This window comes from Rana temporaria, chromosome 3, assembly GCF_905171775.1.
Source record: "Rana temporaria chromosome 3, aRanTem1.1, whole genome shotgun sequence".
Lineage (NCBI taxonomy): Eukaryota > Metazoa > Chordata > Amphibia > Anura > Ranidae > Rana > Rana temporaria.
Window position 1 is genome coordinate 141066465 of NC_053491.1, and position 144179 is coordinate 141210643.

Genomic DNA, 144179 nt, shown 5'->3' on the forward strand with positions numbered 1-144179 from the left:
CATTTTATATCGTAGGCCTGTAATTCTTAGGAATAACAAACTTAAATCTGTCCAAACAAGAGTCTAGTAGACATCCCAGGTATGATAAAATTTGAAACACAAAATCATAAATTATAATATAATAAATAACTATAAATAATTATAACAAATAATAATATAATAATAATAAAAATTATTTAATAATGTAATCAAACCCAAAAAACTGAAATTTGCTCAGTTGCAGAATTGTCACTGTCATTACTTTCAGTGTTTGATGATGAATTTCCCCACAAATCACTATCGCTCAATTCTGCAAGTGATTCTAATTTCTTTCACAGCTATGATTAAACACTAAGGGGTAGATTCACAGAGAAGATACGACGGCGTATCTCCAGATACGCCGTCGTATCTCTGAGTCCGGCCGGTCGTATCTATGCGCCTGATTCATAGAATCAGTTACGCATAGATTTCTATTAGATCCGATCCGTCGGATCTTAACTGCATATTTACGCTGGCCGCTAGGGGCGTGTACGCTGAATTACGCCTAGAATATGTAAATCAGCTAGATACGCAAATTCATGAACGTACGCCCGGCCGACGCAGTACATTTACGCCGTTTACGTTAGGCTTTTCCCAGGGTAAAGTTACCCCTGCTATATGGTGACGTAAGTGCGGCGTACCAATGTTAAGTATGGCAGTCGTTCCCGTGTCAAATTTTGAATTTTTTACGTCGTTTGCGTAATTCGTCCGTGAATGGGGCTGGGCGTCATTTACGTTCACGTCTAAACCAATGACGTCCTTGCGGCGTACTTTGGAGCAATGCACACTGGGAAATTTCACGGACGGCGCATGCGCCGTTCGGGAAAAACGTCAATCAAGTCGGGTCAAGCCTGATTTACATAACACACGCCCACCTCTTCACAATTTGAATTAGGCGGGCTTATGCCGGCATATTTACGCTGCGCCGCCGCAACTTTCTTTTAAGAATACGGCACTTGCCTGTAAAAGTTGTGGGGGCGTAACGTAAATAGGATACGTTACGCCCGCACAAAGAAACGCCCATCTACGTGAATCTACCCCTAAGTATAGTGTGAAACACGTCAAATGTTCACTTTGCTGTGGCTTGTAGTGCTTTTCCTGATTTTACCAATAAAGGCAACTATTGTTTGGAGTGCTGCTGTCCAGAATTCTTTATTTCCAGGGTGATTATCATTTATTATCACTGTTTTCTAGCTGGTCTAAAACTTATTTTGACGTAAAGGGACACTTTTTGGTTGCTATGGACAATCTCAAGTTTCCAGGCAGAAAAAAAACAGTATATATAATATAAAACTGCATGCAGGGTACTGGACAAAACCACTAGGGACAAAAGGGATGTGAAATAATTTTATACAGTAATGTAATCTGTGAGATTACAGTGTACTGTATGTATACTGTGGGCCATATCCACAAAAGAGATACTCCGGCGTAAGCCGTCGTATCTCTGGTTCTAACTTTGGAACTGATCCTCAGAAGCAGTTTTCCTAAGTTAGGCAGAAGATCCGACATCTGTAAGGGACTTACACTGCCGGATCTTAGGATGCAGTACCGCATCCGCCACTGGGGGCATTTCGAGTCGAAATGCCTCTTCTAGTATGCAAATTAGCACTTGGGGGCGATCCTCAAAGCTTTTGTGCCTAGTTTTTTCGCCGTAAGTGTTAGTTTGCCTGGTGCAAAACTAGGGCTGCTTTTACAAAGTGTAAAGTTAGTCACACCTTGTAAAGGCCCATTCAAGCGACGGCATTTGGTATGCATTCCCGAGGGAGAACTCCACGGCAATTTGTAAAATCCAAACCGGCATGGGTTCCCCCCCAGGAGCATACCAGGCCCGTAGGTCTGTTATGGGTTGTAAGGAGACCCCCCCTCCGCCGAAAAATCGACGTAGGGGGTCCCCCTACAATCCATACCAGACCCGTATCCAAAGCACGCTACCCGGCCGGTCAGGAAGGGAGTGGGGACGAGCGAGCGCCCCCCCTCTCCTGAGCCGTGCCAGGCCGCATGCCCTCAACATGGGGGGCTTGGGTGCTCTGGGGCAGGGGGGCGCACTGCGGGCCCCCCCACCCCAGAGCACCCTGTCCCCATGTTGATGAGGACAGGACCTCTTCCCGACAACCCTTGCCGTTGGTTGTCGGGGTATGCGGGCGGGGGCTTATCGGAATCTGGGAGTCCCCTTTAATAAGGGGGTCCCCAGATACCGGCCCCCCACCCTAAGTGAATGGATATGGGGTACATCGTACCCCTATCCATTCACCTGTAGGCAAAAAGTAAAATTTAGTAAACACACAACACAAGGCTTTTTAAAATAATTTATTATTCTGCTCCGGATGCCCCCCCTGTCTTCGTTATTAGCTCAATTACCAGGGGGGGCTTCTTCTTCCACTCTCCGGGGGTCTTCTTCCACTCTCAGGGGGTCTTCTTCCACTCTCCGGGGGTCTTCTCCGCTCTCCGGGGGGGTCTTCTCCGCTCTCCGGGGGTCTCCATCTCTCTTCTCCCCTCTTCCGCTGTTGACTCGGCGAACCCCGGTTCTTCTCCAGCTGTCCGATGCCTTCTTCTTCAGCGCTGGCTGCCTGCTATGTTTGTGTGTTAGCTCAATTGGTAACAGGCAGCCGGCGCGGTCTTCTGTGACGTCAGGGTCTTCTGTTCTTCTCCCCTCTTCCGATGTTGACTCGTCGCCTGTTGTCGCTGTAATGATGGAAGCGCACCTTGCATCCCATTTATATAGGCATCACCGTCCCATCATGCTCCGGTAGGTACCCACGTGGTGGGTGCACGTGGGTAGGCACCCACCACGTGGGTACCTGCCGGAGCATGATGGGACGGTGATGCCTATATAAATGGGATGCAAGGCGCGCTTCCATCATTACAGCGACAACAGGCGACGAGTCAACATCGGAAGAGGGGAGAAGAACAGAAGACCCTGACGTCACAGAAGACCGCGCCGGCTGCCTGTTACTAATTGAGCTAACACACAAACATAGCAGGCAGCCAGCGCTGAAGAAGAAGGCACCGGACAGCTGGAGAAGAACCGGGGTTCGCCGAGTCAACAGCGGAAGAGGGGAGAAGAGAGATGGAGACCCCCGGAGAGCGGAGAAGCCCCCCCCGGAGAGCGGAGAAGACCCCCCCGGAGAGCGGAGAAGACCCCCGAAGAGTGGAAGAAGACCCCCGGAGAGTGGAAGAAGAAGCCCCCCCTGGTAATTGAGCTAATAACGAAGACAGGGGGGGCATCCGGAGCAGAATAATAAATTATTTTAAAAAGCCTTGTGTTGTGTGTTTACTAAATTTTACTTTTTGCCTACAGGTGAATGGATAGGGGTACGATGTACCCCATATCCATTCACTTAGGGTGGGGGGCCGGTATCTGGGGACCCCCTTATTAAAGGGGACTCCCAGATTCCGATAAGTCCCCGCCCGCATACCCCGACAACCAACGGCAAGGGTTGTCGGGAAGAGGTCCTGTCCTCATCAACATGGGGACAGGGTGCTCTGGGGTGGGGGGGCCCGCAGTGCGCCCCCCTTCCCCAGAGCACCCAACCCCCCCATGTTGAGGGCATGCGGCCTGGCACGGCTCAGGAGGGGGGGGGGCGCTCGCTCGTCCCCACTCCCATTCCTGACCGGCCGGGTAGCGTGCTTTGGATACGGGTCTGGTATGGATTGTAGGGGGACCCCCTACGTCGATTTTTCGGCGTGGGGGGGGTCTCCTTACAACCCATACCAGACCTAAGGGCCTGGTATGCTCCTGGGGGGGAACCCATGCCGTTTTTTTCTTTGAAAATTGGCATGGAGTTCTCCCTCTCAGGAATGCATGCCGAACGACGCTGTCATTTTTTTTAATAATTATTTGTTTTCCCGGCGCGTCTTTTTTTTCACCCGTCGCAACTTTAGTGTCCCGTCGCAATCCACAAAGCCGCCCGGCGTCAATTACATTCGCGCGCTGCACGTCGGGAAAATGACGTCACACGCATGCGCAGTACGGCCGGCGCGGGAGCGCGCCTCATTTAAATTGTAAACGCCCCCCGGAGAGGAGGAACGCCTTACGACGGCAGCACTTAAGTTACACGGCTTGAAATTTTTACGTAAGTGCTTTGTGGATCAGGCACTTAGGTAAAAACTTTAAGTCAGTGTAACTTAACTGCTGAAAGTTAAGTTACGCCGCCTGGCTGAGGATTTGGCCCTGTGTTTTTAACTTTTTGAATTTGCTTTTTACAGTAATTAGTGCATTTGTATAGCACTGATCACTGTAAAATTATCAATGGTCCCAAAAATGTGTCAAAAGTGTCCGATCTGTCCACCATAATGTCGCAGTCCTGATAAAAATCTCAGATCGCTGCCATTACTAGCAAAAAAATAATAATAAAAAAATGCCATAAAACTACCCCCTATTTTGTAGACACAAACCAATCAATATACACTTATTGCTAATTTTTTTACCAAAAATATGTGGAAGAATACATATCGGCCTAAACTGAGGGAAATGTTTTTTTTTTTTTTAAATAAACGTGGGATATTTATTATAGTAAAAAATATTGCTTTTTTTAACATCATAAAATGCAAAAAAAGTGCAATATCATGAACGACCGCTAGATGTCCCCATCGGATTAATTACCATAAGTGAACGTGCAAGATATATAATATTTGATACAATCACAGGAATTACTGTGCTAATAAACAAATATACATGAAAATTGGCACCCAACGTCTCCAGTGCATAACAAGATATAAAGTGCAGTATCCAAAGAATTAATAAATTATTATTGAAAAAGTGAAAAGTCCAAAAACTTCCATCGAATGGTTTCCAATGGCGCATATGATTTAATCAACAATAGAGTGACTTGTACAAACGGTACAATTGTTGGACGACCAAGCTTCTGATTTTTGTCAAAAGGGCGTGTCCTAGGATCTTGTCTTGCTTACTAATGGTACACAAATTGTTGTTTTGACAAACACAAACGTAGTGATGTACTATGAGTGTATAAAGAGGAAGTTAATTTCTCAAGCGCCACCCTTTGGGCCCCTTCTTCTAATTTCTTGTTAGTAGAAGTTTGGTGAACGTTGATTTGTGATTTTCAGGTCATACAAAACAAATGTCTTTTGCTCCTTTGCTCTCCCAAGGGGGTTACCTTGCAGGCGCGCTCCCGAGTCCTGCATTCGGCGTCCATAGCTGCTGAATGCAGGACTCGGCCACGCCCCCCGGTGCCCGCATCATTGGATTTGATTTGATCGCTTCTCTGCCTTTTGGCTAAGATCAAGTGTAGTATGGACTATAGCCTTTAGGGGTGTCTCTGCTTCACAGCTAGGACATTGAGAACCACTTGTATCTATCCAAGCCAATTGGTCCTTGTGGGGTACCCTCTGCTCGGCCTTGTAGGATCGTTGATTAAATTCAGCTTCACCTACTTGCTGCTATTGGGCAGAGGCTTAGCCCCCACTTGGAACAAGTTTGCGATCTACCCTTCTCCCACCCCACTCCGCATTACTACCTTAGGGCAGTAGATGCAAGAGCCTTTGTAAAGGCTACGATAAGAGTGAAGACGTCGAGGAACCAGAAGGAAGCCGCCTAAGAACACCTGAAGCGACATCCTAAATCCTCGACGATGGGGAAGAGCGAGAAGAAAACCGATCAGAAGAAGAAGACAGAGAAAACGATGAAGAAGAACCCTGCACCAGCCACTTCCTCCGAAGTCCCCGAGAACGTCACTGCCTCAACCTCCACTCCTACTCCGGCCGGCGCCAGCCAACCGAGAACAGTGAAGCCGAACCCTCCTGCAGACGGGCTGTCAACCTTGGAGCCCTGGATGAAGCAGACAGTCGTGCTGCAACTGAAGGAGGTGGACGGAAGAGTCCCTGACATGACCCCGGAGATCTTCGGAAAGAAGATGATCCTGGAGCAGGGTTTCAGCAAAGCGGAAACGCTTTCAGTACAGTCCTTCGCAAGAGGGACTTTCTTCATCACCTTCGTGTCGTTCCAAACGTGCAGAAGATACTGGGACATGGTGAAGACCAGTGGCCCTGAATCCCCTTTCTGGAAGTTCAGCGCGAACTGCCCCATTACACGGGACGAAAAGTGGGTGAAGGTGGCCATGAGGAACCCCCATACCCAAGGCAAGGACATAGCCACATACCTTCAGAGGTTCTGCACCATGGTGAAGGACCCAGTCCTCGATGCCAACGGCTTCTGGATATGTAAGTGGTCCGTCCTTTGCAAGCTGAGCAAAGACCCGTTGGGGGAAATGCAGCACCTGCAGCCGTGCTTCTCCCTGGGATATTCCGCAGGCTCACTTTTTTACCCCGGGATGCCCAACAACTGTAACAGATGTGGCCATCCTGGGCACCTAGGTAAGGATTGCAGAGAGCTTTCTTGCAGGTTCTGTAGGGTCTCAGGCCATGAGACCAAGGACTGTCCAAGGTCCAAAACCTGCAACCTCTGTGGTTTGGCAGAGCATGTCTTCATGCAATGCCCCCAGAGGACCCGGACCTACGCTGGAGCCCTGATCCAAGGTAAGTTAGCCCCTAGCTCCAGGAGTAAGCCACCAGTGAAGAAACCGAGTGAGCCTCGAAAGGCCACAGGTAAGTTGGCCCCTGCCCCTGTCCATGCCCCTGCTCCTGTCCCTGCCCCTGCCCCTGTCCCTGCCCCTGCCCCTGTCCCCTCCTCTGGCACACCCCCACCCACCCCCTCTGTGCCAGAGGAGACTCTTTCCGCCCCACCGCCCACCCCGGACCTGTCCTCCATGGAACTTTTCCAGACCCTGAGGACACAACTCATCACCACCAGAGCAGTAGTGATCAGCAGTGATTTCAACTGTCCGATAGAGGAGGATGGGCGCAGCTCCAGCATATACCCAAAACTTGATGCTACTTCTAGGCTGCTCAAGGAGATGATCTCGGAGGCTTCCCTACAGGACGCCGTGGGATCCATAGGGAAAGGTACCGTGAACTATTCATGGTGCCGTCCAGATAGATCTGTGCGTTCCAGGATTGACTTTGTGCTCACTTCAAGAACAGTCAAGCATCGTGAGTTCTCCATGATCCCCTGCTGTTTCTCTGACCACAGGGCTATTCACTTTCGGGGTGAACTTGGCGAGGGCTTTGCCCGCGGACCAGGTTCCTGGAAGCTGAATAGTACTGAATAGTACCCTGCTGGAAAATGAGGAATTGATGGGGGAACTCCGGGAGGCCTATGCCTCCTGGACGGAGGAAAAGAGATTCTTCGGAAAGGTAAGTGATTGGTGGGAGTTTGTGAAAGTTAAGCTGCGCAGCTTCTTTCAGGCAAGGGGACGTCAGCAAGTGTGTGCAAGGAAGAAGGAACTCATGCTTTCTTTTTCAGGAAACTTCACTCGGACACACCCCCTTGTCAGAACTGCGTGACGAGACCGGAACGCTCCAGAAGGGGAAGGAGGCTGTGATGGAAGTGGTCTATAACAAGTAAATTATGCGCAAAGACTTTCTCAGAATATTGTCATTGAAGCAGCATAGTCAGTGTAAGAGGCAGCACATAGAACAAATATCTGAAATCAGAAAAAAGTTCCAGCTGCTCTAGTGGTGATGGGAGATGTGCGGGTATGCTTGAGTGGGGGTATGTACTCAGGGCTGCCATCAGTAGGGAACAGAAACCATGTTCCAAATCTAGGAGACAAAACAAGGAAAGAGGCGCCTCTGGGTGCAATACTTTAAAACAGTTTTTAATTTAAAAGAGTCACAAGTTAAGAACCACTCACATTTTTGTGGTCAATCAAAGGCATATAGAAGAAGTTTCTCCAGAAGGAGAGGTGGATGTCATCTGGTGGGTTTCTTCCTCGGGTCCCTGGTATGGCGCTGTGGAGTGCAGGGGATCAGTCCTTCTGCCGCTGATGGTTTTCCGGTGGTTGGCGGTGGACAGGGGGATCCTAGGCAGACACTGCAGGCGCGTGGGTACCGATTGACGATCGGGGATGACGTCACCAGGAATGCTGATGCAAGTGGTCGCAGACTACTACACCATCCTCTACTCCTCGAAAGAAACTAACACAGAGGCAGCCGACAGGTTCCTGTCAGGTATCACTAACCAAATTGATCCTGCAGGTTCATCGGCCGTCAACGCCCCTCTGGTGTTGAAGGATCTGCACTCTGCTGCTAAATCCTTTAGGCGGAGCAGGCCCCCGGGTTGCGATGGTCTCCCAGTTGAGCTCTATGAAGCCCTGTGGGACCTCGTGGGCCCGGACCTGCTTGAGCTGTACGAGGAGATGGTGGTGGAGGGTAGAATGCCTCCATCACTGAGAGAGGGGATGATGACGATTTTGTATAAACGTCAAGGGGAGAGATCGGACCTGAAAAACTGGCGTCCGATCTCTCTTTTGAACGTGGACTATAAAATCCTCGCCAATGTTTTGGCCAACAGGCTGAAATCTGTCATCGGACAGATCATCCACCCGGATCAAACTTGCGGCATTCCTGGTCGCAGGATTGCGGACAGCCTCGCGCTTGTCTGGGACACGGTCCAGTACATTCACGGCCGCCGTGTGCACGCGGCCCTGGTCAGTCTTGACCAGGAGAAGGCCTTTGACCGTGTCTCCCATAAGTTTATGTGCAGAACCCTGCGCAGGTTTGGTCTTGGGGAACTGTTTTGTTCGTATGTGAATGTTTTGTATAAGGACATTTGTAGTTTGGTGTTGGTAAATGGCTGGAAAACTGACCCCTTTTCAATTTTTTCCGGGGTCAGACAAGGCTGCCCTCTCTCACCTCTGCTTTTAGTTTGCTGTATAGAGCTATTCGCCTGAAGCATCAGACAGAACCCAGAGATCAGAGGGATCACCGCACCAGGACCAGAAAGACGGGAGGTCAAGTGCTCGCTCTACATGGATGACGTGACGGTGTTCTGTGCCGACCGGCGCTCCATCGACACACTCGTCCGGACGTGTGAGGACTTCGGCCAAGCTTCAAGGGCAAAGGTCAACTGTGGGAAGTCGGAAGTCATGCTCTTCGGAAAGTGGTTCCTGCCTTCTTCTGCGCCCATCCCATTCAACATCAAAGCGGACTTCATCAAAATTCTCGGAGTCTGGTTTGGAGCGGAAGGCGCAGCCCTGAAGTCCTGGGAGGAAAGACTGGCTAAAATGAGACAGAAGTTTGGACTTTGGAGCCTCAGAGAACTCACCATCAAAGGGAAAACACTGGTACTCTGCAGCGAGATTCTCCCTGTGTTGCAGTACCTCGCCCAGGCTTGGCCCCCCGGGTTAACACCTGCAAGGCCATTACCAGGGCGGTGTTTCACTTCATCTGGAGCTCCAAAATGGACAGAGTGAAGCGGGCGGTTATGTTCAAGGAACCTCTCAAAGGCAGTAAGGGAGTGCCCGACATCGCAACACTACTGAGGGTGTTCTTTGCTTGTAACTGTATCCACAGGACTTTAGTTGACAGAACAGTGGACTCTGGCGGTAACTCCATGTCCCGTTTTTTCCTCCTGCCTCTTTGGAGGTCTCTCGGATGGGACAAATGGGACAGTTCCGTCCCCTACAACTGGGACACTCCATGGTACTACTTGGATACTTTCAATTTCATCAAGGAGCTGGGGCTGCATGGAGTTAAGCCTGACTTGTGGAAGCCAAAAACTATCCACAAGTTGATTAGAGCATCAGACATCATTGAGACTATTCCAGGCCTCCCTTCAGCCACTTGTAAAGTGGTCTGGAGGAATGTTTCTTCAAAGAGACTCACCAACAGGCACAAAGATCTGGCATGGATGGCAATCCAAGGGGGTTTGCCTTTGAGGACATTCATGCATGCCAGAAACCTGTGCAGATACAGGCACTGCCCCTTTTGTATCATCCAGGAGGAAACTGCTTACCATGTTTTCTGGGAGTGCCCCTTTCACAGGGCCTGTTGAGGGCCTTGGAATCTGAACTTAAAGACTTTGTACCACAGACTGCTATTGCACACTTTGGTGTGTTAAACGGACTCTTCTGTGGAATTCATTCACAGGAGGACATTGACAGTGCCTGGTGGGTGCTGTGCTGCTTCAAGGATGCCGTATGGTGTGCCAGAAAATGCCTCATCCACCAGCGGGAGAGGATGTCCATCGAGGACTGTCGCAGACTGACCTTCAGTCTGCTCAGAGACTATCACCTGATGGACTTTACAGAGGAAGAGGACGTCTGAAGATTTCCCCTTCCCCCCCCTCTCCCAACTGTGTGTATCCATTGGTAGTTCAATAAAGCTTCGGGCCTGTGAACTCTTTCCTCCCTCTAGGGAGGCCATGGCAAAACCTTCAGTTTACGCCCCTTGATGTAATCCCCCGTGGATTTTGAGGTGTGTTTAGGATTATTTGTAGAAGCTATCCTCTCTTTAACTTCAGCTTTTTCACAGATGGCATCAAGTTACCATCCAAAATTTGCTAAAATTTTATTAAATCCATTTTTCCTTCTACTCGTGAAATGTTCCCTGTGCCACTGGCTGCAATACAACCCCAAAACATGACTGATCCACCCCCATGCTTAACAGTTGGACAGAGGTTCTTTTCATTAAACTCTGTACCCTTTCTTCTCCAAACGTACCTTTGCTCATTCCGGCCAAAAAGTTCTATTTTAACCTCATCGGTCCACAGAACTTGTTTCCAAAATGCATCATGATTGTCTATATGTTCATTTGCAAAGTTCAAATGCTGATGTAGCGGGGTCATCCTGTCAAAGTCTACTGACAGGCTTAAACTCCGCTGGAACTTTATCTACGCCTGTAAATATGTACAATACCTTTCAGAAGTTAGCATTGTGGGACTGCGAGTAGCGGGAGATATGGACTCCATTGACTCTTAGGAGAAACAGACTACACTTCCCACAATGCCTTGCGTTATCGGGACATGTGACACCTCCGCACAGACTTATGGGGGAGGTTACTTAAGGAAAGGGAGGGGCTGATCTTGCTCTCTCGGGACCTGCATCTTCTCCTCTGCGGAGCTGCAGAGGATAGCACAGCCATACTGCTAGGCCTGAAGCTGGGCCTAAATCCACCGAGAGACCAGCCATCCAGAAGGAAGCAAGACCACTATACCCAGCTCGTGTTCCAGGAGATCAGAGAGGCCGCCCAGCTGACAACTGAAACAGTGGAGAGCCTGATGCCGGGATCCTTGTGCTGCGGAGCAGTGACCTACCAACGCGCCTTTTGAGAAGAACTCAGGCGGATCGGGCCTGTCGGGTGAGAGAGCACATGCTCAACTTCCAATCCTCCCTTTCAGACAGTTAACTTAGCGCCACCATACAAGCCGGAGACACGTGTTTGGCCTCTAGCTGAGACTTAGATGCCCTCTCACCTTATAGTTATTATACAGAAGTGACTGACGCTGACGAGCGATCAGTTCACCAACGTTGCTGTTCAGGATACTTTGTTTGACTAACTTCTCTTCATCGTTTACCATTTGCGGATTATAAATTAACGTGCACCAACCGGCCGCAACGGGGACCCTAGTCTTGAGACGTTCCTTAGCTGTTTTGCAGGACTGCTCGCTAGAGGGAGCTCTGGGGCATAGATTGCTTTCACTAATCTAGTTTAACCACTTCCATACAGGGCACGTATACACCTTCCCGCCCAAGCCAATTTTCAGCTTTCAGCACTGTCGCACTTTGAATGGCAATTGCGCGGTCATGCTACACTGTACCCAAACAAAATTGGCGTCCTTTTTTCCCCACAAATAGAGCTTTCTTTTGGTGGTATTTGATCACCTCTGCGATTTTTTTTTTTGCGCAACAACTAAAAAAAGACTGAAAATTTTGAAAAAAAAAAAACGTTTTTATTTTTTTCTGTTAATTTTTTTGTAAATAAGTAAGTTTTCTCTTTCAATTACGGGCACTGATATGGCAGCACTGATGGGCACCGATGAGATGGCACTGATGGACATCGATGAGGTAGTACTGACGGGCACAGATGAGGTGGCACTGATTGGCGGCGCTTGTATGCGGCACTGATGGGCACACATAGGCGGCACTGATGGGCACACATAGGCGGCACTGATGGGCACACATAGGCGGCACTGATGGGCACACATAGGCGGCACTGATGGGCACTCATGGGCGCCACTGGGCACTCATAGGCGGCACTGATGGGCACTCATGGGCGGCACTGATGGGTGGCACTGATGGCTACTTATGGGTGGCACAGATGGGCACTGATAGGTGGGCACTGGGCATGGATGGGCACTGTGGGGTGGCACTGATGGACACTGTAGAGTGGCACTGATGGACAATGTGGGGTGGCACTGATGGATACTGGGGCGACACTGATTTACCTATGTTGCCAGTCAGTGCCCATTTTTTTTCAGCCTTTTTTTTTTTTTTTTTTTTCAGCTTTTTTTTTTTTTATCTGCCCTTCCCTGGTGGTCCAGGGTGGGCATCCCTGGTGGTCCATGTGGCGATCCGAGGGGGGGCTGCGCTGATAAACAATCAGCACGAACCCCCCCTGTCAGGAGAGCCGCCGATCGGCTCTCCTCTACTCGCGTCTGTCAGACGCGAGTGAGGAAGAGCCATCAACGGCTCTTCCTGTTTACATCGTGATCAGCCGTGATTCGACACGGCTGATCACGTGGTAAAGAGTCTCCGTGAGAGACTCTTTACCGAGATCGGTGTTGCGGGGTGTCAGACTGACACCCCGCAACAACGAGCGTCGCGATGCGCGCCCCCGGGGGCACGCAGCGGCATAGAATCCTGAGGACGTCATATGACGTCCAGTCAGGATTCTACAACCACTTTGCCGACGTCAATTTGTCATTGGCGGGCGGCAAGTGGTTAACTGAATGGTACCATTCTTAGCTCAGATACTTTCATTACTGTTACTTACTGATTCCCGCAAGGGCCCTTGCAGAATCATATTGTGTCATTGCACAACAATTGTTTACTTGTGTTTCAAACTCATATTTTCTTTCTCTAACCTATATAAAGTAAACCTATCTTCTTTGGTTTAAATATATTGACTGTGTGGAGTGTATTTTTCTCACTTGGAGGGACTGTCCATCAAAGCAGGTAATACTGTTGATATACTGTCATTTCATGTTGTGTGCCTGCTATTGTGACCCCAGCCAAGCAGAGGTCACAATACACCCACCAGGTTTCTGATGTGTCAAGGGAGGGTTCGAGCCAGTTAAATAGGGGTGAGCTAAGCAAAGAGAGTAGATCCCCAAATCAACCAGCGGCTCCTGAGGGGGTAGCGCTACACTGATTTTTGTGGTGAGGACGTAGAAGAGGTTTTCTTCTGATGACTCTTCCATTAAGACCATATTTGTACAAGTATCTTTTTATAGTGGAATAGTGTCTGTGTCTGCCAGATCTTTCTGGAGGGATCATGCAGTCAAACGTGGGTTTTGAATTGCTTTTCTCACAATCCTGCGAGCTGTTCTGTCTGATATTTTTCTTGGTCTTCCAGATCTTGCTTTAACTTGCACTGTTCCTGATGACTGCCATTTCTTAATTACATTCCGAACAGAGGATATTGACATCTGAAAACGCTTTGCTATCTTCTTATAGACTTCTCCAGCTTTGTGAGCGTTAATTATTTTCAGTTTTCTAGACAACTGGAACCCATGGTGCTGATTGTTGGGGCAAGGTCAGATGAGTCTGGGCATTTAAAACCTTTGAGATTGACATCACCTGGTCTTCCCAGACGATGATTGAGAACAATCCATGACACTGGCAGGTTTCAGCTTTGCAAAGGTGGCAGTGCATGCTATAAATTCTGCAGGGTGCCCAAACTTTTGCAGACGCCATTTTTTAGTTTTCTGTAATTTTGAAAGTGTAAATGATGGAAATAAAATCTAACTTTTTTTGACATATTATAAGAATGTCTAATCTGTAATTTGATACCTTTTGGAGATTTTTCCATCTTTCCTTGGCTTCGTTATGCACATTAATACAAATTTTTACCTGGGGTGCCCAAACTTTTCGATCCCCACTGTATATGTTTTTACAGGACTTTATATATTTTGTGATATGATGAAATAAGGGCTCAGCTGACCTTTTAAAATTACTTTTCTTCCTGTCTCATGGAATGGTTAAATGTCTTTAGGTGATAATTAAATTAGTTAAATTATCCTTTTGTTTTGAAGAGAGTCTGGGCAGACGTAAAGGCTCCATCCCAGCAGGGGCCCTAACCTAATATGGAAACTGGGTGGGCTGGGGACCTGAAACATTTAGGAGGCTTCAGGTGCAGCCAATCAGACTGTGAGCAACTGTGGATGAATGACAAGGTCCCATGGAGGTTGGAACCTGGGGGGGGGGGGTGTTGGTGCATGGGGGGTTTACAAGTGTGTACATCTGACTTTTTCCATCAGTGTTTAGAAATAGAACATTTTTTATTTTTTTTCCGATAGAAGAAAAACGTTCGGGAATTCCTATCGTCTGTGTGCAACTTCGACGGAGAAAAAGTCGACGCATGCTCGGAAGCATTGAAATTCATTTTTCTCGGCTCGTCGTAGTGTTTTACGTCACCGCGTTTTGGACGGTCGGAATTTAGTCTGACAGTTTGTATGCAAGACTGATGGAAGTCAGCTTCATCTGAATTCCGACGGAAAATTCCATCGGAAATTCCGATCGTGTGTACGTGGCATAAGGCTTCCTGCACACAGGGCGTTAGAAGAAACAAACTGCAAAGCCACTACCAATGCCAGCAAAAAGCATCTGTAAAAATGCGCTTTTAGTAGCCTTTTGCATTGGCGTTAAAGCAGGTTGCAGCGTTTCTCTGGCTCTATTCAAAATCAATGGTTCCCTATGAGGGCCGTCTTTGATCCGACTTTCAGCCCCTTGATTTGAATAGAAGGCGCATGAAGTCAGATCATCATGATCCAACTTGTGGTGTGACTTGTGCTCTGAGAATCTTGAACGGGAATACCACGCCAAAATGGGAAAAAAAGGGCATGTGGTTCTCCCTCCCCACAATACCTTACCAGACCCTTTGATCTGGTATGAGTTTTAAGAGGAAACCCCACGCCAAAAAAAGGCGTGGGATCCTCCCCAAAATCCATGCCGGACCCTTATTCGAGCATGTAGCCTGGCAGGACAGGAAAGAGGGGCAAATGAGCGAGTTCCCCCCTGGACCATACCAGGCCACACACCCTCAACATGGACAGTGACACTTGAGAAAGGAACACGCATGCTCCATACGGGACTTGCGCATGCTCTGAAAGCATTGTGTTCCCCTCAATCCTGCTGACGTCACACGCTGCTCCATGAGCAGACTGTCACCATCTCTATCGAAGTAAACAAGAAGAGCTGCCCTTAGTACCTGTTCCCAAAAGACTCTGCCATTTTTACCAGCCTTCAAGATCCACGTTTTATCCCAATTTATTGGATTCCTCTCTTCCCGGGACTATAAAGGGGAAGTTCCCTTCAAACAGAGCCACCCTTTGGGCTCCTTTCGCTAATCCTTGTGTTGCTAAAAGTTTGGTGAGAGAGGATTCGCGCTTTTCAGTTTTCGTGCTTTTCAGTCCGTTACAGCGTGACGAATGTGCTATTTCCATTATGAACGCTAGTTTTCCCAGAAAGAGCGCTCCCGTCTCATACTTGATTCTGAGCATGCACGTTTTTTTTCCCTCGGGAAAGCATACACACGACCGGTTTTCCCGACGGGAAAAAGTCACCCATGAATCCCGGCGGGAAAAAAGAAAACATGTTCTCTTTTTTCCCCCCCCGCAGTTTTCTCGTCGGGAAAACTGCGATGGAGCATACACATGGCCGGTTTTCCCAGCCAAAAGCTGTCATGGCAGTTATTCCAATGGGAAAACCAGTCGTGTGTACGAGGCATTCTTGTTATCTTGATATTGCTTTTATTAACCAGTCAATTCCAATGTTGTCCACATTATTGGCTTCTTTAACTTTATTTAATAAATTACATTTCTACTTACTGGTTCTATTTGGTTGCATGTAAAGTCCCAACCCTCTTTTTCTGTATATCTACATACGGGATGTTGGCAACATTGTAGTCTATCCTTGGTGAAAGATTTTTCTAAGTTATACACTATTAGCTGGATTCACAAAGAGTTACGCCGGCGTATCAGTAGATATGCCGTCGTAACTCGGAATCTAAGCCATCGTATGTTTAAGTGTATGCTCAAACTGAGATACACTTAAACATAGCTAAGATACGACGGCCTGCGCCGTCGTATCTTAGGGTGCAATATTTCCGCTGGCCGCTAGGTGGCGCTTCCGTTGAGTTTGGCGTAGAATATGCAAATGACTAGATACGCCGATTCACGAACGTACGCTTGCCCGTCGCAGTACAGATACGCCGTTTCCGTAAGAGGTACGCCGGCGTAAAGATAAAGCTGCCCCCTAGGTGGCCTAGCCAATGTTAAGTATGGCCGTCGTTCCCGAGTGGAAATTTCAAAATATTACGTCGTTTGCGTAAGTCGTCCGTGAATGGGGCTGGACGTAATTTACGTTCACGTCGAAACCAATACGTCCTTGCGGCGTACTTTGGAGCAATGCACACTGGGATATGTACATGGACGGCGCATGCGCCGTTCGTAAAAACCGTCAATCACGTCGGATCACTAGTCATTTACATAAAACACTCCCCCCTGTTCCTAATTTGAATTAGGCGCGCTTACGCCGGCCCATTTACGCTACGCCGCCGTAACTTATGAGGCAAGTGCTTTGTGAATACAGCACTTGCCTCTCTGACTTACGGCGGCGTAGCATATATGCGATACACTACGCCACCGTAACATTACGCCAGTCTCTCTGAATCCAGCTATATGGCTGGGATTCAGAGAGATCGACGCATCTTTAGATAGGCGTAGCGCTACCCAGGTAGTGAGAGGGTATCAGCCGGTGGAGACGTCCTTTTCCCTGGCAAGTTGCGATATGCAAGTAAAGCCGGTATAACCCCATCCACGAGATCCAGAGAGAGAGAGAGTCAGGGGCAGCTGTAAAAAGAGCAGAATAATAGTCCCATCGAATGCCCTTTCAAGAACGAGACGGGGCTACGTTTTGAAGGGTCAAGTAGACTGTTTTTTAATGGTACATTCACCTAGTTTATATCTAGTTACAAGCTGTTACAGGAACAATGAAACTCTCCGCCCCCCCTCCTCACACAGTGGGGGGGGGCTTCAATACAGATACTTTAAAATAATGACATCCCCTTGAGCTAATCACTTAATCAGTATCTAGAAATTTCGGCACCGAGCCACATTTAACATGACCTGACCAGACACATTCCTTTATCAATAGAATTCAATTAACCTTTAGAACAATGCACACTCACAGATCATCCCATCAGCATACACCTGACAGGAGACTGCTAACTTGTAGTACAATACACAAAAGAGAGTCAATTAGCTAAAGAAGGGGGGCATTAGAATTTAGCAGTGAAAGAGTCACTCTACAATTAACCCTTTGAGCTCAGAATATAATGTGGTACATCCAATTGTAACAAATCGATTCGATTATTTGTATGTCCCACTGTATGATGATTATAGATGTCCAGGCAGAATACATAGTTCCGTTACACGCATCTCATATGCGCTACGGCGTCGTAACATTGTGAGGCAAGTCCAGTATTCACAAAGCACTTGCTCCCATATGTACGCCGGCGTAGCGTAAATGGGCCGGCGTAAGCCCGCGTAATTCAAAGTAGCAAGGCAGTGGGCGTGTTGTATTATAATGAAGCGTGACCCCATGTAAATGCATGGCCGAACGAACGGCGCATGCGCGCACATACGCAGAATAACGTTGAATTTACTCCCTAAGGTACGCCGGGTCCATTCATGCAACGTGAACGTAACCTACACCCAGCCCCATTGACGTACGACTTACGTAAACTACGTAAAATACGACGGCTGTTCCGACGTCCATACCTTAACATGACTTACCCCTGCTTTATGAGGGGTAAACTTACGCCGGACGTATGCCTTACGTAAGCGGCGTAGCTTACTGCGACGGGCGCAAATACATCCGTGAATCGGCGTATCTAGCTTATTTACATAATCGACGCGTAAATCAACGGAAGCGCCCCTAGCGGCCAGCGTAAATATGCACCCAAGATACGACGGCGTAGGAGACTTACATCGGTCGTATCTGCTTTCCTGAATGAGCGTATAGATACGACGGCGCACATTTGGACTTACAAAGGCGTATCTGGAGATACGTCATCGTAAGTCCTTTCTGAATCCCGGCCTATGGGCGAAAGTGACGTATCACGCTTGACCACACCCAACGTGTTTCGTCAGCATGTCTAACGTCATCGTGGGTCACATGACTGGACATGTCGCTTCCATAATTAAATACTACTGCCCATCAAGGATAGCCAATCCAATTTAACTGCTTAAGGACCAGCTGTCCCAGTTGTACTGCGGCAATGTGGCTAGTTCTTGGGAATCGCCGACATTGTATGTCAGCTTGTATACGGCGATTAGTGCGCGCGCGCGGGGGAGCCAATCAGCGGGTGTGGCGGACTCGATGTCCACTGGCCACCTGCGATCGTTCCCCGCAGTGACAGAATGGGGATTTGCCTGTGTAAACAAATCCCCGTTCTGACAGGGGAGATCACACAGATCCTGTCTTTCTGCTGAGGCTCCATTCACATCTATGCGACAAAGCGCCTGACGCCGGACGCTTCTGCCGCTAGAGGGGAGAATTCCCATTGCTGTCTATGGAGATGGTTCACATCTCATAGACGCCGAATGCCTGTCGCCTGAAAAAAAGTCCCGGACCCTTTTTTTCAGGCGACATTGGCGTTCGCCCATTGACAGCAATGGGAATGCTTTGTCAAAAAAAAAAAAAGTTTCACACTCGCGGCAAAATACGCCGCGTACGCCGTACGCCGTTGTCGCATAGATGTGAATGGAGCCTAAGAAGGAAGACCAATCTGTGTTTCCCCAGTCACACAGTCCCCATACAGTCAGTAAACACACTGAGGGAACACATTTAACCCCTTGATCGCCCCTAGTGTTGCCAGTGTCATTGGTACAATAACAGTGCATATTTTTAGCACTGATTACTGTAATAATGTCACTGGTTCCCAAAAAAGTGTCAAAAATGTCAGCTAGGTGTTTGATCTGTCTGCCGCAATGTCCCAGTCCCGCTAAAAATCACTGACTGCTACTGTTACTAGTAAAAAAACTAATAAAAATAATAAAAATGCCATAGATCTATCCTCTATTTTTTTAGACGTTATAACTTTTGCGCAAACCAATCAATATACACTTATTGCTATTTTTTTAACCAAAAATATGTAGAAGAATACATATTGGCCTAAACTGATGAAGACATTTTCTTTTTTTACATTTTTTGGGGGATATTTATTACAGGAAAAAGTAAAAAATATTGTTTTAAAAAAGAAAAATATTTAGAAAAAATTTAAAAAATAAAAACCGCAGAGGTGACCAAATACCACCAAATGAAAGCTGTATTCGTGGAGAAAAGGGCATCAATTTTGTTTGGCTACGTTGTCACACAACTGCGCACTTGTCAGTTAAAGCGACACAGTGCCATATCGCAAAAATGGCCTTGTCATGAAGGGGGTAAATCTTCCAGTTCTTAAGTGTTTAATCATCACTGAAAATAATCTCCAGTCAATGACTACAAAAATGCAGATTGATGGGTGAATAAAAGTTTTTATTATTAAAAAAAAAAAGCAGTTTCCTGTTACTATAGTATATAGCATACAATGTTTTTAGTTGTGAGTAGGGAGGGATTTGAACCTGTTCAGGCTTTTATTGCTGTCTCTTACTCTCTCTATCTGTCCTCTTTTCCATTATCACAGAGAGTCAAAGAAAATCCGACGTTTTGTGTTGTCACCAGAACAGGAAAACTCCTGCTCACTTCCTGTTTTGGCAATAAGGCAGGAAGTAGAGGGAAATCTTTTTAATGGGGCAAAGATGGCAAAAAAAAAAAAATCGGTTTTGTTGTTTTATCCAAATGAAGGTATTTTACCTTAATGAATCATTAGACTGTATGGGTGAAAAACCTTGAGACTTTACAATCACTTAAATGGTGATCATTTTGTATCACGTGCAGTTCCTCAATATGTACACTAGATGGCGCCGATGTCCATTAAATAATTCAGCAAACACCTTAGAAGAACGGAAGAAGTGACAACATCCAGAGAAGAGAAGGCAAGTGCTGGAAGGAAATATGGTAAGTAGGCTGGAAGGCGGCTCGGAATTTCTTTCTTATTTATGATGGAGCAGATTAATCAGTCAGAACATGTATTCAGTGAGCACACTTTATGTCAGAGGCTGTGAGCTGTGATTGGGCGGCTTTTCCTGTGTACGATGGGCGCGTTCAGATGACATAACACAGGAGCTGAGGAAGGGCCCCGGATGGAACGTCCTCCTCACACAGCGGCCGCTCAGCTCTGTACTCTGATAAGGAGGACCTGTCATCTCTCCGCCTGCACCACCTACACTGTGTGCTGCACGGGGAGCCCGCCCATCCTCTGGGGGCGCTCTAAGTACCTACAGCTCAACTCTCTTACTACCATCTGTCAGTCCCTGGAAACCTGAGCCCTGAAATCTCTTACCCCACATGGGGTGTAAATACATGTGGCTGCAGGGTGGGGAATGTCTTCTCCACCTCTGATTGGCTGTCTGCATAGACAGCTTCCCGGTGGGATAGCTTAGGTGGGTTTAGACTGGTGTTTATTAATGCCTGAGCTCCCTAATCCTGACCCCTGCACAGCACTCTGTGTGTTACCTAATTCTGACCCCTGCACTCTGTGCACTATATAATCCTGACCCACTCTGCAATACATAATCCTGACCCCTGCACTCTCTGCAATACATAATCCTGACCCCTGTACTCTTTGGACCAGATCCACAAAAGGGTTACGACGGTGTATCTGCTGATACGCCGTCGTATCCCTGTTTCTATCTATGCGGCTGATTCATAGAATCAGTTACGCATAGATATCCCTAAGATCCGACATGTGTAATTGTTTTACACTGTCGGATCTTAGGATGCAGTACCGCGGCCACCGCTGGGGGCATTTCCCGTCGTAAACCAGCGTCGGGTATGCAAATTAGCACTTACGGAGATCCACAAAGGTCTTTCCCTTTGTGAAGTCGCCGTAAGTGTTAGTTTGTTAGGGCTGCTTTTACAAAGTGTAAAGTTAGTACACCATGTAAAAGTATACCCGTCTTTCCCGCGTCGCTGTCAATTTTTTTTTAAATTTTTTATTTTTCCCGCCGCAACTCTTTTTTACCCGTCGCGATTCACAAAACCTCGGCGCAACGTAACTTTGCGCAAAGCACGTCGGGAAAATAGCGTTGGGAGCATGCGCAGTACGTCCGGCGCGGGAGTGCGCCTAATTTAAATGGGGCTCGCCCCATTTGAATTGGCCCGCCTTGCGCCGAACTGATTTAGGATACACCGCCGCAAATTTCCAGGTAAGTGCTTTGTGGATCGGGCACTAACTTGGGCAATTTGCGGCGGTGTAACTTAAATCGGAAAAGTTACGTTGCGCCCGCTTGTTGTGGATCTGGCCCTTTGTTACCTAATCGTGACCCTTGAACTCTGTGCATTACTTAATCCTGACCCCTGCACTCTGTGTTACCTAATTGTCACCCCTGAACTCTGCAAAACATAATCCTGACCCCTGAATTCTGTGCAATACATAATCCTGACCCCTGTACTCTTCGTTACCTAATTGTGACCCCTGAACTCTGTGCAATACATAATCCTGACCCCTGAATTCTGTGCAATACATAATCCTGACCCCTGTACTCTTCGTTACCTAATTGTGACCCCTGAACTCTGCCTTACATAATCCTGACCCCTGCACTCTGTGTTACCTAATTGTCACCCTGAACTCTGCAAAACATAATCCTGAACTCTGTGCACTACATAACCATGAACTGCAATACAGAATACTGACCCCTGAACTCTGTGTGTTACTTAATCGTGACCCCTGCACTCTTCGCTGCTTCTGGCCCCTCCCTCCTGTTGAGTGCCCCCACAGCACGCAGCTTGCTATGGGGGCACCCGAGCCGAGCTGCAGCTCCGTTTGTCCATTTAGACATTGAGCTGTGGTTCTGCCCCACCGCCTTTCTCTCCATAATGGCACCGCTGCTGTGTCTCAGCCAATCAGGAGGGAGAGTCCCGGACGGTCAAGACGCTTGTGGACATCGCTGGACAGAGAAGGGGCTTAGGTAAGTATTAGGCCCCGTACACACGGCCGAGGAACTCGACGTGCTTGGCACGTCGAGTTCCTCGTCGAGTTCTGGGATGAAGCCGCCGAGGAGCTCGGCGGGACGCCTTCTCCCATAGAACAACGAGAAAATAGAGAACATGTTCTCTATTTTCTCGTCGAGCTCCTCGGCGGCTCCATCGAGCCAAAACTGTACAGACGACAGAGTTTCTCGGCAGAATCCGGGTTTTGACCGAGTTTCTCTGTGAATTCTGCCGAGAAACTCTGTCATGTGTACGGGGCCTTAGAGGGGCTGAGGGAGGCTGCTGCACACAGAATGCATTAAGATAAAAAACCTTCTGACTTTACAACCACTTTAACTGTGACCCCTGCATAATACATAATCCTGACCCCCTGCACTCTGTGCTTTACCTAATTGTGACCCTTGAACTCTGTGCAGTACATAATCCTGATGCCTCAACTCTGTGCAATACATAATCCTGACCCCTGAATCTTGTACAATACTCCTGAACTGTGCACTCTGTGTGTTACTTAATGGTGACTCCTGCTGCACTCTGCACAATACATAATCCTGATCCCTGGACACGGGTAGGTGTCACTGATATGCACTGGTATGTAGCACTGGTGGGTACTGGCAGGTGGCATTGATGGGAACTGCATAGCAGCAGTGGCTCTCCCAGTTCGGGACCAATGTCCATCCGACAGAAGCCTTTGATCGGCTAGTTTTTTTTTCTCCTCATGAGACTGCCGATTACCGATCTTCTGTCAGCTGTCATTGGCTGACAGCTGATCACGTGGTAAGCCAAGTCTCATTGACTTAACCACTTGATGCCTGCGCTGTAGCCGAAAGACGGCTACAGCGCAGGCTTACATTGCCCGGGAGGGTGTACATGGACGATCACGGCCCCTTAGCACATGATCAGCCAATGACATCTGCTCACATGATGTAAACAGCGATTGCTGGCTTCTGTAAAGGGGACTTTGGTTCCACACAGTCACCACCAGTGCTGCTAACTAGTGCCCACCAGTGCCCATCAGTACTGCTAACCAGTGACCCCTATCAGTGCCGCCTATCAGTTTCACCTCTTAGTGTCCTTCAGTGCAGCCTCATTAGTGCCTCCTGATCAGTGCCGCCTTATCAGTGCACATCAACGAAGGAGAAAAATTACCCGTTCGCAAAATTTTATAACAAACTATGACAATTTCTGGTCTTTTTATTGTTTCTTTAGCAAAAAATAAAAAACTCAGTGGTGATTAAATACCACCAAAATAAAGCTCTATTTGTGTGATAACAATGTCACATGGGTACAGTGTAGCATGACCGCGCAATTGTCCTTCAAAGAGTGACAGCCCTGAAAGCTGAAAATTGGCCTGAGCAGGAAGGGGGTATATGTGCCCAGTAAGCAAGTGGTTAGTATTCAGACCCCATACTTAGTACTTTGGTGAAGCACCTTTGACAGCCTCGAGTCTTTTTGGGTATGACTTTGCACACCTGGATTGGAAGATTCTTCTTTGCAAATCCTCTCAAGCTCAGTCAGGTTGGATGGGAACCGTCGGTGGACAGCCATTTTCAGGTCTCGCCAGAAATGTTCAAAAGTGGTCAAGTCAGGGCTCTGTCTAGGCCACTCTAGGACATTCACAGAGTTGTCCTCAAGCCAATCCTGTGTTGTCTTAGCTGTGTGCTTAGGATCGTTGTCATGTTGGAAGGTGAACCTTCGGCCCAGTCTGAGGTACAGAGTGCTGTGGAACAGGTTTTCATTGAGAATTTTGCTGTAGTTTGCTCCATTCAGCTTTCCCTCAACCCTGACCAGTCTCCCAGTCCATGCTCCCAAAAATCACCCCCACAGCATGATTCTGCCACCACCATGCTTCACTGTTAGGGTGGTATTGGGCAGGTGATGAGCTGTGCCTGGTTTCCTCCAGATATAAGATTTAGAATTGAGGCCAAATCAACCTTGGTTTCATCAGACTAGAGCAGGGCTCGACAAATCCCGGTCGCCATGGCGACTAGAAATAGCATCCTGGCGACTTGGCTTGGAAGGTGAACAAAAAATTATTTTATTTTTTTTGTGAAGTCCCCTGCTCTTCCTTGTGTGAGCTGGCGCCATCTGGTGGTGGCCGTTGGTATTACAAGTTAAGCACTACAAGTTAAACAGCAATTCTAATGTAATTATTCACTATTTTCACTGCCATCTTCTTCCCTCTAATTAGAACCCCCAAACATTATATATTTTTTATCCTAACACCCTAGAGAATAAAATGGCGATCGTTGCAATACTTTCTGTCATGCCGTATTTGCGCAGCGGTCTTACAAGCGCACTTTTTTGGGAAAAAATTACACTTTTTTTTATTAAAAAATAAGACAACAGTAAAGTTATCCCCATTTTTTTTAATATTATGAAAGATAATGTTACGCCGAGTAAATTCATACCCAACATGTCACGGTTCAAAATTGCGTCCGCTCGTGGAATGCCGACAAACTTTTACCCTTTAAAATCTTCATAGGCGACGTTTAAAAAAATCTACAGGTTGCATGTTTTGAGTTACAGAGGAGGTCTAGGGCTAGAATTATTGCTCTCGCTCTACCAATCGCGGCGATACCTCACATGTGTGGTTTGAACACCGTTTACATATGCGGGCGCTGCTCACGTATGTGTTCGCTTCTGCGCGCAAGCTCATCGGGACGGGGTGCGTTTTCTGGCTCCTAAATTTTTTAGCTGGCTCCTAGATTCCAAGCAAATTTGTCAAACCCTGGACTAGAGAATCTTGTTCACTCACAGCCTGAGAGTCCTCTAGGTGCTTTTTTACAAACTCCAAGAAGGTGTTCATGTGTTTTGCATTGAGGAGAGGCTTCCGTCTAGCCACTCTGCTATAAAGCCCAGATCGGTGGAGGGCTGCTGTGATGATTGTTCTTCTTAATGAGAAATAATGAATTGAAACTGTTCTCAGGCTGTATTCTCTGTAGTTTGAAAAAGGAAAAATACTGCATTATCGCCACTAAATGGCACTGAGCTTCTTGGGAATAAACCTACAGTAAAACCTTGGTTTGAGAGCGTTTTGCAAGACAAGCAAAATGTTTTAAAAAAAATTGACTTGATATACAAGCGATGTCTTGATATAAGAGTAGCGTTGTGTCACAACTGAGTATAAAAGAGAAGAGAGGCGCCTCTAAAGCCCCGTTCACACGATCGGGCTTTTGCCCGGCCAAATTCACATCGCAATTCCATCGGAGTAAAAGAGAACATGTTCTCTATCTAAACTCCAATGGAATTCTTCGGAATATCCGATGGAAAAACTCAGATGGGGCATACACATTGTCGGAATTTCCGATCGTGTGTACGGGGCATTAGTGTAGCAATATGGTTACATTTAATGAAGGTACAACATTTGGCAACATATTGCTACACTTAGAGGCGCCTCTCTTCTCTTTTATACTCTGTAACTCCTGCTGGATTTTGCTTCTAATCCCCTTGTGGAGTCTGCCATTTGTGGATGGACATTTTATGGTTACACAACCCATCACATTGCTATAATCTTTTTATATGGACTATAAACTGAAGGACCTATGAATAAATGGTTGTGGAACGAATCATTTGAGTTTCCAATCCATTATTTCTTATGGGGAAATTTGCTTTGATATACAAGTGCTTTGGATTACAAGCATGTTTCTGGAGTGAATTATGCTCGCAATCCAAGGTTTTACTGTATTAGGAAAATGACTATGAAGATTAGTGGAGCCAGTGCAAGAGATTTGACAGAGCAGATTTTTTATATGCATAGACCCCATAGTGTGTAGTATTAAAACTGGGATGCACATAGGCCTGTACTCAGTTAGCTAGAGTTTAAAGGATTAGTCCAGGGGTCGTCAACCCCCGGGCCGCGGCCCACTACCGGGCCGTAGCGCCTCTGCAGCCGGGCCACAGCGGGCAGCATGACATTGTAAGGCAGGCAGGTGAGTGCCCGGTGGATCAGACAGGCGGGTGGGCGGATAAGAGAAGCGCGCTGGCGAGCAGAGATTACATCTCTCTCCGCCCCTACTTAGCATCACTTCTCTTCCGCCCTCACAGTGTGTGGAATTTCGGAGGTGCGGCAGGGAGCAGAGAGATGACATCATGTCTCCCTGCCCGCCTAGCATCACCGCTCTTCCGCCCTCGCAGCATGCTGAATGTCGGAGGTGCGATGAGGAGCAGAGAGGTTACATCTTTCACCACCCGCCCTGCATCTCCGCTCTCCTGCCCTCACTCAAAGACCACTAAACCAGTGCCACAAATGCAGTGACAATCCACACCTGGTGGCACTGGCCGGTGATGTGGCAAGTGGCATTCCCTATCTGGTGGCACTGGCAGGTTATGTGGCAAGTGGCATTCCTCATCTGGTGGCCTTGGCCTTGGCAGCTGACATCGCAAGTGGCATTTCTCATCTGGTGGCCTTGAAAGGTGATGTAGCAAGTGGCCTTCCTCATCTGGTGGCACAGGCAGGTGACATTCCTCATCTGGTGGCACTGGCAGGTGACGTGGCAAGTGGCATTCCTCATCTGGTGGCAGATAGCTATAGTGTTAAAAATAGCGCCTGCAATCTGCCCTTAAACAGCTGCTCTATTCACTCCAGTGTGAGAGCCCGAGAGCTTTCACACTGGAGCGGTGCGTTGGCAGGGCATCAGAAAAAGTCCTCCCAGCAGCTTCTTTGGAGCGCATTAGCTCATGCGCTCCTGCCCATTGAAATCAATGGGCAGCGCTGCTGTACCGCCGTCAATACGCCACTGTAGCGGCGCATTGCGGGTGGTTTTAACCCTTTCTCGGCCGCTAGCGGGGGGGTTAAAACTGCCCCGCTAGTGGCAGAAATGTAAAAACAGTAAAATAGCGGCGTTTTACCGCCGACGCTATGTGCGGCACAGTGTGAAAGGGCTCTAAATGACCTACAGGTATGGGAAGCGCATAAATGTGTTTTTTTTTGCAGTTGCTCCAGAGCTTAGTACATTATGTAAAACTCGCTTTGCTAAGAATATGCAATCATGTGCAAGGAAAATGAAAACAAAAAAACAGCATTTTTGCTTGCACGTGATTGGATGATGGAAGTCAGAGAAGCTTCTGCTAAATTTACTAAGCTCTGTAGCAACTGCAAAGTGCCGTTAGTAAATCATCCCCTTTGTGAAAAGGTACATATATTTTTGCCTTTAAACTGCTAGCAAAACATATATATATCTATTTTACATTTTATTAATGGACACAAATAGTTGTCTGGTCACTTTAGTAAATAAAGGTGTGTCTGCCCATCCAGATGACTAATGTGCAGTTTATTTAAATTGGGACTTTTTTTATTAAGCTGATTTTTAGTCCAATCTTAGTGCATTGCTCCGTCTCTTTAAAATGTGGCGTAGAGCAGGATAAGTGAAATGTTGCACAATAACTAGATTGTTTTCTGTTTGAATATCCTCTTTTAGCATCTGCAGGGCTGATCCCATGATGTGATTTCACAGTCTGCTTCTAAACACGCAGCACATACAGTTCTGGGCTGTGACAGTCACCAAAACAACAACCTCTGCACATGAAAGCTTGTAGAAAGCCTGGAATGTCAATACAATGTAATGCACTCATGTTTTATCACTGGACATTTGCACTTTAGCTGAAGTCTTTGGAAATCTAAACACGTAAATGTAACCAGTTATTAGTGTCGGAGTTGAATGGTGAGTTGTGTTTTGGGATGAGTTCAAAAATGGTAAGAGGAAGTAAACATTGTGAAGTCTTCTAGTAAACAAACTGTAAGTAACTAGGAAGTGAATGGCTCAAAACCCCCCCCCCCCCATGATTTCTATGGTAGAAGTACAATGAAAACCATGTTCTACCTGTGTGTTTATTTCTAAGTGATAAGTGAAAGCATTTAGTGAGATCTCATGTTATCCAGTAACCTGTTCTAATGACAGAAAGTTTAAATTAGCGTATATACTCGAGTATAAGCCGGCCCGAATATAAGCCGAGGCACCCAATTTTACCACAGAAAACAGGGAAAACGTATTGACTCGAGTATAAGCCTTGGGTGTCCATCTGCATGCCTCACTGTGCCTCACTGTGTCCATGCCTCACTGTGCCCATGCCTCACTGTGCCCATGCCTCACTGTGCCCATGCCTCACTGTGCCCATGCCTCACTGTGTCCATGCCTCACTGTGCCCATGCCTCACTGTGCCCATGACTCACTGTGTCCATGCCTCACTGTGCCCATGCCTCACTGTGCTCATGCCTCACTGTGCTCATTCCTCACTGCGCCCATGCCTCACTGTGCTCATTCCTCACTGTGCCCATGCCTCACTGTGCCCATGCCTCACTGTGCCCATTCCTCACTGTGCTCATTCCTCACTGTGCCCATGCCTCACTGTGTCCATGCCTCACTGCGCCCATGCCTCACTGTGCTCATTCCTCACTGTGCCCATGCCTCACTGTGCCCATGCCTCACTGTGCCCATTCCTCACTGTGCTCATTCCTCACTGTGCCCATGCCTCACTGTGTCCATGCCTCACTGTGCTCATGCCTCACTGTGCTCATGCCTCACTGTGCTCATGCCTCACTGTGCTCATGCCTCACTGTGCTCATTCCTCACTGTGCTCATGCCTCACTGTGCTCATTCCTCACTGTGCCCATGCCTCACTGTGCTCATTCCTCACTGTGCCCATGCCTCACTGTGTCCATGCCTCACTGTGCCCATGCCTCACTGTGCCCATGCCTCACTGTGCTCATTCCTCACTGTGCCCATGCCTCACTGTGCTCATTACTCACTGTGCCCATGCCTCACTGTGCCCATGCCTCACTGTGCCCATGCCTCACTGTGCCCATGCCTCACCGTGCCCATGCCTCACCGTGCCCATGCCTCACTGTGTCCATGCCTCATTGTGCCCATGCCTCACTGTGTCCATGACTAGACTTATGTTTAACATGGGAGTTAGAGCTGCACGATTCTGGCCAAAATGAGAATCACAATTTTTTTGCTTAGAATGAAGATCACGATTCTCACGGCGTAAAATCTTTTACATTTCTACAGAAAAAAAAATGGGCTAACTCTACTGGCTAGGTTTTTTTTTTTTTTCAATTCATTAAAGAATTTTTTTCCAAAAAAATTGCATTTAAAAAGACTGCTGCGCAAATACAGTGCAACATAAAATATTGCAACAACCGCCATTATATTCGCTAGCGTCTCTACTAAAAAATTATATAATGTTTGGGGGTTCTAAGTAATTTTCTAGCAAAAAAAAATAATGATTTTAACTTGAAAAGAGCTGTCAGAAAAAGGTTTGGTGTTTAAGTGGTTAAACGTTCCTAATTTACATACAGAAGTTTATTCCTTTGATGTGATACAATGTTTAGACTTAACTTTCCACTGATAAAGAATGTTTTCAAAACTTGGCAGGCTGCCCAGACTTGGCAGATTGCCCAGACTTTAACTTTTGGCTGAGAGCAGAGAGGAAATTCTTTGCATGTCAAAGATCATGAAACCCTGTGTCAAGAATTGCAATGGAAAAAGATCGCGATAACGATTCTTGACAATTAATTGTGCCGCTCTAATGAGAGTATATAGAAGGGGTGGCCGGCTTTGAAAAATCGGTGCTCCCCGGCCGTAGGTCCCCCAAACAGCAAACCAAGACGCTGTCTGAGCTGGTGCCCATCATAGGCGGTGGAGGCATTCCCCCAATCACATGCAAGGGGCATGTGTAAGGTTAGGTTCACACCTGTGCATTTTTTGTGTGTATTTTCAGATTTGCAGAAAAACGCACTCCAGTCCATTGAACATTAGTTTCTATGGGTCACATTCCCATCCATGCAGTTTCCACCAGTGCATTTTTTGGAAAGGGGCAGGGACTTTTGTACACACGCCACAGCGCATTTGTGGCTCCATAGACTTCAATTGAATCGCAACAAAAATGCATGAAAAACACATGTCCATGTATTTTTTAATGCATTTTCCTTCATGACAGCAGAAGCTGTGGGGTGCGGAATCCCTCTGCCTCCTATAAATGGCTGTTGGCTTTGCAAGCTTCCTGGCAGGATTGCTCCTACTCGTGTCTGAACACTGGTTTCATCCCTCTACAACAGGGGTGCTCAACCTTTTAAAAGCAACGGCTACAGAGCATCCGGAAAGTATTCACAGTGTTTCACTTTTTCCACATTTTGTTATGTTACAGCCTTACTCCAAAGTCTATTAACCACTTAAGCCGCGGACCATTTTGTTGCTAAAGGACCAGGCGCCTTTTTGCGATTCGGCACTGCGTCGGTTTAACTGACAATTGCACAGTCGTGCGACGTGGCTCCCAAACAAAATTGACGTTCTTTTTTTCCCACAAATAGAGCTTTCTTTTGGTGGTATTTGATCACCTCTGCGGTTTTTAATTTTTGCGCTATAAACAAAAATAGAGCGACTATTTTGAAAAAAAAACAATATTTGTTACATTTTTCTATAATAAATATCCCCCAAAAATATATAAAAAATCATTTTTTTCCTCAGTTTAGGCCGATACGTAAATTTTCTACATATTTTTGGTAAAAAAAAAAAAAATCGCAATAAGCGCTTATTAACCACTTAACCCCTGGACCATATCGCTGGTCAAAGACCAGAGCACTTTTTGCGATTCGGCACTGCGTGGCTTTAACTGACAATTGCGCGGTCGTGTGACGTGGCTCCCAAACAAAATTGGCGTCCTTTTTTCCCATCCTTTTTTGATCACCTATGTGGTTTTTAGTTTTTGCGTTATAAACAAAAATAGAGCGACAATTTTGAAAAAAATTAATATTTTTTACTTTTTGCTATAATAAATATCCCCCAAAAATATATAAAAACATTTTTTTTTCCTCAGTTATTATTCTTCTACATATTTTTCGTAAAAAAAATCGCAATAAGCGTTTATTGATTGGTTTGCGTAAAAGTTATAGCGTTTACAAAATAGGGGGTATTTTTATGGCATTTTTATTATTATTTTTTTTACTAGTAATGGTGGCGATCAGCGATTTTTTTTCGGTACTGCGACATTATGGTGGACACTTCGGACACTTTTGACACATTTTTGGGACCATTGGCATTTTTATAGCGATCAGTGCTATAAAAATGCATTGGATTAATATAAAAATGCAACTGGCAGTGAAGGGGTTAACACTAGGGGGCGGGAAAGGGGTTAAGTATGTTCCCTGGGTGTGTTCTAACTGTAGGTAGGGGGTGTGCGCCCCTATTGGCTGCTGGGCGATGTGACGTATAGCTACGTGCACTCGCCCAGCAGAGCCAACCTGCTGGCGTATAACTGCGGCGGCTGGTCGGCAAGCAGTTAACCACTTCAATACAGGGCTTTAATACCCACCTCCATACCGGGCCTATTCTGGCACTTCTCTCCTACATGTACAAATCGTCATTCTTTTGCTAGAAAATTACTCAGAACCCCCAAACATTATATATGTTTTTTTAGCAGACACCCTAGGGAATAAAATGGCGGTCATTGCACGGTATTTGCGCAATAATTTTTCAAACGCCTTTTTTTGTGAAAAAAAAAACGGTTTCATGAATTAAAAAATAACAAAACAGTAAAGTTAGCCCAATTTTTTTGTAAAATATGAGAGATGATGTTACTCTGAGTAAATAGATACCTAACATGTCACGCTTTAAAATTGCGCACACTCATGGAATGGCGCCAAACTTCGTTACTTAAAAATGTCCATAGGCGACGCTTTAAAATTTCCAATATGCATTGCATACTAGCTCATTATGAAAAACCTACCTTAGTTCGATGCCCTGGATCGGCGGCGGCCCTCCGAGTACAGTGCGGACACCTTCCACCGGAGGTACTTCCGCGATGATCTCACTCCCGTACGGGAGCCACCGGTCACAGCACAGCTACTGAAGGAACTGAACCAGTGGCCTGTTTCTTCAGTGCGCATGCTCTGATGACGTCAGCAGCAGCGCATATACTGAATATTTCCTAAACTCTGCACGTTTAGATTTTCAAGGTACCTACAGGTAAGTCTGGTTATAGGCTTACTTGTAGGTAAAAGTGGTGTAAACAGGGTTTACAACCACTTTAAAGCGGTAGTTCACCCTCCTTCACCTCATTATTCCATTACTTTCGGCATCGTAGCGCGAGCTACGGTATGCCGGTCTTAAATTTTTAATCCCCGTACTCACTGTGCTATTGTTGATTGAAGAATCCGACTCCCGCGGGGAATGGGCGTGCCTATGGAGAGGGAGGATGATTGACGGCCGGCTCTGGCACGTCACGCTCCCCGAAGACAGCCGGAGTAGGTCTCGGCTATTCACAGCGCCTGCGCACAGGCTATGCGCAGGCGCCGTGAATAGCCAAGCCTATTTCGGCTATTTCCGGAGAAGCGTGACGTGCCAGAGCCGGCCGTCAATCACCTTCTCTCACCATAGGAACGCCCATTCCCCGGATTCTTCAATCAACGATAGCACAGTGAGTACGGGGATTAAAAATTTAGGACCGGCATACCGTAGCTCGCGCTACGATGCCGAAAGTAATGGTCTAATAAAAAAAAACATTTTTTTTTTTTTTAACAGGGTGAACCCCTGCTTTAACTCAATAGTACAATAAACAAACTCATAAAGTGTTCATACATATACAATAGATAATGTAAATAAAGTGCTAGTGCAACAATCTTAACTCATATAGTCCTTAATTGCCAGTGCAGATAAATCTTTCAAGTGGGAATCAGTGCTCCTGCCTGTTTCTGAAGACGCCCAGCGGGAGGGGCGGAACACGTGAAGAGGGATGAGTAGCAACGTAATTTCCAGTAGATGGAACTCACGATCTGACCCCATTATATATGCTTGTATTACAACTACTTTTGTAAGTGTAATTTTTAATAAAACCAAATGGTATTGAGCTATGGAGATCTCTCTGCTGATCCTTATGCCATGAATACACTGCATCGTTACGGACCATACAATCAAAGGTGTGGAGCATACAGATCATCCAAACCATACCAGCATCCTAATACACACACGATTGGACTTCCATCTGACTTTTCCGTGGATTTTGGTCCGAATAGGCGTTGGCTGTGAACTTGGAATGCATACACACGGTGGAACTTTTTCAGCCAAATCACGTGTTTTTTCAGCTCTTTACTGCCAACCTTTGGGCAACTTCTGCTATTGTTGACTGATGGTTAGCATTGGTTCCCAGCAGAATGCGTGTTTGTACTTCGGACTTTAGTCCGATGGACTTGTGTACACACGATCGGATTAGCCCACGTAGGACATTTGTTACCGGAAAGTTTGATAGCATTCACAGCGAACATTTGTCAGATGAAAAACCGAAAACAATTGTCCGATGGAGCGTACACACGGTCGGATTGTCCACTAAAACACGTCCGTCGGACCGTTGTCGTCAAAAAGTCTGATCGTGTGTATGGGCCTTGAATAAACGCCTGTACAGAGGTGCAAGCAGAAAGCTGAAGGACGTGTCAGAGCAGAAGCCGGACATTACACCCATCATCCACTCTTTGAGGGTGCAATTCTTGTAGGCTCCCATAGGGAAAAAAACAATGCATTTTTTTTCCTGCTAAAAAAATTGCATTCATTATTATTCCCCTAACCACTACTCCACAGCGATGAGCCTATTGTTCTGGGTGGACGTCATATGACGTTGGGCCTTCCCAAGCCACTAGGGGGCACGTCACTGGGAACCTGATGCACGTGCCCGGCTGGCGCGATGTCCGCCGGGCACCCACGATTGCCCAGTAACTGAGCAGGACCGTGGATCTGTGTGTGTAAACACACAGATCCGTGTCCTGTCAGGGAGAGGAGACCGTCACCTCCCCCAGTCAGTCCCCTCCCCCCCACAGTAAAAATCACTCTCTAGGAAACACATTAACAACTTGACAGCCCCCTAGTGTTAACCCCTTCCTTGCCAGTCATATTTATACAGCAATCAATGCATTTTTATAGCACGGATCGCTGTATAAATAGTGAATGGTCCCAAAAATGTGTCAAAAGTGTCCGATGTGTCCGCCGCAATATCGCAGTCACGATAAAAATCGCAGATCGCCACGATTACGAGTAAAAAATAAATAATAAAAATGCTATAAATCTATCCCCTATTTTGTAGACGCTATAAATTTTGCGCAAACCAATAGAAGAATACATACCGGCCTAAACTGAGGAAAAAATTTGTTTAAAAAAAAAATTGGATATTTATTATAGCAAAAAGTAAAGAATATTGTGTTTTTTTTCAAACTTGTCCCTCTTCTTTTCTTTATAGCGTAATAAATAAAAACCGCAGAGGTGATCAAATACCACCAAAAGAAAGCTCTATTTGTGGGGAAAAAAATGATAAACATTTCATTTGGGTACAGTGTTGCATGACCGCGCAATTGTCGTTCAAAGTGTGACAGCACTAAAAGCTAAAAAATGGCTTGGGCAGGAAGGGGGTGAAAGTGCTCTGTATTGAAGTGGTTAAAGGTGAATTTACCCTTTAATTAGATTTTCTTCTGGCTTGATAATAAGTGTGCAGGCAAATACATTTTGTTTTATTTGCTCAGTGCAAAGCCCTTCCATGTGCACCTTAGGCCCCTTTCACACTGAGGAGTTTTTCTGGCGGTACCACGCTAAAAATAGCGCCTAAATATCGCCTGAAAATCTCCTGCCCAGCCTTCTCAATGTGAAAGCCCATTTAAAACAAAGGGAAACCGCAGTAATACCGCCCGCAATGCGCCTCTGCATAACCCTTTATCAGCTGCTAGCGGGGGTTAATACTGCATCGCTAGCGGCCGAATCCCGCGGCAATTCCGACGGTATAGCACCGCTATTTTTAGCGGGGCTATGCCGCCACCGCGCCTCCCGCCCCAGTGTGAAAGGGGCCTTACTCTAAAAGCTAGTTATAAATTAGGGCCGTTTTCATTTTTTGCTAAGAGACATAAGCAACCTCTTTTGTCATTCTAGATATCTTTTAGTAAGGTAACATAACTACCTTCTAAGTATTAGAAATGACATCACCACTCAGCATAGATAAACATACATAACACTATTTTGTACAGATTTTTATGCTATTGCATGAATTGTACAAACATCATTTTTGATGATATATCTGATATAGTCTAGGCTGTAGCCAGGGGAAGTGGTCCGTAGCTTTTCTAAATATGTAATCAAATGAATAATCAATGTGGTTAAAGCTTCCTTCCTGATACCAGCAGTACTTCCTCTGTAGATGTAAAGAGGAGAAATAAAGTTACAGCTCCAGTGACTGTGACACTCCTGACAGGCAACAAGCACAGGCAGTCTGTAATCTCTGCAGCTGTACACAAATGAATCTTCAGGGCCAACACCTCCTTCCAATAAGCAGGTAATGTATCCTTATTGCGTCACGTCTTGTGTGTGGGCTCATTCATTCAGCACAGATGTTTTATTATCTAAAGTTCAATGGTATTTGCTGGGTTGAGTTTGTTGCATGCATAGACATCCTGATCAGCTTTGTTATCTATGTTTTTTTTTTTTCTTTCTTGGTTGTCCTAGCTGTTTTCCTGCAATATCAATGTCAGAGTGTATTTTCAGTGTCCAATTTAGACGTACCGTATATATTACTCGAGTATAAGCCGAGTTTTTCAGCAATTTTTTTTGTGCTGAAAATACCCCCCTCGGCTTATACTCGAGTCACCTTTTTTTGCGCCTTATCTCCTGGAATTTGGGGACCCGGTACCGGCCGGCCGTAGGTCCCCTGGACCCCATGTAGCCCCACTCTTCCTCTACAAGTGTGCAAAGTTTGTTGTCCGGGGGACCTACGGCCGGGGAGCACCGATTTTTCAAAACCGGGCACCCCTTCCAAAGACTCTCATGTCAAATGGTCGTTTCTCTGGTGAATTTGGGGACCCGGTACCGGCTGGTCGTAGGTTCCTTGGACCCGGAACTTAGCACACATGTAGCCCAATTTCTCCTCTACAAGTGTGCAAAGTTTGTTGTCTTGGGGACCTATAGCTGGGGAGCACCAATTTTTCAAAGCCGGGCACCCCTTCCATAGACTCCCATGTTAAAGCGGGAGTTCACCCAATTCGTTTTTTTTTCTATTTTCCCCTTAGCTTCATGCTCGTTTTGTCTAGGGGAATCGGCTATTTGTTTTAAAATATGATCCGTACTTACCCGTTTTCGAGATGCATCTTCTCCGTCGCTTCCGGGTATGGGTCTTCGGGAGCGGGCGTTCCTTCTTGATTGACAGTCTTCCGAGAGGCTTCCGACGGTCGCATCCATCGCGTCACTCGTAGCCGAAAGAAGCCGAACGTCGGTGCGGCTCTATACTGCGCCTGCGCACCGACGTTCGGCTTCTTTCGGAAAATCGTGACGCGATGGATTCGACCGTCGGAAGCCTCTCGGAAGACTGTCAATCAAGAAGGAACGCCCAGTCCCGCAGCCCATACCCGGAAGCGGCGGAGAAGATGCATCTCGTAAACGGGTAAGTACGGATCATATTTTAAAACAAATAGCCGATTCCCCTAGACAAAACGAGCATGAAGCTAAGGGGAAAATGTGTAAGCTATGGGTGAACCTCCGCTTTAAACGTCAGTCTAGTCATGGGCACAGTGAGGCATGGGCACAGTGAGTAATGGACACAGTGAGTAATGGACACAGTGAGTAATGGACACAGTGAGGCATGCACATGGACACAGTGAGGCACAGTGAGGCATGCAGATGGACACCCTAATGCCGCGTACACACCATCACTTTATGTGATGAAAAAAAATGACGTTTTTAAAAACGTCACTTTAATTGACTGTGTGTGGGGGAAAACGTCGTTTTATGTCTTGTAAAAAACGACCAAAAAAAATTGAAGCATGCTTCAATTTTATGTGTCGTTTTTCAAAAGTGCACTTTTTACTTCACAGAAATTGACCGTGTGTAGCAAAAAACGTCGTTTTCTAAGACGTTTTTTCATCCACGCATGCCCAGAAGCTACTTATGAAGCAAGCTTCAATGGTAAAACGTGGTGGAACGTTACCTCACTTTGCAAGATCATTGTGAGAAAACGATGGTGTGTAGGCAACTTCGTCTTTGAAAATTGAAGTTTCAAAAACGTCATTTTTTACTTCACAGAAAGTGTCGTTTTTTTTCATCACATAAAGTGATGGTGTGTACGTGGCATAAGCTTATACTCGAGTCAATAAGTTTTCCCAGTTTTTTGTGGTAAAATTGGGTGCATCGGCTTATATTCAGGTCAGCTTATACTCAAGTATATACGGTAATTATTAGTAGCTAGATATAAGATTACCATGACAAAACTATTTCAGCTGTTATAATTTTGTATATTGAACATTATTTGAAAAATATTATTATTATTATTATTTACTATTCTTCTTATTCTTTTTTGTATGTATGTACAAAATATAAATGTACAGGGTTATGTGCAAAAATGTGTATTGTGCAATAATAATAATAATAATAGAGAGCTAATGCATAATGCAAGCTATGCAAATGTTTAAAATGCAAAAGGAGTGTAAAGGTCATACTTGTATCGTTAACTAGAAACAAAATGTTTAAAATTCAAGCTTTGGAAGATTATGTCCCTTTGCCAGATGCATTTTATTCACCCTGTTTTGCTTTCCTAATTAGTAATTAAAAATTATCACTTTGGCAATATTTCTGCCTTTTTTAACCACAACTATTTGAAATTATTTAACATGGTGAATATCTAATTATCAATTGCCATAACAATCCTATAATATTTTTTTTTTTTTTGTGATCCATCTTCTATGCAATTTATTACAAATGAAATGAGTTAATTTGACATTGAGGGAGGAGGAATTCAACCTATGTTTCTATGTTTTGCCTCACAAATAGTTGTTAGTGGGGTAAATATTTAACATGGAAATGGCACCCTCATAAAATATAATAAAGTGTGTAATTCCTGCACAAGTTATCTTGTAATATTTTGTTAATAAAATGGCCATTGCATTTCCATTGTCAATAAAGTATAACTTTATAAGGAAGGGAACACTTATTTTTTTTAGAAGATTTTCACCGCTCCAGGTGAGCCCTATAGACAATCAGGGACGGTCGGATTACCAAGGTGCTGGCAATGCACGTAGCAGTAGCAATAGGAGGAAGGAGATGGACAGCCGCACTCCGAAATAACTTTTCAAAAAAGTTGTCTTTTATTTTCAAGCAGGAACATGCATAATCACCACAACCATAAACCAGGACAGCCGACTAGTTTCGCACTCTTGCTAGTGCTTAATCATCAGCCATGATTAAGCACTAGCAAGAGTGCGAAACTAGTCGGCTGTCCTGGTTTATGGTTGTGGTGATTATGCATGTTCCTGCTTGAAAATAAAAGACAACTTTTTTGAAAAGTTATTTCGGAGTGCGGCTGTCCATCTCCTTCCTCCTATTGCTACTTATTTTTTTTAGTTTTAGAATGGAGGTGGAGTAGAACACCTTTTTATTTTTTTTGCTGTCTGTGTCCCCATTAGGGAGCTTCACCTCTCTATTTGTCTTGTTTACCATTATAACCAGAAATAAAAGAAAATCCCAAATTTGCAGTTGCCACCAGAACAGAAATAAAAGGGTAATCTTCCAATGAAAACACAAGTTCTGGTGACTAAGGGCCTGATCCTCAAAAGGGATACGCCGGCGTATCTACTGATACGCCGTCATATCCCTGTTTCTATCTATGGAACTGATCCACAGAATCAGTTTCACATAGATAGGGAGAAGATCCGACATGTGTAAGGGACTTACACTGTCGGATCTTAGGATGCAGTACCGCAGCCGCCGCTGGGGGCATTTCTCGTCGGAATGCCGCTTCAGGTATGCAAATTAGCACTTACGGAGATCCACGAAGCTTTTACGCTTCGTTTTTTCTCCGTAAGTATTAGTTTGCCGTCGCAATATTAGGGCTGCTTTTACAAGGCCTAAACTGTTTAGGCCTTGTAAAAGTAGACCCTTCTTTCCCGCGTCGCTGTCTTTTTTTTTTCAAATTTTTTTTTTTCCCGCCGCAACTCGTATTTTTTTTTTACGCCCGTCGCGATTCTCAAAACCCGGCGCAACGTAAAACCGTGCAAAGCATGTCGGGAAAATGACGTCGGGAGCATGCGCAGTACGTCTGGCGCGGGAGCGCGCCTAATTTAAATGGGACTCGCCCCATTAAATTAGGAACGCCTTGCGCCGGCTGGATTTAAGTTACACCGCTCAAAATTTCTAGGTAAGTGCTTTGTGGATCGGGCACTTAGTTAGAGATTTTGCGGCGGTGTAACTTAAATGGAAAAAGTTACGTTGCGCTGGGTTTTTGAGGATTAGGCCCTAAATTTCCATTCATTAAGAGGAATTTCTTTTCACTTCCTGTTGAGGCTATGCGACAGAACATGAAGGAAACTCTCCCCATTGGAGGATAACTCTCTCTTGCTTAACCCCCCTGGTGGTATTCCCGAGTCTGGTTCAGGGTAAGATTTCAAGACCAAAAGCGGTATCCCCGAGCCAGACTCAGGATCGCCTCGCAGTGTCCACAGGCAGAGTTTACTTACCTTGTCCCTGGATCCTGCGATGCCACCGCGCTGTGTGAGCGAGCCTTGTCCTCCTTGCTCGATTCACAGTGCCCGTGTGCCGCCGATCTATGTTCCCTGCGACGTTAGGACGCACAAGGGCGGAAAACGGCGCAAAATTCAAAAAAGTAAACAAACACATTACATACAGTATACTGTAATCTTATAGATTACAGTACTGTATGTAAAAAATACACACCCCCCTTGTCCCTAGTGGTCTGCCCAGTGTCCTACATGTACTTTTATATAATAAAAACTGTTCTTTCTCCCTACAAACTGTAGATTGTCCATAGCAACCAAAAGTGTCCCTTTATGTCAAAAGTGGTTTTAGAGCAGCTAGAAAACAGCGATAATAAATTATAATCACTTGCAGAATTGTGCGATAGCGATTTGTGGGGAAATTCAACATAAAAAAATAAAAGTAATGACAGCGACAATTCTGCAACTGAGCAAATGTCAGTGTTTTTGATTTGATTACATTATTGAATATTTTTTATTATAATTCTATTATTATTTGTAATAATTATTTATAGTTATTATATTATAATTTATGATTTTGTTTTTCAAATTTTATTATACCCGGGATATGTCTACTAGACTCTTGTTTGGACAGATTAAGTGAGTTATTCCTAAGAATTACAGGCCTACAATGTAAAACGCCAAATTTCCTTGCAAAATAATGGTACCGCTTTCAGCACCTAAAATCTGAAATAATCATACCGCCAGGGAGGTTAATCCAAAATGAAAAAAAAAAAACACATGCCTACAATTCTACTGAAAATTCAAATGTTACTTTCTTGCAACCATTGCAACCTGGAGGAGTTTTGTACACTGTATGTAAAACACCCTCAGAAGTAGTATCTGGTGTTATTTATTCAGGGTCACTCCCCCATCCCCAGAGCTTGGAGCCAAATTAAAGACATCCCCTGCAGTAAGTACTTCATTTTAATTCAATTACTGATTCGTTTTCTCACTGCTATTACAGCAGTTAGACTGCTCAGGTAGTTGGTTTGGAAGCATCCTCCAATTAGTAACATTGTAAACCTAGATAACTATCTCTAGAACTGAAATGGGTAACAATCTACAACAATGGTTGCTAAAATTCTTGCCATGTACATAGTTGATCAGGATGTGAACTTAAAGTGGAGGTCCACCCTATAAAAAAAAAAATAGCCAAAAAGGCTACATTAAAATAAAAAATGAAAATGTTTTATACTTACCAGAAGTGGCTGTTACTAGGCAGATAATCTGCCACTTCCTTGTCTGTGGTGGTCTTCTTTCTTCTACTCATCGCGCTGCCTCCTGGGAAATGGGGAGCAGTGTCTTCTGGGACTTTGTGTGTCCCAGGAGACATCCGCCCATTCACACTCGCACATGCGCAGTAGGGAACCAGGAAGTGAAGCCACAACGCTTCACTTCCTGATTCCCTCACGAGGATGGCGGCGGGGCAGCCGAGACCCGAACGATTGCTCTGCTTCGGCTGTCGACATCGCAGGCACCCTGGACAGGTAAATGTCCTTATTAAAAGTCAGCAGCTACAGTGTTTGTAGCTGCTGACTTTTAATTTTTTTTTTTTTAACTCCGGCCCTCCACTTTAAATGATACCAGCACTGAGATATACTGTGTGTGTGTATATACATATATACAGTGGGGCAAAAAAGTATTTAGTCAGCCACCAATTGTGCAAGTTCTCCCACTTAAAAAGATGAGAGAGAGAGGCCTGTAATTGTCATCATAGGTATACCTCAACTATGAGAGACAAAATGTGGAAACAAATCCAGAAAATCACATTGTCTGATTTGGAAAGTATTTATGGTAAAAAATAAGTATTTGGTCAATATCAAAAGTTCATCTCAATACTTTGGTATTAATCCTTTGTTGGCAATGACAGAGGTCAAACATTTTCTGTAAGTCTTCACAAGGTTGTCACACACTGTTGCTGGTATGTTGGCCCATTCCTCCATGCAGATCTCCTCTAGAGCAGTGATGTTTTGGGGCTGTCGCTGGGCAACACAGACTTTCAACTCCCTCCAAAGGTTTTCTATGGGGTTGAGATCTGGAGACTGGCTAGGCCACTCCTTCATTGCCCGGGCGGTGTGTTTGGGATCATTGTCATACTGAAAGACCCAGCCACGTTTCATCTTCAATGCCCTTGCTGATGGGAGGAGTTTTGCACTCAAAATCTCACGATTTATGGCCCCATTCATTCTTTCATGTACACGGATCAGTCGTCCTGTTCCCTTTGCAGAGAAACAGCCCCAAAGCATGATGTTGCAACCCCCCATGCTTCACAGTAGGTATGGTGTTCTTTGGTTGCAACTCAGCATTCTCTCTCCTCCAAACATGACGAGTTGTGTTTCTACCAAACAGTTCTACTTTGGTTTCATCTGACCATATAAAATTGAGGTTGTGGACAGGTGTCTTTTATACTGATAACAAGTTCAAACAGGTGCCATTAATACAGGTAATGAGTGTAGGGCAGAGGAGCCTCTTAACCACTTAAGCCCCGGACCTTTAGGCAGCTTAATGCCCAGGCCAGGTTTTGCGATTCGGCACTGCGTCGCTTTAACAGACAATTGCGCGGTCGTGCGACGTGGCTCCCAAACAAAATTGGCGTCCTTTTTTCCCCACAAATAGAGCTTTCTTTTGGTGGTATTTGATCACCTCTGCGGTTTTTATTTTTTGCGCTATAAACAAAAATAAAGCGACAATTTTGAAAAAAATGCAATATTTTTTACTTTTTGTTATAATAAATATCCCCCAAAAATATATATAACATTTTTTTTTCCCCTCAGTTTAGGCCGATACGTATTCTTCGACCTATTTTTAGTAAAAAAAATCGCAATAAGCGTTTATCGATTGGTTTGCGCAAAATTTATAGCGTTTACAAAATAGGGGATAGTTTTATTGCATTTTTATTAATTTTTTTTTTTTTACTACTAATGGCGGCAATCAGCGATTTTTTTCATGACTGCGACATTATGGCGGACACTTCGGACAATTTTGACACATTTTTGGGACCATTGTCATTTTCACAGCAAAAAATGCATTTAAATTGCATTGTTTATTGTGAAAATGACAGTTGCAGTTTGGGAGTTAACCACAGGGGGCGCTGTAGGAGTTAGGGTTCACCTAGTGTGTGTTTACAACTGTAGGGGGGTGTGACTGTAGGACTGACGTCATCGATCGAGTCTCCCTTATATAATGGATCACATTGATCGATACGCCGCCACAGTGAAGCACGTTGAAGCCGTGTTTACACACGGCTCTCCCCGTTCTTCAGCTCCGGGGAGCGATCGCGACGGAGCGGCTATAAACAAATAGCCGCGCCGTCGTCCCGGATCGCTCCCCGAGGGAACCCGACCGCCGCATGTAGCGGGGGGGTCCCAATCGGACCCCCCGACCCGCGGAAAGGCAAGGAAGTACATGTATGCCCATTTGCCTGTACGTGCCATATTGTGGACGTACATATACATGCGGCCGTCGGGAAGTGGTTAAAGAAGAAGATTAAGGTCTGTGAGAGCCAAAAATCTTGCTTGGTTGTAGGTGACCAAATACTTATTTTCCACCATAATTTGCAAATAAATTCTTTCCAAATCAGGCAATGTGATTGTCTGGATTTGTTTTCACATTTTGTCTCTCATAGTTAAGGTATACCTATGATGACAATTACAGGCCTCTCTAATCTTTTTAAGTGGGAGAACTTGCACAATTGGTGGCTGACTAAATACTTTTTTGCCCCACTGTATGTGTGTGTGTGTGTGTGTGTATATATATGTATATATATATATATATATATATATATATATATATATACAATCATTATTTGATCCCCTGCAGATTCAGTAAATTTGCCTACTTACAAAGAAATGAAGGGTCTATAATTGTTATCATAGATGTATTTTAAATGATAGAGACAGAATATCAACCAAAAATCCAGAAAAAACACTTAAAATAAATGTTATAAATTAAGTTGCAGTTCAGTGAGTAAAATAAGTATTTGATCCCCAAGCAAAACACAACTTAGTACTTGGTCGAGAAACCCCTTTTGGCAAGCACAGAAGTAAGCTGTTTCTTGTAGTTGCTGACCAGGTTTGCAAACATCTCAGGAGGGATTGTTGTCCACTCTTCTTTACAGATCTTTTTTCTTGGCTGTCTCTTGGCAACTTGAAGTTTCAGCTTCCTCTATACATTTTCTATAGGATTGAGGTCTGTAGACTGACTAGGCCACTCCATGACCTCAATGTGCTTCTTCTTGAGCCAATCCTTTGTTGCCTTGGCGGTATGTTTTGGGTCATTGTCATGCTTGAAGACCCAGCCACAACATGGCCCCATCCATTGGCCCCTCAATGCAGCAAAGTCAGCCTGTACCTTTAGTAGAGAAACAACACCAAAGCATCATGTTTCCACCTCTGTGCTTGACTGTGGGGATAGTGCTCTTAAGGTCACGGTCAGCATTTGTCTTCCTCCAAGCACGGTGAGTCAAGTTAATGCCAAAGAGCTCAATTTTGGTCTCATCTGACCACAGCACAGCTTTGAAACATTATGCTTTGGGGCTGTTTCTCTGCTAAAGGTACAGGCCGACTTTGCCACATTAAGGGGCCATTGGACATTGCCAGGGCAGGACTTAGGGTGGTGGGGGCCCCTGGGCTTATTAATCGAAGGGGCCCCCTGGAGCAGAAAAGGGTGGGTGGGTTGTTACTGCCGACCGATCATAGTTGTTGAGCGGGGGAGGGGGGGTTGGAGCAAACAAAAAACCTATCGAAGTTGTTGAGGGGGGGGAATCCACCAATCGACCAAAGTCGGCGCCGGGTTGCCAGTCTATTTTGGGGCCCCCTTACACAGCTGCAGCTCCTCCCTGGAGCATCGAAGTTTTTGAGCGGGGGGGTGCCAAGGATTACATCCATCCACCAAAGTCATTGAGCTGGAGGTGTTGCCGCGATTGCCGCGAACGGGGGATTGCTGTGAAATTGCGGGAGGGGATTCTCATGAAATTGCGGGAGGGGATTGCCTCGAAATTGCGGGAGGGGATTGCCTTGAACGGGGGGTTGCCGCGATTGAGTCCGGGGCCCCCTATTGGGTGGGGCCCATGGGCTTGAGCCAAGTCAAGCCCAATGGTAAGTCCGGCCCTGGACAGGGCCATGTATTGTAAATCTAGCCAGTCTCCAGACCTTAATCATATAGAAAATGTAGGGAGGGAGCTGAAACTTCGAGTTGGCAAACGAACAGCCAAGAAACCTTAATGCAGAGTACACACGATCGGTTAAACCGATGAGAGTGGTCTGATGGACCGTTATCATCGGTCAAAACCGATCGTGTGTGGGCGCCATTGGTTATTTAACCATCGGTTAAAAAAAAGCCAACTTGTAACCAATGGATTCCTAACCGATGGGGAAAAAAACGATCATTAGTAGGCACAACCATCGGTTAAAAATCCACGCATGCTCAGAATCAAGTCGACACATGCTTGGAAGCATTGAACTTAGTTTTTTCAGCACGTCGTGTGTTTTACGTGACCGCGTTCTGACACAATCGTTTTTTTAACCGATGGTGTGTAGGCGCGACGGACCATCAGTCAGCTTGATCGGTTAACCGATGAAAACGGTCCATTCTCTTTGGATGGACTGATCGTGTGTACGCGGCATAAGAATTTAGAGAAGATCTGTAAAAAAGAGTGGACCAAAATCCCTCCTGAGATGTGTAAAAACGTGGTCACTAACCACAAGAAATGTCTTTCCTTTTGCTTGCCAACAAGGGTTTCGCCAGAAAGTACTAAGTCATGTTTTGCTTGGAGATCAAATACTTATTTTACTCACTGAACTACAACTCCATTTATAAAATTTTTATCATGTTTTTTTCTGGATTTTTGGTTGATATTCTGTCTTGACCATTTAACCCTTAATTTCTTTGTAAGTGGGCAAACTTACAAAATCTGCAGTGTGTGTATGTATGTATGTATGTATGTGTGTGTGTGTGTGTGTGTGTGTGTATATATATATATATATATATATATAATGTGTATATATATATATATGTGTATATGTGTGTGTGTAGTGCCCCCTTGCTTTCAGTATGGGCACTACGCTAAAGTTAGTGGGGAATGGGAGAGTTACATTGCTCCCATTCACAATTTGCTAAAATTGGGGCTGCTGTCACTCCAGAAACATCCACTGGGTCAGTCTGTGCTCCAGGGATGCAATACCATCCCTGGCCAGCAGTTGGCACCAGAGGGGTTCTGGCAGAGCAACTTTCCCCAGCAGCCAATTAGAGGAGCTTCTCCCTCGCAAGGCATGCTGGGGGAGGGTATATCTGTGACAGGTGTCATGTGCTAGGCAAGTTTCGCGGGCGCGGCCCACCAGGCCAGAATTGCAGTATACACAAACCCTCATCCGGAGGTAAAAAGGGACTCCAGTGACTTACTGGGTCCCCAGTTCTTTTGAGAGGATCCCAGGCTGGGTGCCGTTCGATTGGGGGGTCGGCTTGAGGGGAACCTGGAGGCAGGTTGTCCAACAGGGCTTGAACGAACCAATCGGGGATCTGGTGACCGGAATGTTGACAGGTACGTTTTGCTGTCATCTGGTGACCTATGCTAAAACCTACTGGGAGGATTCGCTCCATTTATCCATCTAGCTCACCTAAAGTAATTGGCCTGTGGCAGAGGCCCTAGATCTCTTCCTCCCAGCAAATCCTAAGTGACACTTCGGCTGCCAGGCTTGTGAGGGGGGTCTGCCTGGGGGCACTTTACCCACTCCAACTAGAGTGGCGACGAATAATAATTTGTTACTCTATTGAGCAAAGACTGCTCAATCAATATCGGGCCTGACACTGCAAGGTTCTCCCTTTTCTTCATCAACTTGCTCTTCCCATTTAATGTTGATGTTGGCCGTGTTTGGCCTGGAATAAAGCATTGGAAAACCCTTTATTCACTGTCTGCACCTTCGCTCACTGCTTTGTTCTCCAACTGCACCCATACGCCACACTAAGGTAACTCAATATGCCGATCCCAATAACAAATCAGCGGCTCCTCCAGGGGTAGCGCTACATATATATATATATATATATATATATATATATATATATATAAATATATATATAAAAAAACCTATATTGCCAAAAGTATTGGGACTGCCTTTACACGCACATAAACTTTAATATCATCCCAGTCTTAGTCTGTAGGGTTTTAATTTTGAGTTGGCCCACCCTTTGCAGCTATAACAGCTTCAACTCTTCTGGGAAGGCTGTCTACAAGGTTTAGGAGGGTGTCTATGGGAATGTTTGACCATTCTTCCAAAAGTGCATTTGTGAGGTCAGGCACTAATGTGGACAAGAAGACCTGATTCGCAGTCTCAGCACTAATTCGGTACAGAGGTGTTCTGTCGGGTTGTGCTCAGGACTCTGTGCAGGCCAGTCAAGTTCCTCCACCCCAAGTTCACTTATCAATGTCTTTATCGACCTTGCTTTATGCACTGGTCCAAATCATTTGGTGGAGGGGGGATTATGGTGTGGAGTTTTTTTTTCCAGGGGTTGGGTCACACAAAAGTACCACTGATGGTAGTAGGCCGGGGAGAGGGTCAGAAACCTGCAGCTAAGCATTAAAATATATAATTATTTATGTATGAATATATAGTTGGCTGTCATGGAAGTCCCTTAAGGGAACACTACACATCAACTAGTTTTATTTCATATAATAAAGCGGAAATACATGAATACATAAATCCTAAAGAATAAATATAAACAAATTTAAGTTAGATTATTATTATATTAATTTTCTATTTATTGATTTTGTAGATTAATTTAGTTAATTTTTATTTTTTTTAATTAAGTGTTTATTCAAAATTTATTTTTTTTATTGAAAATGTGAGGAGTGAAAAGTGACAAGTGAAAGCGTGAAAAAGAATGAGGATGGTGATAGAAAAAGTGATAGAAAAGTTGATAGAAAGGTGGTTAGATTGTAGCATGCGTGAGCAGTTACAAAGTGTGGGCTGGTGTGTGCGATGAAATGTAAAATATAAAAAATAAAATGTAGACAAAATAATGTCAAACTAGTAAGACGATGTGTGGGGAAATAATGTGTTAAAAAATAAATACATAAAAATATATAAAAGCATGAGAATGTGTCAATGTGTGGGAATAAGCTCTTAGGAGGTGTGTTATGTGGGTAAGGTGCAAGTGGTGGGTGTGAGAGAAGTGTGCTGGAGTGATTGAAAACACCAAACATTTCACTGAAAATCTGATTATATTGTAGCAATAGTGTATGAAAGTGTATGAAACAATAAGGGGATAAAAGTGGATTAAATACAAATTAATTCAGATATTCCTGAGATTAGATTTTATCAGATTGATAAGAACCAGGTTTCATGAGAAGAAACGCAGGGTTCAAAAATATCTTATCCCTTATCTGCAGATTGTGGATAAGATATTTTTGAACCCTGCTTTTCTTTTCATGAAACCTGGTTCTTATCAATCCGATAAAATCTAATGCATATGTCTATACCTTTGGTTTGCTAAGGTAACTACATTTTCTTTTTGATACATAATATAAGTCTCGGGAATATCTGAATTAATTTAATAATTCTGCAAATCTCTCTTAGCTACAACAAAACCTCCGAAGAAGACCCGATTAAGGGTTGAAACGCGTTAGGAATTGCCACAAGCCAAGCTGTATGACAATTTGTTGTTTTTTGCTGCTACCTATATGTATGGAATTTTAAATACTTTTGTACCAAAACCTATATGTATGGAATTTTAAATACTTTTGTACCAAAACTCATATCTTGACTATTAGAACATTCTTTTTGTACGTGTTATTATACAATAAAACCCCTTTTTTATACATTGTCTACAATTCAATAATTGAGCTGCCCAAAAACCCCATTGGGGGAAATACCCTTGATATTTTGTGTGGCCACCAATATTTGCCAGCACTGCCTTAACCCTCTTGGGCATGGAGTAACCCCTTTAAGCTAGTCAACAAATGTAATCACTTATATTCAAAATTGCCTTGATAAATAAGTACATACGTGTCTTAAAAATCTATATTTCACATTTTCGGGGTGTGCAGCACTATCTCTCTGCAGATGTGTGGTTTTTTTTCTTTTTCTGCCACACAAAATATTGGCACTTGGGTCCCAATTTCGACATTTTTACTAAGGGGTGTACTCACTTTTGTTGCCAGTGGTTTAGACATTAATGGCTGTGTGTTGAGTTATTTTGAGGGTACAGAAAATTTACAGTTATACAATCTGTACACTCACTACTTTACATAACATTACTTAACAAAACATTAACAAAAATGTGAGGGGTGTACTCACCTTTGTGAGATACTGAAAACCAGTGGCGGCACCAACACACAGCCCCTCTGGTCGGTCGGTTGGCTCATGGGTGGCACCCCTCCCCCCTAGTCAGTCGGGGCCCCGCACATACCCCATCTTGCGGGCAGAGCAGTGGGCAGTGGTGGCAGCTTTTCTCTGGGCTGTGGGTGGCTGCTTTATCAGTTCCCCTGCATTTCTACCTTCTTCTTCCTGGCGGCCAATCCGATCGGATCTCCTTTCGGCCAATCGGGTGACGGGTCTCATGACCTGATTAGACGGGAGTAAAATCAGTGTTACAATAGAAAATATTCATTAACTATTGTCACACAACAGGGTGGGCTTCTGGCGCAGTGCTCTGCGCCCTGAGCCGATCCATTTTTTAAGCCTACCAGAACCTCTGGCTCTAATCATGTGCTGAAAAAAAAGAAACAAACCCTAATTGGAATCCATGTGTCCGGCACCCTGCATGCAGACCAGGGGGCCAGACGCACCCCTCATGTTAAGAAATATCCCAATTTTTACCTACCCTCTTAATGCTCCAGCACTGTCCCTAACTTTCTCCTAGGCCAATGCTGGAGGTCCTTTTTAGGTTTAAATTACACTGCCCACATCCTGTGAGCCCAGCCTGTCATTTACATTCACCCCTGCAGCATTCACACAAAAAATATCGGGGGTATTTAGAGGTGCCTGCACCAATCCTGGCCTGTTTATTCATGAAAGAAAAACCTAATTTCATGTACATCAAACGTAGGGTGATAGTACGGATGCACTGGTACTAGGTGTGCCACCGCCCCGATATTGTAGAATTGAACTAGGGACTAGTGAGTTGGGCTTTAAAGGCACACGATACAGAAAATGTAGAAAACTAGAAAAGATTTATTATGGATACAGAAATATCATAGAGACAGTTATGAATAAAAAATCACGGAGTGAAATTGAATTAACAACTGGTTTACCACACACGGTTCACATTCATTGTATGATTCTAACATAAAAAGCTTAAAATGGAAAGCATAATTATAAAAATGTTATATCACAAGTGACCAGATGGTTATCCAGAGGAACAGGAGGATTTGCGCGACATGTTGCGCGCTTTTGGAATTAGCGCTTCCTCAGGAGCATAGATATCTCATTACAGGGTGTCCCGCGTTGGTGATAATCAACGAGCGGTCTCTTGTTTACCTATCGTAGGTTGTAATTCCCAGAGAAATTTTGTTTCAACCAGATAGGGGAGTATTATCATGAAATTGCAAAACCAAGTTGCATATAATGGTATGGTAGTCAATTGCTGGTAAGCAATGAACAATTAACCTAGTCCAGGGATATATTCATACACTCAGCTAATACCTACAGTGCAGTAGATCGGACATAGAAGGGCAGATGGGTAAATCTGCCTAAACGATCGCCAACCTAAATAACCTTAATCCATAGATATGGGAAGGATAATAGGTAATGGCGTTGAAGTCCTTAGTAATTCAATGAAGTGTATAGCTGAGTGTATCCCTGGTATCAAGGTAGCACCAGTACTCTTCAACTTTGTGTGAAAAAAAAAAAATTCTTTCTGCATTTTTTAAAAACTTTTGGCAAAAAATTAAGTCTTTAAAAAACTCTCGTGCCTCTTTAAAAATACCAAATGTGGTCATTTTATGGGTGTTTCCACTGCCCTGGTGCTCCAGGGCCTCCAAAAATGTAATGGGTAGTCAGGAAATTAGATGCCTGAAGGTGCTCCCTGGATTTTGGGCCCCTCAATGCATAGGGTGTGAAAAAGTCACACCTGTGGTATCCCCATACTCATGAGGCATAGCAAAATGCTGTTTTGAGTGCAATTGTAAGTACGCCCATGCTGTGTGTGAGAAATAACTTGTTAAGACAAATTAAGTTGACAACTTTGTGAGAATAAAATGTATTTAATTTCTTAATTTTCCTAAAAATTGTGACAAAAATTACAACTGCAAAAAACTCCTCATGCCTCTTACTAAATGCCCTGGACTGTCTTCTTTTCAAGAATGAGTCATTTGGGAGGTATTTGTACTGTCCTGGTATTTTAGGGCCTCAAGAATAGACATAGGAAGTCGGTACTTCAGGACTGATCAATTTTCAAATATATATATAGATAGATAGATAGATAGATAGATAGATAGATAGATAGATAGATAGATAGATAGATATACACCACATATTGTAGACTATATAGCTTTCACTCTGACTAAATAATATACAGTGATTTGTTTGTTGTTATTTTAACCAAATAAATGTAGCAGAATATATTTTGGCCTAAATACAGTAGTACCTTGGATTACAAGCATAATCCGTTCTAGAAGCATGCTTGCAATCCAAAGCACTCTTATATCAAAAAAGCGAGTTTGCCCATAAGAATCAATGAAAACTGAGATAATTTGTTCCAGTGTCACTGCTAGTGTATGCAGTACTGCATGTGGCCAGAGGTGGGGGGCGCCGGAGACACTCAGAAACATTCAGAGATGCTCAGAGACCACTCATAGACTCTCAGGAACAGAGTGTTTCTGAGTGTCACCGAGCGTCACCAGTGCCCTGACACCTCTGGCCACATGCAATACTGAAAACCCTAAAGGCTTGAATCCTGCTCGTCTTGCGAGATAATGCTCGCAAACCGAATCAGGATTTTTTTTTTTACAGCTCACATTGCGAAACACTTGTGAACCGTGTTACTCGCAATCCGAGGTTTTACTGTATATGAAGAAAGAGTATTTATCTTTAACATTTTTAAATATAAACTAAGCATTTTCAAAATTATTGGTCTTTTTTACATTTATATAGCAAAAAGTAACTTCATTTGGGTACAGTGTTGCATGACTGAGTAATTGTCATTCAAAATATGACAATGCTGAAAGCTGAAAAATGGTCCGGGGTGAAAGAGTCGGAATTGGGGTGATTAAACTCCCAACTTTCTGCAATGATTGGCTAACAGGGTATAAGACTGCTATTCTAGTTATTTATAAAGTATCAAAAATATAAGCTGTGTACAGTAAGTGCCAAAAATAAAATGATAGCAAAATAAAAATGTCAATTTGTATTTTTTATACTCTTTTTCTGTTCATAGCTTGAAGCTGGCATGGCGCTGGAGAATTATGACCAGCCGGTTGTACTAAGAGATGAAAATAAGAGGAGAAGAAGAAAAATGAGACCCCACTCAGCTGCAACATCCAACGTGTTCTCCATGGAGCTTATACCAATAGAATTCATTCTGCCCACTAGCCATAAGAATAGCAAGGCTCCGGATACAATTCTCTTGGAAATTGCTGGAAATTGCACAGTTGAGCAGATGAAAGCACAAGTGTGGATGAATGCAATAGAGAAAAGTCACAATAGTGATTTCTACCACAGACTTAGTCCAGACCAGTTCCTCTTGCAGTATCAGAAAAAAGGTCAGTGGTATGAAATATATGACAAACATCAGGTGATTCAAACATTAGACTGCATAATGTACTGGAAGGTTTTACAAAAAACTGTAGGGAAGATTTATATCATCCAAAAGCAAAAATCCTCTGAAGAGACAGTGGAGTACCAGAAAAAGTTAAATTATCTAATTGGATATGATGTGACAGATGTCAGCAATGTACATGATGATGAACTAGAATTCACCCGCCGTAGACTAGTCACTCCGCGTATGATTGAGCTTGTTAAAAGAGATGCCAGGCTATATTCTATGGACCCTTGGGTAACATCAGTGCCACTTCCAGAGCATTTATCTAAAAAACTTACTTCCAATAATATTTTCATAATTCTACACAAGGGCATGACAAGCCATACAATCAGGGTGTCCATTGATGACACACCGGATGAAGTACTTCAGTCCTTCTTTACAAAAATGGCCAAGAAGAAATCATTGCTGGACATTTCAGAGGAACACAGTGAGCAAGATTTTGTCCTAAGAGTTTGTGGGCGAGATGAGTACATCATTGGGAACTCGCCACTTAAAGATTTTTTTTACATAAGACAATGTATTAAGAGTGCAGATGAGATCCATTTTGTTCTTGATCTCCCCCCTGATTCATCTGAAGACATTGTCCAGAAAGAAGAGTGGCCTTTGGTTGACGACTGCACTGGAGTAACAGGTTATCACGAACAGCTTACTATTGAGGGAAAAGACCATGAGAAGATATTTACAATATCTCTTTGGGATTGCAATAGAAAGTTCAGAGTAAAAATTACTGGAATTGATATCCCAGTTTTGCCAAGAAATACTGAACTTATAGTGTTTGTTGAAGCCAACATTCAGCATGGACAGCAGGTGCTTTCCCAAAGGAGGACATCTTGTAAGCCATTTACAGAAGAAGTTCTATGGAACACATGGCTGGAATTTGATATAAAAATCAAAGATTTGCCTAAAGGCGCCCTTCTGAATCTACAAATAATTTGCTGTAAGGCTCAGACTGTCTCAAACAAAGGAACTCCCTATGCAGCAGACGCTACTGGCTCTGACTCCAAATGTAAAAACCAGCTTCTTTACTATGTAAACCTGTTATTAATTGATCACAGATTCTTATTAAGACAGGGGGAATTTGTCCTTCACATGTGGAAAATACCTGGTAAAGGGGAAGAGCAAGGAAGTATTAATGCAGATAAACTGACTTCTGCCACTAACCCCGATAAAGATACTTCAATGGCCATTTCTCTGAGTTTAGACAAATACTGCCATCCGGTAGCCCTTCCTAAACACAAGTCCGTGTCTGATCCTGAACTTGACAGGGCAAGGTCTGAAATGCCCAACCAACTACGGAAGCAGCTTGAAGAAATTATATCCACAGATCCCCTGCATCCCTTGACACCAGAAGACCAAGAGCTCATGTGGCATTTTAGATATGAAGTTATGAAGCACCCGGAGGCTTACCCTAAACTGCTAAATTCAGTAAAGTGGGGAGATCAGGAGATGGTGGCCAAAACATATCAGCTGTTAAATAAAAGGGAAGCATGGGATGACTGTCCTTTGGATGTTGGCCTAACAATTCAGCTACTTGATTGCAACTTTTCTGATGAAAATGTACGAGCCATGGCAGTTCAGAAACTGGAGTGTTTGCAGAATGATGAAGTCCTTCATTATCTTCTACAGCTGGTACAGGTAATCCGTACTTTGCATAAAATCACATGTAGTTCCTTAGTACCTCTTTTTATTTGCGTGAATACAAAGGCTTACTAATAATTTATCAGTATGTAGGTGTGTTTCCTTGGCATACTGTAAATGCTTTTAGTATTCATTTATAAATATAGTATTTCTTTGTTTTGCATGCCAGTTTCCTGAAGCAATACATTTTTTTTTTTATTATTTCTGTTCTAATATCAGTGGGGTAGATTCAGGTAGGGGCGCGCACTGCTACGGCGGCGCAGCGTACCGTTTTTACGCTACGCCTCTGTAAATTACTTGAGCTACGCTTCATTCACAAAGCATTTGCTCCATAATTTGCTGCGGCATATCGTAAAAGGGGCCGGCGTAAGCGCGCGTAATTTAAATGATCCCGTAGGGGGCGTGGATCATTTAAATTAGGCGCGTTCCCGCGCCGAACGTACTGCGCATGCTCCGTCGGGAAAATTTCCAGACGTGCATTGCGGCAAATGACGTCGCAAGGACGTCATTTGCTTCGACGTGAACGTAAATGGTGTCCAGCGCCATTCACGATCCACTTACGCGGGAACGACGTCTATACTTACCATTGGCTGCGCCTCCTAAAAGCAGGAGCAGCCTTACGACGAAAGCGACTTAACAAAAACGACGTAAAACACGGCCGCCGGGCACGCGTACGTTTGTGACTCGGCGTGAGTATGCAATTTGCATACTCTACGCTGACAACTACGGGAACGCCACCTAGCGGCCAGCGTCAGAATGCAGCCTAAGATACGACGGCATAAGAGCCTTATGCCAGTCGTATCTTAGGCTACAGTCGGCGTATCGAGCTTTCTGAATACAGAAAGTTGATACGCCGGCGCTACTTAGCAATTACGCTGCGTATCTATGGATACGCAGGCGTAATTGCTTGCTTAATCTACCCCAGTGTTTTTTAGAATACATATTTTATGTAATATACTTGTGTATATTGTACCAGTTGAGTCTGCAGTGCTTTAAAATAGCTGTAAAATATTGAGATCAGCTCCTGACTCGGAGCATTCTTGCAGTTTAATTTTCTTTATAGAGTTACACACATAAGCATATAATAGCCAATATTGTAATCCAGTTAATCAACTAGTATGTTACCATGTGTGAAGAAGACAACAAACTTCATGCAGTATTAGGCAACATTAAACCCCATTGGTATCAGATCACTAATCAGAGAGAGGAGCGGGGCCTTGCGCATGTGCAGTAGGGTTCCCGGCGTGAAGCCGTAAGGCTACACTGCCGTGTTCCCCTACCTGCAATGGCTGTGGCAGCACCCGACAGCTGATGAAAACACTAGATGCGGTGCCAACATGGCTGGACTCCAGGACAGGTAAATGTCCTATTATTAAAAGCCAGTAACTGCAGTATGTGTAGCTGCTGGCTTTTAATATTTTTTTTGGGCGGACTTTAAATAAGAAACACTGTCACCTTGCCCATTAACAGCATACTCACTTTATCTGTGCTTCCTGGCAACTTCTTGCCTGAGGGCTTTCACACTGAGGCAATGCGCTGGCAGGAGAGAAAAAAATCTCCTGCAAGCAGCATCTTTGGAGCGGTGAGAGGAGCGGTATGTATACCGCTCCTTCACCGCTCCTTCCCATTTAAAACAATGGGAAACAGCGGTAATATTAACCCTTTATTGGCCACTAGCGGGGGTTAATACCGCACCGCTAGCGGCCGAATCCCGCGGTAATTCCGACGGTATAGCGCCGCTATTTTTAGCGGCGCTATACCGCCACCACGCCTCCCGCCCCAGTGTGAATAGAGATAGAGATGCAGTTATGGCATGTTGCCTATTGTATTAAATACCCAAAAATATATTTTTCCTCTTTTGCTCCAAATTTATTTCACCTAACTGTGATGGATGCTAGTTTGAAATTTAGATCAGCAGAGAATAAATATCTGGCGATCCTACCAGTGCATATCATTTTTTTGTTCAGAATGGCAAAACTGTGCTGGCCAATCCAGAGCTGCCCTACAACAGCACAGGAATGCCATGTTGAGGGTTAGGAAGACTACCAAGTTTTCATTCTAAAGTAAATGAATGTTAATGAAAATAAATAACTATTTGTTTTATGGGCTTTTTGTAAAACAATTTTATAGATATTTAGAAAGATATTCTTTTTTCAACAAATCGTCACATGACTGCCAGAGCATTTATCGTGCTCTGTTTGGTCCCAGCCAAATGACAAGAACACACTACACTGACATGTGCAGTACACGTCACAATCTGGGAATGAGTCACATGTCACCCGTTGAGTTGCAGAGGACCTGGGAAAAGATCAGAAGTTAATGAGGAGCTACAGTCTCCTAATAAAAAATGCAATAAAATCATACCCATGCTATAACAATATTTTTTTAAATTTGGGATATTGTCAGTATTTTTTTTACGTAGAGTGCTTACTTGCCAAATCTTCAGTTTGCTTGCCCCTGATGAAATGCTGGTGGCAGCCTTCTTAGGTGAGGGCATCTGCAGCCAGTGAGTTCCGAGATGTAGTGCAGCTGGTTTACCCAGTGCTAGTATTTTGTCAGTTAAATTTATTGTAGACTCCAGGCCGAAAAATATCTGGCAGCCTCACTCAACAGAAATGTATACAACCGTTCTAACTTTTCCATTGAATTGACTTGTAAGAAAATATGCTGATTCAGTTATGTTCATTTTCTTTCTCATGTACAGGCTGTTAAGTTTGAGCCATACCATGACAGTGCTCTATCAAGGTTCCTGTTGAAGCGTGCATTGAGAGTAAGCTATAGATGGTGACTTTTTATTTTTTCATACATATATTCATCTCGACAAGTCAGTGTCTTAGGTATGGTGCAGCTTCCTAGTTATATAAAATGTAATGTGCATCCTTGCAGTAAATAGCAATTGGATTCTGTAGTTGCGTCAAAAACAAGTGGACAGCTGCAATAAATGTTAACCTCAGAGCTCCTGGCAATAACCTCGGAGCTCCTGGCAATGCTGATCAATATTTTGTTTTTCTGCTTGAAACTCCCGCCAGTCTGTAGCATGGGACATGTGGGCAGATGGAAAACGTACTTAAAGGGGAAGTTTCATAATTTTTTTTTTTCTCCATAAACATTTTTATTAGAAATAGGAATCTGCACAACACAGAGTTCAAAAGCAGTAGCACTTCATTAAGGCAATCATAAATGGTATTCATGCTCCGAGAAAACGCAGGAGACCACTATAGAGTACATATGTGGAATCAAAAAAAGAAGTAAAAAAAAAATATATATATATATATAGTGGATATAAAAAGTCTAAACACCCCTGTGTCGGGTTTCTGTGATGTAAAAGACAAAGACAAATCATCTTAGAACTTTTTCCACCTTAAGACCCCATTCACACCTGGGCGTTTTGTAGCTTGAAGCCTGAAGCTACAAAACGCTGGAGTGGAAGAAATCTATTATTCTCTATGGAGATGGTTCACATCTCCACTACAAAACGCCTGAAGCCAGAAGTTCAAAAACGCCTGAAGCTCAAACAAGTTCTGGGACTTTTTTTAAGGCAGATTTGGGCGTTTTTCTGTTTTTAACATTGGTGACCCTAGACGTGTCCAAATTTGTGGCAAATCGCGGTAAAAAACGCTGCAAATCTTGCGGCAAAACGTGGTAAAAAACGCTGCATAATCGCGGCAAAACGCTACGCTCAGGTGTGAATGCAGCCTTAATGTGACCTATAAACTGTACAACTCAGTTGAACAACAAACTGAAATATTTTAGGTGGAGGGAAGTAAAAATTAAATAATATGGTTGCATAAGTGTGCACACCCTTAAACTAATACTTTGTTGAAGCACCTTTTGATTTTATTACAGCACTCAGTCTTTTTGTGTATGAGTCTATCAGCATGGCACGTCTTAATTTGGCTTCAGATCACCCCACAGATTTTCAATCGGATTCAGGTCTTGGCTCTGGCTGGGCCATTCCAAAACTTTAATCTTCTTCTGGTGAAGTCAGTCCTTTGTTGATTTGAAAGTATGCCTTGGGTTGTTGTCATGCTGAAAGATAAAGTCCCTCTTCATGTTCAGCTTTCTAGCAGGAGCCTGAAGGATTTGTGCCAATATTGACTGGTATGTAGAACTGTGCATAATTCCCTCTACCTTGACTAAGGCCCCTGTTCAAGCTGAAGAAAAATAGCCTCAAAGCATGCTACTGCCACCATCATGCTTCACTGTAGGTATTGTGTTCATTTGGTAAAGTGCAGTGTTGTTTTTGCACCAAACATATTTCTTTTGGAATTATGGCCAGATGTGTTTTTGCTAAATTTAGCAGGGCTTGGATGTTTTTCTTTGTAAGAAAAGGCTTCAGTCTTGCCACTCTACCCCATAGCCCAGACATATGAAGATTACGGGAGATTGTTGTCACATGTACCACACAGCTAGTACTTGCCAGATATTCCTGAAGCTCATTTAATGTTGCTGTAGGCCTCTTAGCAGCCTCCCTGACCAGTTTTCTTATCGTCTTTTCATAAATTTCAGAGGGATGTCCAGTTCTTGGTGATGTCACTATTGTGCTATATTTTCTCTACTTGATGACTGTCTTCACTGTGTTCTATTGTATATATAATGTCTTGGAAACTCATTTGTGCCCTTCTCCTGACTGATACCTTTTAACAATTAAAATCCCTCTTAGGCCTTGTACACACGATAGGTTAACCAGAGGACAACGGTCTGAAGGACCGTTGTCATAGGTTAACCTATGAAGCTGACTGATGGTCCGTCGTGCCTACACACCATCAGTTAAAAAACAGATCGTGTCAGAACGCGGTGACGTAAAACACAACGTGCTGAAAAAAATGAAGTTCATCGTGTTTCTTTTCATGATGTAGTTATGTAAAGTACAACCCTACCATAGAAGCTAAGAACTAAGAGAAGTTAGAGGAAAGTTCCACAGAAATGCATTTTTCCTTGCTTTTTTTTCCTTGCTTTTAGTTATAATATTATTTCTTTCAATTTGCTACATGAACAAAAATCAGTTTTAAAGGCATTTTTCAAAATGTGGTTCTTTTTGCAGAGCAAGAGAATTGGTCACTTCTTGTTCTGGTTTCTGAGAAGTGAGATTGCGCAGTCAATGCATTATCAGCAGAGGTTTGCTGTCATCCTGGAAGCTTACCTAAGAGGTTGTGGAACTGCTATGCTAAATGACTTCATTAAACAGGTTCAAATTACTGAAGTCTTACATAAAGTCACCATGGAGATTAAATGTGTCTCTGCTGAGAAGTACGACGTTACCTCACAAGGTAAATGGCGATTACTGTTTCTTAGTAGGTTGCATATTGTAATGTAGTACAGTTCAACAGACCTTCTGTGATTCAAATTGGCCAATGAGCAGCAAATTATAAGTTATGTATGCCATCCAAGTTATGCCCAGACATTTGATTGTGTGCCACTTAAAGTGGAGTTCCACCCTGAAAAAATCTTTCCACCAAAAATCTAAAATAAATAAATAAAATGTTTTACTTACCCTAAATAGCTGTTTCTATGCGAAAGTCCCAAATATGTCTCTTCGTCTTTCGCAGTGGATTCTCTTCCTCCTACACTCGGTTTCTTCTTGTGAATGGGGCGCGCTGCATTCTGGGAACTGTGTGTATCCCAGAAAGCAGCCGGCCCATTCACAAAGTGCCGCGCTGCTCGCACATGCGCAGTAGGAAACGGGCAGTGAAGCCGCACAGGCTTCACTGCCTGTTTCCCTTACTGTGGATGGCGGTGCCTGGAGCTGCCAGGATCGAAGATCGGCCTCGGCGGGGGCTGACATCGCTGGCGACTAGGACAGGTAAGTGTCCTTATTAAATGTCAGCAGCTACAGTGTTAGCAGCTGCTGACTTTAAATTTTTTATTTTTTTTTACCAGACCTCCGCTTTAAAGTGAATCTATGCAGACCCCTTTCACACTGGAGCGTTTTGCAGGCGCTATAGCGTGCTCGAGAAGCGTGCACTAAGTACCAAATCTCCTCACTTTTAGGCCCAATGACCCCTCTTGGACACAATCCAGACTTCGCCCCGGGACTCTCCTCCTCCTTTTTATCAGACATTTGGCCCCATACACATATTCGTGCGGAACACTTCTTAGAGAACGACCGTTTAATTTCTCACGCAAATCTTCTCACGCGAAGATTAGACACTTCTTTGACAAACCCCATCCACAGCCTGACTGGTCCCAACGACTCACCCCCTTCGAAACACTCTGCATGAGTACTTGACCTCTAACCCACTTAATCTCTTCTACATATACATTGCTATTCCCAGACCTCTGTCCGAAACTTAACTGGGCAAGCCAGAAATGGGAAACAGAACTCTCCATCGACCTAACGGACCAAAACTGGGAAGCCATATACACGTGCATACATAAGGGGACAGTGAACGTACACCAGTGGTGGCTGGTGCTAAAAAACTTTGGGGGGGCGCAAAGGAAAAAAAAAACAATTGCAGCCTCACTGTGCCCATCAAATGCAGCCACTGTGCCATCAATTGTCACCACTGTGCCATGCCATCAAACGCAGCCACTGTGCCATGCCATCAAACGCAACCACTGTGCCATGCCATCAAATGCAGTCACTGTGCCATGCCATCAAACGCAGCCACTGTGCCATCAATTGTCAGCACTGTGCCATGCCATCAAACGCAGTAACTGTGCCATGCCATCAAACACAGCCATTGTGCCATGCCATCAAACACAGCCACTGTGCCATAAATTGTCACCACTGTGCCATGCTATCAAACGCAGCCACTGTGCCCATCAATTGTCGCCACTGTGCCCTTTAATTGTCACCACTGTGCCCTTTAATTGTCGCCACTGTGCCAATTGTCGCCACTGTGCCCATCGATGCCACTGTGCCCATTGTCGCCACTGTGCCCATTGTCGCCGCTGTGCCCTGTGAAATGTCCCTTCCCCCTCCGCCCGGCACTTACCTTTCTGGGGGTCAGCCATCCTCCTTCCACGTCCCTCGATGTCTTCTCCGGCCCCGATGACGCTTCAGCCAATCAGGTGGTTACCGGTAACCAGAACCGGTGAACCTGATTGGCTGTGACGCCTGTCAGTCTTATGCAAGGAACGCACCGCCGGTACGTCTCGAGGATAAGCATTCGGAAGCCGACTACAGCCTGAGGGCTGTACACGGAAAGCCACTGGCTCTGATAGGCACTTCCACACAGCCAACCAGCTGCCGTTATTCAGGTGGCCGGCGCTCACCATCCGGCCATCTGAATAGTGGGCGGCAGTGGCGAAAATACATAGATTCATGCAATGCATGAATCTATGTATTTCAGTGGCTGTGCGAGAGCCAGAGGGGGCGGCGCTCCGGTGCCCCCTATGGACGAACCGCCACTGACGTACACACACAAGAAAACGCATTTAAAATATAACATAACATATACTCCACTGTCTCCCCACAATGTTGGAGGTGTGGAACCGAAACTGGCTCATTCTTTCACATCTGGTGGTCATGTTCTAAATTACAACCATTCTAGAAAGAAGTCCATTGCCTCACGAACTATATAACCACCTATAACCTTTAATTTTCACTGGCGCAGTTTCTGCTCCACCACTCCAACATACCACCAAAGACCTACATACGGTCCCTGGCCATGCACATGGTCAACGCAGCGAAACTTTGTATACCTGCAAAATGGCGATCACCTGAACCACCGTCTTTACCTGACTGGTTCAAAAGTATACAAAAAATTGCAGACATGGAGGACCTGATGCATCAGGCACATGACACGCCATCTAAATACACCGAATCGTGGGCTTGCTGGCTGCACTTTACCACGACAGATGAATATAAGGCTTATGTCTCATGATCGACTTCCGAGAGCTGTGGTGGGAAACCAAAAGTTTCCCACACCTGTTCATTATTCTCCCCCCGCTTACACTAACCCTAGATACCCCCCTCTTTTACTCAACCCCTTCTCTCAACTTGCTACGCGATCACGCATGGTGTCACCCAACCCGGTTCTCCTATTATCTATCATACCTTCCCCCCATCCTGATCCCTTCACATATACTATTCCATGCAACTCCCTCACTCTCATGGTTGTATAACCCTATTCTACATTGATAGATCTATTTCCTCCTTGTTTCCACTCGCCCATGCCATTAGATGATCATTCATCGACCCCTTGGTCGTTTCCTCTTACTTCCCACTGCCCTTGAAGTGCCATGTGCCACACGCATGTTCTCCTTGAAAAAAAATTTTGCGATTCTCTACGATGTTAAGAAAGTTTCTAGTGTACAGGGTTCATACGATAATTACTACGCGGCGGCTGCGCCCGCAATCTTGCATGGTAATGCCTATTATAGATGCATTGTGCGCTTTGTTCTGTTACCACTCTTTTCAATGACAATTGTTGAACGAAAAAAAAAACATGTTTTCATATGAGAGTTTTGATTTGATATGCTTTCATGATTGTTTGTACTGTTTATACTGCTTGTACTGTTTATACTGTTTTCACTATATTCTTTACACTGCGGCTGCGCCCGCAGATATGCATTTTATTGACTAATGACAATGCATTGTTCTGTAACCACTCTTTTCAATAAAAACTTTTGAAACAAAAAAAAAAATAGCGCCTGCAAAATGCCCTTAAACAGCTGCACCATTCATTCCAATGTGAAAGCCCGAGAGCTTTCACACTGGAGCGTTGCGCTAGCAGGACGGTAAAAATAGTCCTGCTAGCCGCATCTTTGGAGCGGTGTGTTTAACGCTCCTTCACCGCTGCTGCTCATTGAAATCAATGGGACAGTGCAGCTATACCGCTGGCAATGCACTGCTGCAGCAGCGCATTGCGAGCGGTTTTACCCCTTTCATCGGCTGCTAGCAGGGGGTAAAACTGTCGACATTGCGGGCTCCCTGGACAGGCTGGAACGCCTCTTTAAGCTTTAAAAGTGAAAGATAGAAGCTGATTGGTTGCCACGCCCAGCCACTCTAGATTCTGGCTGCTCCAATTTTGATAAATCTCTTTCAATTTGTTTTAGTTTTGGATTGCTACAGTCTTCCCGAAGAATTTTAAATTAGTTTTTCTTAATTATCGCTCTTCCCACATTGGGTATTGTTATAAATACTAATGGTATGTCAAATATTTAAATCCCTGCCTGAACTGGTTCCGATCTGCGTGGTAGCAACACTATGCTGAGTAGTGGAGGATGACAGTTGACTCCTGAGCTTTATGACACCAGGAGTAAAAGTAGCAGGATTTTTTTAATAAAAAAGGTGCTTATGCCAAAAAAATTTTTTTTTTAAATATTTTAGACAGAGGCTATAACTAATAATAGGAACATGGGGCCAGATCCACAGAGAAATAGATGGGCGCAGCGTATCAGAGATACGCTACGCCGCCGTACCTTACCTGGCGGAATTTCGAATCCTCAAAGATTTTGCACCGTAAGTTACGGCGGCGTAGTGTATCTCTGGCGGCGGAATTCAAATCGGTGATTAGGGGGCGGGTTTCATTTAAATGAAGCGCGTCCCCGCACCGAATGAACTGCGCATGCGTCGTTCCGAAATTTCCCGCCGTGCATTGCGCTAATTGACGTCGCTAGGACGTCATTTTTTTTAACTTAGACGTGAGTTACGTCCATCCCGATTCACGGACGACTTACGCAAAAAAAAAGAATAAAAAAAAATTCAAATTAAAAGCGGGAACGATGGCCATACTTAACATGGCAAGTCTACCTATAAGCCGCAAAATACCAGCTTTAACTATACACCGGAAAAAGCCGACTACAGACGACGTAAGAAAATGCGACGGCCGCGCGTACGTTCTTGGATCGACGGAAATAACTAATTTGCATACCCGACGCGGAAAACTACGAGAACTCCACCCAGCGGGCGCCGAAGTATTGCATCTACGCTCCGAAGGCGTACGCCTGTCTGATCGAACCCAGATGCCGTTGTATATTGGTTTGAGGATTCAAACTAAAGATACGACGCGGGTAATTTGAAAGTACGTCGGCGTATCAGTAGATACGCCGGCGTACTCGCTCTGAGGATCTGGCCCATGGTTGTTAGGTAGGATGAAGCTCTGCTTTAAGGAACAAAGATGCATGATAAACGTTAATTTACTGGAAACTATATTTGTATTGTGTTGAGTTTTTGAAGCATTTTGTCATATTTTTTTTCAGTTATCGCACAACTACGCCAAAAGCTTGAAAAACTCCAGGAATCTCTACTTCCAGAAAGCTTTAGAGTACCCTATGACCCTGGACTGAGAGCTGGTGCATTGGTTGTAAGTCAAACATAACTTCATCAAACTTGTTTTCTTTGGCAAGCCTGACATCCCTCTCTGAAGGGGAACTTAATGCTCGGCACCATACCATTGTTATTGTCCATTTTCTGTTGTTTTTAACCACTTCAATATTGGGCGAATTCTGAATTTTCTCACATACATGTAAAAATTTACCCTTTTTTTTTGCTAGGAAATTACGGTACTTGGACCCCCTTAAACATTATACATATATTTTTAATAAGAAAAAAATTGTGGTTGTTACATTATTTTTTATGTCACAGCGGTTTATCAAACACAGATTTTTCAGGAAAAAATACACTTTAATGAATTTTAGTGCACACAAACACAATATAATACCCAATTTTTTGGTGATTTAAAAAAGATGATATTACTCCAAGTAAATAAATACCTAACCTGTCTAACTTTAACCACTTCGCGCAAAACGACGTACCCATACGTCAGTACTTTGACGCTAAAAACAGGGGTTATGGCAGCAGCTAGCTGCCATAACCCCGGTATTTTCAGGAACGCTGTGCATTTCTCATTAGAAAAGTGGTCTCCGCTGTGTATTCACCACGAGATCACTTTTATCAGTGGCAAAGAGGTTTCACCCCTCTTCTGGCGCGCCCCGGTCATCTCCGCCGCTTACCGGACCCGCTGGTTGCGGCGGAGACGATCAGGTCCTCTCCTGTGGATGCCTGGCTGCCGACTGAAGGGAATATGGCCCCCGTTTGACTCCATAGCATGGGAGGGTGGAAGCAACGTCAAACGTCACTTCCGCCCATAGCTCTTAAAGGAGAATTTTTTTTTTTTTTTTTTCAAGTGACATTTGAAAAAACATTTTTATTGCATTCTAGTGTAAATATGAGATCTGAGGTCTTTTTGACACCAGATCTCATATTTAAGAGGTCCTGTCATGCTTTTTTTCTATTCCAAGGGATGTTTACATTCCTTGTAATTGGAATAAAAGTAACCCATTTTTTTTTAACCACTTAAGGACTGCCGCACGACTATATACGTCGAAAGAATGGCATGGCTGGGCACATGGACGTATATATACCTCCTCTTTAAGAACCCAGCCGTGGGTCGCGAGCGTGCAGCTAACGGCACGCTCGCGACCCAGTCCGAAGCTCCATGACCGCGCCCGCGGGACCCGTGGACCCGATCGCGGCCGGTGGCCCGCGATCGGGTCACAGTAGCTGAAGAACGGGGAGTAAACAAACCTTCCCCGTTCTTCTCTGTGGCAGCTTGTCAGTGATCGTCTGTTCCCTGATATAGGGAACGACGATCAGTGACATCACACGTCTAGCCCCGCCCCCTACAGTAAGAAACACACATGAGGTCACACTTAACCCCTACAGCGCCCCCCCAGTGGTTAACCCCTTCACTGCCATTGTCATTTTCACATTAATCAGTGCATTTTTATAGCACTTTTCGCTGTAAAAATGACAATGGTCCCAAAAATGTGTCAAAAGTGTCCGATGTGTTCTCCATAATGTCGCAGTCAAGAAAGAAAATCGCTGATTGCCGCTATTAGTAGTACAAAAAATATTAATAAAAATGCCATAAAACTATCCCCTATTTTGTAAACGCTATAAATTTTGCGCAAACCAATTGATAAACGCTTATTGTGATTTTTTTTTTTACCAAAAATAGGTAGAAGAATACGTATCGGTCTAAACTGAGGAAAAAAAAATTTTTTTTAGATCTTTTTTGGGGATATTTATTATAGCAAAAAGTTAAAAATATTGCATTTTTTTTCTAAATTGTCGATCTATTTTTGTTTATAGCGCAAAAAATTAAAACTGCAGAGGTGATCAAAAACCACCAAAAGAAAGCTCTATCTATCACGGCAATCGGTATTGCTCTCACTCTAATTCTAGCCCTAGACCCCATCTGTAACTCAAAACTGGTAATCTGTAGACATTTTTAAACCTCGCCATTGGAGATTTTTAAGGGTAAAAGTTTGTCGCCATTCAACGAGCGGGTGCAATTTGGAAGCAAGACATGTTGGGTATCAATTTACTCGGCGTAACATTATCTTTCACATTATTAAAAAATATAGTAAAGAAAAGAAGGGCTAACTTTACTGTTTACTTATTTTATAATTCAAAAAAGTGTATTTTTTCAAAAAAAAGTGCCCTTGTAAGACCGCTGCAAATATACGGTGTGACAAACTATTGCAACGACCGCCATTTTATTCTCTAGGGTGTTAGAAAAATCTTTGGGGGTTCTAAGTAATTTTCTAGCAAAAAAAAATATTTTAACTTGTAAACAACAAGTGTCAAAAAGAGGTTTGGGCTAAAGTGGTTAAATATGCACACACCCATGGAATGACAACAAACTACAGGTGACATCTTAAAAGCCTTTACAGGTTAACAATTTAGGCTCCGGTCACACCAGTGACAAGTTGCACCCTATTGTCTGCATAGGAAGCAGTCAAATATTTTTGTAAGTAGTTCCTGTACCACTTTTTGCAATTTCACGTGCGACTTGCATAGACATCTGTGCATGAAGTCACATATTGGGGGGGTAAGTTGAAACAAATCAAGTATGTACAAAAAAAAAAAATTAATTAGATCTCAACCGTTGGACAAGAAAGTCGGTACCATGCAGATATAGATAGATATATATATGGATAGGCCTTTATTAATGTGGTACAGATCTGCTTTACTGAATTATCAGATGTCTAACTAAACCCTGATGTCTTTTGCATACATTGCAGTTGGAGATCAGGGCGATTGAACCACCGATCCCTGACTTTTCTGTTTCCTTGCCTAGGGGCTTTGAGCATAACCCTAGATGTAAAAATACTGTATATGGTTTTGCGCTATTACCTCCATAAATCACTAAACGCTGCTATAATGAAAGTGTACAAACAGCTACAGAAACCAATAAATAAGTAAGGGCATATAGTGTGAAAATCATTAACACAAAAATATAATAAAACTGTTCAAATTAAGTGTCTACAAATATAGGTGTACGTTTAATAAACCTTGATAAGCCGAGATCATGATGATCATGGCTTATCACAGAGCATTGCCAGTTTAATAAACGGAGATAAGGAGCAGAGAACATGTTCTTCACTTCTCATCGCAGCACATGGCTGTTTTGTCACAAACGGCCAGTTTAATAAACCGAGATCTGAAGATTTCACTGCTCTTCCACTGAAATATCTCCCTTCCAGATTCACCAGCTCAGAGGTGGAGAATCTGGGAGAGAAGCTGGTGTGATAAGAGGAAGAAGGCTTATTTCTTCCTAATATCAGCACCAGTGGGTTAAAAATGAATATTAACAACATAAAATATATATATATATATATATATATATATATATATATATATATATATACACACACATACGTGTGTATATAGATACTGTATATATGTGTGTGTGTATGTGTGTATATATATATATATATATATATATATATATACAGTATTTTTATATATATATATATATATATATGTATATACAGTATATATATACAGTGATGAAAATAAGTATTTGAACACCCTGCTATTTTGCAAGTTCTCCCACTTGGAAATCATGGAGGGGTCTGAAATTGTTATCGTAGGTGCATGTCCACTGTGAGAGACATATTAAAAAAAAAATCCAGAAATCATAATGTATGATTTTTTTAACTATTTATTTGTATGATACAGCTGCAAATAAGTATTTGAACACCTGAGAAAATCAATGTTAATATTTGGTACAGTAGCCTTTGTTTGCAATTACAGAGGTCAAACGTTTCTTGTAGTTTTTCACCAGGTTTGCACACACTGGAGGAGGGATTTTGGCCCACTCCTCCACACAGATCTTCTCTAGATCAGTCAGGTTTCTGGGCTGTCGCTGAGAAACACAGAGTTTGAGCTCCCTCCAAAGATTCTCTATTGGGTTTAGGTCTGGAGACTGGCTAGGCCACGCCAGAACCTTGATATGCTTCTTACAGAGCCACTCCTTGGTTATCCTGGCTGTGTGCTTCGGGTCATTGTCATGTTGGAAGACCCAGCCTCGACCCATCTTCAAAGCTCTAACTGAGGGAAGGAGGTTGTTGCCCAAAATCTCGCAATACATGGCCCTGGTCATCCTCTCCTTAATACAGTGCAGTCGCCCTGTCCCATGTGCAGAAAAACACCCCCAAAGCATGATGCTACCACCCCCATGCTTCACAGTAGGGATGGTGTTCTTGGGATGGTACTCATCATTCTTCTTCCTCCAAACACAGTTAGTGGAATTATGACCAAAAAGTTCTATTTTGGTCTCATCTGACCACATGACTTTCTCCCATGACTCCTCTGGATCATCCAAATGGTCATTGGCAAACTTAAGACGGGCCTTGACATCTGCTGGTTTAAGCAGGGGAACCTTCCGTGCCATGCATGATTTAAAACCATGACGTCTTAGTGTATTACCAACAGTAACCTTGAAAATGGTGGTCCCAGCTCTTTTCAGGTCATTGACCAGCTCCTCCCGTGTAGTCCTGGGCTGATTTCTCACCTTTCTTAGGATCATTGAGACCCCACGAGGTGAGATTTTGCATGGAGCCCCAGTCTGAGGGAGATTGACAGTCATGTTTAGCTTCTTCCATTTTCTAATGATTGCTCCAACAGTGGACCTTTTTTCACCAAGCTGCTTGGCAATTTCCCCGTAGCCCTTTCCAGCCTTGTGGAGGTGTACAATTTTGTCTCTAGTGTCTTTGGACAGCTCTTTGGTCTTGGCCATGTTAGTAGTTGGATTCTTACTGATTGTATGGGGTGGACAGGTGTCTTTATGCAGCTAATGACCTCAAACAGGTGCATCTAATTTAGGATAATAAATGGAGTGGAGGTGGACATTTTAAAGGCAGACTAACAGGTCTTTGAGGGTCAGAATTCTAGCTGATAGACAGGTGTTCAAATACTTATTTGCAGCTGTATCATACAAATAAATAGTTAAAAAATCATAAATTGTGATTTCTGGAATTTTTTTTTTTGATTATGTCTCTCACAGTGCACATGCACCTACGATGACAATTTCAGACCCCTCCATGATTTCCAAGTGGGAGAACTTGCAAAATAGCAGGGTGTTCAAATACTTATTTTCCTCACTGTATATATATATATATATGTGTATACACACACATATATACAGTATTTATATATATGTATACACACACACACATTTATACACAAACACATGAATATATATATTCATGTATTTGTGTGTATATATACTGTATATGTATATATATATATATATATATATATATATATATATATATATATATATATATATATATATATACATACACACACCCATGTGTGTATATATACAGGATATATATATCATTATCACATGTCTAAAAACATGTAATTAGATGTTCTTTTAAACTTTAGTTCGTTTCAGTTTTTGAACTCGGCTGCACTGTAATCTCACAATATCTCACGAGATTACAGGCAGCCCACCCACTTTTACACAGATCTCGGCTGTTTTCAGAGGAAACACTTCTCCTCTGTTCTCCCTCTGAGAACTGAAGTTCTCAGTTTATTAAACCGGCTGCAGAGGAGATCATTTTCCTCTGAGGCCTCGTACACACGACCAAGTTCCTCGGCAAAAACCAGCAAGAAACTTGCTGGGAGATATTTTCTTGCCGAGGAAATCGGTCGTGTGTACACTTTAGTCGAGGAAACTGTCGAGAAACTCGATGAGCCAAAAAGAGAGCATGTTCTCTATTTCCTTGACGGGAATGGAGAAAATTGGCTTGTCGAGTTTCTCGACGGCTTCACAAGGAACTCGACGAGCAAAACGATGTGTTTCGCCCATCGAGTTTCTCGGTCGTGTGTACAAGGCCTGAGAACTAAACTGAGAAAAAACTTCACAGTTTATTAAGCGGACACCATAAAGTGTCTCACAATTTACAATCTTGTGTTATAAAAAAATAAAACCCAAGTGAAAACAAATGATACGTCCTCTTGTTCTTCTTCAAACACCGTTGTGCATAACCACTCCTGGAAACAATATATCTTTTCTTCGCCTTCCAAAAAAACAACAACAATCCTTCTTCATAATATTGTGCGCCACACCCAGTGCTCTACAAGAATGACTCACCAGAATTTCGTGACCTTAATTAGTATAAGATCTAAAAGAGCCTTTTCCAGTTTTTAATACAAAACCCCTTCATTTATCTTCAAAAATTACTCCAATATTGTAATTACACTCAAAAAGTAAGAGAGAAAATCACTCTTCATAGTGTTCTACCATTTAGCACATTTATTTAAAAACAACTAAGATCAATGCACTCACCTCAAAACTATACAATTAGAAGCTCTGATCAAATCAATCAACAGGACTCCAGGCTGCTCACTTTGCTTGGTAATCGATTGCAGGAATACCAAAGTAACTATGCCTTATAAATCAGCCAGTCCTCTGCACAAAACCGGACAGCCGTTTTACATCTCTCACCGCTCCAATGGCCTCCAGACTGTCAGCGTTCTCCCACAGCGGTGTGGACAGGCTGTCTAACAGGCTTCAGCTGACGCATTTCATTGTGTGGACGAAACAATCAGTTATGCAATAACTTACCAAGTGGAGTGAGTAGTCTGGAGTCCTGTTAAATGATTTGATTCATTGCCTAGATGTAGAAAATCGGCCATTGGCTGAATGAAGAACATTTTGCCTTGCTGACAGTAAAAGTGGCAGTAGGCTGTATATCAGAAATGTTTCCATTAGATTCAGCCATGGGTGTAGGAACCCTTACAAATCTGGGGGGGACAGCATTTTTACTCGCCAGGTATATTCGTATCTCAAGCCAATAGATCAAACTATTAAGGGCTCTTTCAGGCTGGGTTCACACTACGGTTTTCCCGTCCGTCAGCCGCATACGATTTCAGTATTGAAAACGTACGGGCCCGGACGGGAAAACGTATAGATAGAGAATGCATTGCAAATCGTATGCACTCAGATGCATCCGGGTGCGTACGATTTGCTGGCAAAACGTTTTTTAAACGTACGCAAAACCGTGTTCAACCACGGTTTTGCGGTCGTTTTTAAAACAGTATGGCAACCGCATACGTTTTCCTTTAACATTAATGTCAATGGAAAACGTACATATGTGCGGTTCCATACGTTCCCGTCCGTTTCAGCCGCATACGGTTTTTCATATAAATCGTATGCGGCTGACGGACGGGAAAACCGTAGTGTGAACCCAGCCTCACACGTCTGTTCAGTTTTTCAGATCAGTTTTTTTTTCATCAGTTGATCCGTTTTTCCATCAGTTTTTCGTCAGTTTTTCATCAGTTTTTGCATCAGTTTTTCCATCCATTTTTTTTTGTTTTTTTGTGGCTTTTTACATAGAAAAACGGATGTTAGCGGAACGGATGATAAACGGATCATCCGTTAACGTCCGTTTTTCGTCCGTTCCGTTTATTAGACGGAAGAAAAATAGGGTTTTCTTCCGTCCAAAAAAACGGAACTGAACGCAGACGGATGCTAACGGACGTTAGCGGATGCTCATCCGCTAACGGACGCTAGCCCATAGGGAAGCATTGCGGTCCGTTAACGGACGTCCAAAAAACGGACGAACGGAATGGACGCGTGAAAGAGCCCTTAAGCAATCCAGAGAGGGTAATGCGAAGAGCAATATGCAGCAATAAAAAAATAAACCATCATAGCATTAGTAAAACACATGGCATCAGTAAAAATCAACCGGTATAGCATTAGTAAAAATCAACCCACATGGCATTAGTAAAAATCAACCCACATGGCATCAGTAAAAATCAACCCACATGGCATCAGTAAAAATTAACCCACATGGCATCAGTAAAAATTAACCCACATGGCATCAGTAAAAACCAACCCACATGGCATCAGTAAAAATTAACCCACATGGCATTACTAAAAATCAACCCACATGGCATTAGTAAAAATTAACCCACATGGCATCAGTAAAAATTAACCCACATGGCATTAGCAAAAATCAACCCACATGGCATTACTAAAAATCAACCCACATGGCATAAGTAAAAACCAACCCACATGGCATCAGTAAAAATCAACCCACATGGCATCAGTAAAAATTAACCCACGTGGCATTACTAAAAATCAACCCACATGGCATCAGTAAAAATTAACCCACATGGCATTACTAAAAATCAACCCACATGGCATAAGTAAAAATGGTGGCACAGTGGCACAGTGGCGACAATTGATGGGCACAGTGGCTGCGTTTGATGGGCACAGTGGCTGTGTGTGATTGGCACAGTGGATGCGTTTGGGCACAGTGGCGACAATTGATGGGCACAGTGGCTGCTTTTGATGGGCACAGTGGCTGCATGTGATGGCACAGTGACTGCGTTTGGTGGCACAGTGAGGCTGCAATTAATGTTTTTTTTTTCTTTAGAGAAGGCAAGCTCAAAATAACAAACATTTTTTTAAACTGCTATTTTTTATTTAAAAAATTAACCCACATGGCATCAGTAAAAATGGTGGCACAGTGGCTGCATGTGATGGGCACAGTGGCGACAATTGATGGGCACAGTGGCTACGTTTGATGGGCACAGTGGCTGCATGTGATGGCACAGTGGCTGCGTGTGATGAGCACAGTGGCGACAATTGATGGGCACAGTGGCTACGTTTGATGGGCACAGTGGCTGCGTGTGATGAGCACAGTGGTGACAATTGATGGGCACAGTGGCTGCGTTTGATGGGCACAGTGGCGACAATTGATGGGCACAGTGGCGACAATTGATGGGCACAGTGGCTACGTTTGATGGGCACAGTGGCTGCGTGTGATGAGCACAGTGGCGACAATTGATGGGCACAGTGGCGACAATTGATGGGCACAGTGGCTGTGTGTGATGAGCACATTGGCGACAATTGATGGGCACAGTGGCTACGTTTGATGGGCACAGTGGCTGCATGTAATGGCACAGTGGCTGCGTGTGATGAGCACAGTGGCGACAATTGATGGGCACAGTGGCTACGTTTGATGGGCACAGTGGCTGCATGTGATGGCACAGTGGCTGCGTGTGATGAGCACAGTGGCGACAATTGACAGGCACAGTGGCTGCATGTGATGGCACAGTGGCTGCGTGTGATGGCACAGTGGCTGCGTGTGATGAGCACAGTGGCGACAATTGATGGGCACAGTGGCTACGTTTGATGGGCACAGTGGCTGCATGTGATGGCACAGTGGCTGCATGTGATGGCACAGTGACTGCGTTTGGTGGCACAGTGAGGCTGCAATTAATGTTTTTTTTTTTTCTTTAGTCAGAGAAGGCAAGCTCAAAATAACAAACATTTTTTTAAACTGCTATTTTTTATTTAAAAAATTATGGTCACCTCAGGCTAAGGTGACCATAATTTTTTAAATATAGCAGTTTAAAAAAATGTTTGTTATTTTGAGCTTGCCTTCTCTGACTTAAGAAAAAAAAAAAACATTGAGGTCCTCAGCTCAGTCCAACACCCCCCCCCCTCACTCCCTCCCCAATACTTTCTTACTTTTAATGAAGGTTCTGTCTTCTTGCAGACAGTTTTTACTGTAATCAGAATTAGTACGGCAGGCCAGGCCCAGGCGCAGCAGCAGGCTCCTCGTGACCGTGAGTCACAGCTTGTACTCTGACTGGCGCCGACAGTCACTCTCGCTCCCTCCTCCCTCCTCCCTCTCTCACCTCCGGCCGCCGGCGTGACGTCACGCGGCGCACGGCGGTGGAAATGGAATGAACCAAATCATCCTCCATGGGGGGGGGGCGAGGAGATGCACCGGAGGAAAGGGAGCCAGCCAGGAGCGCACGCGGCAGCCAGTGAGTCGGCGCCAGCGGGCACACAGTATAGTGAGCGCAGTCACATCTGGGGGGGATTTTACCATACATGTCCCCCCCGCATTATTTCCTGGGGGGGATGCGTCCCCCCCGTCCCCCCCGGTTCCTACGCCCGTGGATTCAGCGCAGTAATTTTTAGGTATGTGAGCAGTAAGGTTAAAATTAAATCCCTGATCATTCTGTAAATTAGCTTAAAGGGGTAGTAAAGGTAATTTTTTTTTATTTGGTTTAAAATAAAAACTGCATCCCAGTGCTATGCCTTTATTTTTTATGCCTTTTTGCAGCACCCTTGAGTTATTAACTTTGTGTTTTAATTGTTTTTGTCCTTTAAGGTAGAAAAGTGCAAGGTAATGGCCTCAAAAAAGAAACCCTTATGGCTGGAATTTAAATGTGCAGACCCAACTGCTTTGTCGAATGAAACCATTGGAATTATATTTAAACATGGGGATGACCTCCGGCAAGACATGCTCATTTTACAGGTACTTAGTGCATTCAGTTAAAGATACTGGGCCAGATCCACGTAGGGCAGCGTATTTTTAGGCAGGTGTAGCGTATCGTAGTTACGCTACGCCGCCGCTACTTTGAGAGGCAAGTGCTGTATTCACAAAGCACTTGCCTCTAAAGTTACAGCGGCGTATCGTAAATCTCCCGGCGTAAGGGCGCGGAATTCAAATGATGAACAGGGGGGCGTGTTTTATGTAAAACAAGCTTGACCCCACGTAAATGACGCTTTTTTCATACGGCGTATGCGCGCGCATGTTCAGTATCACGTCGGATTTTCAAATTAAATTACGCCCGCTCAATGCCTAGACGACGTGAACGTAATTTACGCAAAGCCCTATTCGCGAACGTTTTACGCAAACGACGTACACGCCGGAAAATTCTACGCTGGCCCGACGTCCATAACATTGCGTACGCCTCATAGAGCATGGGTAACGTTACGCCGAAAAAAGCCTTGCGTAAACGATGTAAAAAAAAGCGCCGGGCGGACGTACGTTTGTGGATTGGCGTATCTAGCTAATTCGCATACTCGACGCGGAAATCGACGGAAGCGCCACCTAGCGGCCAGCGTAAATATGCACCTAAGATCCGACGGCGTACTAAGACGTACGCCAGTCGGATCGAGCCCACATTCAGTCGTATCTTGTTTTGTGGATACAAAACAAAGATACGACGGGGCATCTTAGAAATTATATCAATAGATACTCCGGCGTAATTGTCTTTGTGGATCTGGGCCTCTCTGTTTAGTTTTGTGTAGAAATGACACGATTGCACCCCATCCAAGTGTCTGTAAGATCTGTGTGTTGTTCCTAATAACCATCCTGAAGCTTTATTTTATTCAGTAGTAAGATCTTTTTAGATAAACCAGTCTGAATCTTCTATTTTTATTTTTATATGAAAGATAACAAAATGCTCTTTTTTTAAATACTTTGCTAACTGAGTGATATACAGACTTTCTCAGTAGCCATAGATTCTGTCACATCCATGTAGCAGGATGTCCATAGGGCCTGTTAAAAAATAGTTAATTTGCATAAGGCAGTACATCATTTATAAAGTTCCTAGCTGTTACACGTTGCTTTCAATGCAAGAAGAAAGTAACTTATCGTAGATTCACTGTTTTAGGTGCAGGTAAACCATAATAGCAAATTTCTTGTATTTGCTCCCCTTTGATCTGGTAATATACCATGGAAAGTGTTTTGTTACAGTATATCCGTTCGACGTGTCCACAAAATACCAGTTGAAAATTGGGAGTGGAAATCTTCCTATGCACTTTGTGTGTACTGTACTATAAGTTGCTCCCATTTTTATCTGAAAAATACAGAACACTTCTTCCTATGTTATTGAGATGAGGAGAAGGGAAGTGTTTTGTAGACCTAAAATACTTCCTGCCAAACATATATGTAGAATTGTGCATACAGTATGTAACCACTCAGCGCACATGAATATCAATATCTGCCCAAATACAGTTTGTCAAAAGTCTATAGCAAAGTCCCAGAATAAAGTCGGGGGGGGGGGGGTAATTCCTGCAGGACCGCAGAAACAAACCTTGGGAAGCCGATCTATCCACAGAATGTGAAACAAATTTAAAATAAGGGTGCATGAATTAAGAGACTGTATAAATGTATTCACACAAATCATATCACCCACATGTATATTGCTTGCATCCAGCCTAAAGTGTGGGAGAATTGCTGTAAGGCCCCATTCACACTTGTGCAACTTAAAAATCGTGCAATTTCCATTGCGAGTTTACTGCGCGACTTGATGGAATTTGATGCAACTTTAGATGAGTGTGACTTGTGCTGAACTGGAACAGAACTGACATATTTATTAGAATTTCTTTATTTTCTAACAAATTCCAAATTTTCAGAATGATTGGAATTGGAATCGGTAGAAACTTGATTGACCGATTCAAATTATGTGTGAAGAATAGCTGGTTGTTAAGAAGTTGGCTGGGAAGCCAGCCGCCATGTCCTTAACAACAAATGACTCATCGGCTGTCAGCGGGCTTCCCCACTGACAGCTGAATGTAAAAAAAAGAATGCCGGCAATAAAAAAGAAATAAAATAACCGCGTGGGGTCCCCCATGCATGCCACGCCAAAAGTTTTTACAAAATCAGCGTGGGGTCAGCCCCAAAATTCATACCAGACCCTACCCAGACCAGGTTTGGGGGCCCAAAGTCGCATGACAAGTCGCACAAGTGTGAATGGGGCATAAACATTATACCAAAGACTCAATTGTGATCGGCATTAGATGTTGTTAAGCATCACACCTCTTTCACATAAACACAGTGGGCTTCTTCAAGGCACCTCCTTTTAATCACTTGGATAACTTCCTTGTTATCTTCCATGTTGTTAGACCAGTAGAATGTGTTTAAAACAATGTATATTTTCTAAAAACCAAAACTATTACATTTATTTTTGTAATTTAAAGTGGATGTAAACCCTTTCCTATACCCAGTAAAGTGAACAGCCTTGGATAAAAAACAGGCATGAAACAAATCTCCCTACATAGGTTTTACATGTATATCTGCTGTCTTCAGCTTGCTATAGTCTTTAGAATTCTTATATCATGTTAGAATTTTTACTTCCTCATTCAGCAGTAGGAGTATAATCTTGGCTTACACTGTGTGACAGCTGATTGGAGGAAAGGCACCCCCCTCCACATTGGCAGAAGAACGAAGATACTTGCAGAGCTGTGCTGTGACAAAACAAGCTTTCTGCTAATCTATTTATAATACCCACCCCAACATAAATTTCAGGCTGGTTTTATATAATGTCTCTGAGAACTTGTCAGCACAGTGGTGTAGTGGTTAGCACTTTCACCTAGCAGCAAAAGGGTCGTTGGTTCGAATCCCGACCACGACACCATCTGCCTGGATTATGCATGTTCTCCCTGTGTCTGCGTGGTTTTCCTCTGGGTACTCCGGTTTCCTTCAACACTCCAAAGAAATGCTGGTAGGTTAATTGGATCCTGTCCAAATTGGCCCAGTATATATGTATATATGTGTGTATGACTGTGTGTCCCAAGCGTGTCGAGATCCTACAGGGTAAATGACCGCACCAGCGAGGAAGACACTGGCAGCAAAGAGCACCTAGAGGCGATTCAGTTTGCATGTGTAACGCTATACAAGTCACTCATTCATTCATTCATAACAGAGGAAAGAAACAGCAGAAAGACATGGGACTCAAGGCTTTGGCGAGAGATAAGTAAACACTACGGGCCAGATCCACGAAGCAGTTACGCTGGCGTATCTATTGATACACCGCGTAAACTTCTAGGTTGCTCCGGCGTATCTTTGTTTTGTATCCACAAAACAAGATACGCCTGAAGCTGGACTAGATCCGACTGGCGTACGTCTTAGTACGCCATCGGATCTAAGGTGCATATCTACGCTGGCCTCTAGGTGGCGCTGTCAATTTCCGCGTCGAGTATGCAAATTAGCTAGATACGCCAATCCACAAACGTACGTCCGGCACATTTTTTTACGTAGTTTCCGTAAGGCTTTTTTCGGCGTAACGTTACCCCTGCTATATGAGGCGTACACAATGTTAAGTATGGACGTCAGGCCAGCGTCGAATTTTACATAGTTTGCGTAAACCGTTCGCGACTAGGGCTTTGCGTAGAATTACGTAGAAAACATTGGCTTGTTGCGGGTTAATTTGGAGCATGCGCACTGGGATACCCCCACGGACGGCGCATGCACCGTTAAAAAAAACGTAATTTACGTGAGGTCAACACGTATTAACATAAAACACGCCCACAACTTAGTGATTTGAATTGCGCTCCCTTACGCCGACACATTTACACTACGCCGCCGTAACTTACGGCGGAAATTCTTTGTGGATACGGGAAATACGCTGTAAGTTATGGCGGCGTAGTGTATCTGAGATACGCTACGCCGGACGTAAACATGCGCCGCGCTACGTGGATCTGGCCCTACAGATATATGTGCCTAGGTCAAATTTCATGAATTGGGTTCACATCCATTTTAATATACAGTTATTGCATTTGTTGCCCTTACACCTCTTTTTATGTTAGGGGAATTTGGTCAGCATCAATAGAATCACAGCAGCATATAAGGTTGATTTATACAGGTATAACGGCTTCAAAATTAAGTGAGCATAAAAACAGAAATATGAAGGCGATCCCAATGCTATTAGATTTTTCGTGCTGTTTGCATAGTAAAATCCAATCTTTTAAAAAAAAAAATTATAATTAGTTCTCATTTAATATATTTCCTAAACGGTTGCTATGGTTATTAATTTATTTAATCATTAATGAACAATATGCATTGTATTTACAGTATGTTTATTAACAGAATGTTTAACTCAAATTTAGCTTTTTTTTAATTTTTGTGTTTAGATTCTTCGTATTATGGAATCAATTTGGGAAGCAGAATCATTGGACCTTTGCTTGCTACCCTATGGTTGCATTTCTACAGGAAACAAAATTGGTTAGGTTTAACATTTATTAATGTAGCTTGTCTGGTTTCTTTTTGTATGCTTTATATGTTTGTTTCACTCTGCATGCTGCCATATGTTATACTTTGAACTATATAAAAAAGTGTCAGTTTAGTTTCCTGTCTGAAAAACACACTCCATTTAAAACTGAAATTGAAGCCTTGAAATATGTACTGTAAAAGCCTAGCCTAGCTGCTTAAGGCTTCTGAGGTTCTTCCAGACGTAGATGCACTGTATGAAGCCACCTTGTTACTGCTTACTTGTACACCTAATGATTATCCATGAGGGTAGTTAAATCAGCTATTACTAAACCCACCTACTGTAGGTTCATTGCAGCCTCAATATCAGGAACTTGTGCTGGAGCCTCAGTCAGCATCACATGTGAGAACTGTAGGGAAGAATATGTGACAAGATGTATTTATTGTTATTACAGGTATTTATATACAGTAGTGTTACACTAACAAATAACAAAATGAAATACTAGTGCAAAAAGCAAATTTTCTGCACAAATTAAGATAATAGAATAAAAGTGTCTTAAAAAGTCCAAGTAGTGAACCCACACTGAACAGAATCCAACTGGAGAACTTACATCAAACAGAATCTCTACCGCCAAAGGCTTACCAAAAATATGACTCTTATTACAGAAAAGTCATAGACAGCATGTGGTATCAATGATTCTGCGTTAGCCGAGTCTTCCACTTACTCTCCTGGATATGGTGGTCCATCCAAGGTATTAATGCCTTTATACTTTCTCCGTCAGTCTTCACCTCTCCAAGCATGCTCAGAAAAGAAATAGGAAACAGACACTCCACATAGTGTACAATCCCATATACTTGATGTATAAATGAAAAACAAATTGCACTTATATCCAAAAATCAGAGTACTGCACACTAAAAAAACAATCCTAGCCGACAAACAGACTTGCTTTGGGTCACTTCCAGTGGCATGATTATGTCAGCATGAGGCTCCTACCCAGGGCTTTTTTTCGGCGGGAATGCGGGGGAACGCAGTTCCGGCACCTCCTGGACTGACTGTATGTAATGGCAAGGGGTGCTGTGGTGTGATGCAGGGTATTGATGCTCACTGCTGGGGGATCTATTCTAGCTGGAGGGGATTTATTTTTGCAGGGGGACCTATTGTTGCTGGGGGTGGGTCTTATGTTGCTGGGGGGTCAGTTGTTGCTGAAAGAGATCTACTGTTGGAGGAGATGTCTATTGTTGATGGATCCAGGAGAGTCTATTAAGGCTGGTTGTACTGAGTCTATTGTTGCTGGGGTTCGATTTTTTTGTGGGTGATCCATTCTTGTTAGGGGATCTATTGTTTCTGGCTGCAGGGGATCGATTTTACTGATTTTCTTGATATAATTACCAAATTTCATACAAATTTCTTATCACCACAAAATGATACTCTGTATTGTCTAAAAGGCGTGGTACTGGGAGGTAGGTATGGGATGGAACCAAGGGACGGTGCTCGGATGTGGGTAGGGACAAGGAAGAGGGGTGACTCAGAAAGGGGGAGTTCCTGCACCTATTGTCTGAGAAAAAAAGCCCTGCTCCTACCTACGTGTTTTGTCAAACGTGACATCTTTGGGTCATTTATCTTAACTTTTCCACAAAATGTACTTTTTACACTAGTGGGTATTGTGTTTCATGTTGGTACTTATTTAATAGTGCAACACTTTTTATCCACATTTGTACAGTATCTGTGAAAAATATCTCATATATGGGCATAAATGAGCTGAATAGGCACATATCAGCGCTGTGGGCACTGCAGATCCAGCCCACCAGCACTGCTGCACCGGCTCCCTCCTCTCCTCACACACTGTACCGATTGGTGCGAGGAGAGGGGAGAATTGAACCTGACATGTTTTGGTTTGTTGACAAGTGATCACTCGGTCCATTGGACGGAGTGATCACGTGGTAAAGGGCTGCTGTCATTGGCCCTTTACTGCGATTCATGATAGGCTGGGGTCCGGTGAACCCCATGAGCATGGACACTTCCATGTACAACGTCCCTGGACGCCCTCCCAGAACTAGCCGACCATGCTGTAGCCATCATTCAGCTATTGCCCTTACACACGGTCGGCAAGTGGTTAAAAAAAATAATAATAATAATATACCCAAAAAATCTTTTTTTTTTGTTTCCTTGCACGCGATTGGGTATTTTTTTGCAAAGTGAGATTTCAACAACAGATTCACTATGTTAAGGGGAAATTCCATTGCAAAGTGAACAGATTGTTTTCCTTTAGTAAATCAACCCATAATGTCCATTTAGCTGTGTACTTGGTACCCTGTTGGAGGGGCTGTAAAAACTCCTCTCACCCCATGTAAGCTTGTAACCCTCACTAAAGTTGGACGATATCCTACCATGGCAATTAGTTGCTGAAGAAACATTACACTGCAAACAAAGCTGTGTACTTCAATAAAAAATCCTGACAGGTTATATGTATAAAGCCTTATACACACGATTAGTTTTCCCAACGGGAAAACTGTGAGAGCTTTTGGACGGGAATCCCGTCCAAAACATGTGTATGTTCCTCGCAGTTTTTCCGTTGGGTAAAACTGCCCAAAATCCGCCAGACAAAAAAAGAGAACCAGTTCTCTTTTTTCCCACCAGGAAATCTGGCGGTCTTTTGCCTGGCGGTTTTTGGCAGTTTTTCTATGGGAAAAACTGTGATGGAGCAAATACACGGCCGGGATTCCAGACCAAAGCTCCATCGCAGTTTTCCTGTCGGGAAAACCGGCCGTGTGTAGGGGAAAGACTGAACCAAGCAGGTTCTGTGCTTTGCCCTTGGAATTTTAGATGGGAACTTTTCCCGTCGGAAATCCTGTACGTGTGTACGAGACATAACAGTTTTCAATCTAATGTTGCACTGTTCAGTGTCCACTCACTGGACCCGGTATTTTGATTGCAGAAATTTTGCTTGGTCCATTCTGTTTACTTTTTTAAAAAGACAATAAAAAATCAGCTGCTTATATTCAATAAACTTAGAGGTAACACTGTCAACATTTGCAATAAGTGTGCCTTTCTCTGCATTATACTATAACAATGTTTTCTGTCAGAAGTTAATTAAGTTTATTTTATTTTATTTCCAAAGGGATGATTCAAATTGTGAAGGATGCCACGACTATTGCCCAAATACAGCAGAGCATAGTGGGCAACACAGGAGCATTTAAAGATGAGGTTCTGAGTCAGTGGTTAAAAGAGAAATGTCCAATTGAAGAGAAGGTAGGTTGCCATTTCTGTTTTATTCTGTTTTACTTTGCTTTAGATATGTACAGTATCTATGTCATAAATGACTTGGTTAAGGCTGGCACATCCTGCTCAGACTGGTATCTAGTAGGAAATTTTAGGTATTAAAAGTAAAATCTGCTTGCTAGAAATCATTAGATTTGAGCTAAATTCGAGATTGTTATGAGATCCAAGCCATATTCTCAGATGTTGTGAAAATATCGGTCCCCTTCTATATGTTTGAAAGCTAAAGGGTTAAAGAAGAATGAATGTTTTGTCAAGCCTTGCGAAATGGGGTTTCCAGCTGTTGCATGTGGCTCGTGTGAGATTTTGTCACACCTGTACACCCCCTATGGACCAGAGCAGTTGTTATATTTCTGCTATGGGCCTTTTTAAGTGGGAATAATTTTGTCGTTACTAAACACTTGAAGACCAAAAGGTTAAACGATAAAAGGTTTGAAGTGCATTCACATTGTTTAGAAAAAAGCAAAGCAACCCAATTTGTGGTCAGAGCAGCAATAATTGCAGGTGTATACGTCCATGTAAGGTCCAATTCAAATATTGTGGGGTTGATTTACTAAAGCCAGGGAGATCAAAATCTGGTGCAGCTGTGCATGGTAGCCAATCAGCTTCTAACTTTAGCTTGTTCAATTACGTTTTGGAAGCTGATTGGTTTCTACGCAGAGCTGCACAAGATTTTACACTCTTCAGATTTAGTAAATCGAACCATCTTGCAATTTCTTCAGTGATGCTTCACAAATGCATGTCAAAAGCAAAACCTGAATGCTCATGCTTACTCATGCTTTTCCATAATTCCAAAAACGAATGAGGGCCATAAATCAAAGACAGTCAAGATCCAAGGAACAGTTGATCTACCTCAAATTTGCTTTAGGTAGGTCTGTGCCAACCTTTAGCGGGAATAAATATTCCAATTTTAGGGTTATTTTACATGTGAAAGTACTGAGGTAATATATCTCAAATCAAAAGCCTTTCTGACATGGTCTATATTGCCAAAGAATAGTATAGTATGACTTAACTGAGTGTGGGTCTGTTAATAGATCTTATAAACACTAAAGGGACCAGATATATTAAGGAGAACATAAGAAAAAGGTACGTGATTTGCCCTAAGATGAGCATTTCTATAATTGTAGTCATTCCGTATATGAATAGGTTTATAGTGTTAGAGGAGGTTGCAATAAAAATTGGGATGTGTCCCTAAAATTTTCTTAATCAGAAATAGATATATTGAATCCAAAGACTGGGTACAAGTAGGCAGAATGATTAATCCGTTTCCTAGATATAACTCATTTACAAATAAAAGCATCTTGAACATAGAAAGAGATAATAATGCTGTCAGATTTTTGTCGCTGTCTGTGTCCCTGTCATAGAGGTTTTTCTCACATTCTTTGTTGTGATAGGGACATAGCCGCAGTAGTCTGACAAAGGCTGCAACCCTTCCCTAAAATTATAGAATAAAGTTATGACTGAAGCTATGGCTTTAGAACAGTGGTCTTCAAACTGTGGCCTATGACCCGAATGCAGTCCTTTACTTGCATGTATGCTGCCCTTAGGGCACTTTTCCTCACACTGATATCAGGCACTATTCCTTCCACTGACACCAGTGTTGGGCCTCATTCCTTCCACTGACACCAGTGTTGGGCCTCATTCCTTCCACTGACACCAATGATGGGGAATTTATTCCTTCCACTGACACCAACAATGGGGCACTAGTTCCCTCCACCGACATCAACGATGGGGCACTATTATCCCCCACCGACACCTACGATGGGACCTACGATGGGACACCGATCCTCCCACCGGCACCAACTATGGAGAATTGATCCTTCCACCGACACCAACAATGGCGCACTGAATCTCCCACTGACAACAATGGTGGGGCACTGATCCTAACACTAATACTAATGATGAGGAACTATTCCTCCCACTAACACCAATGATGGGGAACTAATCCTCCCACTAATACCAACAATGAAGAAAAACAAACTCCCCTTGTAGTGGACTTTTAAGGCACAAATTTCTTAAAATGTATGTAAAGTAAAGTCCACTACAAGGGGAGTTTGTTTTTCTCCATTTTCACTGGATGTGGCACTTTAATGCTCAATATTGCCAACTTACACTTCTTCGCATCTAATACCAACAATGGGGCACCTCTTCCTACTGGCCCGGCTTTAGAATAAGTGGTGTGTGTGTGTTTGTAATGTATATGGTAAAATAACATATTTATTACACTGTTGTTCACCTTTCCCACTCTATAGCTGAATGCAGCGGTGGAGAGATTTGTGTACTCCTGTGCTGGTTACTGCGTTGCGACTTATGTACTTGGAATTGGGGACAGACATAATGATAATATAATGGTAACTGAAACAGGTAAGATGCGCTTGGTGATCAATCATCATGTTATTTTGTCATTTCTTTCATGATTTCTTTTGTCATATTTTTTGTGATTTGTTTTTCACAACTGCAGATTAGCACAGTCAATTGAAGTAAACAATAAATATGGTTTGTATTTGTAAATGAACATGTACTGAACGGGTCTTATTTTTTTCTTTCAACACAGGATTGCTTTAAATATTTAATCTCCACTAAAATATTTAACGACTCATAATGGCTCAGTGACATGGGAAATAAACACGGATTAGGCTTAAACCGGGAATGTTCTTTTGCAGCTTTTCCCCAAAGATCAGTGCTCAATTTATTATTCCAAATAAGGCCATGCTTTTCACTTCATTCACAAAATATCGGCATTCTCTGTATTGTCCCCGAGTCCCAAAATTCCTGTTTGACCATCATAGTGCCTTATTTTTTTGGCTGGCTAAACTTAAGCAGTGGTGTGTTTTCATGATCAGCACTAGTTACCCATGTTCTGCCCCATTAGCAGAAATATGGGTTGTGTTTAGGCCTGCTTTACCTATGCCCTGTGCCTTACTCTGCCCATTAAAAAAAATACTTGGCATCATCAGAAATCAAGTTGTACGAAAACTGCAAATTATCTTTTAATTAGTTGTGCCGATCCTTGTAGTGTTCCTGTTTTTATCTACAACGTTGGTTAAGAATGCAAAATGTCTAGATCCTACATATTTATGGTCAGTTTGTTACTAATTGAGGTCAATGTATTCCCCCATATGGTCCCCATACACTAGACGAAAAAGGGCTAGAAAATCTGTCATTTGAAATGTTCTTTCATTTTTTTGTCTAGTTAATGGGCACAATTACTATTTGATTTTTTTTTTTTTTACAGATGAAAAAATAGGAATTTCTTCCATCATAAAAGACGGAGCTTGGCGAAGAGGCATGTAAAGCCTTGTACACACAATCAGTCCATCCGATGAGAACGGACCGATGGACCGTTTTCATCGGTTAACCGATGAAGCTGACTGATGGTCCGTCGCGCCTACACACCATCGGTTAAAAAAACGATCGTGTCAGAACGTGGTGACGTAAAACACAACGACGTGCTGAAAAAACGAAGTTCAATGCTTCCAAGCATGCGTCGACTTGATTCTGAGCATGCATGGATTTTTAACCGATGGTTGTGCCTACTAACGATCGTTTTTTTCCCATCGGTTAGGAATCCATCGGTTAAATTTAAAGCAAGTTGGCTTTTTTTTAACCGATGGTTAAATAACCTATGGGGCCCACACACGATCGGTTTGGACCGATGAAAACGGTCCATCAGACCGTTGTCCTCTGGTTAACCTATCATGTGTAAGAGGCCTTAGTGGATGTCAGCGGATGATCTTCCGCTAACGTCCGCTATCCCATAGAGATACATTTATGTCCGTTTTTCATCCCTCCACGGATGGATGAAAAACGGACATACGGAACACCCGTGTAAAGATGTTTCTCGCCTGTTTGCACTGCCCATATGTAACAAAGCAAACTAAAAATTTATTCATGTACATCCATTGAACAATTTATCATTCGAAATTCGGTCATTACACTATTGTTTGCTCTTACGATCAAGTATTCAAACTATTTTTCATATAATTTATGGCTAGCCTTATCTGTGGCTCCCTGATGCCCAAATACCAACTTTCTGAAACTCAACATTATATGCCAGTATTGATGGATGTACAATAATTCTGAAGTGGTCTGTGAATCTTCACTGTCAGTAAAAGGAGGAAATCAAAATCATAAATAAATATTCATTTAATTTATTTTAGGCAATTTATTTCACATTGACTTTGGACACATTCTTGGCAACTACAAAAGCTTCCTAGGCATTAACAAGGAACGGGTACCTTTTGTGTTGACTCCAGATTTTCTACATGTGATGGGCACCTCAGGGAAGAAGTCAAGCTTGTACTTTCATAAATTTCAGGTATTACACAATGCATAAAATCTATCATGCTGTAAATTTATATTTATGTAACTACAATAACTATGTTTCTAAATGTATACCTTGTTAAACGGAAAACTTTTTCCGGTGTTGTCAATTTAGAAACGTTTTTAGTTTTGAGATGTGGGCTCACACAAACGCACAAGCTTGTCTTTTCTCTAGTAATGTATCCCATCCTCCAGGATTTCAAATCAGTGGATCCTGTCTTTGATCTTTAACCACTTCCAGACCTTAGGTGTTTTTCAGATTTGGTGTTTGCAAGACTAAAACATTTTTTTCTGCTAGAAAATTACTTAAAACCCCCAAACATTATATATATATATTTTTTTTTCTAACACCCTAGAGAATAAAATAGTGGTCATTCCAATACTTTTTGTCACACCGTATTTGCGCAGCGGTCTTACAAGCGCACTTTTTTTGGAAAAAATTCACTTTTTTGAATTAAAAAATAAGACAACAATAAATTTGGCCCAATTTTTTTATATATTGTGAAAGATAATGTTACGCCGAGTAAAATAATACCCAACATGTCACACTTAAAAATTGCGCCCGCTCGTGGCATGGCGTCAAACTTTTACCCTTAAAAATCTCGATAGGCGATGTTTAAAAAATTCTAGAGATTGCATTTTTTGAGCTTCAGAGTAGGCCTAGGGCTAGAATTATTGCTCTCGCTCTAACGATCGCGGCGATACCTCACTTGTGTGATTTGAACACCGTTTTCATATGCGGGCGCTACTCGCGTATGCGTTCGCTTCTGCGCGCTAGCTCGTCGGGACGGGGCGCTTTAAAAAAAAATGTTTTTGGTTTTCTTATTTATTTTTATTTATTTTATTACTTTTTACACTGAAAAAAAAAATGATCACTTTTATTCCTATTATAAGGAATGTAAACATCCCTTGTAATCGAAAAAAGCATGACAGGTCCTCTTAAATATGAGATCTGGGGTCAAAAAGACCTCAGATCTCATATTTAGACTAAAATGCAAAAAAAAAAAAAAAAAAATTTGAAACTGTCATTTTTTCAAATGACAAAAAAAAAATTGTCTCTTTAAGAGGCTGGGCGGGACTGACGTTTTGACGTCACTTCCGCCCAGCAGAGCTATGGGGACGGGCGAAGGAGATTTTTCCTTCAGTCTCGTCCCCAGTCACCAGCCGAACGGTCCCGATCTCCTCCGCCGCTACTGACGGCTCCGGTAAGCGATGGAGGGCGCGGGAGAGCGGCGGGAAGGGGGGCCCTCTCCCGCCACCGATAACGGCAATCTCGCGGCGGAGACCGCCGTTATCGTGTACCGGACCGCGCACACTAAAGATCGATACCTCGGTTGTGGCAGCAGCTGCTGCCGTTACCGAGATATCAATCTTTAAAAAGAGGACGTACATCGTCGTGCGCAGGTCTGGAAGTGGTTAAGGCTGGGTTCACACTAGTGCAAATTGAATGTGGGTTTCTCCGCATCCAGTTCGCTTGTCAGGAGACTGCGACCGCCTCTCAATGGAGCCGTTTTACACAGCTCCAGGATGGCTGCAGAGCTGTTTGCAGAAGAGTCCTGTGCTTCTGGTCTGTTTCAGGTCCAAATCCAGCCAAAAATTTGGGTCTGATTCATCCCTGAAATGGAGAACAGGGACGCACCGGACCCCTGCTGTGAGCTGCTTCGCACAGCAGTGTGAACCCAGCTTAAAGAGACTGTTGTGCTGTATGCCATTTGTAGTTCCTTCTGTTTGCTTTTGAAGTGAACCTGCTACATGGAATTAGTTATGACATTTGCACTGAAAAGCATGTATCACAAAAGCCCTACTTATGTTTTAGCTTGGTAGGTACATTGGATGGATGTGTTGAAATTGCACCCAGAGTTATAGTAAGTGCTTGTAAGGGAATTTTACCCCTTCATGACCATGCCATTTTTTTGCTATTTGGCGATCATACAATTCTGTACTCAAACATTTATATAGAGCTTTCTTTTGGTGGTATTTGATCACCTCTGGGTTTTTTATTTTTTGCGATATAAACAAAAAAAGACAGAAAATGTTTGGGGGGGAAATACAATACGTTTTACTTTCTGCTATAAAACATATCCAATAAAAATAAATGTAAAAAATAAAATGTCTTTATAATAATTGACCAAAATGTATTCTGCAAAGTTTTTGATAAAAAAAAAACACCCCATTTTGATTGGTTTGCGTGAAAGTTATAGTGCCTACAAACTATGGTATATACAGTTAGGTCCGTATATATTTAGACACAATTTCCATACTTTTGGCTCTGTATGCCACCAGAATAAAATGTAAATTTGAAATGCAGATAAGTACAAATTTTAGGAACTGCAACCATTTTTATACACAGTCCCCCCATTTCAAGGGCTCAAATGTAATTTGACAAATGAATCTAATCATAAATAAAATGTTATTTTTTTATATTTTGTTGAGAATCCTTTACTGGCAATGACTGCCTGAAGTCTGGAGCCCATGGATATTACCAGAAAATGTGTTTCCTCCTTTCCTTTCTGATGCTTTGCACGGCTCTAACTGCAGCTGTCTTCAGTTGTTCTTTGTGGGTCTTTCTGCCTTTAGTTTTGCCTTCAGCAAGTGAAATGCATGCTCAATTGGGTTGAGATCAGGTGATTGACTCAGCCATTACAGAATATTCTACTTATTTTCCTTCAAAAGCTCCTGGCTTGTATTTGCAGTGGGTTTTGGGTCATTATCCATCTGTACTGTGAAGCGCCATCCAATAAACTTGTTGCATTTGGCTGAATCTGGGCTGACAGTATATCTCTAAACACTGCAGAATTCATCCGGCTGCTTCTGTCACGTCATCAATAAACACCAATGACCCAGTGTCACTGGAAGCCATGCATGCCCATGCCATCACACTGCCAACACCATGTTTTACAGATGACATTGTGTTCTTTGTATCATGAGCTGTTCCAAGCCTTCTCCACACCTTTTTCTTCCAGTCATTCTGGTACACATTAATCTTAGTTTCATCTGTCCAAAGAATGCTTTTCCAGAACTGGTCTGGCTTTTTTTAGATGTTTTTTGGAAAGTCTAATCTGGCTTTTCTATTCTTCAGGCTTATGAATGGTTTGCACCTTGTGGTGAAACCTCTGTATTTGCTCTTGTGAAGTCTTCTCTTGTCAAAGTCTACAAATATATGCTCAATTATATGCTTACCTCCTGGAGAGTGTCCTTCTTAACTTGTCTGGATGTTGTGAATGAGTTTTTCTTTACCATAGAAAGGATCCTGCTATCATCCACCACTTGTCTTCCATGGATGTCCAGGCCTTTTTATGTTGCTGAGCTTACCGGTGCATTCTTCTTTCCTCAGAATGTACCAAACTGTTGATTTGACCACTCCTAATGTTTCTGCCTTCTCTCTGATGGATTTGTTTTGTTTTTGAAGCCTTACAATGGCCTGTTTCACTTGCATGGACAGCTCCTTTGAACACACGATGAAGGGTTCACAGCAATAGGATTCCAAATGCAAATACCACGCTTAGAATCAACTCCAGACCTTTTATCTGCTTAATTGAAGAAAGAAATAACAAAGGAGTAGCCCACACCTGGCCATGAAACAGCTTTTGATTAAATTGTCCAATTACTTTTTGTCCCTTGAAAAAGGGGGGATGGCTAGTCTTAAGAGCTGTAATTCCTAAACCCTTCCTCCAATTTGGAAGCAGTGTGCACTTTCAGCCCATATCTATAACTATATCTTGAATATGTTTTGGTAAATACATGAAAAAAAACTATAATTGTGCCTGTGTCCAAATATATATGGTCCTAAATGTATACTGGAATTTGTTATTTGTTTTATTTGATCCCCTGCTGATTTTTTTTGTTTGACAGCTCTTTGGTCTTGGCAATGGTGGAGAGATCAGAATCTGATTGGTTGATTGCTTCTGTGAACAAGTGTTTTTTATACAGGTTACAAGCTGAGATTAGGAGCATTCCTTTTAACCACTTCAGCCCCGGAGGATTTGGCTGCCCAATGACCAGGCCATTTTTTTTGGCGACTGCGTCGCTTTAACTGACAATTGCGCGATCGTGCGACGTGGCTCCCAAACAAAATTGACGTCCTTTTTTTCCTACAAATAGAACTTTCTTTTGGTGGTATTTGATTACCTTTGTGTTTTTTATTTTTTGCGATATAAACAAAAAAATAGCGTCAATTTGGGAAAAAAAGCAATATTTTTTACTTTTTGCTATAATAAATATCCCCCAAAAATATATAAAAAACGATTTTCTTTCTCAGTTTATGTATTCTTCTACATATTTTTGGTAAAAAAAATCGCAGTAATTGTATATCGATTGGATTGCGCAAAAGTTATAGCGTCTACAAAATAGGGGATCGTTTTTGGCATTTTTATTATTATTTTTTTTCATTAGTAATGGCGGCGAGCTGCGATTTTTATCATGACTTCAACATTATGGCAGACACATTGGACACTTTTGACACTATTTTGCGACCATTGTCATTTATACAGTGATCAGTGCTATAAAAATACACTGATTACTGTGGCAGTAAAGGGGTTAACCAGTAGGGGGCAAGGAAGGGGTTAAGTGTGTCCTAGGGAGTTATTCTAACTGTGTGGGGGCTGAGCTACCAGTGACATGACATTGATCACTGCTCCTGATCACAGGGAGCAGTAGATCAGTGTCCTCCTGTCACTAGGCAAAACAGGGAAATGCCTTATTTACAAAGGCATCTTCCCGTTCTGCTGCTCCGTGACACGATCACCAGACACCAGCGCACATCGAGTCCGAGGGTCCCTCGGGCACGGTCACAGAGCCCTTGGCGGGCGGGCGGGCGCGCGTGCATACGGCGGGTTTTTTAAAACAATGTACAGGTACAATGCTTTGTCCACAGGAGCCATTCTGCTGACGTATATGTTTGTGAAGCTGTCGGCAAGTGGTTAAGTGAGTGCTCCAAATCTCAGCTCGTTACCTGTATAGAAGACACCTGGGGGGCAGAAATCTTGCTGATTGATAAGGAATCAAATACTTATTTTGCTCATTAAAATGCAAATCAATTCATAACTTTTTTTTAAAATGCGTTTTTTCTGTATTTTTTTGTTGTCATTCTGTCTCTCAGGCCGAGTTCACACTGTCGCCGCATGCGGCGCACAGCAGGGGTCCGGTGCATGCTGGTTTACCGGTTCAGGTCCGATTTCAGCCCAAATTTTGGGCTGAAATCAAACCAGAAACGCACCAAAAAAGCATGCGTTTTTCCGACACACCGCACCATAGAGAGCCAGTCAGATTCTCCTGCTATGCGAATTGAATGCGGGGAAACGCGCATTCAATTTGCATAGGTGTGAACCCGGCCTTACTGTTAAAATAAACCTACCATTACAATTATAGACCGATCATTTCTTTGTCAGTGGGCAAACATACAAAATCAGCAGGGGATCAAATACTTTTTTCCTCACTTTATATATCTTCATTTACAGGAAGAGAGGAGCCAATTACCTAATTTTTTTATCACTAAATTTCAAAATTTGGTAGAGCAAAAGCTCCAACAATAGTGTCATATTAGTTTTTACATTTTGCACAAAATGTTATGTGTTATTTCTCGGGTAACTGTTTTCTCAAAGATGATATAGGCCTGTCTGAGCCTAAAAGATTAGATGGAGTCTGAGCTTCCATTCCCTGCTCAGTTGTGGTAGTTAATGTTTGTATGTTGGGGCCCTTCATAAATATATGCATCAACTGTATAGCATGTACAGACTAATGGCAATCCTATTATATCCACCATGGTGTTGTCTCACATTGTGGCTCAGATGAGACATGTTACTCTCTATAACACTAAGCACAGTAATCAGCATTATTTTAAATGTTACCATTTTTTTTTTCTTTCAATACTGCTTTGTGATTTACTGTTGAGTTTTTAGCCTCGTAGGTTCTTTAACAGTAAGTTTTTTTCAGTGTTTTTGTACATAATGATAAGCTATTATACCAACATTCTTTCTAGGACGTTTGCGTGAAAGCTTACATGGCCCTGCGACATCACACCGACCTTATGATCATCCTTTTCTCTATGATGTTGATGACAGGCATGCCTCAACTAACAAGCAAAGAGGACATTGAGTACATTCGGGATTCACTGACTGTTGGGAGGAGTGAAGACAGTGCTAAAAAGCATTTCCTTGACCAGATTGAAGTCTGTCGGGATAAGGGCTGGACTGTGCAGTTCAATTGGTTCCTGCACCTTGTATTGGGCATTAAACAAGGGGTGGAAAAACACTCTGCCTAATTCCATCCAGGAATCTCTAAATACACATTTAAAATTACTTGAATGGCCACCCTAAGGAGGTTGTTATGAAGTATTAAGATATGTAATGTACGGTAAGTACAAATTCCAGGAAAATCATTGCACATACGTGAATGTAATGGATTGCCATTAATATGTAAATATTTTAGTCGGGTAATGAAGAATTTCTAAACTTATTTCTAAGTTTACTTGCACTGCTAATTGTATCTTCCATTCCCTTGCATTGTTCAACCTGGGAATAGTAGTAGCAATAGCCAAACTTGTTATAAAAACGTCATAATACAGCTTTGCACATAATAGCACATTTCAATATTGCTGGCCATCTACTGCTGCTTTCAGGCAATTTCACCAACTTTCAATTGCAAAATGATCAAACATCTCAAGAAAGCCTACCACCAACATTCTTTATTAAACTTTAATGCCTCGTACACACGACCGTTTTTAATGTCATGGAAAGATTCTTGTCAAGCCTGCCTTGCATACACATGATCGTGAAAAAAAAAATGCTCGAGCAAAGCGTGGTGACGTACAACACGTACGACAGCACTATAAAGGGGAAGTTCCATTCGAATGGCGCCACCCTTTGGGCTTATTATGCAAATTTCCCTTCTCATAACTTGCTTCCGAGCAATGCACGTTTTTTTCCCCGTCGTTAAAGCCTACACACGACCGTTTTTCACAACATGAAAAACGTAGAGAAAAACTAGAGCAGGCTCTACATTTTTAATGGCACATTTTTCTCATCGGGAAAAATGCTCTGGAGCCTACACACCATAGTTTTTAAAGACCAATCTAAAAAAATTGCATTTTTCTCGCCATGAAAAACGATCGTGTGTACGCGGCATAAGGCTAACCGTACATAAGGCTGTTTTTAGTCAATTTCAATTACTTTCTGGCAACCAGGAATTACACATACAATCACAAGTATTTGCCAGAAACTAAACAATGGTCAACCCCCAAGTTCAATTGACCACTTGAATTCAGGCGATTGTGAAATAAAAACTGGGCAACAAATTGACAGCTTAAATCAGTTAATTGAAAGATTGAATTGAAAACAGAGAAAAACTATAGCATTGTCTTTGAAAGTAATCATATTTTTCCACCCGGTTTAATTGAGATAATTCTGACCTCTTCGTCTTATAGTTGATTGAAACCTCTAATATACTGTCTTTTGCTTCTTTTTTAATTATTACAAAAATGAAATCAAAAGTCTGATTGCTTTATGTTTATGGCACAAGAAAAGGATATAAAAACACTGGCCAAATATAGGCCCAAAAAGGGGGGCGGGGATCCAAACAACTAAATATCAGTCTATGGGCCGGTTCCCACTGGTATGATGTCTGAGATCGGATGTGATTCGCACCACACTGCAGTGCAAATCACATGCGATCTCTGCGCGGTGCAATTTAAGCCATACAGATAGTATGACTGAATTTTCATCAAATTTGCATCAAACTGATTTGGGGTTGTAATTAACTTTTAACTGACACTCCCAGCAGTTTGCATAGGGCAGTGTGATCTGCCGCCGGGAGACATGTGATGCAGGAACCCGCAGTGGATTTGCAGTGTTCCCGCAACGCAGCAGCGTGAAACGGCCCCATATGAAGTGTCCAGGGGTATATGAATCCACTTGTTTAGCATCACAAGTTCATGAAGTTAAAATATTATTGCTTCAGTAGGCAGCTAAACCCGAGACAGAAATAATTCTCTGTAAAACACAAAAGAAACACAAGGGGGTATTTAATGAGATAAAAATAAACCGCCAAATACAAACTTACAGGGGTAAAAACAAAGAGAGCTTATCTGCAACAATAATGGATATAATGTAGCTGGTCCGTAGCGGGACGTCACATCCAGCTCCTGCCAACCAGGGGGGGTTCTTCCTACTTCCGCGATCGGCTGAACCGTTTTCTCTATTGACAGACACGCCAGTGGCTACTCTATATGTTAGACACAAATTATTCAGGTGGACCAGCTACATTACATCCATTTTGGATGCAGATGTTTGTTTTTCTTGCATTTTGGCAGTTTATTTTTATCTCAATAAATACTTACTAATATTTCACTTAGTTGGCGTCTCCTTGTGTTTCTTTTTGCTTTATCAAATAGCCACATGTATGAGCCGCTTTCTATTAGTGTCAGGTTTCCTTGGTCCATTCAGTCATTTTTACGATGAAAAACTACCTGAAACCTGAAACTGCCCAGTATTTTAAGCGTTTGTTTACATGGGCCCAGAGGTAAGACAAACGCAGCCTGCTTCCGGGAATAAGTGGCTTGTTTTTTAAATGTGTTTCACATGGATTCACATACCTACCTAACAGTAACTTCAGTCACATTCTAAATTCAAGCAGTGCAATCCAGATCCTTTAAAAATGCTCCACAAACATATCAGAACCAGAATACAAAACATCTGTGTACACTAATCCTATACAGTAACAGTGGTTCCCAATCTCTGTCTCCAAGTACCCCCAACAGGTCATGTTTTCAGGATTTCCTTCACCTTGCACAGGTGATTTACAGCAGTGTCAATGACTTGGTCATTATGAGAGCTGTTTTATCTAAGGGAAATTCTCAAAACATGGCCTGTTGAAGGAACTTGAGGAATGAGGTTTGGAAACCGTGCTCTTTATGAATATTTTCATGTAATATTTGCCAGGCTGTGCTCCCCAAAAAGTGCATCTGACTACTGGCTTGTATTTACACAGGCTATCCCCCCTTCAGGCTTTCATGAATTCTTCGGTCATACTTATCAACCTTACCAGCCATTCAGTGTTCCCCTTCATTTACCAATCCCTCCACTGTCTTCCGCTTGCCCAACAAATACAATTTAGAATACCAATAACAGCATATGAAGCCATCCATAACTTTTCCATAAGGCAATTTAACATCAACATCTCCCTCTCAAAATATCACCCGCACCATCCACTCTGCTCCTATAAAGACCACCTGCTGTCTAGCTTCCTTCCCTCCTTCCATGCAGGACTGCAGGATTTTTCCAGAGCCTTTCCCTTCCTCTTAAACATAATACCCCAATATGTCTGGCTATCTCCCACTCTGTCTAAGCAATCCCTGAGCACTCATCTCTTCTGGGAAGCCTATACCACATCCACATAAACTGTACTTTGACTTGCTCACCTTGATCAGCTAATCCCTGAAGGTATTACCTTTTTGTATTTGATCCTTCCTTTTAGATTGTAAGCTCTTATGAGCAGGACCCTCCTAACTCTCTTGTATTGAATTTTATTGTAGGTGTACTGTCACCCTTTATATTGTAAAGCACAATATAAATCCTGTATAATAATAATATTAATATATAATAATGATAATACAAGCATTAAACCAAAAGCTATAAGCATCCCTTTGGGTATGTAGTTGCCTTATCAACACATCTCAACAACTTCTTTTGACGTATAAAAAAATAAATATAGCCTATACAGTACAAGTCATGTTGTAATTAAATGTTATGAAAAATTACCTTTCCTTTTCAGTGTGCAGCGCTGTAATTTTCTGTAAAATCCAATGCAATATGTCTACTTAGAGACGTTCTGTACACTGATGGCGTACATAACGTACCCCAGAAACATAATTTCCTGCTTGTGTGTTAGGCCTCGTACACACGACCATTTTCCTCGACAGAATCCATCCAGAAACTTGGTGGCAGAGCTTTTTTGCCGAGGAAACCGGTCGTGTGTATGTTTTCCATCGAGGAATCTGTCAAGGAACTCGACGAGGAAAAAAGAGAGCAAGTTCTCTTTTTCCTCAACGGGAGTCTCAATTTCCTCGTCTTGTTCCTCGTCGGGCTGGTTTTTGATGAGAAACACGTTCGTGTTTATGCTAAGAAACCCGCGCATGCTCAGATTAAAGTATGAGATGGGAGCGCACCTTCGGTAAAAGTAGCGTTTGTAATGGAGATAGCACATTTGTCACGCTGTAACAGTCTGAAAGTGCAAATCGTCTCTTACCAAACTTTTACTTAACATGCAGTAACATGAGAATAGCAAAAGCAGCCCTAAGGGTTGTGCCAGTGGAATTGAACTTCCCTTGCCGTTGTATGTGTTCTACGTCACCGCGTTTGAGAGCGAGGAGATTTGGTCTTGACAGTGTGTATGCAAAGCAAGCTTGTCAAGTTTCTCGACAAGCCTAACAAGGAACTCGTCGAGGAAAACGATGTTTCATTTACGACGAGTTCCTCGGTCGTGTGTACGAGGCCTTAGGCTTACTGATTTTCCCAGACGTTTGCACTAAGATACTAAGTCAGGTTTTAGGCATTCCCTGCAACAAATATGCAATTTTAGTGAGATACTCTCAAAGGGTTAATCATGTCTAGAGGAATGCAGACACTGCAGCTTTTCATCATTAGAACCCTGCAAGTGCAGCAGCAAATTGATAATTATAAAGTCACTCCTATTCACATTCATTTTACACATGGGCACAGACAAACAGCTGTTTCTTCAGAATAACAAAAAGTAGGCATCTGCATCAAAGTTTGTTAAAATCCTTCCAATGCACATAGATTACCCAGAGGAAAATGTTTTTTTTTTCTCAAAAAGTTACTCTTTAAAATTATATTTGAAGTTTCAGCCCAAGTGACAAAACTTAAATTAATATGCAGCAAAATAACAGTTCACTATTGGTTGTAAAGCATTCCCATCAGAAAATTCTTTAGCTTACAGTAACCTGCAGGGAAGGACCCCTGTGAGAGTAGTGGTCTCTGCAGTAATCCAACATATCCCCTTCCTTGTCACCTATACAGCACTCCAATGTGCAGCTGTGTGGATTGTAGCACCGTAGTAATGAAACGTCAAGTGTGTGTTGGACTGCTGCAAAGAGACCAATGTTCTCACACAAAATGCCACGCTTATTCTCTGCACCTTACTGTCAGGTATGGACAATTCTGGGCTGGAGGTATGGTGCTTTACCTTAAGCCCTGGTTCACACTGGGTACGATTTGGAACGATTTGAGATGCGATTTGACATGTCAAATCGCATCTCAAATCGGCGGCAATTGTCAGCAATGGCACTGTCCTAATCAGTGCGACGCCGCATCTGCGATTTCAAAAAGTAGTTCCTGTACTACTTTTTGCGATTTCGGGCCGCGATTTACATGAAATTTAAATGAATTTACATGAATTCGCAGCAGTGTGAACCTAGGCTAAATAAAACAACATTGAACAGTTACTATTTTGCTGTGTAGTGATTTAAAGTGGTTCTAAAGGCAGAAGGTTTTTACCTTAAAGCGGGGGTTCACCCAAAAATCAACTTTCTGCCAATAGATCCAGCATACTGCTGACATCTGCAGTATGCTGTTTTTTTTTTTTTTTGGTACTTTTTTTGCTGGATCTATTGGCAGAAAGTTGATTTTTGGGTGAACCTCCGCTTTAATGCATTTTATGCATTAAGGTAAACATCCTTATACAGTTTGTGCCTCTCCCCCCTCCCTACACACTTACCTGACACCACTTGGCTCCTGCTGCTGTCAGTCAAATCCAGTGAGAAAGGAGCAGGGGGCATGGCCCAGCTGTGTGTGTCAATGGATGCACACAGCCCGGCTCAAGCCCGCCTTTATAGCAAGCAACATGTTATGGAGGTACATAGAAAAGAGGAGGAGCCTAGAGAGCTGTCAGGGAACTCCAGAAGAGGAGGTTTGGGGAAGCTGTGTGCAATATTATTGCACAGGACAGGTAAGTATAAAAATATATTTTTTCCCCTTAAGACTGAAACTATTATATTGTGCAATTGGATGCATTAAAAATAACTTGCACTTTGCATACAAAAATGACATGGTGAACCATGAGCTAGTTCAAACAAAATGATCTGACTTTTCCGTGGATTTTTCTCCGAAGGGCATTGTCCATGAACTTGGTATGCAACTATGCATACACACGGCAGGACTTTTTCAGCCAACAAACACGAACGTAGTGACGTAATGGACGTACTACGTGTTTTTTCTGCTCTTTAACGCCACCCTTTGGGCAACTTCTGCTATTGTTGTCTGATGTTTAGCATTGGTTCTGAGCATGCATGTTTGTAATTTGGACTTTAGTCCGATGGACTTGTGTACACACGATCGGATTAGCCAACGTAGGACATTTGTTGCCGGAAAGTTTGTCGGTTCTCAGAGCGAACATTTGTCTGATAAAAAAGCGAAAAAGTTTGTCCGATGGAGCGTACACACGGTCGGATTGTCTGCAAAAAAGTCAGATCGTGTGTACGGGCCTTATGCCTTATATGCCATATTCCTTTGGCATGCTGCAGTGTAAGGTGAAGTGAATGTCTATTTGTGTGACCTCAGGCTCATGCTTATTACATTGTTTCAAGCCCAGGTGCTTGGCAAGCAACATTGTCAGTTGTGCTGAGAAAAACTGCTGGCAGGTACCTGCACCAGATGCACCTCTGTAAGTCCTCATTCAGATGAGGCGGACTCCGTCACTATGGAGTCCGCCAGCTCCCACCAGCTCAGCAGGAGATCTCTCCGCTGAGCTGGTGGATGACAGGTCCCTCTCTGCTCACTGAGCAGGGAGGGGCTTGTCAAGCACCACTGTCTCCTATGGAGAGATCTGATGAAAACGGACAGCATGTCCATTTTCATCAGATCTCATCCGATCCGATCCACCATGGACGGATGCAGACGTATCGCCATACGTCTGATTTTAGCAAGCCTGATCAGGTCGGATGTCAGCGGACATGTCACCGCTGACATCCGACGCTCCATAGGCATGCATGGAGCGGCCGTTCAGGTCCGCCGACAAAACTGACAGGCGGACCTGAATGGTCCGACCGTGTGAAAGGGGCCTTAAGCTCACAATGTTATTCTGAGAAGTGAAAATTCATTGGTAGGTAGTTTCAAACACAGCCCACTCCCTATCCTCTCCCACACATTCCTATTGGCCCATCAATGGACTGCCTTGCTGTGCCACCTAAAGATTCCTGTGCCTGTCAGTGTTTTTTACTACTGGTAGTTGATTTATTTTTAGAGAAGCATCTCTATTTTGAAGTGTGTATGAGGCCTTACTTTAATGCTACATAAAATACTTATAAATATATATAGGTATCTATATAATTTAATTGCTGGTTGATTTACAGTGTTCTTAAATGTTATTATTCTGAATCATGCCTATTAAAATCTTTGAAAGAAACATTGTGGTTTTGTTAAATATTTACTACAATTTTTTAGTCATCGTAACTCTGTCTCATTTTCTTTTCTATTCTCATCTAAAAGCTGACATTACATTATCCAACTATTCCACTAGCCACCAAGTGTTTTTGTTCATACGAAATGAATAGTCTTCTTCTACATACATTCTATTTTCATCTAGTAGATGGACCTTCAAACTCCTTTTCATGTTTACCAGGGTAATCTAAAGTATAACTAGAACTTTTTTACATTTTTTGATAGTGTGGAGATGGATTAGAACAACCGTCATGTTTTTATTGCTACCTCGTCCCCGTTAGGGAGATACACCCTCTATATTTGTCCTGTTCACCGGTATCATCAAATATGAAAATAAGAAAATCCCAAATTTTGGGTTGGCCCCAGAACAGTAATAGAGGGGAAATCTTCTAATGGGGACACTAGTTCTGGTGACCTTGGGGGTCCCAATGGATTCCCTTAATTTTCAGGGATTTCCTATCATGTCCTGTTTTGGTTGTGGGGCAGAAAGTGAAGGTAAATATCCTTAATCACTTGCCATGTTATCTTTATGTAGTGTTATATGACAAAACAAGTTATCAGATTTATTTGGCAGCCACTCTACAATTTTAGCTATTATACAATATGCCTTGTCTTTTCTTATATTTCCTTTTACTAATCATGCATCACAGGACACAGGCCACTTCATTTAACTACTATGTGGGTTATGCTACCACCTTCCAGGGAATGGAATCTGACCAAAAAAAAGATAGTAATTTAAAGCTAAAGCGTATCCCCTCCCAGCTCTGCTAAGCCTCAGTTTTTAGCTAGTGTCATTGGGTGATGGTGATGTGTCCAACAGATTTATTTTCCTGGGCTTAATTCTTTATTTATGGCCTATTCTGCACACCCCTACTGAGAAATGGAAAGGCTTCATTTGGATAAATTACCTATGGCCCTGATGCCAAGAGGCACTTTACCCAGACCCCACATGCAAGTGCAGAGACAGCCTCCAATGTTGATGGCCAGGGCTGGATCCTGCGGGCAGGGTACTCTTTATCTGGTGACCTCTCTGGCAGGGTGCTGTACGGTACGGGTACAGGGCAGTGGTCTCCTTGAGGAAAGTCAAGTCCCTGAATGTCCTATGGGCCATGCCCACTGTGAGGGGTAAAGACATATTACAGTAGCAGTGTTGAAAAGGGGCGAATCAGGTGCAGTGTGCTGACATCATCACACAAATCTGTGCATACATGGCACCATTTTTCCTTTCCCCTGGCATGAAAACACATGGGTTTGACAGCTTCCAGGCATATCACAGACACTTCTACAGCACAGTCCTGTCCATAATCCAGCACAACCACAGCAAACTTACAATGCAGAAGTGCTAGTCAAGCAGGCATATGCAATAAGCGGACCTCCAGCTGTTCCAGAACTACACGTCCCATGAGGCATAGTAATACTCTTGACAGCCACAAGCATGACACCCAGAGGCAGAGGCATGATGGGACTTGTAGTTTTGCAACAGCTGGAGGTCCGCTAATTGCTTATCCCTGTGCTAGTGCTTTGCAAGTATTGTGACATTTATTGTAAATGGAAAGATTTTTATTGGGTAACAGGCTCACCAAGCCATGGATATATGCAGGCAGAGAGATGAGGGGAAGGACAATAGGGTGTGATAAATCCCTTTATCAGGTAGGGAGGTTCCCTGCACAATTCTTCCTGTAATGGCTCCCCTAAGGGTCAGACTGCCTCGAATTCCTTGCCTTTATCTGGTATTTACACTGTTTTTGGGGCACAATCATGCAGTTACTTTGCATCAAGAGAGGAATTTCTGCAGTCATCTCTGGTTTGCATGATCAGCGCTCAGGCTTTCTAACTGCTTTGAAATGTCTGGGATACATGAGGAACATCTTCAGAATGAGAAGGAGGTGTAATTTGTTGGGGAGCAGGAATCGTTTGTAGGCAAGGCCTCCTAGGAGGAGTCTAAAGGTCCAGGGCTGTCTCAGATACAGAAGCTCACAGTAGGCCTCCTGGCAAAAATGGTGCGGACTAACTTGAAGATGCCACTCCCGGAGTCCTCCTCTTCTCCTAAAGTCACAGGATATGGGTCCTAGCAGCTGCCTAAACATTCAAACTTTTTTCCTGTGCATCCTCACAGCAAGTGATGAATGCTGATTGGGCTCACCTGGAGAAGGTGTTCTCACCTCCAAAGTGTTTTGCTCAAAAGTACCCCAAAATGGAGTTCTCTAGCTGTTCACCTGGACATTTCTCTCTGGCATTTCTGGTGAATGAGGTCAGTTGTTAGTTGGGGGCCAGATAATCTTCTCTAAAGAGATTAGTTGAGTTTTCAGGGATCGTCTGAAAGTGGAAAGAGTAAGAGATAGTCAGACAGATTGGGGTAGAGAGTTCCAGAGGATGGGTGAGGCTCTAGAGAAGTCCTGGAGGCGAGTGGAGATGACAAGTGAACTAGAGAGCAGGAGGCCTTGAATGGAACAAAGAGGATGATTTTGTTGGTATTTTGAGACTAGGTTAGTGATGTTCTGGATGGCTTTGTAAGTTGTTATTAGTATCTTGAATTTAATTTGTAGGGTGAGCGGAAGCCAGTGGAAGGATTGGCAGAGAGGGGGTAACAAATCGCTGAGCGGTTTGTAAGGTGGGTAAGCCTGGCAGCAGAATTCATGATGGACTGAAGGGGAATAGCCTTTTTAAAGGTAAGCCAATAAGGAGGGAGTTGTAGTAGTTGAGATGAGAGATGACCAGGGAGTGAATTAGAAGCATTGTGGTATCATTGGCTAGGAAGGGGCGTATCTTGGAGATGTTGCGTAGGTTGAGACGGCAAGCTATGGACAGTGATTGGATGTGGGGGCAAAAGGAGAGTTCAGAGGGCAGGACTACACCTAGGACCTTGGCATGGGGGAGATGGGTTGATAGTTGAGCTATAGATTTTGCCAGAGAAATCAGGGTTAGAGGCACGTGGGAGAGAAAATATTATGAGCTTGGTTTTGGACAGATTAAGTTTGAGGAAGTGGTGTGATATCCAGGCTGATATATATGTTAGTAAGTTAGTGATGCATGGGGAGACTGATGGAGTGATGTGAGGGGTAGGGAGATAGATTTTGGTGTCATCGGCTTAGAAGTGGTATTAAGAGCCATAGGAGGCAATCAACTGACGCAGAGTGGAGGTGAAGATTGATAATAGGATGGTCCAAGAACCGAACCTTGGGGGACCCCTACGGAGAAAGGAAGAGGAGAGGAGGAAGTAGATTTGTAAGCGACACTGAAGGTGTGGAGGGATAGGTAGGATGAAAACTAGCTAAGAGGACAATCACAGAGACCAAAGGAGTGGAGTTTTTTTGAGGAGGAGGGGGTGATCCACTGTGTCAAAGGCAGCAGAGAGGTCCAGGAGGAGTAGTACAGAATAGTGTCCGTTGGTTTTAATCATTAGTAGGTCCTTTGTGAGTTTTACGAGAGCTGTTTCTGTGGATTGTTGAGGGCAAAATCCAGATTGAAGGGGATCAAGATGTTTGTTCTCAGTCAGTAGGTCGCTCCGTTGGTTGTAGACCAGATGTTCAAGGAGTTTGGATGAAAAGGGGAGTAAGGAGATGGGGCATAGGTTGTTAAAATGTGTTGGGTCCAGTGAGGGTTTTTTAAAGATGGAGCTGACAAGTGTATGTTTTAGAGAGTTGGGGAAGGTGCCAGAAGAGAGGGAGAGGCTGAAGATGTGAGATAGAGAGTGAAGAATAGAGCCAGAGGGTGAGCATAGAATTTTCTAGGGGGCAGGTGGTTAAGTGGGCATTAGAAAAAAAGTTTAGCAATCTCGTCAATAGTGGCAGGGTTGAATGAGGGAAGTAATGATTATACCTGTGGACATGGGGTTTTAAGTGGGGGAGGTTTCTGCGCATTGGAGATCTCCTTAAGAAATTATATCAATCATATTTTTGAAGTGATTGGCGATCTCCTGGGCAGTAAGTGAGTTAATGGGTGGAGGCAGTGAAGGACTGAGTTAAAGGTAGAGATGAGTTGACGGGGACTGGATAAGAAGGCGTTGCTCAGAGTGATAAAATAGGTGTGCTTGGCAGTAAGGAGGCAGGAATAGTATTTTTGAAGGGCAGATTTATATGGGTTGCAGTCGTTCTCGGACTTAGTCTTAAGCCACAGGCGCTCAAAAACGCGGCTACGTTTTCTGAGACTTCTTGTGTCTTCTGTTTGCCAAGGTTGTAGGGGGTCGGGGCCTGATTCTGTGTTTAGTGAGGGGGCGTGCTGGTCTAGGGAGAATGACAGTGAGCTGTTGTAGACAGAAGTGGCTAGGTTGGGGCAGGACAGGGGTGAGATTTTGTCATAGAGGTGGTCAGTAGCAGAGAATGGTTGAGGTGGCGTAGGATTCTATGGGTAACTGTTGGGTGGTTGAAGAGAGAGGGGGTTGAAGACAGGGACAGAGCGAAACTAATAAGGTGGTGATCAGAAAGTGGGATAGGATTATTGAATAGGTTGCAAGGGGTGCATAGATAGGAGGATACAAGATCAAGGGTGTTCCCGTTGAAGTGAGTAGGAGCCTGTATCTATTGTTTGAGGTCAAGAGAGAAGGCTAGACTGAGAAGTTTAGAAGTAGCAGTAGTATTAGTGTTAACAGGGATGTTGAAGTCACTGTGAGTGAGTGTGGGGATTTCAGAAGGGAGAAAGTAGGGTAGCCAGGCAGAGATGTCATCAAAGAAAGTTGGTACCGGTCCAGGGGGCCGGTAGATGACAGCAATTCTTAGAGAAATGGGAGAAAATGGACAAATACCTCAAAAGAGGAGAGTGTTGGAGAGGGAGGTCGGTGAAGTACCTGATAGGTGCTGCATGGGGCTAAAAGGATACCTACTCCACCTCGCTTCCGTTCACTGGGTCTAGGGGAGTGAGTCCAGAGAAGGCCACCATGGGAGAGGGAAGCAGGAGAAGCAGTGTCAGATTCATGAAGCTAGGTTTTGGTAATGGCAAGTACGATAAAGGAATTTACAATAAAGAAGTTGTGGAGGGAGGTAAGTTTGTTACATTCCAGATGGCGCAAGTGAAGGGGAGGCTGGTTTTGCGAGGAAGAGGAATGGAAACAAAGCTTAATTCCAGGAACTCAGCCACATAGTAAACAGTGCAGGCACTCTATGGCCTCGTACACACAACCGAACATGTCTGCTGAAACTGGTCCGCGGACCAGTTTCAGCAGACATGTTCGGTCGTGTGTACGGCTGACCGGATTCCCGGCCTAGCGGATAGGTTTCCAGCGGACAAATGTTTCATAGCATGCTATGAAACATGTTCGCTGGAAGCCTGTCCGTCGGACATGTTCGGTCGTCTGTACAACTCACCGGACATGTCCGCTCGGCCGAAAGCCCTTGTATGCGTCAAAGTGATTTGACGCATGCGTGGAAGCATTGACCTTCCAGGGGCGCGCACGTCGCCGCGTCATTGTCGCGGCGACGGCGCGGCCACGTCACCGCGTTCGCTGTCCGCGGGGAATTTGGTCTGATGGTCTGTACAGCACAAAATGCGGCAGCGGACATGTCCGTTGAAAACGGTCCGGCGGAACGTTTTCATCGGACAGTCCGTCCGTGTGTACGAGGCCTATGAGTTAAGCCCAAAGAGGTACATGACATTCCTGTACTTATCACTATTATTTATATTTGACAGGTTCATGACTCTGGAGCATACACTAGCACTTTGAGAGCTGGGGCTTTAAGAGAGGCACACGTTGCATTGCAGCTATGACCACCCCTCCCCTCTGCTGTCCATTTAGAGAAGCCTTTGTAGTTTGTGAATGAGTTCACATAATACAAAGGCTTCTGTGATTGGGCAGGAGGAGGGGAGGGGCAGACATAGGAGCTGCATCGAGTGTAATGTTGAAGATGCTTAGAACTGAAGCACCAGCGTTGAGCTCCAGGAAATACAGCGATAGCTGTCTTCTGGGAGTGCAATAAAACTGTCAGATATAAATAAGAGAGATAAGTCCAGGAAATGTCACTCCCCTCCTTGGTTTAAACGTGATTGTAAATAATCACCTTGTAAAACAACCCATTCAGTTTAAAATAGAAACGAAAGACAAAAAATATTTGCATAGATATAAAAAACATTATAAATACCTTTTTTCATTTTTTTTAATAAGTGATCACATTCCCTCTGTTCTCAGCTGCACAAGAGCTGGGAGGAAGAGTTGCAGAAGCACACCAAGCTTCCCAGTGAATGGCTGTGCAGCAGGGGCATGTCAGGACAATCTGATCATTGGAGGAGAGCAGGCTGAGTTCCCAGAATAGCTTGGTGTGTGTTCTCCAGCTTAGTGTGTTTAGTTTTTAATCGGAAAGCAATGCAAAAATCCCTAATGAGAACCCTAGGGATTTCACATAAAGGAAACAATACAAAGAAGATACTTTCTCATACATGTACATGATACAGCAGGTACATATCAGGAATATGAAATGTTGGGGTGACAAACACTTTAACTCAAAGTGTGCCTTCACTTTTTACAAAGAAGCTGAATTCCTGTAATTCAGCTTTAAAGTGGATGTAAACCCTCCATACACCCAGTGAAGTGAACAGCCTCAGATGATACACAGAGATTAACCAAATCTCCCTACATAGGTTTTACATGTATATCTGCTGTCTTCACATTTATATACTGTTTCGAAAGTTCAGCTCATGTTAGGAGATTTTCTCTTCCTGGTTAACACAGAGTGTGATGTCTAGGCATACAGCCAAGGTAGCCAACATTGCTGATTGGAGGAAAGCCACACACCCCCTCTCACCATAGGCAGACTCTCAGAGGTGTTTTGTAATAGGGCCAGCTCCCTGTTAATCTATTTATAGCAACCTCCCCTGACAGAAATTTCAGGTTGCTTTTATCTGATGTGACCGAGAATTTGTCAGGAGCTGTCAGGCTGATAACAGAGGAACGGTTCAGGAGAAAGCTATGGGACTTAGCTCTTTGAAAAGAGATAACAAAATACGGCAGATATATGTGCCCTGTTCAAATTTCATGAATTGGGTTTACATCCACTTTAAGCCTTTATACCCACTTTAAATCTGAACTCCTGTTTTGTACGGTATTTACATTTTCCACCTTTATTCCAGATAAAAAACAAGGTATCCAGTTGGTTTGGACTTGAAATAAAGAATATGTACCGTATATCTGTTTGCTACAGTAGGCATTAGAAAGAATACCCGTTGCGTATTCTTGTAAAATTAAATTAATGGCACATTACAAACATTCTGCTTATAGGGCCTATTTCTCAAGCGCTGTAAAATAATCTGTAAGTAGCTGCACCAGTGAGCAGGGTACGTTAAACAGGGGTCATCTAAGGATAAGCTTCTAATGGTTTGTTTATATGATTAGGAGTATCTCAGTGCTGGGAACTGATAGAGAGTTTCACATAACAGAAAGAATAGATAAAGCTCTGTACATGTAAGCATGTGTAATCCAATCAGCTGCTCGGTTATTCATCTGATTTTATTTTTACTCTTTTCCAGTGTTATATCCTATTATAAAACAGATAAAAACAGATATAAAATACTTAGGGATTATTGCAAAGCGCCTCTACATAAACAGTTTTTCTTTCAAGATATCCAGATGTACGTATGTTCTAATCCATTCAAATGCTTTTTTCTTTTGTTTGTTTTTGTTTTTTTCATCTTCCTTGTCTTAAAGTGTAAACCCACTCTCATCCTTTCTAAACTACTGCCATAATGCTGATCTATAAGGATATAGATGCCTCCTGCATGTATCCTTACCTGTCAAATGTCTCCCCTCTATCTGTTATAAGACCTGAAAAACTGCAGATTCTGTGGGTGGATCTGTTGTCTGGAGCTCTGTGGGTGGAGTCGTGATGTCAGTACACTCCCCGCCCTCCTCTACACTCCCCTTGTCAACATGCATTTTTTTCCTATGTATTCCTGAGGCCTCGTACACATGACCGTTTTCCTCGACAGAATCCATCCAGAAACTTGGTGGCAGAGCTTTTTTGCCAAGGAAACCGGTCGTGTGTATGTTTTTCATCGAGAAAACTGTCGAGGAACTCGACGAGAAAAAAAGAGAACAAGTTCTCTTTTTCCTCGAGGGGAGTCTCAATTTCCTCGTCGTGTTCCTCGCCGGGCTGGTTTTCGACGAGAAACACGTTCGTGTGTATGCCTAGAAACGCACGCATGCTCAGAATAAAGTATGAGACGGGAGCGCACCTTCTGTAAAAGTAGCGTTTGTAATGGAGATAGCACATTTGTCACACTGGAACAGTCTGAAAAGTGCAAATCGTCTCTTACCAAACTTTTACTTAACACGCAGTAACATGAGATTAGCAAAAGCAGCCCCAAGGGTTGTGCCAGTGGAATCGAACTTCCCCTGCCGTTGTATGTGTTTTACGTCACCGCGTTTGAGAACGAGGAGATTTGGTCTTGACCGTGTGTACGCAAAGCAAGCTTGTCAAGTTTCTCGACAAGCCTAACAAGGAACTCGTCGAGGAAAACGATGTTTCAATTACAACGAGTTCCTCGGTCGTGTGTACGAGGCCTCACACTAAATTCTGCTATGATCAGTAACATTCAGTCAAAATCCAGAAAAGTAACCACATGACTTCAGAAAAGGAGGGGGGGTGGAAATTAAAAAATAATGCCCATCTCCAGGCTAGTGCATGAGATATGTAAATAACCTGTCACTCACAGCAAGGGGGCAGAACGGACTAAGGTTTTTCTCTGTAAGTCCGTTTTATTTCACTGAACAATAAAAGAGGATTGCTTAGAGCTGTATTAACTCTGTGTGGCAAGACTGGGCACAGATGATAGGAAATCTTATACTGTACATTGTGACATCAAAAAAATAAAAAATTCAGGTTTACATCCACTGTACCCTAGTTTTTGAAAAAGGAGACACTTGCAAAATGTTACATGTGTATATGATCTGTACATATACGCAGACTGTTTTTCATAACACTACATTTAGCTTCAGTAAATAATCACTAAAAATACGGGCAGATAGTGGAACTCAAAGGATGCCCAAAGGGTAAATTAGTACATTTTCTGCACTGGCCACTCCCCCTAAAACTCTGAGCTATCAATACTATATCCGACTAGTAAGAGCCTCTGTGGTAACAGAGCAAATATAGGAGTAACTCATCATTCTCTGGCCTTCTGCCAGCAACATAATGACATTTACTGGAGGCTGACCTTACTAGTGATACCACCACTGTATAGTGTGCACTGCTCAGAATGCTAGGGTATCAATTCTGTAATACTGGGTATGTGTCTGTTAAATAAAGAACCCGGGGGGAAAATCATGAACCAAACAGCGGCTACATCTAATCAGATGCAGAGCTGTTTGAATATTCTGACAGTCACAGGTGGCAGCAAAGAAAAGAGCACATTCCATAGCGTGAATCAGTTAAAACCAGCAAGACTGAATAAAAAGATTGCACTTACAAGATGTGTAGTATAAACAGTAATGCATATCGGTGCTAACTCTGGTCTTTCCCACAAGCAAGATGGCCGAGACTAATTGGCACATGTGCAGTGGCGTGTATTCCGGCTCCAACCTATGCGTTTCATCATAAGTGACATCATCGGGGGTACCCCTTTCTTTTCATGATTATATTGGCATATGAAGCTTGTCCGATATATGTTGTGATATATTGTGATTTAAACTGCCTTGCCGCAACTACAGTGAATGAGCCACCAAATATTTACAAATGCCCTTTTGACTTTTTTTTATTGAGGGTCATTATAATCTGGTAAGTCCTCATCTTATCTTCACTGTGGTGACTCACTGGAGTTTGGAAGTTTGTTTCTTCTGGGATACACCTTTACATTTTGCAACAGATCACCAGTCACTTAGGATCGTTTCTTTGTTTTTTTGGGGACTTCAAAATATTTCAATGTCTATTTATGGTATCACTTATTTATACTTTAAGCACTGTTTTTTTTTTTCTACATTTAAACAATATGGCCGGGATTCAGAGAGATCGGCGCATCTTTAGATAGGCGTAGCACATCTGATATGCGCTACGCCAACGTAACTTGGAGAGGTTCGTACTGTATTCACAAAGCACTTGCTCCCTTTCTTGCGCCGGCGTAACGTAAAATGGCCGGCGTAAGCCCGCCTAATTCAAAGTAGCAAGGCAGTGGGCATGTAGTATTATAATGAAGCATGACCCCATGTAAATGCATGGCCGAACGAACGGCGCATGCGCGCGCATGCTCAGAATCACATCGAATTTACTCCCTAAGATACGCCGGCTCCATTCATACAACGTGAATGTAACCTACGCCCAGCCCCATTCATGTACGACTTACGTAAACGACGTAAAATACGACGGCTGTTCCGACATCCATACATGACTTACCCCTGCTTTATGAGGGGTAAAGTTACGCCGGAAAAACGCCTTACGCAAACGGCGTAGCTTACTGCGACGGGCGCAAGTACGTTCCTGAATCGGCGTATCTAGCTCATTTACATATTTGACGTGTAAATCTACAGAAGCGCCCCTAGCGGCCAGCGTAAATATGCACCCAAGATACAACGGCGTAGGAGACTTACGTCGGTCGTATCTTGGCAAAATTCAGGCGTATCTTGTTTACTAAATACAGCGCATAGATACGACGGCGCATCCTTGAACTTACACCGCATATCAACAGATACGTCGGCGTAAGTTCTTTCTGAATCCCGGCCTTAGTGTATTATAAGTAACCTATTAAGTGCTGTACTTTTATGGTTTACTTAATCACCCTTTTTTTTTCTTTTTTTTTTTAGCTAGGACACTATACAGTAGCATACACTACTCACATTTTCTTTGACTTGCAAACAAGTGGAGTGTGTCTAAACTTACATCTGACTTGGCAGCCAGGTGAACCCTGTCTAATAATCCTTTCTTTGATTTCTACATGCCCAGTAGGGGAAACAAAAAATTGTGAAGTTTAGTGGCCATACTATGTATCAATGTCATAATACAGCACAAACAGAGATAAAATAGACATAATTGAGATAAAGATGCAGAAGATACTTAACATATTACAGGAGGAGGCTTGGATGGCATTGTGTGCAGACTCCTCTAGCTTGGCTCCCACACTGGCCTGTACAATATAGGCAATACAGCAGTGCAAATGTGTAAATTACACCACCAGAAAGACTGCAGTCTTCCACCAAGGGAAAAGCCTTCCTAAAAAAAAAATCGTAATCATACATTAGTGGAAACTGGATGAGTAATCCAGGTGCATACTGTAGGTTGAAGGACACTGGCAAACAAGGACAGCTTAGTATAACCCCCTTCCACTCCCATTATGCCCAGTATTTTGCTAGTGTCTCCTAGGCGTAAACCCTTTCTTATTTGTTATGCTTTTTACCAAAATTATTTTTATTCTAGCAAGCTTTTTTATTTCTATAGAGCCAGTGGGGCTCATTTGGCAGCTCTCTGGCTCAGATGATCCCTGGCATAGTCTTGGAGTCTATTTCTAGATGCCACTATAAAGAAGAAGCAGGCAAGCTTGTAATGTGTCCTGAGGGCACTGGGCTCTGCAGAGACACTCTCCTAGACACCTTTGGTATAACAAGTAGGTTAGCCACAGAATGCTTTACAGGTCCAGGTATGTGGTGCACCTGTCTGGTGGCACCCTAACCCTTAAAACTCCTTAGGGAGTATACCCACCAGGAGGGAAAAAGGCTATCTGGATGGGGCATGTCTCATGATTCCTGCCTAACTGCCTACAGTATGTTTTGTTTGGAGTTGATTGAAAGGTGTCCTAGTACCACCACTTGGTAAGTCAGGGCTTTGCGTTTTATTTGTGGGAACCTGGCGTATGTGTTACTGTTCCAGGAAGTCCCCTAAGTGGTCAAAGCCAGGGGTTTGTGAATACGCCTTGTGTGAAACCCCTCATTTGCATACTTACATAGCAAGTCATAGGTGCAAGGGCAGAGGTCCTGCAGGCCCTGGCAGGTTATGATCCACTAATAGTATGAGGGGGACTTGCAGTGTACCTTCAAAAAAAAACTGACAGTGACAGCCCAGACCTTTGTCCCCTGTCTGACTCACAACACGCCACAGTGTTCTTCTTTTTTTCCCACAAATAGAGCTTTCTTTTGGTGGTATTTTATCATCTCTGCGGTTTTTATTTTTTTTGCACTATAAACAAAAAAAGACCATAAATTCTGGAAAAAAATATATATTTTTCACTTTTTGCTATAATAAATATCCCCCAAAAATATATATATAAAAAAAAACGTCTTCCTCACTTTAGGCCGCGGTTTTGACGGAGGGACGTTCGGGTACGCCCTTTTGCCCAACCGTGCCATTGTGCCAATGTACATCATCATGCGCTGATCGGGAAGCGGTTAAAAGCCCTGCTGCAGGCCACTGCTACCCAGCAGGAAACCAATCACCAGCAGCAGGAAGCCAACCACTAAGTCGAATAGGCTACAGCAGCGCAGATCCTTTGCCAGTGGAACAGAAAATGGTGCGTGCCAGCTATTACCTGCAAAAGATGACACCTGCAGATGATGTGGAAGCTTACCTAGCAACTTTTGAGAGAGTCGAGAGAGTTTGAGAAGGATTGCAAAAAAAGCAATGGGTAGGACTTGCTTGCGCCCTTTCTGTCAGGAGAACCCCAAAAAGCCTATTATGACCTGGAACCTGAGGCTGCCGAGGATTATGAGATGTTGAAAGCAGAGATGCTTGCACGCCTGGGCATCACAATTGGGTCCGGGCTCAGCGGGTGCATTGGTGGTTATACAGTACTGACAAGCCACTGACAATATGGTTGACTTGATATATCTCACCAAGAAGTGGCGGCAGCCAGAGACTTTGTCAGGCCCTAAGATTGTGGAGCGTGTGGTCATGGACCATTATTTACACGTGCTTCCTGCCACTTTGAGGAAGTGGATCATCCACGGGACCCTAAGACTGCAAAGCAGCTGGTGGACCTGGTGGAGAGATATACTGCTGCTGAGAACTTGTTGAACCCTTCTGCCGCTTGGGGTGAAAAACCACCCAGAGGATCAAGTAAGACTGTTCCAGTGTTCAAGGGCTCGGGGAAAAAATTACAAGACTGTGGCTACAGATAATGAGACTATGGGTTTAGGACCTGGAGACTGACCAAAAAGGTCTGTAAGGTCTCTAAGACCGTTTAGAGGACTGGGTACAGAACACATAAAATGTTATGGCTGCCATGCGTTAGGTCATATTGCTGCTAACGCTTCCCTAAATGATGAACCAATGCAATGTGATAATGCTTATTTTAAAAAAGAATGCCTCTTTTTGCAGAGGTGGCATGTACTGCATCACGTTAGAGACACATGGAAAAACAAATGTGTGTGATTTCAGTTGATGGAAAGCCAGTCACTGCTCGATTCTGGTAGTGTTGTGACATTAGTCAAAGATGATTTGGTAAATCCTGCAAAGTTACACCCTAGCACTATTGGGGTGATTTGTACATATCACTACCAGACTGCTGTGTTTGAGACTGATACCCCTTGGGACACTGTGACACATTCAGTACCCTCACTACTTCATGAAGGACAGAGAGACTTTATTAAGGTACCCTTAACTGGAACCTTGTCAGTGGCCCAACAGAAAGACGTTAAAGAGTTTGTAAGTAAAAATAGAGGGACAGATTCACAGAAAAAGTACGCCGGAGTATCTGCTGATACTCCGGCGTACTTTCAAATTTGCCGTGTCGTATCTTTATTTTGAATTCTCAAACAAAGATAGAACGGCATTTGGCTAAGATCTGACAGGCGAACGGCTTCGTACGCCTTCGGATCTTAGGATGCAATACTTCGGCACCCGCTGGGTGGAGTTCGCGTCGTTTTCCGCTTCGGGTATGCTAATTAGCTGTTTACGGCGATCCACTAAGGTACGCGCGTTCGTTGCATTCTCTTACATCGTCGCTAGTTGCGATTGCTATTTAGGTGGTGTAAAAATAGACAGCCCATGTTAAAGTATGGCCGTCGTTCCCGCGTTGAATTTAATTTATTTTTTTTGCGTAAGACGTCCGGGAATAGGAAAGGACGTAATGCACGTCGCCGTTCAAAAAATTACGTCGGTGCGAAAGCACGGCGGGAAATTTCAAAACAGAGCATACGCAGGAAGGTTCGGCGCGGGAACGCGCCTAATTTAAATGATACACGCCCCATTTGAATTAGGCAGGCTTGCGCCGGACGGCTTTACGCTACGCCGCCGCAAGTTTACAGGCAAGTGCTTTGTGAATCAAGCACTTGCGCTGAAAACTTGCGGCGGTGTAACGTAAATGACATACGTTACGCCGCCGCATTTGTACCTGAATCTGGCCCAGAGACTTTTTCTTTCACCTGCCTGGACTGACCACAGTTATACAGCATGATATAATTACGGAACCAGGCGCCTGCGTAATGTAAATGTAAAGCTCTATAGAAAAAAAAATGAGAAAAGGGCTTGGACTTTTTAGGCACGACCAAACAAAAAAGTACAAAAATATACTTTTATTATAAACATAGAAAAATTATATTGTGGGGAACCACTCACCTGGCTGGGACCAGTTCAGCAGGAGCCATATTACTACAGCGTAGACCTGCTATTAGGATTCTGTACACTTAAACTCGCGGAAGAACCGGGAGGCCGAAGAGGGCAGAGAGAAGTTGCGGCCTGGTGACTCCTCCGTGAAAATTGAGGACATATGTAAAGGAGAGCCTGCTGCAATCTGTGGCCTGGCCAGGGGTCTGGAAACCATGAGTACTACAGCACGGGAGCCAGAGGCTTCCCCTGAAGAGCCGGTCAGCAGTAAGCCCCTTGCCCTTGTAGTCTGAAAGGAGCCATTAGCAAGTTTAGGTGAGCCAGACTAAGAGGGTGAGGGCCAGGTCATTGATTTGGGTTTCCCCAGAGTGCAGGCTGAGTTTGGGTCCCATATAGTGGTTGGCAGAGTAGTCGTCCCCTGAGACATTGATGAGGAGTGGGAAACCAGAGAGTCTCACGGCCCAGACAGTGGGGATAGACCGGAGCAAGTAGTGGAGCGTAAAGAGCCAGCAGGGAGACCCGTCTGCAGCAGAAAGCTCTTTGTAAACAGACCTTCCACCACCCAGAGCAGAGCGCCTACCTACAGGCAGTGGGTTGTAAGATCTCAGGATGCCTGTGTCCTGCCATGGAGAGGGAAGCTTATGGAATTGCCCCAGTTCTCCCACTTCCAACGGGAAATACAGTGAAGGGTTGCTCTGGAGTGGGGTCTGGACTATTCATATGTTCCTCCCCAGATAATAGACATCGTGGAGAACTCCCGGGGAGAGTGGGAGGATGACCTTGTGTGGGACTGTCCCAAAGCCTCTGCGGGTGCCGGAGAGTGATACCTGGGCTCGCTTTGTCGACATTCATCAGGAATGATGCTGGTTGTAAAGGCGGGTCGGCCTACCAGGAGTCATTCGATCTCTATCAGGGAAGAAGGGGGAGGGAGGAGGAGATTGCTGGATCCCCATTTGTCTGTGTGGGGAACACTGTTGCCACCATAGGAATAGCACCTATACTCCAGGGAAGTTGTGTTCTTTTTCTGTGACTCAGCAGAAACTAACTAAGCCTGCCACCCTGCTCACACCAAATATTAATTTAATTTGTTCGCTCACTTTGCATTTTGAAATTGGTAAAAATATACAATCAAAATATATATTTTTGAAAGCATTCTTACTTTACAGCATTTCTTGACACCTGCCTAAAGATTTTACACAGTACTGTATATTAACCTCTTGCCGACCGCGCTAAAAATACTGCTACAGCGCGGTCGAGTCACTGTGACAGGACGTCCCTGGGACGTCCTCGTGCACTTCCGCGTTTGCGCGTCCCCTGGGGCGCGCTCGCGGAAGTGTCCGTGCTCGCCGGGTCTAGAAGACCCGGCGCATCACGGATCACGGTAAATTGCCGGAGCGATCACTTGTCAACAAACCGGCGTCATTTGATGACGCCGGTTCCTCCCTCCCCTCTCTGTACCGTTCGGTACAGTGCGAGAGGAGAGGGGGGGGAGCGCGGGGTGTCAGCACTGCTGTGGCTGGACAACTGCAGTCACAGATCCATCCCAGCTCAGCTATCCCTGCGCAATACTCTGCAAATACCCCATGCTCTGGCAATACCCCCCATGCTCTGGCAATACCCCCCATGCTCTGGCAATACCCCCCATGCTCTGGCAATACCCCCCATACTCTGGCAATACCCCCCATACTCTGGCAATACCCCCCATACTCTGGCAATACCCCTCATACTCTGGCAATACCCCCCATACTCTTGCAATACCCCTCATACTCTGCAATACCCCATACTCTGCAATACCCCATACTCTGCAATACCCCATACTCTGCAATACCCCAATACTCTGCAATACCCCAATACTCTGCAATACCCCAATACTCCAATACCCCGCAATACCCCAATACTCCCCAATACTCCGCAATACCCCAATACTCCGCAATACCCCAATACTCCGCAATACCCCAATACTCCGCAATACCCCAATACTCTGCATATATAATGTTTTGGGGTTCTATGTAATTGTAAGAATTGGTCTGGGTGTTCCAGAACGCCTGATGGCGCTCCCTGCATGTTGGGCCTCTCTATGTGGCCACGCCGTGTAAAAGTCGCACACATGGGGTATCGCCATACTCGGGAGGAATAGCAGAATGTGTTTTGGGGTGTAATTCGTGGTAAGCATATGCTGTGTGTGAGAAATAACCTGCGAATATGACAGAAACAATTTTTTTTTATTTTTTTTTACAGAATTTTCTGTCGTTTTTCTTTTATAGCGCAAAAAATAAAAACCGCAGATGTGATCAAATACCACCAAAAGAAAGCTCTATTTGTGTGAAAAAAAGGACAAAAATTTCAAATGGGTACAATGTTGTATGACTGAGTTATTGTCATTCAAATTGTGAGAGCACCGAAAGCTGAAAATTGGTCTGGTTAGGAAGGGGGTTTAAGTGCCCAGTGGTCAAGAGGTTAAAAAAAAAAAAATTGCTCACATTTCACATGATATTCATGAAAATTTGTTGAAACTGGTAGAAATGGGCATTGAATGGTGTCAAGGAACAGCTCTGAAAGTTCTGCAAAATCTTTCCTTATGTCCTACCAACAGGAGCTTCCCATGAAGTTCCTACAGTGTCAAGGTCCTGGCACTAGAAAACTAAACACTGTGACGTGGTCGAGTACAAATTTCAGCCACTCATCTATCAATCAGATTAGGTTTTACTGCAGGCCCAGTATTTGGGGCATCTACAAGAGACATGGAGCACAGGTGCCTGGGCCTAGGGACATCTCTGCCTCAACCATCAATTGTTGTAATTACATTTCCTGGCTACAGTATAGAGCATTGATGGCGAACCTTGGCACCCCAGATGTTTTGGAACTACATTTTTCATGATGATCAAGCACTCTGCAATGTAGCTGAGCATCATGGGAAATGTAGTTCCAAAACATCTGGGGTGCCAAGGTTCGCCATCACTGGTATAGAGTTTTCAATTCCTGTTATTAAGAAGATTGGTCATAGCTGGTCAGCGTTCCTATTAGCGTTCCTATTCCTGTCAACAGGGAAAAAAGAACAATATTTCATCAATCACATATTTCCACAATCCCTAAAAAACTCTGCTAGTGATAATAAGTGTCATCAAAGCTTGTAGGGGTTTATTATTCACAGTTAAACTCATATTACCTAATTACATCAAATAAAGCTTAAATTAGTGGCATTGCCTGCATTGCATATTGTAAGTTATACATATACATATTTGAATCCTTATGGGTTATATTTACTGTACATAAACAGGTAGAAAGTACTAAAAGCAAATCCATTAAAATAATGACATAAAATCTTATCGTGAGATTAAAGGATTTCAACATGCATAATCCCGGTTCACTGATTTGTGGATGGATCATCATTCAAATTTTAATAAAATTAGTTAACCACTGAACTCCTATAAATAGTAATAAACAGTGATTTTTTTTTTTATATATAGGGCATAAGTGGAATAAGACTTACGTGATACTTTTATGTACACTGTCATTATATTTACATATGCTGTAGTTATGCATACATTCCTATCTCAGGTCCTTTCTTTATCTTACATAAAGGTAAACCTTGAGCACATGGAGCCTCATTTATCAGATTGTTTATACAATATTATTATCACAGGTGATTTAGCTTCATTCCTCATTTAAAGCGGGGGTTCACCCTAAAAAAAAAAATTCTAACATTACATCCAGCTCACTACCGACATTGTCAGTATGCCGATTTTTTAATTTATTTTTTTGCTGTAAAGAAGCCCGAGCGTCGAGTCGGCGCTATACGGCGACTGCGCACCGACGTTCGGCTTCTTTCGGCAACTCGTGACGCTCCTTATGTGACCAGGGGGGGGGGGGGGTTAGTGTTTGTCATCATGTCAATCACTAGCTGCTGCATAGGAACACCCACTCCCGTGGGATTCACTACCCGGAAGCCGGCTAAGAAAATAGCTTTACAAGGTATGTACAGCAATAAAATCGGCATACTGACAATGTCAAAGAAGAGAGTGCAATATGTAGGCCTAATATTGCACAGCCGGCGCTAGGGGGCGTTAGAGAACCCTTCCAAGTGACTGTTAGAAAGTGTGTAAAAGATACCAATAATGAAAACCACACACCAAGTGATGAAAATGGTGTATAGGTGAAACAAGCTGCTATTTAAATTAAACGGGAGAACCCGTTTAAAAGATATGAGAATAAGAATCTATAAAATCAATGAACTGAAGTTCAAAAGATAAACAGCGCTAATAGAGTAGGTAAAATGACCCGCTCCAAGAACATGTAATATCCCAGTGAGCTCAGGTGTTGTGCAGGGATTTCAAAACTAGAGTGTATGTGCACCTAACATCTCCAGAGTGATAAACCCTGTATGTGGGAAGAAGAACACTCCTTAAAAGGGTGAAAGCTTGCCACTGTGAAGCAAAACAAATAGTAATGCAAAAACTCACGCCAACTGGTTCTCCAGGTATTGTAAAGGCAGAGCACTTCTTAGCCAGTTGTCATGAAAGATAAAACCAAAACAAGCAGATAATAGTGTAATGTGTCTAAAATGATTCAAACTGGCAAAGTAAGTAGGTGACCATTAGTGAATGCCCGTACAAAAATGACTGTAAAATGAACATAAGTAAAGCAAAGGTTTCACCGCTTCTCCAATCCTCCAGGGGCCGCGCGTGTGCTGTATGGTGTCAGCTGTAGCGAGATCCGTATGGTGGTTTAGTGGAGCGCAGTGGAACGCAGGTCTGTATCCGGGTGTTGCGTCGCTGTAGCCACGCCCTGACGCGTTTCGTCACTTCCGACTTCGACAGAGGGCGTGGCTACACAGCGCAGTCACTCTCCCTTTGTACTCCGTCAGCGGAGGCTATTGGATGAGCTCTGACCGTCCTCCGGTGCTGATTGGTGCCAATACTGACCGGATGGACAGCGCGACTTCAGCCTCGCTGAGTGGAGTTTAATAGGGGGAAGGTGAAGCACCAGGAAATAAGCCACTGCTGTATTTTAATATGGTCATAGACCGGGGGCTATGCATCAAACGCCTGGCCACAGTGGACAAAAGCGATCGTTTGTAAACGATCACTACAAGCGATAGTGAATGCAATTATCATATAATAAAGATGATGGTAAAATCATTATAGGAAAACGAGGATTAAAAAGGACTGTTCTATGTATGGGTACTATATCAACCAATCACACGTATTGTGGGCGTTTCTTAGTGACGCATCGGACCATACAGTGTTATGTGACGGCTAAAGCAGATACTTTTAATGATCTACTTATGAGAGATATACATTTGTAAAAAACTGTCATAGGGGTGTTCACATTATGGTGTAGTATTAGACAAACTACAGGAGGTATCAAAAAAATATATATATAAAAAACTATTCTGGTAATCTCTTGTTCAATCACAGAGCACAAACATTGAAAAAATGCACAGTAGTGCACTACTTAGTAAGAGCGGCACATATATGTGCATTTGATGAGATAAAGTCAGAAGTTATTTTATGCCATATGCAAAAGAGAGTGCCCAAATTTCTTAGTGAGAGTTATATATTCAATGTGGGACTAATATATAAAAAAGTTTAAGGTATGGTTGTGCCAATGCATATATGGTCATGGATGGAGGGATTGTATCCTTACACACATATCTTATGTAGGATATTTCTTCTGAAGATTTCTGACCTATGGGAGGACTGATATTTGCGAAAGGGACATCTCATATATTATACAAAGGCTGTGCCGACTTGATAATAATGGGGCACTTATGCGGAGGTATGTGAGCAGCGAACTCAATGGACGGAGGCTATTGTTTAAAATTAGTATTAATACAACAAAGAGACTGTTGTTAAAAACTAATACTACAGAGAGACCCATAAAGGGGTTCATGGAGACGAATAATAACATGTTAAAACTTTAAAATACTCAAAAAATTCATTTTTGATATTAAAATATCAAAATGTTAAGACATTAAGAGATATTAAAAAATATTAAAAAATATTAAAAAATATATATTAAAAAGATCAAAAATGGGCGGAGACCGAAATATTTTTTAATATCTCTTAATGTCTTAACATTTTGATATTTTAATATCAAAAATGAATTTTTTGAGTATTTTAAAGTTTTAACATGTTATTATTCGTCTCCATGAACCCCTTTATGGGTCTCTCTGTAGTATTAGTTTTTAACAACAGTCTCTTTGTTGTATTAATACTAATTTTAAACAATAGCCTCCGTCCATTGAGTTCGCTGCTCACATACCTCCGCATAAGTGCCCCATTATTATCAAGTCGGCACAGCCTTTGTATAATATATGAGATGTCCCTTTCGCAAATATCAGTCCTCCCATAGGTCAGAAATCTTCGGAAGAAATATCCTACATAAGATATGTGTGTAAGGATACAATCCCTCCGTCCATGACCATATATGCATTGGCACAACCATACCTTAAACTTTTTTATATATTAGTCCCACATTGAATATATAACTCTCACTAAGAAATTTGGGCACTCTCTTTTGCATATGGCATAAAATAACTTCTGACTTTATCTCATCAAATGCACATATATGTGCCGCTCTTACTAAGTAGTGCACTACTGTGCATTTTTTCAATGTTTGTGCTCTGTGATTGAACAAGAGATTACCAGAATAGTTTTTTATATATATATTTTTTTGATACCTCCTGTAGTTTGTCTAATACTACACCATAATGTGAACACCCCTATGACAGTTTTTTACAAATGTATATCTCTCATAAGTAGATCATTAAAAGTATCTGCTTTAGCCGTCACATAACACTGTATGGTCCGATGCGTCACTAAGAAACGCCCACAATACGTGTGATTGGTTGATATAGTACCCATACATAGAACAGTCCTTTTTAATCCTCGTTTTCCTATAATGATTTTACCATCATCTTTATTATATGATAATTGCATTCACTATCGCTTGTAGTGATCGTTTACAAACGATCGCTTTTGTCCACTGTGGCCAGGCGTTTGATGCATAGCCCCCGGTCTATGACCATATTAAAATACAGCAGTGGCTTATTTCCTGGTGCTTCACCTTCCCCCTATTAAACTCCACTCAGCGAGGCTGAAGTCGCGCTGTCCATCCGGTCAGTATTGGCACCAATCAGCACCGGAGGACGGTCAGAGCTCATCCAATAGCCTCCGCTGACGGAGTACAAAGGGAGAGTGACTGCGCTGTGTAGCCACGCCCTCTGTCGAAGTCGGAAGTGACGAAACGCGTCAGGGCGTGGCTACAGCGACGCAACACCCGGATACAGACCTGCGTTCCACTGCGCTCCACTAAACCACCATACGGATCTCGCTACAGCTGACACCATACAGCACACGCGCGGCCCCTGGAGGATTGGAGAAGCGGTGAAACCTTTGCTTTACTTATGTTCATTTTACAGTCATTTTTGTACGGGCATTCACTAATGGTCACCTACTTACTTTGCCAGTTTGAATCATTTTAGACACATTACACTATTATCTGCTTGTTTTGGTTTTATCTTTCATGACAACTGGCTAAGAAGTGCTCTGCCTTTACAATACCTGGAGAACCAGTTGGCGTGAGTTTTTGCATTACTATTTGTTTTGCTTCACAGTGGCAAGCTTTCACCCTTTTAAGGAGTGTTCTTCTTCCCACATACAGGGTTTATCACTCTGGAGATGTTAGGTGCACATACACTCTAGTTTTGAAATCCCTGCACAACACCTGAGCTCACTGGGATATTACATGTTCTTGGAGCGGGTCATTTTACCTACTCTATTAGCGCTGTTTATCTTTTGAACTTCAGTTCATTGATTTTATAGATTCTTATTCTCATACTGACAATGTCGGTAGTGAGCTGCATGTAATGTTAGAAATTTGTTTTTAGGGTGAACCCCCGCTTTAAGAAAAAAAAGTCACAGCCTCTGGCATTTTTATAAATATTTTTTAATACGTGGTATTTTTTTAAGGAAATGTGTCCAGCCTAATATAATGCTTTCTTTGTAATTTTGACATTTGATTCACAAAGCTTTTCACTGCGAGAAAAAACAATTTCAAATATAAAAAGATAAAAGAATCAATAAATGCCTATTGCATAAGCCTCCTTACCACCCTTTATAAATGTCGTACTGACCTTTGATGAAGCATTCTCCTGGTTTACAGTTCTGTGGCATTAGCAAAAAATGTGTTAAATAGTTTTCTTACAACAGGGTTATAATACATGATGAATCAAGCCTACTAATGATGTTGAGTCCAGTGGCATACTTTATTAACCACTTCCTTACTGGGCACGTATACCCCTTCCTGACCAGGTGAAATTTCAGCTTGTGGCACTGCGTCACTTTAACTGACAATTGCGCGGTCGTGCGACGTGGCTCCCAAACAAAATTGACGTCCTTTTTTTCCCACAAATAGAGCTTTCTTTTGGTGGTATTTGATCGCCTCTGCGGTTTTTATTTTTTGCACTATAAACAAAAATAGAGAGACAATTTAAAAAAAAAAAAAATATTTTTTACTTGTTGCTGTAATAAATAGCCCATTTTTTTTAAAAAAACTTTTTTTTCTCAGTCTAGGCGATACGTATTCTTCTACATATTTTTGGTAAAAAAAATAAAATAAAAAAAATCGCAAGAAGCGTCTGGTTTGCGCAAAAGTTATTGCGCTTACAAAATAGGGGACATAATTATTATTATTTTTTATTATTTTTTTTTACTACTAATGGCGGCGATCAGCATTTTTTTTCGTGACTGCGACATTATGGCGGACACATCGGACACCTTTGACACATTTTTGGCGCCATTCACATTTATACAGCGATCAGTGCTATAAATATGCACTAACTACTGTATAAATGTGACTGGCATTAAAGGGGTTATTAACACTAGGGGGTGAGGAAGGGGTTAAATGTGTACCCTGAATTGTGTTCTAACTGTGTGTGGAGGGGGGTGACTGGGGGAGGTGACCGATCTATGTCCCTATGTACAAGGGACACAGATCGGTCTCCTCTCTCCCCTGACAGGACGTGGATCTCTGTGTTTACACACAGAGCTCCACATCTTGTCCCTGTAGCCGCCGATCCCGAGTGACTGGCGGACATCACGGCCGCCAGGCACTCGCATCGGCATCTCAGCGATGCGGCGAGCACGCGCCGGCCGTAAAAACACGGCCAGTTAGAGATTTAGAACCACCCTGCGGCCGTATAAAGTCGTACGGCCGTCAGGTAGTGGTTAAACAATGACCTATGTAAAAATGTAGGTGATTGTTTAACCACTTACCCCCCGGACCATATTGCTGCCCAAAGACCAGAGTACTTTTTGCGATTCGGGACTGCGTCGCTTTAACAGACAATTGCGCGGTCGTGCGACGTGGCTCCCAAACAAAATTGGCGTCCTTTTTTTCCCACAAATAGAGCTTTCTTTTGGTGGTATTTGATCACCTCTGCGTTTTTTATTTTTTGCGCTATAAACAAAAATAGAACGACAATTTTGAAAAAAATGAATATTTTTTACTTTTTGCTGTAATAAATATCCCCCAAAAATATATAAAAAAACATTTTTTTTCCTCAGTTTAGGCCGATACGTATTCTTCTACATATTTTTCGTAAAAAAAAATCGCAATAAGCGTTTATTGATTGGTTTGCGCAAAAGTTATAGCGTTTACAAAATAGGGGGTATTTTTATGGCATTTTTATTAATATTTTTTTTACTAGTAATGGCGGCGATCAGCGATTTTTTTTTCGGTATTGCGACATTATGGCGGACACTTCGGACATTTTTGACACATTTTTGGGACCATTGGCATTTTTATAGCGATCAGTGCTATAAAAATGCATTAGATTACTATAAAAATGCCACTGGCAGTGAAGGGGTTAACACTAGGGGGCGGGGAAGGGGTTAAGTATGCCTGGGTGTGTTCTTACTGTGGGGGGGGGGGGGGTGGCCTCACTAGGGGAAACACTGATTTTCTGTTCATACATTGTATGAACAGAAAATCAGCATTTCCCCTGCTGACAGGAACGAGAGCTGTGTGTTTACACACACAGCTCCCGTTCCCCGCTCTGTACTGAGCGATCGCGTGTGCCCGGCGGCGATCGCGCCCGCCAGGCACACGCACGGGAGTCGGGGGCGAGCGGGGGGGCGCGCGCGCACGCCGCCGGCGGCGCGCGTGCGCCCCTAGTGGCGGCTAAAAGGTAGGACGTCCATTTACGTGGTCTCGCCTAGGAGAGCCACCTTGTGGACGTATAATGACGGTGCGGCGACGGCAAGTGGTTAAGTAAAAATGTCCAAAAAAAAACGCCACCTAGCGGCCGCCGAAATATTGCACCTAAGATCCGACGGCGTACTAAGACGTACGCCTGTCGGATTCATCCGAGACGCCGTCGTATCTTGTTTTGTAGATACAAAACAAAGATACGACGCGCAAAATTTGAAATTACGCGGCGTATCAAGAGATACGCCGGCGTAATTGTTCTGTGGATCTGGCACAATGTCTGCAAGGTAGACAGACAGAATAGTGTAATGATTCTGTTAAAAAACGAGTAAATACCTATTAAATTCCTTCATCTATATCACCTCCGGCATTCTAGTTTCTGTTCTCTCATTCACTTCCTGGTTTGCAGCGCTCGTTCATGTAAGAACTGCATTTTGGCACGCCCAGTAATTCACAGCTTCTTGAAGTCTCTAACACGTAGTGTGCGTCCTGCCGCACAGATGTATTTCCCAGGAGGGGGTGAGCATGTCACTGACCACCGCAGTAAACTCTCCCATCACGGTGGTGAGTAACAATCAGACAAGCAGGAAGTGAACAGAACAGAGAAGAAATAGAGCAACTTCTGAGCAAAAACGAACAATGAGGAAGTGAAAAGAGGAATGTCTGCAGGTAAAGGATGCTTATTATGGAAAAAAAATGTTTTCCTTTACAACCCCTTTAAGTAAATCAACCCCAATATATTTTACCTTGCTGCTGTTACTTCCTCTGCAAAGTTTTCTGTACTAGTGTAGTGTATCAAGATTCGTGATTAGCCAAATGATGAATTGCAGAGCAGAAACTGACATTGCCAACAGAGTCAAAGTGGCAAAGAGATATGCATACTGTACAATACAATACACAACAGACAATGAGGAAATTGCATTAAAAGGAGTTGTAAATAAAAATAAAAAAATTATGCTGAAATGACTGTTTACAGGGTATAGAGACATAATAGTTAACTGATTCCTTTTAAAAACTATTAAAAATAGATAAAAATCAATCATATAATGTACCTGTAGTTTCTAGTTTCGTTTTTGCATGTTGTTTCCTGCCTCTCTGCTGTACAGAGCCACAGAGCCACAGAGCAGTGATGGTTTGGAAAACGAAACTGATCCAAAGGGGAGGTGCTGTGAGGTTTTAGACACACAGGGCCAGATTCAGATAGGTTACGCGGATCTAAAGATCCGCTGACCTATCTGATTTACGTTACGCCGCCGCAAGTTTTTCAGGCAAGTGCTTTATTCAGAAAGCACTTGCCTGTAAAGTCGTGGCGGCGTATCGTAAATCCCCCGGCGGAATTCAAATTTGCTGGGTAGGGGGCGTTTAAAATTTTAATCAGGCGCGTCCCCGCGCCGAACGAACTGCGCATGCCCCGTCCGTAAACTTTCCCAGTGTGCATTGCTCCGAATGATGTCGCAAGGAATGACGTCGCAAAGATGTCATTGGTATCGACGTGAGCGTAACTTACGCCCAGCTCTTTTCTGAATCGACTTACGCAAACGACGTAAAATTTCAAAACTCGGCGCGGGAACGACGGCCATACTTAACATAGGATACCCCTCACAGAGCAGGGGTAACTATAAGCCAGAAAAAGCCGAACGCAAACAACGTAAAAAAAATGCGCCGGGCGGTCGTTCGTTTCTGAATCGGCGTAAATCCTCATTTGCATATTCGTCGCGTACAAAAACCGAAACGCCACCTAGCGGCTGGCCTGGAATTGCAGATTAAAGATCCGACGGTGTAAGTCACTTACACCTGTCGGATCTTAGGGATATCTATGCGGAACCTGATTCTATGAATCAGGCGCATAGATACGACCGACGCAACTCAGAGATACGACGGCGTATCAGGAGATACGCCGTCGTATCTCTTTCTGAATCTGCCACAGAGTAATCACACCTACTTGAAGTTAGTGACCACAGAGAGAAAGCTCCCAACACTGTGGTTATCAGGAAACAGACAACCAGGAAGTGTGGAGATCAGAGAAGCATTACAGCAACTTGAGAGCAAAAACGAACAATGAGGACATGAAAACAGCACTGCATTAAGGTAAAGGAAGCTATTAAGATTAAAAAAAATAAAAAATACTTTACAAACCCTTTAACAGGGCTGCCTAGGGGCAGCTTTCCTTAAGGATCACCAGGTGGCAGCACAGTCTATGAGATACTTAGTAGAGATGCAATGGCAACTTGCATTTCCCTTGGAACAGGAAGAGTCTCTGCTCATCATTGCCTAATGACTTGTCCACAGGCACAACAATTTAGAATGCATTCTAATTGCCAAGTGGCCTTCAGGATTCATAATTGCATCATAAACAGTTTAGGAAAACATGAATATTATTTTCTGTGTTAGAAAATTAAAGAATATATTTCTTCTAGCAAACAATGGAAAACATAAGAAAGAAACCATTTTTTTAACATGAAAAACTACTATTGATTTCATTCGTTAAGAGCCAGTTCACATCGCCCGCGTACTAAACTGGTGTTCTTCCAGTGTGGAGAATGTGTGAACAGGACTTAACCACTTCCATACAGGGCACTTATACACCTCCCCGCCCAGACCAATTTTTAGCTTTCAGTGCTGTTGCACTTTGAATGACAATTGCGCGGTCGTGCTACACTGTACCCAAACTAAATGTTTATCATTTTATACCCACAAATAGAGCTTTCTTTTGGTGGTATTTGATCACTTCTGGGATTTTTTTTTTGCAAGTTTTTTTTTGTTTCTGTTATAAAACATTGTAAATAAGTAAGTTTTCTCCTTCACTGATGGGCACTGATGGTACTGCACTGATAGGCACTGATAAGGCAGCACTGATGGGCACCGATGAGGTGGCACTGATGTGGTGGCATTGATGGGCACTGATGATGGGCACTAATAGGCAGCACGGATGGGCACTGATAGGCGGCATGGATGGGCACTGATAGGTGGCACGGATGGGCACGGATAGGCGGCATGGATGGGCACGGATAGGCGGCATGGATGGACACTGATAGGCGGCATGGATGGGCACTGATAGGTGGCACGGATGGGCATAGATGGGCACTGATAGGTGGCACTAACGTATGTGTTGTACCAATGGATGCCAATCAGTGCCAAACAATGCCTGCCAATCAGTGATGCCCATTGTGGGCACTGATTTGGCATCCATTGCAGGCACTCATTGGCATCCATTATTTCTGTCATCCCTGGTGGTCTAGTGTGTGTTTTGCATCCCTGTGTTTTGCATCCCTGGTGGTCTAGTGGCATCCCTGGTGGTCCATCCTCGGGGGGGCTGTGCTGATAATCGATCAGCACAAACCCCCCCTGTCAGAGGAGCAGCCGATCGGCTCTCCTCTACTTGCGTCTGACAGACGCGAGTGAGGAAAAGCCGATTACCTGCTTTTGCTTTTTACATCTTGATCAGCCATGATTGGACACGGCTGATCACATGGTAAAGAGTCTCCGTCGGAGACTCTTTACCTAGATCGGTGTTGCGGGGTGTCAGACTGACACCCTGCAACAACGATCGCCGCGATGCGCGCCCCCGGGGGCGCGCAGCGGCTCAATATCCTGAGGACGTCATATGATGTCCATTTAGGACAGGGATATGCAATTAGCGGACCTCCAGCTGTTGCAGAACTACAATTCCCATGAGGCATAGCAAGACTCTGACAGCCACAAGCAGGACACCCAGAGTCAGAGGCATTATGGGACTTGTAGTTTTGCAACAGCTGGAGGTCCGCTAATTGCAAATCCCTGATTTAGGATATTGAAACCACTTTGCCGACGTCAATCTGCAATTGGCGGTCGGCAAGTGGTTAAGTAAAGTTTGCTGACTGTTTATGTATAATATATCTGAAAATCAAATAAGCTCTTTGTGGGATAATGCTTTAAAGTGATTGTAAATGCTAAAAGAAAGTATATAAAAAGGATGGGCTTTTGAAACTGCAGTTCCCATATGTATATTAAAGTATGTCACATAAATGCTTCAATGATTTTTATAAAGATATAAAAAGATTTTTATTAGTACATACAATATATCATGTCAAAGGAGAAAAGGGCAACTATAAGCCCACATACTTAAAAGCACATATACTTGTCAAAAAATCATCAGACATGATTGATATCACACATGTCACACTGAGTCTGCCAACATGTTTCGCGACACAGGCGGCCTCTTCAGGGCTTCATTATCCGTTTCTCAGTCAAAACATCTATGAAAATATATTGGATGTGTTCGAAATAGGGTGAGACCGTAATCAAACACTTCGCCTTGCTGATATAAGGCACAGGCAGGAACCAATCATCACATATAATACCTGCGTAAGGAAAGAAAAGCAAAGAGCATATTTAAAGCGGGGGTTCACCCAAAAAATAAATTCTAACATTACATTGAGCCGAGTTGTGAGAATGACATTATGCTGACCTTTTTAATTTTATTGCCGTACATACCGTTTTATCTATATTTTCACCGCGGCTTGCGGGTATGTAATCTGCGGGACTGGGCGTTCCTATTCACATGCTAATTGATTGGCATGCTTCCGACCGGCGCATACAGCGCGTCACGAGTTGCCGAAATAAGCCGAACGTCGGTGCGCAGGCGCCGTATAGAGCCGACTCGCAGTTCGGCTTCTTTCGGCGACTCGTGACGAGCTGTATGCGCCGGTCGGAAGCATGTCAATCAATTAGCATGTGAATAGAAACGCCCAGTCCCCCAGTCGGCAATAAAATGAAAAAGGTCAGCACAATGTCATTATCACAACTCGGCTCAATGTAATGTTTGAATTATTGTTTTTTGGGTGAACCCCCGCTTTAAACACTAGGGAGTGAGGATCCGAACGAAGTCCAAAAAATGTAAAAGCCATCAATATTCAAAGAGAAAGCCACCTAATTTGGATTGCGTTCAAGCAAGCATCATCAGATTTGTTATACATGACAGGTCAACGCAAATGCCAAAAGTACCAGAGATATCTGCAGGGGGTGTCTGCGTCTCGCCTGTGGGATCAAACCCAAGCAGCGCTGCCTGTGTCTATAGACAGGGACAGTGTAGCTGGGCTCCGCCCCCTGCTCCCCTGTAAGAGTTGGGAGAGGGAAGAAAAGCTGCTGCAGACACGGACAGTGCTGGATCGAGTGAGGGCTGAAGTAACTATAAGACCCCTTTTCACACTGAAGCGCTTTAAGGCGTTTTAGTGCTAAAAATATCGCCTCTAAAGCGCTTCTCATGTCTCCCCAGTGTGAAAGCCTGAGTGTTTTCACACAGGGGTGGTGCGCTTGCAGGACATTCTGAAAAGTCCTGCAAGCAGCATTTTTGGAGCAGTTTGGGAGCGGCTGGTGTTTGTTTGGAGGGGGCGGCAAACATCAGGGATCGGCAGGCACACAGCATCGAGAATCGGCGGCACACAGCAGCGGATATCAGGGGGGCAGGGGATCGGGCAGGGGATCGGGCAGGGGATCAGGCTGCAGTAGGCATCTGGCAGCGTCGCCTGTGTCCTCTTCTCTTCTGAGATCACAGTGGCTTCCGCCGTGCGTCTCCTCCCCTCCTCTTAGGCATCTAATAAGATCAGACCCACGCTTCCTGATTGGCGGAGAGGCGATTCAGTGTTAGAAAAGCGAATATTCATTTGCTTTTCTAACACACCTGGGCGGGCTGCGAGCGCAATTCTCTGTGCCACGAGTTCACCCTATTTTGAAGCCTATTAAAGCCTATGGCTCTAAACAGGTGCTTTGAAAAAACACCCCTGCCGCTCGAATTCATGCGCCCAGCGTCCTGAAAGGGGCCGGACACATAAATAAGGGGTGTCCGTGGCGGGCGTGGATAGTTTCATGCTATGCATGAATCTATCCATTAACCATATATGCTCCCCTGACTGCATAGATTATTTCTGGAAAATGTGAACTTTAAATTGGCACTAAACGTTATCCTTATTTTTCAAAAATAATTCATACACATTCACTACCTAATGGCCTTGTAATCTATTTTAATGAAATTGTTTCTGTGTTTTTCTACTTCCTTGTAATTTCCTTGATGAGCTCTCAAACCTCTCAGTTTCTTCTAGCTTCTTTTTGCTTAACCCCTGGGAGCCTGCCCTTCCTGGGCCTTTAAGGGGGTTTAGTATGCCGGGAGGTGGGGTTTATGATCATGTGAATGCTGTGATTGGCTGTCACATGATGGGAAAGCTCCCGTTCGCAATCATCTTTCCGTTAGTCATCGGTAACTGTGCCGGGAGCACGCAGGGCATGCGCTCTCGGCACAACTGTTATTGCACTAATTCACGCAAATATGAGCAGTGCACGTTGGTTGCGGTCATGTGCCTTGCTCTGTTTACACTATACATCCCATAGTCCTTCACAGGAATGAGCAAGAGAAAATGGCTGTGCCCTTAGTTAGGCCCCTTTCACACTGGGGCAGGAGCAGCGTCGGCGGCAAAGTGGCGCTATTTGTAGCGGCGCTTTACTGCCAATTTCACAGCGCTATTTGGCCACTAGCGGGGCAGTTTTACTCCCCGCTAGTGGCTGAGAAAGGGTTAAAAAACACTGCAAAGCGCCTCGGCAGAGGCGCATTGCCGGCGGTATAGCCATGGTGTCCCATTGATTTCAATGGGAATGAGTGGTGGAGGAGCGGTAAACACACCGCTCCTTCACCGCTCCAAAGATGCGGCTAGCAGGCCTTTTTTCCCGTCCTGCTGGCGCACTGCTCCAGTGTGAAAGCCCTCGGGGCTTTCACACTGGAGACACAGCAGCAGCTGTTTAGGGTCGGTTTGCAGGCGCTATTTTTAGCGCAATAGTGCCTGCAAACCGCTCCAGTGTGAAAGGGGTCTTACAATGGGACCATGAAGATGGAGTATGTCACCCTCCCAGATCACAGCAGCAAAATAAATAAATAAATAGATGAATTTGGAGTCTGAGAGCAACAGAAAGTCATTTTCTGAATACATACTTGAATAAAATATATATTTTTTTAATTCAGAGTTTGTAATTCCCACAATAACAGATGTGAGGTGACTGTGCCTCTCAGATCACCTCAGAGCTACAACACCTCAGGTGTTCCCGCCTTCTAGCTGCTCCACTGGGATTGTCTGAGAGGACACCAATCCCAGGACACAGAGTCTAGGATCATTCCAGATTCACTGGGCAGAACGAGAACCAGGGCAGAACAGAACCACACAAATGGAATCCTTTCTGTTCAGAACGCTGACAAATGAACTCATTACAGTAAGTACAATTCTATGTTTTTAAGAGCTATTTCACACTGTTGCACTGAGGTTTAGCTTCAGCGTAGGCATACCCATAGTTTCCCATAGACTTTCTATTATGTCCCACGTTTTCTGAAAGTACATCAAAAGTTCTGCATGCTACAACTTTGGTGGTCAGCCTATGGCTCTAATCAGGTGCTTAAAAAATAAATAAAAATACGCTATGCATGAATCTATCAATTGCATATAGGGGGTGGTGTGGAGAGAGGGGACAGAGCCTGGGCACCCCTAATGAACGGGCAGCCCCTGACTGGGATGCCATTAACCAATTCAATACAGGGCACTTATAACCACTTCCTGCCCAGACCAAGGCGGGCCAATTCAAATGGGGCGAGTCCCATTTAAATTAGGCACGCTCCCGTTGCGCCAAGGTTTTGTGAATCGCGACGGGTAAAAAAGAGATGCGGTGGGGAAAAAAAATTTTTTTTAAAAAATTTGACAGCGATGCGGGAAAGACGGGTATACTTTTACATGGTGTACTAACTTTACACTTTGTAAAAGTAGCCCTATCTTTGCGACGGTGCTAATTTGCATACCCGACGCTGGATTACGACGAGAAATGCCCCCAGCGGCGGCCGCGGTACTGCATCCTAAGATCCGACAGTGTAAGTCCATTACACCTGTCGGATCTTAGGACTAGCTATGCGTAACTGATTCTATGAATCAGCCGCATAGTTAGAAACAGAGATACGACGACGTATCCGTAGATACGCCGTCGTATCTCTTTTGTGAATCTGGTCCACAGTGTATATGAATAGAGCCTTCTACATCCTTAAAAATATCGCAATCTTCCTTATTGAAATCCTTTAGTGTGATGCTAAGGTCCGGTTCACACTAGAGTGATGCCAAACCATGCATGCGATTCGCACCGCATTGCTATTCAGATCACATGCGATGTCTGTGCAATGCCATTTCAGCCATACAAACGGTATGGCTAAAATCGCATTACATTCGCACCAAAATGGTGCAGGACCCTTTTTTTTTTGGTCCGCACTGGAAAGGGATTGCGTGGGTGTTCACACTTATGCGATCCGATTCCTGCACCATTTCACAGTTCGCACTGTGATCTGCTGACCAATCTGGGGGTGTCGTTAACTTTACATTGACACCCGCAGCGGTTCGCAGATCTCAGTGTGAACCACTGTACCATTCGGGTGAGATGCGAGAACCCAATGCGAATCCAGTGCGGGTTCCCACATCGCACCTGAATTGCACAGTGGTTCACAGTGAGATCTGCGAACCGCTGCGGGTGTCAATGTAAAGTTAACGACACCCCCAGATTGGTCAGCTGATGGCAGTGCGAACTGCATACCTCCCAACATTTTGAGATGGGAATGAGGGACAAAAATATGTAGGCATAGGACACGCCCCCCTGACACACCCCCTTATGGAGAATTAGCCCAAAAAGGGTAATTAAAGTGGAGTTCTACCCAAAAATGGAACTTCTGCTTTTTGGAATCCTCCTCCCCTCCGGTGTCACATTTGGCACCTTTCAGGGGCGAGGAGGGAGCAGATACTTACCGTATTTATCGGGATATTGCGCGCTCCGGCGTATAGCGCGCAACCCCTAAAGTGGACCAGCATTCCTGCAAAAAAAAGATTTTAGTACTTACAGTTTTGGTGTCTTGTGCGGCGTCCATCGGCGGCCTCGTCGGGTCCGGCATCCGTCTGCGGCTTCGGTGGTGTCCTCCTCGTCCGGTCCGGCGTCCTTCTGCGGTGTCCTCCCCGCTCGATCCCCGCTTCCCGCGCTGAGTTTGAACTACTGCGCCGGCATATACCAAGCGCAGTACACTCGTGTATAGTCGGGCAGGCTCGGCTTCTCTCGCGGTCACGTCCTGTGCGTCCTGTGCCTGACTATACACGAGTGTACTGCGCTTGGTATATGCCGGTGCAGTAGTTCAAACTCGGCGCGGGAAGCGGTAATCGGCGTATATCGCGCACCCACGATTTTGCCCTGAATTTCAATGCAAAAAAGTGCGCGGTATACGCCGATAAATACGGTATGTAATACAGGTATTTGCTCCCACTTCCAGGCATAGATCACCACAGTAATCGCAGTGACCTACGCCACGTCCGGCGCCTACTTTGTCCCCCCCCCCCACTGTCTTCTGGGAGACACACAGGTCCCAGAAGACATCAGGGACCAGTGGGAACATGCAGCGCGAGTCGCGCATGTGCAATAGGGAACCAGGAAGTCAAGCCGCCTGATTCCCTTACCGAAGATGGCAGCACCCGAGAGCCGAGGGACAGATCGGCTTTGAGTGCCGACATTGCAGGCACCCTGGACAGGTAAGTGTCTTAAAGGGTCACTAAAGGAAAAAAAAATGTTTGTTTAAAATAACAAACATGTTATGCTTACCTCCACTGTGCAGTTCGTTTTGCACAGAGTGGCCCCGATCCACGTGTTCTGGGGTCCCTCGGCGGCTGTTTCTGGTCCTCCCCGCATGAACTACACACATTGATGTGAGAGAGCTTGCATTGTGTGTAGTCAATATGTATATATAAGTTTATAGCATACACATATATATAAGGTGTGGGACTTTACATGAGTTGATTTGGGCCATGTTTTATCATGTATAACAATGTTTTATTATATTACCAATTGTATTATATGATTACCAATCATGTGATATTTCAAGTATATGATTACTAATCATGTGCTTTTCTATTTTTTGTACTATACATGAATTGTCTATGGATACCATGATTGCACTATGTTCTATTATATGTGACAAACTTTTATTGCGATTTGATTCAACGTACCCCAATGTGCTGTTTCATACAAAGTCCCCCCCATTTACGGGTGTTTCTCTCCCCATTTTCACCTTTGCATTGTGTGTAGTCCTTCCGGGCGCGCTCCCGTGATACAGCAAGTGGGCAATAGCCGCTCACTGTATCACTCCGCCACGCCCCTTGGCGCGCCGCGTCACTGGATGTGATTGACAGCAGCGCCAGCCAATGGCTGCGCTGCTTTCAATCCATCCGCTCTAGCCAGTCAGCGGCCAGGCTGATCGGCGAAGAGGATCTCGGGACCGAGCGCGGGACTTTCGAGGGGTCGGTTAAAGTATAACGGGGGGGGCGGTATACGCTGAAGTTTTTTCACCTTAATGCATAGAATGCATTAAGGTGAAAACACTTTTTCCTTAACAACTCCTTTAATATTAAAAGTCAGCAGCTGCAGTATTTGTAGCTGCTGACATTTTAATTTAATTTTTTTTGGCGGAACTCTGCTTTAAATCCACAAGGACTTTTTTTTTACCACTCCTATTCCTTTATATTGGCTTTTAAAATTTACAAATGCATTGGGCTCCTTTAGAGTCCATTCACACCTGAGCGACAGGCGCGTTCGGCGGTAGCGGCGTATTTTGCCGCGATTATGAAACTTTCATTTTTTTTTTTTTTCTTTCAAAAGTCTTCCCATTGCTGTCAATGGGAAAACGCCACTGTCGCCTGAAAAAAAGGGTCCGGGACTTTTTTTCAGGCGACAGGCGTTCGGCGTCTATGAGATGTGAACCATCTCCATAGACAGCAATGGGAATTCTCCCCTCTAGCGGCAGAAGCGTCCGGCGTCGGGCGTTTTGTCGCTCAGGTGTGAATGCAGCCTTAGTAGAGATGTGCTCCTTTAGTAGAATTGGCTCCTTTAGTAGAATGTGCTCCTTTAGGAAAATGGGCTCCTTTAGTAGAGATGGGCTCCTTTAGTAGAGATGTGCTCCTTTAGTAGAATTGGCTCCTTTAGTAGAATGTGCTCCTTTAGTAGAATGGGCTCCTTTAGTAGAATGGGCTCCTTTAGTAGAATTGGCTCCTTTAGTAGAATTGGCTCCTTTAGTAGAATTGGCTCCTTTAGTAGAATTGGCTCCTTTAGTAGAATGGGCTCCTTTAGTAGAATTGGCTCCTTTAGTAGAATGGGCTCCTTTAGTAGAATTGGCTCCTTTAGTAGAAATGGCTCCTTTAGTAGAATGTGCTCCTTTAGGAAAATTGGCTCCTTTAGTAGAATGTGCTCCTTTAGGAAAATTGGCTCCTTTAGTAGAATGGGCTCCTTTAGTAGAATGGGCTCCTTTAGTAGAGATGTGTTCCTTTAGTAGAATGGGCTCCTTTAGTAGAGATGTGTTCCTTTAGTAGAATGTGCTCCTTTAGTAGAATGTGTTCCTTTAGTAGAATGTGCTCCTTTAGTAGAGATGTGTTCCTTTAGTAGAGATGTGTTCCTTTAGTAGAGATGTGTTCCTTTAGTATAATGTGCTCCTTTAGGAGAATGGGCTCCTTTAGTAGTATGGGCTCCTTTAGTAGAGATGTGCTCCTTTAGTAGAGATGTGCTCCTTTAGTAGAGCTGTGCTCCTTTAGTAGAATGGGCTCCTTTAGTAGAGATGTGCTCCTTTACAGGGGTCTCCAAACGTTCTAAACAAAGGGCCAGATTATTGTCCTTCAGACATTAGGGGGGCTGGACTGTGGTCCCCCAAGAGTAGAAAATGCCCAGAGTCTGTGGGAGTAAACAATGCTTCTGACTTTGTGCCTATTGGGATTAAAAAACAAAAAAGACATTGCACCTCTGGTCAGTAGGAGTGGGAATAGTGCCCTGTCACCTGTATTGGAGGCATAGTGGTGCCTCCTTGCTGGTATCAGTGGGAGGGAGAGTGCCCCATTGCTGGTATCAGTGGTGGGGGGATAGTTCCCCATTGCTGGTATCAGTGGTAGGGATGGTGCCCCATTGCTGGTATCAGTGGGGGGGGGGTGCCTCATTGCTGGTATCAGTGGTGGGGGATATAGTTCCCCATTGCTGGTATCAATTGGGGGGGGTAGTTCCCTATTGCTGGTATCAGTGCTGGGGGGATAGTTCCCCATTGCTGGTATCAGTGGTGGGGGGGATAGTTCCCCATTGCTGGTATCCGTGGTGGGGGATAGTTCCCCATTGCTGGTATCAGTGGTGGGGGATAGTGCCCCATTGCTGGTATCAGTGGGAGTGATAGTGCCCCATTGCTGGTATCAGTGGTGGGGGGATAGTTCCCCATTGCTGGTATCAGTGAGGAGGATAGTGCCCCATTGCTGGTATCAATAAGGGGGGGGGTAAGTTCCCTATTGCTGGTATCAGTGGTGGGGGATAGTGCCCCATTGCTGGTATCAGTGGGAGTGATAGTGCCCCATTGCTGGTATCAGTGGTGGGGGGATAGTTCCCCATTGCTGGTATCAGTGAGGAGGATAGTGCCCCATTGCTGGTATCAATTGGGGGGGGGGTAGTTCCCTATTGCTGGTATCAGTGGGGGTGGGGGGTAGTGCCGCATTGCTGGTATCAGTGCTGGGGGGATAGTTCCCCATTGCTGGTATGCGTGGTGGGGGATAGTTCCCCATTGCTGGTATCAGGTGTGGGGGATAGTTCCCCATTGCTGGTATCAGTGGGAGTGATAGTGCCCCATTGCTGGTATCAGTGGTGGGGGGATAGTTCCCCATTGCTGGTATCAGTGGAAGGAATGGTGCTCTGAGGGCGCATATATAGACCGGCGTAGCGCATCTCATTTCCGTTACGCCGGCTCAACTTAGAGAGGCAAGTACCGTATCCTCATAGTATTTGCGCACAACGTTGCGCCGGTGCAATGTAAATTTCGAGGCGTAAGCCGGCGTAATTGAAAGTGGGATGGAAGTGGGCGTGTTCCATTGAAATGAGCCGTGACCCCATGCAAATGAAGGGCCGGCCGGACGGCGCATGCGCATGACGCCGACTATTAGTGAGATACACCCAGGGCATAAATACGCCCAAACATGCGCCCGTCCATTGCAAAAGTACATCCATTTGTTTCCCCCCCTGAAGCAAGGTGCTTTTGTTCCGTTGTTTGTTGGTGTTTGTAGGTTTTTGTCGGTGTGTGTTTTTTGGAGCCATGTCAGCGAGAGAAGAGGAAGCTGAATTACTCCCTGCGGGAGAAGGCCATCATGGTCAGGGCCATGACCCTGTATGATAGGTTTCTCCATGGGCCTGAGAGTGTCAACACCACCCAGGCCAGGAGGAGGGAGATCCTGCAACTGATTGCAGACGATATCAATGCATCGGGGAGTGAGACCAGGACCCCCAATGAGATCTTGAAAAAGATCAATGATCTCAGGCGCGTTGTCCGAGGTAAGCTGGCTAAGATGGCCACTCATGCCAGGGGCACTGGAGGGGGACCAGCAACTACTCTCAGGCTCACTGCTGAGGAGCGGGTGGTTTCCCAGTGCCTCCACAGGCATCAACTGGAGGGAGTGCCTGGATTTGACTCCATTGAGGAGGTCTTGAGGACAGGTAAGTGTGTTTTTTTTCTATCTGGTGTGTAGCATGTGGGGGGGGGGGGGAATATGTGACAAGTGTGTGGATCCTCCAACCTGTGAATGTTTTGTGTCATCTACAGATGTGCAGGAGGGTGCTGAGCCATCTGGCCAGTCCACAACCTCCCCCGGACATGAGTCTGATGCAGACCCCCAGGCAAGCCAGGAGTCCTCTGAGGAGGGGAGTGGCCACACCTCTCCTCATGAGGAGGTTGAGGAGGAGGAGGTGCTGAGTGGCAATGAAGTGAGACTCCATTTGGAGGAGTCTAGCCCTGATGCTGGCACCAGTCAGGCCTCCATCAGGGGTAGCCCCTCCCACTCCTCCCCCAACAGGGCTCCCCCCCCAAGGATCTCCCCTACTCCTAGGCCCCAAGCCTCATCAGGAGCCAGGAAGGCCACCAGGAAGACAAGGGGGGTGGCAGACGTTCTGCCTGAAAATCTGCGGAGGGACCAGGCCCGTCAGACCCGCCATCTTGGTCAGGTTACCCAGACTATGGAGCGCATGGAAGACAGCATGGCCTCCATAAAGGAGTCTGTGAAGGACATGGCATGCAACTTCTTGGCTGTGATAACCTGCATGAATGACCTGCAGACCACCACAGCAGGCGTGGGTCAGGAGGTGTGCGCCCTGACCGAGGCTGTCCGGACCAACACGGCAGCCATCCAGGCGGGGGTGAGGCTGCATGAGAACACCAATGTGGTCCTCACCCGCATCGCCCTGGCGTTGGAGGGCAGGCCACCAGGTGGGCAGAGACCAGGGGATGCTCCTCCTTCTCCTGATTCCCCCCCCCCCATGAGTCTCCCCTGAGGAGCCTGGGCCGTGGCCGCCGCAGGCGTGGGGCACGCCAGTGCCGGTATTTATTTTTATTTTTTTACTCAGGTGATGAGTGTTTTATGTTTCTTTGTTATTTTACTCAGGTTATGAGTTGTTTTATTTGTTTGTAGCCCAGGCAGGGTACAGTGTGAATGATGTTTGAATGTGGGGGTGACATTCCTGCCGGAAAAGGGGTGTCACCCTCGGTTGTGGTGGAGAACGGATCCCCAGGACCAGGGAGAAGTGATCCCCAGGTCCGTGTGAATGGTGTATGAATGTCCAGAAACATAATTGGAGCCTTGGCGTGGCGTTGCTGCTCACAAGTCCTGCATGGTGGACTTGTGCTAATCCAATTTGATAAGGATGTGGGGTGTGTGTGCTAGGGACCACAGTGGTGTGCATGCATGCATTCTCCTTGTGCCATGATTAATGTGTGTGTTTAACGTGCAAAGATGCCTACTGCGAGGCATCTCCTGACTGCTGCTCCCTCAGAAGACGGGGTACCCTCGGTCAGGGGGGGATTGTCGGGTTCGGGGGTCAGGTCATCATGTATGTCAATCTCCAGGCCCTTTTTCACGGCAAAGTTGTGCAGCATGCAACATGCACCGATGATCTGGCACACGAAGTTTGGGGAATACAACAGGGTCCCCCCGGACCTATCCAGGCATCGGAAATGGGACTTCAGGAGGCCAAAGGTGCGTTCCACCACTGCACGGGTACGTGCGTGTGCATCATTGTATCTTTGCTCTCCTGGGGTTTGGGGATTCCGGAATGGAGTCATGAGATGGGGCCCAAGTGCATATGCAGAGTCACCAAAAAACAGGAGGATGTTAGTCATGCGTGTGCTCCTCGTGATGTCTGCATCATGGGGGGGACAGTCATGCCTGACACCCATGTCACTCACCAACCAGCCAGCTGTCCCCATACATGTTCTGTTCGAATTCCATTGGGATGGGGCTTTGACGGTATATGTAGCTGTCGTGGCTGGACCCTGGGTGTTTGGCACGGACGTGCCATATGAGGCATTGGGCATCGGCTATCACCTGTATGTTGATGGAATGCCAATGCTTCCGATTGCGGTAAAGGTGCTCTGTGTCACGGGGGGGCCGTAGTGCCACATGTGTGCAATCAATGGCCCCCACGGTGCGTGGGAATTCTGCAATTCTGTAGAAATCACGCATTGCCTTCACCCGCAGGTCCTCCTGGGTGGGTCTGATGATTTGGTTGGCCATGCGTCTGAGGATTGCGGGGACAACCTGGTGCACACATCTGCTAATGGAGGATTGTGCCATCCCAGCCACCACTCCACTTGTACGCTGGAACGAGCCACTGGCAAGGAAATGGAGTGTTGCCAGTACCTTGACCAGTGGTTCCACTGCATGTGAGCGTTTTGTCTGGCTGGTGATGTCATCTTTCAGGGTTGTGGTTAATTCCAGGATGGCAGTAGGGGTGAATCTGAAGATGCGGTACACCTCCGAATCACAGACGTTTATGCGCTGTCGGTATATCCTCTCCCGTGCCCTCCTCCTCCTCCGTGCCCTCCTCCTTCTACGCGCATCTAAAGCCAGTAGTATAGCTATGACCATGGATGCCCCTGGCATGTTGGCATACAGATTGTTGTCCTGCAAGTGTGGGTGCTCAGCTCGTCCCTAACGGTGCTGCTGAAGCTGACCTGCACACGTCTGGTGCAAAGTTAAAGCTGCTTTTATGAGGGGTAACTTTAGACCGGACGTACAGCTTACGCGCATAGCGCGTAGCCTGCGCCGGACAAACGTACTTTCGTGGATCGCCGTATCTCCCTCATTTGCATATTTGCATAGCAAAACAATGGTGCGTCCAGCGTATTTTTGCACCCACGATGCGCCGGTGTAGAAAATTTACGTTGGTCGGAAAAAACAATTTTTCAGGCGTATCTCGTTTTGGGGATACGACGGCGCATATTTACACTTACGCCGCACATCTCGAGATACGCCGGCGTAAGTGCTTTGTGGATCTGCCCCGCAACCTGTAGATTTTTTTAAACGTCGCTGTGAAGGACTTTTTACCTATATGCTTCAGGTTAATCCTCCCTGCTTGTTTAAGGCTGTTAATGGTATTTACCCTTCTGCAGCCAGTCCTGTTTCAAATGTTAATTGTTCTAGCCCTGTGTTTACTGGTTACTGTGATTAGATAAGTGGCTCATGTTAATTATGCTGATTGCTTCATTGTGGTAATTATCTCTCTATATGCGGAGCCGAACCGGCTAGATACTGATTAGTTCAAAGAAATATCTTTATTTCAAGGGAGCTGTATTGAAGACCCCCCACTGTGTAATTGTAACAGTTGTAACCACATATAAGCTCTGTTTTTTTACTATTAAAAGTCTGTGTTGTTCCAGCCTTAAGCCTTGCCTCATGTATGGATGCTTCTGTGATTTATTTTATGGGAAGAAGGGACTGTTTGACGGGGATATCATACCAATACCGTCACAGTCGCCTATGAAGATTTTAAAGTGTCCACGAGCGGACGCAATTTTGAAGCGTGACATGTTGGGTATGAATTTACTTGGCGTAACATTATCTTTCATAATATTAAAAAAAATGGGGATAACTTTACTGTTGTCTTATTTTTTAATTAAAAAAAGTGTAATTTTTCCCCAAAAAAGTGTGCTTGTAAGACCGCTGCGCAAATACGGCGTGACAGAAAGTATTGCAACGATCGCCATTTTATTCTCTAGGGTGTTAGGATAAAAAATATATATCATGTTTGGGGGTTTTAATTAGAGGGAAGAAGATGGCAGTGAAAATAGTGAAAAATTACATGAATTGCTGTTTAACTTGTAATGCTTAACTTGTAATACCAACGGCCACCACCAGATGGCGCCAGCTCACACATCTGGTGGTAATAACTTGTAATACCAACGGCTCACCACCAGGTGGCGCCACCTTCCAAGCCAAGTCGCCAGGACGCTATTTCTAGTCGCCATGGCGACCTAGCGACCGGGATTTGTCGGGCCCTGGCCAAGACCATACAGCGGTATACCAGGACAGGTTTCCCCCCAGAATAGGCCTCGCCATGGTCCACCAAAGAAGTTGAGGTCACGTGCTCAGCGTCATATCCAGAGGTTTTCTTTGGGAAATAGACATGTGAGTGCTGCCAGCATTGCTGCAGAGGGTGAAGGGGTGGGGGATCAGCCTGTCCATGCTCAGACCATACGCTGCACACTGCATCAAATTTGTCTGCACGGTTGTTCTCCCAGAAGGAAGCCTCTTCTAAAGATGATGCACAAGAAAGACCACAAACAGTTTGCTGAAGAAAAGCAGACTAAGGACATGGATTACTGGAACCATGTCCTGTGGTCTGATGAGACCAAGAGAAACTTATTTGGTTCCGATGGTGTCAGGCGTGTGTGGCGGCAACCAGGTGAGGAGTACAAAGACAAGTGTGTCTTGTCTACAGTCAGGCATCATGGTGGTGGGAGTGTCATGGTCTGGGGCTGCATGAGTGCTGCCGGCACTGGGGAGCTACAGATCATTGAGGGAACCATGAATGCCAACATGTACAGTGACATACTGAAGCAAAGCATGATCCCCTCCCTTCAGAGACTGGACCACAGGGCAGTATTCCAACATGATAACGACCCCAAATACACCTCCAAGATGACTACTGCCTTGCTAAAGAAGCTGAGGGTAAAGGTGATGGACTGGCCAAGCATGTCTCCAGACCTAAACCCTATTGAGTATCTGTGGGACATCCTCAAAACGGAAGGTGGAGGAGCGCAAGGTCTTCAACATCCACCAGCTCTGTGATGTCATCATGGAGGAGGGGAAGAGAACTCCAGTGGCAACCTGTGAATCTCTGGTGACCTCAATGCCCAAGGGGGTTAAGGCAGTGCTGGAAGATAATGGTGGCCACACAAAATATTGACATTTTGGGTCCAATTTGGACATTTTCACTTAGGGGTGTACTCACTTTTGTTGCCATCGGTTTAGACATTAATGGCTGTGTGTTGAGTTATACACTCACTACTTTACATTGTAGATACAAATAGGTAGATTCAGGTAGAGTTAGGCCGGCTTAACAGTAGATAAGTCGACCTAACTCAGAATCTACGCCGACGTATGTTTAAGCGTATGCTCAAACAGAGATACGCTTAAACATATCTAAGATACGACGGCTTGCGCCGTCCTATCTTAGATTGCAATATTTCGGATGGCCGCTAGGTGGCGCTTCCATTGCAGTCGGCGTAGAATATGTAAATGAGTAGATACGCCGATTCACGAACGTACGCCAGGCCGCCGCAGTACATTTACGCCGTTTCCGTAAGGCATTTTCAGGCCTAAAGTTATTCCATCTATTAGATGGAATAGCAATGTTAAAGTATGGCCGCCGTTTCCGCCGCAAGATTCAAATTTTTTACGTAGTTTGCGTAAGTCGTCTGCGAATCTGGATTTACGTCGTTTACGTCCACGTCAAAATCAATAGGCCCGTACGGCGTACTTAGCCGCAATGCACACTGGGAAATGTAGGCGCCCGGCGCATGCGCAGTGACGAAAGAATGTAAAAAACGTAAGGTCAAGCCTTATTAGCATTAAACACGCCCCCCTTCCACACATTTGAATTAGGCACCCTTACGCCCGCCCGCTTTAGGCTACGCCACCGTATATTAGCAGGCAAGTATATTGAGAATCATTACTAGCCTAGCTAATTTACGGCGGCGTAGCCTAAACACGCTAAGCTACGCCGACGCAACTTTAATCCAATGTACCTGAATCTACCTAATAGTGTCATTTCTTCAGTGTTGTCACATGAAAAGATACAAGAAAATATTTACAAAAATGTGACTGAGGGGTGTACTTACTTTTTTGTGAGAGATCAGCGGGTATGTGAACTCGATGTCTGCCGGCACCCACCCATCCTTCCTTACACAGGCAGATCGGCGTCTATGAAAAGAAGGCAGATCGCCGTTCTGTCAGGATGGAAGACATGAATCCTGTGTCTCTGCAAAACAGGAACATGGATCATTGTCTTCCCCTAGTAAAAGCACCTCCTCCCCCCACAGTACACAGACACTGGCTAGGCACACATTAAACCCTTTGA

General features: G+C 43.9%; 1 protein-coding gene across 2 annotated transcripts; it reads left to right on the plus strand.

The window, feature by feature from the left end:
- Positions 1-20018: 20018 nt before the first annotated feature.
- Positions 20019-93385, plus strand: PIK3CG (phosphatidylinositol-4,5-bisphosphate 3-kinase catalytic subunit gamma). 2 transcript variants are annotated; one of them, XM_040343530.1, is made up of 11 exons: positions 20019-20099; positions 52006-54024; positions 56732-56797; positions 59072-59297; positions 64177-64280; positions 74413-74559; positions 78945-79035; positions 82140-82270; positions 84550-84661; positions 86458-86615; positions 92598-93385. In XM_040343530.1, the coding sequence occupies exons 1-11, from the start codon at positions 20097-20099 to the stop codon at positions 92877-92879; spliced, it is 3339 nt and encodes a 1112-aa protein (XP_040199464.1). In that variant the 5' UTR covers positions 20019-20096; the 3' UTR covers positions 92880-93385. The 2 variants fall into 2 exon arrangements, with proteins under 2 accessions (XP_040199464.1, XP_040199465.1); XM_040343531.1 differs by lacking the exon at positions 20019-20099 and adding an exon at positions 35199-35432.
- The last annotated feature ends 50794 nt before the right edge of the window (positions 93386-144179 follow it).

Bases quoted from the DNA above. Each gene is read 5' to 3' on its own strand.
- PIK3CG (XM_040343530.1), top strand. The intron at 59,298-64,176 runs GTAAATGGCGAT...ATTTTTTTTCAG, and splicing joins GTACGACGTTACCTCACAAG to TTATCGCACAACTACGCCAA. The intron at 82,271-84,549 runs GTAGGTTGCCAT...CCCACTCTATAG, and splicing joins AATGTCCAATTGAAGAGAAG to CTGAATGCAGCGGTGGAGAG.